This window comes from Manihot esculenta, chromosome 5 (assembly GCF_001659605.2).
Source record: "Manihot esculenta cultivar AM560-2 chromosome 5, M.esculenta_v8, whole genome shotgun sequence".
NCBI lineage: Eukaryota > Viridiplantae > Streptophyta > Magnoliopsida > Malpighiales > Euphorbiaceae > Manihot > Manihot esculenta.
This window is the reverse complement of record NC_035165.2, coordinates 2,531,940-2,660,634: the sequence shown is the minus strand read 5'-3', so window position 1 is coordinate 2,660,634 and position 128,695 is coordinate 2,531,940. Positions and strand designations below refer to the sequence as shown.

The following is a 128,695-nucleotide window of genomic DNA, read 5'->3' as shown; positions in this document are numbered from 1 at the left end:
TCCTTTTTTCCGTTAAAATTAGATAAAAAGAGGAGGGAAAAAATTTTTAAAATTCAATTTTACCCCTAAAATTTTTTATTTAATCCTTAAATATTATTATTATTAATAAGTTAATATTTATATTTTCAAAAATCTATTAAAATATTTTTATCTTTTTTCATATCTATTAAAACGTTATTATCATTTCTTTCTGTCAATGAAATAGTTTTTATCTTTTCTCATATATATTAAAACGTCCTTATTGTTTCTTCCCGTCAACAAAATAGTCCCTCTTTATATTTTTAGAAATCTATTAAAACGTTCTTATCATTTCTTTTTATCAACGAAATAATCCTTATCTTTTCTTTCCTCTTTCTCCTCCTCCGAAAAAAAAAAAAAGAAAGAGAAGAAGGAAAAAAAGAGGAAAAAGAGAAAGAAGAAAAAAAAAGAAAAAAAAGAAGAAGAGGGAGAAGAAGAAGAGAAAGAAAAAAAAGAAGAGGGCGAAGAAGAAAACAAAAAGAAAAAGAAGAAGGAGAAGAAAGAAGAGAAAGAAGAAAAAGAAGAAAAAGAAACAAAAGGAGAAGAAGAAACAGAAGCAAAAGAAAAACGTAGGAGGAAAAATTAATGAAAAAAAAATAAAAGAAAAGGAAGAGAAAGAAAATAATAAGAGGTAGTTTAATTTTTTATTATATTTTTAACTTGTTAATAATAATAATAATCAAGAATTATATTGTAAATTTTTCTAAAAAATTACTATTTAATTTTTTAATTTTAAAAAATATATTAAAACACATTTAAAAAAAATCTAATCTCCCAGCTTAGCTAATTTTCTATTTGCTGGCCTGGCTCTACAGTAGACAGCATGAACATTTCCGCCATTCTGCTCCAAGGGCATAGCATCTTCCGGAACAGATACCGAAACCAATAACAGGGAACCGTGCCCCATCTACTACTGGAGTTTCTGGCTGCAGCGCCCAGCTGGCTGCTCCGACCCAGTAAATAATTATTTAAAAAAAAACAACTCCAGTAACACCAACACAGAATCTTAAAACTCGAGGGAAAAAGAAACAATGTTTTCTCTCATCCTAGAGATGCTAATTCAGATACTAAAATTCTTCGAATATACCCTATATTTCCATGCATAAATTTGCCATATAAATGTTAATTCTTAACAATGCATTGTAAATGGGCTACCCTCTGGGCCTCTCTTGTATGTGTTTAGGATGGTGGCGACGATGCGGGGGAAGTGGCTAGGAATAAAAGAAATAACGCGAAAAAGAAACACTTAAAAAGACCAGCATCAATCATCTCTGTTCAACACATACGAATTCTAATTACCTCTGAATTGAAAACCAAGTCACCAACTTAGATTCTGTGACCATTAAAGGCTGATGCAAAAATAAGATACACGACCATGTTCCATTTCCCCCCATTCTTTTCTCCTTTTTCCCTGTTTCTCTCACCTAGAAAGTAGGAACAGAGTTTTTCTGGCATAAGTGTTACACGAACTATAATGTAAACCTCCAGCAGGACCAATAACAGTTATGTCCAAGTGGCTGATTTCAACTATTAGACCCGAGTTGCTCGTATCAGTCTGCCTTCTTATCCGATTCATCAAGTGCAGCCAGTCTTTCAACTAGAGGAGGATGAGAATAGTGATATGCCGAGTACCAAGGATCTGTATTCATAGCCGACAGATTTTCCTCCTGTAACAACATGTAGTCACTATTCAGTCACGTGCGTTTCAAACGTATCTCCACTAATATCACGACAGAACAAGAGAAAAATTAAGTATTGATAAATACCTGTAGTTTCACAAGACCAGCACGAAGAGCAGAGGCATAACCAAGCTTCTTGGCGAAAGCATCAGCCTACATTGAGCAAATATATTAAAACGAGACCAAGATTTGAGCTTTAATGTCTTTTAAAGAATGTGCGTGTGTGTGTGTTTCTGCAGGATAGGTGTTGGGGAAGGAGAAGTTTACCTGAAATTCAAAAGAACGACTCACAAGATTAAGACCAAAGCTTACTAGGTGTTGGAGAGGTATTACAGTATGCTGCAAAGAAGAAGATAAGATGGTTACAAAACCAATAATTGTACAGCCACGTCAAGCTGTGTGAAATTCTGTGAAATTCTACAAACACTGCTCGCCAAACCCTCACATCATTTCCCCATGCAGCTATTTTGACAAAGAAATACCTGAAATATGATCAGTCCAATGAGTACTGGTTGTGTATCAAACCCAAAACTTCGAAACAGATCGCTCGAGTTTCGCACAAGAGTATATCCTCCAAATTGCAAAAATGTAAGGATCTGCATTGAATAACAACAGAATAGCATTAAAAAACCAATTGTAGACCATATAAATTATTAAGTCCTTCAAAGTTCATTATTGCCTAAGCTTTTTATCAAACATCAGAATGAGAAGATTACAAAGCCGAAGGACATTAAGAAGTGGAAAAAAGAGCCATCAGAAACAAAGGAGAAAACGACAGTGATCCCTCCCAAGCCCTTTATAGGGTTTCCATTGTTCGGGTATATAACTGAACCAAATTGTGATATTCAGTTATTTTGGTATGAGGATATTTAGTTCAATTTAGCTTTCAGTTCGCTTATCTTCAATTTGGTAACCACAATAACAGAACTATCAATTAGTAATATTTAAGTTATAAGGGAACTAAAGACTCGGACAACACCTTGTGCATTTCAAATGATATATTATTTCCCACGGTAAACTACAAACTAATCCTATAATACCTAAAAATTAGTTCCTATATTTAAAAGGCAGCTAGTAAGTCCTTGTGTCCTTATCATGAGAAATAAAATAGAATGACTAAATAGCTGACTTTTAACATACCTGCACAGCAATAAATGAGTACATGGTATGGTTAAGTTTCCAATGACCCAATTCATGAGCAATTACAGCTACAATTTCTTCATCGTCTTTGCACTGCAGTGTATCACAAACATATAGGACTGTTTACATCACCAAAAAGAAGAAACTACAGACACAAACTAGAAAAGCAATTAAAGAGAGAGAGGAGGAGGAGAAGGAGAAGAGGGAGGGGAGGGGGGGGGAGCCAAGCAGATTATGAGTTTCCTAAATTGATAATTCAGAAATGAAAGCGGTACATGGACAAAATGACAGCAAAAACATCTATAAGAAAAGCCCGCTAACCTGCTGAATCAATGTATCATAAAGGACAATTCGCTTGTTCTTAAAGAAGCCATACATGTATGCCTGTGGAGAACATAACCAGCAGATCAAAAATTAAAATCTTCATACTGGAGTGACCAGCAAAAGAGAATAATTCACTTAAAGTAAATGTTAAAGGGCATGTAGGGAAATCAATGTCCAAGAGTTGAATCCTCACATTGCTATGACTTGACCTTGTAGATCCATCTACAACAAACAATTTCTTTAAAGGAAACTTGAGGGAGGAAGCGAGTGCCTCAATTTTTGCCCTGAGCTCTCCTTCTGGAAGCTATTTGTAACAGAAAAGCAGAGAAAAGATCAGTAAACCAAACATCATAAAGGCCAGAATGAATCCACTGTGGAAAGAATTTCAAATACTTACAGGGGTGAACTTATTAAACAGTGGGGCTATCAAAACTGGATAGAGTGTCATCATCACTAGAGAGAGAACAAACATAAATGCCCAAAGATAGATGGCCAAGTAAGGACCTCCTTTCTGCAACCATGCAAATAAAATTCAACATACTGGGGGATAACTACACAAATATTTCAAGTTTCAAAAAGCATGTTCGGAGTAAATCATTTAATAATCTAACCAAAATATCATAAAAATCAAATATGGAAACTAGCAGGTGATCATACCTGTACTATTAAAATGATTGCTGAAACAATAGGTGGGCCAAGTACAATAGCAAGGCAAATTCCCTTGAACAAGTCCCTAATGAATAACCATATTGTTTGCTGTAAAGCAGATACGAGGGGGAAAGGGAATAAGGATCCTTCACGAAGTGAGATACAAGAAGAATGAAAATGCAAAAACCAAGTATACACTACTGTCACAACACACAATAAAGAAAATGCTCATACACCAACATAAAGAACTGGTAATCAAGTAAGAAACAATATGAAAAATAAGAAAGAGTAAAGAGCAAGTACTAACTTTGTTGAAACCATGACGGGCCTCAATCACAAAGGTTGAATAGAGAGAAAAAGGCAAATCAGTGATCTGCATGAAAACATGGTCAAAACAAATCAAAACCATTTGAGGGGTATCGAATGAAATGAATACATTTGGTTAATAACAGAAATAGCTTGCAAATACTGAGCAGGATAATCATCCAACTACTTAACTGATGAAGAAAAATTAAAGGCAAAGAATAAGAAAGATATATGAAAACCTTGTCTGTGTTCTCAACATTTATACAAAACACAGTCAGTATAAATATAGTGATTTCGATTGTATCAAGTGTATGTAGTACTAGCTACAGAAATTATATCTGCAAGTGCACTACTACAGTGAAAATTTGTTATGTGTATCCATAATGAAACCACAAATCCACTCGGCATCATCTTATTGGTGTGCATCTGTTTATTCAACCATAATAATCAGAAACCATATACACACCTGTGACCATATCATAACACCAGCCAAAAAAGCAAGGGTGTGTAGAATTTCATTTTCTGCACTGAGACCACTCAAAAGTAGAAAGTTTCCTGATTTCTGCAGTCATGAAGAGAATTTGTGTTATGATAATTGAACTGCAAGTGAGGCTTAAAATGGCACAATTCCACCATTCAGTTACCTTCCAGAACCAAGGCAATATCCCAAAATATAAAATGGCAGAATCCAGCAGTATAGTCACAAATTCATGAACAAAATTGAAGTGGCTGAAATGAAGAGAAGCACCAGCAGAAACATTAATGAAATTGAAGAAGAGAAGGAAAAATTAATAAGAGTATTGAACTGCGGAGAGTTGCAGGAAATAACAAACCTTTTATCAAGACTATAAGCTCGAGATTTTTCAAACTTCTCTTGGCTGATTACTCCTTCTAAAGTTTTGGGAAGAGTTGGCAGTTTCAGTGCAGAATGTTGCCGCAAATCCAAATACGTTTCAAAAACATACATGAGTACCATAAAACCTGAAAATTGGAGAAGCCAAACAACTATTACAAACTCCACCTTGCATATTCGGGAAATGTTTAAAAAGAAAGCACAGTAAATCGCAATGGATAAAAATGCATGGGAAAAGAAAGGGAAGTTCAATTTGTTAACATTTTTTTCTTACGACTAGTTGAGTGAATGATAAGACACATTAAAGACGTATAGGAAAAAAAGTATTCAAATCTAAATTAAATCAAGAAACAAATGAACTTTGGACATGTCAGCTCTTTCAGATGTAGTCTTATAATCCATTGGCTTGAGCTGAGTGCTTTTCCGTCCATTTTCTCAGATGCCAAACGGTAACCCATGTAAATGGACGTATGGACCATATTATTTTAGATACTTAAGGTAACAGCCAAGAAATAGAGATCCCTTCCATTCAAAGGTAAGTTCTTTCCTCTAAATTTTCTCGACAACCAAACAGATACCTTTCTGGACAAACAAGCCCTACATACAGCAAAAGAAAACTGATCCACACCCGACATTTTGACCACAAAAAATAAAAAAACGGAGTAAATGGAAAACCCCTAGCACACATATTGCAAGCCTCAAATAATCAAAGCCAAATTACGAAACGAAGGGACCCAACAAAATCTCAAATTAAAAATGAACAATGTAAAAAAAAAAAAAAAAAACAAGAACTGAACGTGAAGTGACAACGAAAGAGTTTCCATTATGAGGGATCGTTAGAAAATCATCCGTATTTAAACATAAAAGAAGAAAAAGAAGAAAAAGAAGAGAAAGCGTACCAAGTACAGCTTCCATGTAAGGAAACGCCATGGCGGAATCGAAGGTTGAAGCGTCGAGCGTGAAATGATAAAATGGGGGTTTTGTTCATGGTGACAGATATATAGAAGAAACGCTAAACGGTGCATTCAACTACTTGGATCCACTCCTCGGCCCGCGTGTTCGCTACCCGTTTCCGGCCCAACAAAGTGAATAGCAAAAGCCCACTTCCACCGGCTGTTCCTTTTTCAGACAAATATTCTATTTGCCCATTTGATTCATTTTATAAAAAAATTATTATAAATTTATTAATTTCAAAAAATATATTAAAATATCTTTTATATTTTAAAAAATTTACTAATTAATTTTTTCGTTAATTATGTAATTAATAAATTATTATTGATATTCTAAAATCTAGAAAATAGAGTTTACAATGGTTGTGTAAGCTTAGATGGAAATGAGAGTGTTCCTCTCCTTTTATTCTTTTTCCTTTTATCTGCTAGTGATGCTTAATGGTCTCTCTGCTACAATGCCACCTACTTCTGTTGCACAGGTCCGTACGTACGAAGGCGTTAGACGTCCTTTCTATGCTAGAAGGCCATTTAATTCCCCACGGCGCGCATACAGACAGGACTGCGAGGTGACTGGGCCTGTTGTCCCTCCTCACATCACGTCACCGGGCTGAACTTGTAATTAGTGGGCTTGGGTTCGTGAGTGATCCGGTCCGCTCTGTGGGCCTAAATCAGGGCCGAAGATGTTGGTCCGGTCTGTCAGGGAGACTTCATGGGCTTTGGGCCAGCACTGCTTTTTGAGACCCGACCTCATACTGGAATGGTGAAGCCCAGCGGTCGTCAATTGCCCCTTTACCTCTTTAGCAGTTATTGCATGAATGATGAGGGGGTAAATTCCTAGAACTCATAATGACCGCGCAGCTTAAGGATGGTTCCCATCAAAACGTCTCTTCCTTACTTACCATTTTCAAAATTCAAAAACCCCCAAATTTTTACAGAACTCTTCTTCTCTACTTGCTCTCTGTGCGTCTCATTTCTCCAGTTTTCTTGCAAAATCATCTTCAAGGTACGTCTTCTGTTCTGCCATTGAAGGTCCTAAACTTCCTGATGTACTGAACCTAGAGTCTAATGTCACTCCTTCTTCCCTCGCGACCCTCTTTTCTAAAGAGTATTTGGACAACCCTTTTATTTCGGATTAGGGCTCCTCATCACAATGAGAGGATTATTCTTTCCGATCCTCTTCCTTTTGGTCTCATTGAACCTTAGAGGTACCGTAGTCTAGTTTTCTTTGTTAAACTATGAGTTTGGCTTAACCTTTCCTTTCTCTCCTTCTTCGTTGAGGTTTTTCGGTATTTTGGAATAACTCCCCGTATGCTTGCCCCTAACTTGATTCTCTTCATGTGCTTCTTTGAGTCTGTTTGTTTGAGTTGGGGTTTCACCCCCACAGCTCGTCTGTCTTCCATCTGTTTTCGTTTGGTTCGTGCTAGTCAGTATTTTTATTATTTTGCTCCCCGAGGAGGATTGTCTATTTTCTCGGGACACAAGGATTCCATCAAAGCCTGGGCAGAGGGGTTCATCGTGGTAGAACTAAAGGAAGGTCCGGGACTGTCCTGCTAGGTGGATTTCCCCTAGAGGGATGTGCCCCTGGGCTACAATGATCTTCCTCAGCTGACCCTCTCTGAGCATATCGGCCTTCTCAGTCTGACTTCAGTTGAAAAGTGCATGTTTGTGTCTAGTCTCCAGGTCTGCAAGGATGCTGGTATTTGCTTTGTTGATGTGATGTTTTCCATTTTTTTTCATTTTTTATTGGGTATGTTGCTAACTCGTTCGATATTTGTTTCCTTGTAGCTTCCAAACTTCCCATGGAGAAGATCAAGCCCCCAAAGAATTTTGTCTTGTCTTGGGAGAGCATGAGGGCTGCTCTGAACGCCTTCCGAGTTGGATTGTCGGTGGCTGATACAACTCGAGAGGTCATCGAGATCATCTCTCCTCGGTCAACTGGTCGGGCCATTCCCCCTAGGGCTGAGCATTCGGTCGGTTCGGTTTGATCGATTTTGATTAATTCGATTTTATTATTTATGAAATCAAACCGAACTGATTTTGATTAGAAACCGAATCGAACTGAACCGGTCTGATTCGGTTCGATTTGATTCAGTTTGATTGATTTCGATCTTTAATAAATTTTTTATTTTTTACACTTTATTTTTAGTATTTTAAAATTTAATTAAAATATTTTAATTTTAAGATAATTTAATTTCTCTATATTATTAAAAATAATATATTATTATCACTAATCGGTTCGGTTTAGTTTTTTCAATTTTTTTCTGATCAAAACCGAATCGAATCGAAATAATCAAAATTTTTGAAATTAAAAACTGAATCGAATTGAATAAAAAATCGAACCGAATTTTAAAATTAATTCGGTTCGGTCGGTTTTTTTGATTTGAACCGAATAGTGCTCACCCCTAATTCCCCCTGCTCCGACCTCTTCTCGTCCTTTAGCACCTAGCTATAAGGGTCTTCATTCGGGAGCTTCCAAGGCCTCCGGTCACAGCCGATCTCACTCCTCCAGATCTCCCACAGTTCCAAAGTCTAAGCCGGTGTCAATCCTGTCATCTCGGGAGCTCGTCGCCATCGAGGAATCCGCTGAGGATGTCTCGCGAGGAGAGAATGAGGTCGCTTCTAATATTGGAGATGTTCCCCAATGAGGCACCGAGGTTCTCCCAGCTACTGGTGATGTTTTTGAGGGCGGGGGCGAGATCGTCCCAGCTGGCCGAGGTATCTCTGAGGACAAGGCAAAAGCCAAAGCCATTCCAGCTGCTTCTCGCGAAGAGTACCTTAGCTAGTGGCAGTATTGTTGTCAAGGAGGTAACTGGCAAGCGAGCTCCTCCCTTAGAGGTTCCTGCTATGGCTTCAGCCTCGAAGAAGGCTCGCATGTCTAAGCAGCCCGCTCCAGCTCTCCCTCCTGCCGAGAAGGAAAAGAAGTCTGTGGAGTCGTTGTACTCTGCCCCGGACAATGAGATTTTGAATGCAGATGAAATCACTCCTCAGTCCCCCTTTAAGCATTATTGCTGAGCTGTTACGAGAGAGGATGTTCGGTGGGGTCATTGATGCTTCAGACCTACGCTTACTCGCTCTCACCAACCTTTTAGCCTGCTCTACTCGGGAGCAGGTGGCTTTTCACTCCCGGAATCGATGGGAGCTAGGGGACACAGTCAGGAAGATGCTCCTCATGGTGAGCTATTTTCTCTTTTTTGGTTTGTTTTTTGTTTTAGTTGTTTTCTAATTTTGTTGTTGCCTTTCACTAGGTGATGGGTATCTTCATGGAGATCGATGCACATGACCAGTCGTTCCAGAGCACCGTGGATCACCGGATTGAGGAGGCCCATCATAAGGAAAATCTTGTAGCTACAGGTGATGCCTGGGGCCAGCTCACAGCGGCTCATGTTCACTTGAAGGACCTTGAAGATGAGCTAACTTGGACACGGGATGCTGTTAGGAGGGCTGACGAGAGGGCAGCTGCGGCAGAGTCTTGTTGTGATGAAGTTTCGGCTCAGTTGTCCTCTCTGGAGGAAGCTCGGCAAGAAAGAGATGAAGTCGTGGCTCAAAAGGATGAGGCCTGGCATCAATGTGAGATAGCCAGAGCAGATCGTGATGACGCCCAGGCCAGAGGGAAGAGGCCCTAGCTCGGATTGTCGTTCTTGAGCAGGAGCTTAGTAATCACATCGAGGACTTAAAGGGCTTGACCTTGGCAGCAGAGGAAACGACTTCAACAACAACAGCTCTGCCAAGAGGTCAAGGTTCTGGAGGAGAGATGTTCTGCCCTATTTGAGGACGCCAAACTTATTGAGGACAAGGTCCGCTTGGCATGTGAAGAGCGCCTGTAGGAGTACAAGGGCTCTGCTGAGCTAAAAGCTGAGATCAACCAGGCTTGTCAAAGATGCCTACAGAAATACAAGGACTCTTCAGAGCTACAAACTGAGACCAGGCAAGCCTGTGAGAATCATCTCCAATGTTTTAAAGACTCTCTTGAGCTGAAAGCCAAGATTGAGGAGGCCTATGAGGCACGGCTTGCGGAGTTCAAAACTTCTAATATGATGAAAAATGAGATCTGGCATAGTGCTTTCTACATGTTTGCCTCCAAGTTTAACCAGGGTCTGAAAGAGGCTAGGGATTCCCCCTCCAACCCATTAGCCTGGCTCCGAGCCCCTGAAGTAGATTCTGATGGGAAGGAGGTGCGCTATGGGGAGGATGATAATCCCTTACCTAAGGGCACTCCTTCTTTGCTAACTGGACCTCGAGGAGAGGGTGACAGGCCTCAGGGTCTCAAATTGAGGGCGATGATGATGAGCTGCTTACAGAGGATGCCAGACTCCCAGAGAGTGGCAACGTACTTAGCATAGATGACCATGTAATTACTGAGGTTGAGCCTCTTAGTATTATTTTTCCAAATGTAATTACTGATGAATGAATAAATAAAGACTATGATTTCTTTTTCATGCTTGTGTTGTCTTTCTTCCTTTTTACTTCTCTGTCCTTTCCTTCTACTATCTAAATTTTTTTGATGATCTGAGAACATATGTTTTGTGGGTGGATGAAATTTGTCTATGGTTCATACTTTTATTTATACTTAGATTGTTTTCCACTCAAATTGCTTCATTGGCTTTGTCGATCTACCTATGTCCCCTTAAGGTCGGCGTTTTTTCTTCTACTAGACTTATAAAGTTTCCCTAACTCATAACAGTAAAGAAGACTTTTGACAATATGTGCTCTCAACACACCTTTAACTTACTTAACTCTGAGTAACTGGTTAAACTTCTTTTTTTATGACTTTGTTAATTGGACTGGCCTAATCTGGGGCTTACCATCAGGCTGAGCTCGGCTATATATAACCTTTACAGAGATAAGCTGGTTAAAACATGTTTCATACCTTAGGCAGTTTCAATCTTTGCCTCTATTGTGGACTTGGAGCATCCAACCCTTTTTCCATTCCCCTTTCTAGCAATCATCCAGGTCCGGACCGCGCATTCAGCTGTTACCTTTCATACTTTGTTTGAGTACTTCATTCATTATGGAATAGTCCGAGCTGAATGGCAAGTTCGTTTATTTAGCTAGACTGGGGAGTGGGTGATTTTGCTTTTTGAAGTGTCTCGTCCTGTGGGGTCGGACTGGCCCCTTTTCTAGTTTCTCGCTGAGGCCAACACGGCCTCCATTGTTTTCATTAGCCGACCTTTGCTTTCTTTTTAGCTTGGTCTCACATCACTTTGCTTCTGACTTAGCTTTTTCAAGCCTGTTTTGTCGCTTCTGGGCCTTTCGGCCTTGTGTGGGATTCAGGTTTTTTGACCTTATTACCGCTTCATCATCTCAGTCAGTTTTGCGGTGCTGGGGGTTATTTTCTGAGGCCGGTCACCTACCTCTTTGAGGTCTTGCACAAGATTCAGGCTATTTGGACTTATTGTCGCTTCATCATCTCAGCCGGTTTTGTGGTGCCGGGGGTTATTTTTCGAGACGGTCACCTACCTCACTGAGGTCTTGCGCAAGATTTAGGCTCTTTGACCTTACTGTTGCTTCATCATCTCAGCCGATTTTGTGGTGCTGGGGGTCATTTTCTGAGACCGGTCACCTACCTCACTGAGGTCTTGCGCAAGATTCAGGCTCTTTGGCCTTACTGTCGCTTCATCATCTCAGCCGATTTTATGGTGCCAGTGGTCATTTTCTGAGAACGGTCACTTACCTCACTGAGGTCTTCTAGTGCCTGTTCTTTTTCCTTTTTTGAAGAGAATTTAGACACATAATGATAAAAATAATATCTTTTGACATAAATATCCTTGTTTATTCCATTTATGTTTTTTGGAGTACAAGTGTTTATTTATGTTGTTTGCATATTCAAGTAAAATACCTCTTCAAATGCTGGATATTCCAGGCGTGGAGTTTCAAATTTCCCTGTAGGTCTTCAATTCGATATACACCTGGTTTAACCACTTTGGTTATTTTGAAAGGGTCTTCCCAGGTTGGTGCTAGTTTTCCTACTGCTGCTCTCTTTCCTGTGGCTTCTAGCTTCCTTAGTGCCAGATCTCCTACCTTCAAGCTTCATTCCCTGACCTTTTGATTGTAGTAGCGAGTTGCCTTCTATTGATAAGCAGTGGTGCGGACTTGGGCTTCTTCTCTGATCTCTTCTAAAACATCTAAGTTGCTCCTTAACTTGTCATCATTGGTATTCTCGTTATTGATTTGGACACAGTGAGTGGGAACTTTCAATTCGATGGGAACCACAACTCCAGCGTCAAATGCCAATGCAAAGGGTGTTTCCTTTGTTGGCATCCGAGGGGTGGTCCAGAATGCCCATAGGATGCTATTAAGCTCATCTGCTTAATTCTTCTTTGCTGCATCCAATCGATTCTTCAATCCCTGGAGGATAGCTCGGTTTGTAACCTCCGTCTGGCCGTTAGTTTGAGAATGGGCCACCGAGGAGAACTTGTGCCATATGCCCATGTTTCTTATGAACTCCTTATAGGTCTTGCAGTCGAACTGCTTGCCATTGTCTGATATAAGCACCCTCGGTATCCCAAATCTGCAGATGATGTTGCCCCAGACGGAGTCTATCATTTTCCTTGCTGTGATAGTGGGGACTGCCTCAGCTTCCAGCTACTTCGAAAAATATTCCACAGCTACTACTATGAACTTCTTCTGTCATGTGATCTTGGGAAAAGGTCACAAGATATCTATACCCCATTGTGAGAACGGCCATGGAATGGATATGCTGGATTGAGGGGTGACTAGAACGTTGATTGCGTTGGCAAACCTTTGGCACACGTCACATCTTCTGACAAATTCCTTTGTCTCCTTCTTAATTGTGGGCCAGTAATATATGTAACGACCCGAAAATCGGACCGCTACTAGCGCTAGGATCCAGATCGGCTTAAGGCTGCCGAGACCCGTAGCAAGCCTGACATGAAACCTGTAAACCTGTATAATCCCATACATGATCAACAACATACATAAAAATTAAAACTTTTCTTTCCATTCATACACCAAACTCAACCTGTGCATGCACTATACATAACATTGATCCCTCTATGGGATCTCATCAGTGCCCCCAATGGGTGACATAACATATATTGAGTTGGTTTACATCAACGACATAAAAATCCAAGATCATGAATTAAAAGGGATAATAACATTCTATGGTCAAGCACACCTCTAATATCCATAAACATCATACATAACTATACTGTCCTTTTACATTACATCGTTCTACGATTTGTCATGTCCACAGTCTATCTATTACATAAACAAGCTTTACTCTAACCGACCTCCTCTTCTATCCTGTACCTGCAAGCCTGGGGGGTAAAGGGAGAGGGGTGAGCTAAAAGCCCAGTGAGTAGAACCATAAAACATATTAACACTATGCTCCAATGAAATGCATCATAACACAGACAATTCACATAAGGGTTGGGTGAACTTGTCACCAATTAGTCCAAGCTAACTCTGTGCCAGGCCGTAGAATGGGGTCCTGGTCTTCCTGTCATAACATACATTACTTACCATTGCCCCAGGGCCTCCTCTGGGCTCCTGGTCTTCGAGTTCCATAACCGTGCCAGGCCGTAGAATGGGGTCCTGGTCTTTCCTTACTCTGTGCCAGGCCGTAGAATGGGGTCCTAGTCTTCCTGTCATGGACTAATTGGGTCATCCAATATTCACCCATATCAACAACAATCGATGCAATGCGGCATATTCGTGAAAACTAATGCAAACATCTTATTACATAATCATGATGCATGAAACATGATAAAACATTTAATTTCTCAATTTAAAAGATTAAGTTTAATACCACTCACCTCTGGCTGACTCTGACAACACCGAAGCAGCTGAACTCACTGCTGGGGTCCTCGGTTCCTCGGGTCCGAACCTACACAGGTGGACTCAAATGAGGGACCAAACACACCTGAACATAACTATAAACTACTCCCCAAAAACCCCCTAAAACATCATGAAACAACCATAGAAAAACATGCAAAGGAGGCCTGGACAGGGCACTTTCGGCGGCAGGTTCGGCGGCCGAAACTCCCAGACAGAGACGAAACTCATGCATGTTCGGCGGCACCTTCGGCGGCCGAAACTGCCAGACAGAGACGAAAGTCTCCTTTCGGGGGCAAGCTTCAGCAGCCGAAAGGCTGCCTCCCCAGCCATGTTCGGCGGCCGAAAGTCCTTCGGCTGCCGAACCTGGTTTCTGCCAAAGGGCAGAAACTTGGCTCCTTTTGCACATTTCGCCTCCAAACCTTCCAAACATGCCTCAAACCTATTCTACAACACACATACACAAGCATACATGTTTCTAGGGGTCTCAAACCATCATAAACCCCATCTACAACACATCAAGCATCCACATTGTTCATGAACATACATTTATACCCATAAACATAACCATAACCTAAACATGCATTCTAACCCATAGATCTACTTAAAACTTACTTAAAACATGCAATGAGCTCAAGATCGGCTCTTACCTCTTGAAGATCGAGAGAGAGACGACCTAAACTCGGAGTTGGGAGAGATTGGGTTCTTGAACCTCCAAGCTCCAAAAACTTTTCTCAAAAGCTCAAATCTTCAAAATAAAGTGAAAACAAATGAAAATCTTGAAAGATCTAGAGGAAAAACATCAAAGATTGGTGAGGGACGGCGGAGAACTCACCTTGGCCGACAACGGGGAGAAAAGCTCGCCCGTTTTCGGCTAAGGGACCCTTTTATAGTGGTTGGCCAGGCCACGTTCGAGAGCCGAACGTGCCTCCGCATGCATGCCATGTTCGGCGGCCGAACTTGAGGTTCGGCGGCCGAACTTGAGGTTCGGCGGCCAAACTTGAGGTTCGGCGGCCGAACCTGGACTTCCCTCACTTATGCCTTCGGGAGCCTAAAGCACTCCCGAAGTGCATGCATGTTCGGCGGCCGAACTAGAGTTTTCCTCCAATGCTATTTTCATGCAAAAACTCATTTTCTTTCATGCTTAAAACATAAAATACATTAAAACATTTTATAAAAACATGGTTCTTACCCTTCTAGGGGCCTCCGACATCCAAGATTCCACTGGACGGTAGGAATCCCGATACCGGAGTCTAGCCGGGTATTACATTCTCCCCCCCTTAAGAACATTCGTCCCCGAATGTTCCTCAACTAGCACATGCAAGACATACAACATAACATACACATAAAACTCATAAGAAACTAACCTTAGAAAAGATAAGGGTACTGCTGGAGCATGGACTCCCGTGTCTCCCAGGTGCATTCTTCCATATTGTGGTGGTTCCACAGGACTTTCACCATCGGGATTTCCTTGTTTCTCAGCTTCCTGATTTGAGTGTCCAGAATCCGTACCGGCTGCTCAACATAGGTGAGATCCTCTTGGATCTCCACATCAGGCTCACTAAGAACCTTGCCCGGATCTGACACAAACTTCCTCAACATGGAAACATGGAAAACCGGATGGATTCTCTCCATTGAAGTAGGTAAATCCAGCTTGTACGATACATTCCCAAATCTTTTGCAAGATTTCAAAGGGTCCGATGTATCGTGGGGCTAGTTTACCTTTCTTCCAGAACCGAACCACTCCTTTCATTGGAGACACCTTAAGCAATACCAGATCCCCCTCCTGAAACTCTACTTGACGTCTGCGGATGTCTGCATAACTCTTCTGTCTGCTTGCAGCCGTCTTGATTCTTTCTCTGATTAAGGGTACCACCCTGCTGGTGATCTCTACTAACTCAGGCCCTGCCAAGGCCTTTTCTCCAACTTCTTCCCAGCAAACAGGTGACCTGCACTTCCTTCCATATAAAGCTTCATATGGAGCCATCCCGATGCTAGCATGATGGCTGTTATTGTAGGCAAACTCCACCAAAGGTAGATGCTGCCTCCAAGAACCGCCAAAGTCCAGCACACACATTCTTAGCATATCCTCTATGGTCTGGATGGTCCTCTCTGACTGTCCGTCTGTCTGTGGATGGAAGGCAGTACTGAAATCCAACCTGGTACCCATGGCATCCTGCAGACTCCGCCAAAACCTGGAGGTGAACTGGGGTCCTCTATCTGACACTATAGAAACAGGAACCCCATGCAGTCTGACTATCTCATCAACATACACCTGCGCCAACTTGTCCACAGAATAGCCACTCCTGACAGGGATGAAGTGAGCAGATTTGGTGAGTCTGTCCACAATCACCCATATGGAGTCCAATCTGTTGGACCTCGCCGGTAACCCCACTACAAAGTCCATAGCTATATTCTCCCATTTCCACTCTGGAATAGGTAGCGGGTTAAGCATTCCAGCCGGCTTCTGATGTTCCAGCTTCACCCTCTGACATACTTCGCAGGCTGACACAAACTGTGCCACTTCTCTCTTCGCACTGGTCAGTCCACATGAACTTCTGATTCTTCCTGGTCAGTCTGGTCAGAGGAGCTGCTATTTTTGAGAAGTCCTAAACGAACCTCCTGTAGTAACCTGCCAAACCCAAGAAACTTCTAATCTCTGCCACTGAAGTGGGTCTAGGCCAGTTAGCCACAGCTTCTACTTTCTTGGGGTCTACCTCTATACCATTTTCTGACACCACATGCCCCAAGAATGAAATGCTCCTCAGCCAGAACTCACACTTGGAGAACTTGGCATACAAGCCATGTTCCCTCAAGGTCTGCAGAACCAACCTCAGATGATGGGCATGCTCCTCTGCATTCCTGGAATACACTAGGATATCATCTATGAAGACGATAACAAAGTGATCCAGGTATTGGCTAAACACTCTGTTCATGAGGTCCATGAATGTTGCAGGGGCGTTGGTTAACCCGAACGGCATCACAAGGAACTCAAAATGCCCATATCTGGTCCTGAAAGCTGTCTTTGGCACATCCTCATCTCTTATCCTCAACTGATGATACCCCGATCTCAGATCTATTTTGGAGAAACAACCCGCTCCTGCTAGCTGGTCGAATAGATCATCGATCCTCGGCAATGGGTACTTGTTCTTGGTAGTGACTTTGTTCAACTGCCTGTAGTCGATACAAAGTCTGAGGGATCCATCCTTCTTTCTTACAAACAAAACTGGAGCACCCCAGGGTGAGGTACTCGGTCGGATGAAGCCCTTGTCTACCAGCTCCTATAACTGCTCCTTCAACTCTTTCAATTCTGCTGGCGCCATCCTGTAGGGAGGGATAGAGATCGGTCGGGTTTCAGGCATCAGTTCTATCTCGAACTCTATCTCCCTAGCAGGTGGTAAACCTGGCAGCTTGTAACAGCCCGCTTACCGGACCATCACCGGCACTAGGATCCAGACTTAAAAACCTTTCTTATACCCTTAGGGCAAGCTCCGACATCCACGAATCCCGACTTCCAACGGAAAATCCGCCGGAACGTAGGAATTCCGATACCGGGGACTAGCCGGGTATTACACAGCTCGTCTGGGAACACATCTAAGAACTCTCTAACCACTGGCACCGAGGCGGGCTCTCTGACCTGACTGCTAAGCTCTCTCACATGAGCCAAATACCCCTGACATCCCCTCCTGAGCAACCTTCGAGCCTGAAGGGCTGATATTAGACCTCTAGGTGTACCCCTCCTGTCTCCTCTGAAGACAACCTCAGACCCATCCTGACCTCTGAACCTGACTACCTTGTCCCTGCAGTCTAAGGTAGCACCATGGGTAGATAACCAGTCCATCCCTAGAATGACGTCAAAATCTGTCAAATCTAGAACCACTAGGTCGGCGGACAAGCATCTTCCCTCAACAAACACAGGACTATAATGGCAGACTGACTCTGCCACTGATGGATCACACTTGGGTCCACTGACCCAGAGAGGACACTCTAACCCAGAAGTCATCAGACCCAACCTCCCCACGGCTCTCGGAGCGATAAAAGAATGAGATGCACCAGGGTCCATCAAGGCATACACATCTGAACAACCAATGATTAAGTTACCTGCCACCACGGTGTTAGATGCATCTGCCTCCTGCTGTGTCATTGTGAAGATCCGTGCTGGAGCTGATGGACCTTCACCTCTGAAACCCACTGAAGAAGAGGCTGCCCCTCTCCCTTTGCCTCTGCCACTGGCCTGAGTCATGGCTGGAGCTGCTGGCTGCGCTACACTGCCTGAAGCTGTCTGCTGGGACTGAGCCATCGGGACTGCTCTTGGACATTCTCGAGCCATATGCCCCTCCTGACCACATCTGAAGCAGGCGTTCGTCCCAAACCGACATACTCCCTTGTGTGGCCTACCACACCTCGCACAAACTGCATTATCTGCACCAGAGCTTGAGCCACTCCCAAATCCCAGACTGGACTTGACTTTACTCCAGAACTTGTTCTTCTTACCCTTGGGTTTACCCCATCTCTTACTGCCTGAAGCTGCTGCACTCAGGGTAGAGGGATCTAACCTTCCCCCACCCGGAGTTTTAGAACCAGAAGGTTGTGCCACGGTCTGCTTAACTGTCCCCTGAATGATGGCACTGGCCTCCATTTTCCTGGCCATATCTACTATGGCATGGAAGCTCTCCCTATCCACGGACTGAATCAAGGAGGAATACCTGGAATGAAGTTTCATGACATACCTCCTTGACTTCTTCGAATCTGTATCCAGACTCTGCCCAGCAAAAAGGCAACAGCTCCAAGAACCTGTCGGTGTACTCCTCTACACTCATATCCTCTGTCTGCCTCAACTGTTCAAACTCTATCATTTTTAGCTCCCTTGAACTATCGGGAAAAGCCCATCCTGCAAACTCGTTTGCAGACTCTTCCCGAGACAAGCTTTCCACCCTCGGGCTCACATAACTCTTAAACCACTCTCGGGCTTTCTTGCATTTTAATGTGAACCCAGCCATCTGAATGGCTCTACTGTCATCTGCCCCTAACTCCTCTGTAATAGTCTTGACCCTCTCAAGATACACAAACGGGTCATTACCTGACTCAAACTGGGGAGCACCCAACTTCATGTATTCAGTCATCTTGACCTTGCTCCCACTGGCTGAGCTAGGTCTAGAAGGTTGAGTAACTAGGGCTGCTGGTTCTGTAGGTGGTGGAGGTGGTGCAACATTTTCTGAGGTAGGGTTTGCTGGATCTAGATAGTAAGGTGGGGGTGGATACATTGGGTATTGTGAATATGGTGGGTAGTATGGTGGGTATGGCATCTGTGTGGGATAAGGGGTGAAGCTAGGGTAATCCGATGTACCTCCCATCGAATACCCAGGGTTTTGTGAGAAGGGTGGGTAGTGGGGTGGCTGAACAAATCCCGAGGCCTGAGTGCCTCCTTGGGACTCTCCCATTCCATCCTCTGACATGCTAACTCCCAAGCTGCCATCCCTCCTCTGCTCTATGTCCATATCATCCCCCATGTCCTCTGACGCTCCTCCTTGAACTGTTTCTCTGACTGATCTGCTTCTACCCAGATCCAAAGACCTTCTAGGGTCTCTTACTGCTCTTTCTCTGCTAGACCTACTAGACATTGCCCTAGGCAATGCTGGAGGACGGGCGCTCGTGCCCTCATCCTCAGGTGGTACTCCAGTCAATCTTGCTGATCGACGAGTTCCTCTCATCCTGTTTTCTGAAAAACAGTGCACAACACATAAACATTAGCATCATATGGTTCATGTGGGCACACATGAACCCGCATCACATTCATCACATATCATAGCGTATCATTAATGCACATGCATATTATCATGGCATTTCACATCATCATACAAGACAGGACTCCACATCCTATCCTAGTGGACATGATCTTTCCTATTGTGCTTGACCTTCTAACATAACTATGAGCCCGACACTTCTAGGTCCGACCATATGAACCTAGGGCTCTGATACCACTCTGTAACGACCCGAAAATAGGACCGCTACCGGCGCTAGGATCCAGATCGGCTTAAGGCCGCCGGGACCCGTAGCAAGCCTGACATGAAACCTGTAAACCTGTATAATCCCATACATGATCAACAACATACATAAAAATTAAAACTTTTCTTTCCATTCATACACCAAACTCAACCTGTGCATGCACTATACATAACATTGATCCCTCTGTGGGATCTCATCAGTGCCCCCAATGGGTGACAACATATATTGAGTTGGTTTACATCAACGACATAAAAATCCAAGATCATGAATTAAAAGGGATAATAACATTCTATGGTCAAGCACACCTCTAATATCCATAAACATCATACATAACTATACTGTACTTTTACATTACATCGTTCTACAATTTGTCATGTCCACAGTCTATCTATTACATAAACAAGCTTTACTCTAACTGACCTCCTCTTCTATCTTGTACCTGCAAGCCTGGGGGGTAAAGGGAGAGGGGTGAGCTAAAAGCCTAGTGAGTAGAACCATAAAACATATTAACACTATGCTCCAATGAAATGCATCATAACACAGACAATTCACATAAGGGTTGGGTGAACTTGTCACCAATTAGTCCAAGCTAACTCTGTGCCAGGCCGTAGAATGGGGTCCTGGTCTTCCTATCATAACATACATTACTTACCATTGCCCCAGGGCCTCCTCTGGGCTCCTGGTCTTCGAGTTCCATAACCGTGCCAGGCCGTAGAATGGGGTCCTGGTCTTTCCTTACTCTGTGCCAGGCCGTAGAATGGGGTCCTGGTCTTCCTGTCATGGACTAATTGGGTCATCCAATATTCACCCACATCAACAACAATCGATGCAATGCGGCATATTCGTGAAAACTAATGCAAACATCTTATTGCATAATCATGATGCATGAAACATGATAAAACATTTAATTTCTCAATTTAAAAGATTAAGTTTAATTCCACTCACCTCTGGCTGACTCTGACAACACCGATGCAGCTGAACTCACTGCTGGGGTCCTCGGTTCCTCGGGTCCGAACCTACACATGTGGACTCAAATGAGGGACCAAACATACCTGAACATAACTATAAACTACTCCCCAAAAACCTCCTAAAACATCATGAAACAACCATAGAAAAACATGCAAAGGAGGCCTGGACAGGGCACTTTCGGCGGCAGGTTCGGCGGCCGAAAGTCCCTCCAGAGCCGAAAGTCAGGCAGGTTCGGCGGCACCTTCGGCGGCCGAAACTACCAGACAGAGACGAAAGTCTCCTTTCGGGGGCAAGCTTCGGCAGCCGAAAGGCTGCCTCCCCAGCCATGTTCGGCGGCCGAAAGTCCTTCGGCTGCCGAACCTGGTTTTTGCCAAAGGGCAAAGACTTGGCTCTTTTTGCACATTTCGCCTCCAAACCTTCCAAACATGCCTCAAACCTATTCTACAACACACATACACAAGCATACATGTTTCTAGGGGCCTCAAACCATCATAAACTCCATCTACAACACATCAAGCATCCACATTGTTCATGAACATACATTTATACCCATAAACATAACCATAACCTAAACATGCATTCTAACCCATAGATCTACTTAAAACTTACTTAAAACATGCAATGAGCTCAAGATCGGCTCTTACCTCTTGAAGATCGAGAGAGAGACGACCTAAACTCGGAGTTGGGAGAGATTGGGTTCTTGAACCTCCAAGCTCCAAAAACTTTGCTCAAAAGCTCAAATCTTCAAAACAAAGTGAAAAAAAATAAAAATCTTGAAAGATCTAGAGGAAAAACATCAAAGATTGGTGAGGGACGGCGGAGAACTCACCTTGGCCGACAACGGGGAGAAAAGCTCGCCCGTTTTCGGCTAAGGGACCCTTTTATAGTGGCTGGCCAGGCCACGTTCGGGGGCCGAACGTGCCTCCGCATGCATGCCATGTTCGGCGGCCGAACCTGGACTTCCCTTACTTATGCCTTCGGGGGCCTAAAGCACTCCCGAAGTGCATGCATGTTCGGCGGCCGAACCTGAGTTTTCCTCCAATGCTATTTTCATGCAAAAACTCATTTTCTTTCATGCTTAAAACATAAAATACATTAAAACATTTTATAAAAACATGGTTCTTACCCTTCTAGGGGCCTCCGACATCCAAGATTCCACCGGACGGTAGGAATCCCGATACCGGAGTCTAGCCGGGTATTACAATATCCCTGCCTGAAAATTTTATTCGCCAACGTTCCTGCTCCTTCATGAGCTCCGCACATTCCTTGGTGAACCTCTTCCATAATCTTGATTGCTTCTTCTGGGCCTACACATAGGAGCCACGAGCTAGACTTTCCCCTTCTGTACAGGGTTCCTATTACTGCTTGGTAATTGGCAGCTTGGGCTACAATTTTGTTTGCCTCAACTTTATCTTCGGGGAGTTTTCCCTTTTCTAGATATTCTAGGTATGAGGTCATCCAGTTCTCCCCTTCCCCAATCTCCATTATTGTTGGCTTCTCATAGGCAGGGGTGCTGATGTGCTGTATGTACACCTCGTCTGGAAGTTGTTCCAATTCTTCTTTAGACAAACGGCTGAGCAAGTCCGCTTCCTCATTCTCTTCTCTGCTTATTCTTTGATACCACACTGTAACTCCCTGCTCGCTGAGCTCAACCTCTACAGCTTTTACCTTTGCCTGGTACTTTTGCATAGTGGGATCTCTTACTTGGTATGCCCCAGTCACCTGGTTGACCACCATCTGGGAGTCACTGTTTATTGTGAGATCGATCACCCCTACTTCCATTGCTATCAGCATCTCATTTATTAAGGCTTCATACTTTGCTGCGTTATTGGAAGCACCAAACTCAAACCGCAGGGCGTAACAAACTTTGAACTCTTCGGGTCCTTTCAACATTATTCCTGCACCACAGCCTCCAGCACTAGACGCTCCATCTACGTACAATCTCCAGCTGAACTCTCGCGAGGATTGCCTTTTATTCCCTTCCTCTGTTACGCTTGGGGGCTTGTTGTCAAGTTCCATTTGTTCTTCGTTGAAGGAGCATTCTGCTAAGAAGTCAGCAAGAGTGTAACACCCCCTACCCGGTCATTTAATTAACCGAGCCGGAGACATCACATTTTATAACAGTTCTCTTATTTTTACTTTAATTTATATCATATAAATTATGACTAATTAAGGATTAAATTATGAATTTGTAATTTATATAGTTGAATTACATTAATAGATTTACATGATATGTTTAAAAGCAATGTTTAAAAGCAGAGTTATAATATGATAAAGTATTATAGTTGAAGAATTGAAAGTTATACTGTATTGGAAGTTTTTGTCCCCCTGTGTAAATGTATAAATTATTTAAAGTCTGGCCCTAGTAAGTTTAGTGGAAATTGTGAGTTAGTTTAAGGGTGTGGCATGCCATATATAGATTTTGCAATACTGCACTACAGTTACACTGATTTTTTTAGGATACAATAAGGTACCCAACAGTTATAGACTCGGCTTTTGAGCCATATAGTTATTTGGCACTTTGTGCCCTACAGTTACAGTTTCTTTATCTGACTTAACAGTCCCATTTAAATTTATTGGGGCCAACAAAAAAATAATACATAAATAAAAGTATTAAGAGAAAATAAAACTTTTTACATGATGAAGAAAAAGAAAAGAATTATGAAATTAAAATAGGTATATATATGTGAATTAATAATATGATTTAGATTATTTCAAATTATTTGTTATATAGTTATTTGTCATTTGTTTGAATTTCTGTTATTACATGAATTTTGATTTAAATGTTTTATTTATAAAAAAAAAGAAGTTGAACACCACTAAGCAAATTGCTTAGCGCGTAGGAATTTATTTTTCCTCGCGCAAGTTGTGGATCCAAGTAGCATTAGATCAAGATCTGCATCAACCCAGTCAGAGTTACATCATTAATTATCTTGGGGTATATTTTGTAAATTTTTATATGAATTTGATGTTAGAAATATGGCATGCACATAAAGTTTTAGAGATGAAGTTGTATATGGTTGGTTTAGATATATTTGAAGATTTTAATTTTTGGTATAAATATTGGTTAGTATAAGTTTTTGTGTTGAGATTAATGAGATGGTTTATGAAGTGTTTGATCTGAGTTGAAATTATGTTGATGTTAAAAGAAGTTTGGGGGTTAAGGTTGAAGTTTATAGAAGTGTGATATTACTATTTACAGGTGGAATTAAGTCCATATTTCAGAGGAAACTTTGCCGGATTTTCAGTTAAAAAAAAATATAATTTACATGATATAAATTAAAGTAAAAATAAGAGAACTGTTATAAAATATGATGTCTCCGGCTCGGTTAATTAAATGACTGAGTAGGGGGTGTTACAAAGAGCTTGGGCTTTGATGGTTTTTCGAGGTCGGCACTCTAGGCAATATGGACTAATTTCCACAGACCAAGCCAGCATCCATCTCGATGTCTCTGGTCTGTGGAGGATTTTCTTCAAGGGTTGATATGTCATTACCACCCCTTGGTGGTTCTCCAGGTATACCCTGAATTTCCTCACTACAAGTAGCAGAGCGTATGCCAACTTCTCTATGTTCAAATATCTAACCTTGGCGTCTTTAAGCACCTTGCTGACGTAAAACACTAGTTTATGCTCCTTTTCTTCTTCCCTTACCAGTACAACACTTACGGCTTGTTCTGAGGCTGCCAAGTAGATTAAGAGATCTTCCCCGGCTGTGGGGCTACTGAGCACATGTGGCGAACTGAGATACTGCTTAAGACCTTTGAAAGCTTGTTGGCAATCCTTAGTCCATTCGAAGTTTGAGACTTTTCTCAGCTTCCTGAAGAATAGTAAGCACATCTCTGCTGATTTTGACATGAATCGGTTAAGTGCTACCACCCTCCCCGTAAGCCTCTGCACATCTCTCACACAGCTTGGCTCGGACATCTTTAGTATGGCTTCCATCTTTTCTGGATTTGGCTCAATACCTTTTCCGCTGACCATATATCCTAGGAATTTTCCACCTCTGATGAAGAAAGCGCACTTGGCAGGGTTCAACCTCATTCTGTACTGCTCCAGCACCCCAAATACTTCTTTCAGATCTACCAAGTGTTGTTGGAAGGTTTGACTCTTTACCACCATATCGTCTACATATACCTCCACATTCCTTCCTATCTGCCCCTTGAAAATTTTATTCATCAGCCTCTGATATGTCACCCCTGCATTTTTTAACCCAAAGGGCATGGCCCTATAACAATAAGTCTCATCCTCCGTTATGAACAAGGTCTTTTCTTCATCCGACCTGTCCATTGGGATTTAATGATAACCAGACATTACATCTAGAGATGACATGTAATCAAAACCAGTCGTAGAATCGACCATTTTATTAATATCAAGGAGGGGATAACAATTTTTGGGACAAGCCTGGTTCAGGTCAGTAAAGTCTATACACATCCTATACTTGCCATTGGCTTTTTTCACTAGTACAGGATTTGCTAACCATTGCGGATACATGACTTCCCTAATGAACCTTGCTTCTTCTAATTTATGCACCTCCTCCCTGGTGGCCTGTTGCTTTTCTTTCCCAACCACTCTCTTTTTTTGCTTTATAGGTTTTGCCCCGGAAAGAACGTTCAGCTTGTGGATCATCACCTCAGGGTCTATTCCTGGCATGTCAGATGGTTTCCAAGTGAAGCTTGAGGCATGGCCTCGGATTAGAGCCATTGCTGCCATTTTCTGTGCTTCAGTCAGGCCGGCATTGAGGCTGAAAACTTTGTCTTCCTCTCCCTCTGATAAAGGGAATGTAATACCCGGCTAGAGTCCGGCATCGGAATTCCTGTCGTCCGGTGGAATCCAGGATGTCGGAATTCTCTAAAAGGGTAAGATTTATGTTTTTCTAAAGTAATATGAGTGGAAATAAACTTAATTCTTTTAATTGACAAATGAAATGCTTTTAGCATAATTCATGCATCATGAGTATGCAATAGGTTGTTTGCATTAGAATCCACGAATATGTTGCATTGCATAGTTATTTGTTGATGTGGGTGAATGCTGAATGATCCAATAGTCTCTGAGAGAAGTCCAGGAGCCTTTGACTACGCCCTGGCAGGTATAGAAAAGTCCAAGAGCCTTTGACTACACCCTGGCAGGTATAGAAAAGTCCAGGAGCCTTTGACTACGCCCTGGCAGTGGTAAGTACACAGGTGTTATATACACGTATACATATATGACAGGAAGACCAGGTACTCGATTCTACGCCCTGGCACGGTAGAGCTACCGGGACTATGTGGTGACAGGTTTACTCTTGATATGGCTTGTCTGTGATATGATGCATTCCATAAGAGCATGTGCTAATGACTTGTTTTACTGTTCTACTCACTGGGCTATAGAGCTCATCCCACTCCCTTAACCCCAGTCTTGCAAGTTCAGTGTACAGTGTACAGGGGAAGTCCAGCAGCGTACAGGAAGAGAGAAGAGTGTTGTAATAGAATATTGTGGACATGTAAAATTAAAGAGATGTAACAGTTGTGTATAAAGTTAGAATTGTGCTTGACTTAGTTATTTTTGTGTTGTAACTCTTTTGTATACATGGTCTGTTTATATAACTGTTTTACAGAGTATGTGAAAAACCAGGCTTAACAGGTATGAATGAACCCATCTAGAGCAAGCTCTAGTCAGGGGTACAGAGTACAGAGATAGTGCATGCACAGGTTAAGTCTTGGTCCAAAGAAAAGTTTTATTTTCACAGAAAATGTATGACCATGTATAAGATTTTACAGGTACTCAGAGAGTATAGCAGGCTTGCTACGGGTTCTGGCGGCCTTAAGCCGATCTGAATCCTAGCGCCGGTGACGGTCCATTTTGGGGTCGTTACAGGGAAGGTTTCCAGCTCTCCCACAGGCTCTATCCTGGCTTCTTTCTTCTCGTCTCTGACCTCCATGACCTCTGAGTTGATTTTCTCATCTGCCGAGCTCGATTTTGCCACCGTGGCCATGTATACCGCCCTTGCTTCCTTCTGATGCCCTCGAACTATCCCCACCTCTACCTCTGTTGGGAATTTCATGGTCAGATACCTAATGCTGGTCACCACCTCAAAGTTGTACAGCACAGGCCTCCCCAATATCGCGTTGTAGCTTAGAGGGAATTTCACTACCAAAAATACAGCGTAATGAGTCCGAGACAGGGGTGGCTCTCCCAGAGTCAAAGCCACCTTCACCTTACCTTCTACGGTTACTAGAGTTCCTCCGATCCCCTTCACCGGGGCTTGATCCCGTACCAGTTGTTCTTCTGCTGGAAGACCCTGTACGGCAGTAAGTTTACTTTGCTTCCATCATCAACCAGGATCTTTCAGACTCGGTAGTTGTGGATGACAACCTCGATGACAAGGGCATCATCATAATGCATTTGAATGCCATGGGCGTCCTCGGGGGAGAAAGAGATGGCCATAGGGGAATGCTCTACCACCTCCATGACTTCACTGCTGCTTCCCTCCCCATCTCGGCTTCTCTTCTTTCCCCTCCTGCTCATCTGACCTCTAGTTCCTCCGATAATCATGTTGATTGTTCCACTGGAGCCATCATTCATGGGTCCTGCTCCCAGTCTTCGAGGCCTTTCGGCTATGGGGTTCTGCTGAGGTCTCTCCCCTTCCGATTTTTTCACAAAGTTTCAAAAATGTCCCCCCTTTATCAGCCTTTCGATCTCGCTGATCAACTGGTAACAGTCATTGGTGTTATGGCCGTGAGTACAGTGGCACTGGCAGTATTTGTCAGGATCTCTCCGGCTTGCTTTCGCTTTCATAGGTTTGGGCAATTGAAGGAACTCCTTGTCTTAAACTGCTACGAGCACTTTGGCTCTGGAGGTGTTAAGGGGGGTTATTGTTTTTGGGACCCGAGGTAGGGGTGGTCTCTGCTCTCTTCTGTCCCAAGGCTACCTGTATACCTCGGGTCCTTTATTGTGCCTTCTCTCAGGTCTGTCCGACCTCCTCTCTTCTGGGGCCTTTTCTCTATCTGTGGCTTCTCTAGCAAACCTGCTGGTCGTTAAGGCGTCATCTTGCCTTATATACTTCTCTGCTCTCTTCATCTGTTCTGTCAGGGAGGTGGGCGGTTTCCTGCTCAATGAGCCAAAGAACTCAGGGGAGGTGGTCCCCTTCTGCATGGCCTCCACAACCCAGCTTTCATCTAGCTCAGGAATCTACAGGGCTTCCGTGTTGAAACAGGCTACATATTCTCTCAAGGACTCATTCCTCCTCTGCCTAACCGTCTCCAGGTAGCTGGTTTTCCTGTCAGCCGGTACTTCTACTATGAACTGGCTGATGAAGATACTGGCGAGGTCGCCAAAACTCTTGATACTCCCAGCCTCCAAACTGTTAAACCAGGCCCTTACTGGTCCCGTTAGCGTAGTGGGAATACCTTGCACATCAAGGCATCCAACAAGGTCTACAGTTCCATAAATGTCTTGTAGTTCAAGATGTGCTCCCTTTGGGTTTCCTGTCCCATCACATGTCGCCATGTGAGCCACCATGAACTTTTTAGGAATGGTCTCTTATTGGATCCACCCCGAAAAAAGGCGAGGAGGTGGGCAAGAGAGTTGGCTGTTGTCCTTTGCCCCCAGCTCGGCCAGAAGTTGCTCCCTCATTTTCTGCAGCTTCTGATCTACATCTTCCTCCTCTTGTCTTGGCCTCTTCTCCAGGCGATACCCTTCTCTCCATTCCTCACTCCCCGTCCTCCTAGCCGTTTCTGCATAATAGCTTTCCACCTCATCGTTGTCAATAAGTTCCCTTACTCTCCTTCCGTGAACTCTAGCTATTGGCTCCCCCTCTCCATCAACTCCTCTGCTTCTTACTCCGACTCTATGGCTGCTTTGCTGAGGAACTAGGTGGTTGAAGGTGGATTGAGATTCTGCGGTAGGGGTTCTCTCTACTACGAGAAACACATTCAATGGGGTATTGAAACCCCTTTGTTGCATTATTTGCTCCAGCCAGTGGGCGGTGTTTTGCAGTTGAAGGGCTATGGTTTGGAGCTCTTGGTTGGAGATGGCGTTTCGGGGTGTGTTCCATGCTGAGCTTGGTGAGGGTACATGCAACATTGGTGGTTGGATGGCGGGAGTAGTAGGGCAGGAGAAAGAGAACTGCTGCCCTTCTTGGGCAGAGCTCAGGTCATTTAGAGTGTTAACGGTGTGATTTTCGTTGTGGTTTGCCATTATGGATCTCAGTGGGTTTTGCAAGAAAGGAACTCCAGTGACGAGAAGGTCTCTTTCGGTTCCCACAGACGTCGCCAATTGATGTTCTGAGATCTAAGGAATAGGGTTTATAATGATTATGTAAGTTTAGATGGAGAGGAAGGTGTTTCTCTCCTTTCATTCTTTTTCCTTTTGTCTGCTAGTGATACCTAATGGCCTCTCTGCTACAGTGTCATCTGCTTATTTTGCACAAGTCCGTACGTACAAAGGCGTCAGACGTCCTCTCCATGCCAGACGGCCATTTAATTCCCACCGGCGCGCATGCAGGCAGGACTGCGAGATGATTGGGCCTGCTGTCCCTCCTTATATCACGTCACCGGGCTGAGCCTGTAATTAGTGGGTTTGGTTTCGTGAGTGACCCGGTCCGCTCCGTGGGCCTAAATCAGGGCCGAAAATATTGGTTCGGTCTGTTAGGGAGACTTCATGGGCTTTAAGCCAGCATTGCTTTTTGAGGTCCGGCCTCATACTGAGATGGTGAACCCCGACGATCATCAATTATAAAAATTAAAAAATAATTCTTTCATTATTATAAAATTATATAATTTTTAATTTTATAACAAATAAAAATATATCATTACAATTAAAAAGTTATTTGAAATTTTTAAAAATAATTAATAAAATTTTTAATTTGAAATAGAGATTTTATATTTGGATCCTCCCGAATAATGATCAAACTTGGCATTAAATGGACAAGTGGGCTTACTTGCTAATGGGCTCCCCAATAATATCAAAATCTTATCCCCTGACTATTGATTTTAAAAAAAACAATAAATTGCAATAAAAAATAATATATATACACTCCAATGATTGAGACTTAATAACTTTCTTTATGAAATTTTAAAACTTTATTGCAATTTATATTTATAGGAAGATTCCCATAAAAATATTATTAATAATCAACACTGTAGTGGAAGGTATCACCGAGTTATGGGATATTTTATCATGTTTTAAATATTTAAAAATAATATTACTTTTAATTATTTATTAATTTTGAATTTAATGATAGACTCGTAAAATTCTATAAATTAATATTCAAAAATTAAAAAATAGTTGAAAATTATATTTTAAGAAAAAAAAAAGATAAATAGTTTGAAATGGAATATTAATAATGGAAAGTTGAAAATTCAAGCAGAATTGAAATGGAAATCAAAGAGCTTGAAAATACTCCAAGAGGAAACCGAGTAGAAATTAGCATTTGCCTATTTCTCATCATCATTTATGACTTGACTTAGTCTTATAGTTCCTATTAATTAAATAAATAAATGCATTTAAAAATAAAAAGCTCTAATTCTTCTTAAATTTTTTGTAATTATACTTTACATTAATTTTGTAATTAATTGAGCCTTAAATTTTATAATTTTTTTTCTTAGAAATACACTGTCATTATCCATATCCGTTAACAAATTAACGCAATTGTTATAGTAAAGTTGATGATACAATTTGAATTCAATTTTTTTTTTTAGTTTATGATTTATTTGATAACATTTTTATTTAAAAAATAGAATTGTTCTTTTTTTAAGTTAATAGTTTATTAGTTATTTTACCGTAACTAAAATTTATTACCTTTTACTATAAATAAAGTAGTTTTATAACTTTGTGACGGCTTTAAATTTTCATTTTTAATAATATTGTAATATTGATGTTAAGACCATATTTATTTTATTTTATTAATAAAAATTAAAATTTTCTCATATTGATTGAAACATTATATTTTATCTGATTATCTGATATTTGGAAGATGGTTTAATTTTAATATTTATAAGCTCTTGAATGGTTCAAGTCTTCTTCCTTTACTTTTTTTTTCATTTGTCGTGTCCTATTACAGTGTCACTTATCGCTATCATGTAGAGCCGTATGTACGGACGTACTTCTGTCAAAGAGTGATGGATGTAAATGGATCCGTTCTCTACGGAACCATCAAATTAGGTGAACTGAATTCTTTTTAATTAGATATGGATTTCGATCTATCCAATTTACTCTAGCGTTGTCTGAATTGTGTATTAGTTGACGGACTTGTAAGTGAGTTTTGATAGGTTTCGACTTGACTCTTCCGCAAAAACTCGACTGCAGTCTAAATAAGAGAGGCCAAATGATCACTATTTTTTAAATTGATAATGAAATTTACCATATATTTTATATTAATTGGAATTGATATTAATAAAATGATTTTTTTTAAACGTATTAGCTATAAAAATATTTAAAATTATATTTTATATATTTAAGTGATAAAAACACTAAAATAACTAAATAATGTTTTTAAATTGTTTTTTAATAGTATTTAAAATGTTTTTTTAAGAGTCTTCTTTCACCATTAGCGACGATGCCAATTAGTCACCCATGAAAAAAATAAATCGGACATGAATTGTGTCAATATTGGATTGTGACGATTTGTTGTTCATAAGTTATAGAGAAAATAAAAAATTTTATCATATTCGCATAAAAATTTATTTTTAAATTTACTAGTGATAAAAATTTAACATACCCTCAAAATTGCAAACTAGTTTTTCCATAATAAGAAAAAAGTATAAAATTTAAATTTTAGGAAAAAAACTAAACTATTAAATTTACAATTTCATTATAAACTATAAAATATTACCAATTAAACTCATAAACTTTAAATTATTATTATTTTTTTAATAAAAATTATTATCAGTTATATTTTAAACTATAATACTTCATTAATCTTAAAAGTACGGATAACAATAACACAAATTTAAAAATATATACAAAGTTTAATGTTTAGTTGATTATAATTATAATAAGATAAGGAATAATTTGGTAATTTTCGTATATTTTTCCATTAAAATAAGTGTGTATATATACATATTACAAGATCTTGTTAAGACAACCCCTAAGAATCATTTATCAATCAATTAGCCTTATGTAATATCCTATAATTATATACATATTATATTTACACTCTAACACTACCCCTCAAGCTGGATCATAGAGGTTTATCATACCTAATTTATTAGAAAAATATTCTATTTGAGGCCCATTTAAAGTTTTGGTGAGCAGAGCACCCGGTTGTTCTCCTGTCTTCACATAACTGATGGAAATTAAATTTTCTTAAATCTTCTCACGGATGAAATGACAATCAACTTCAATATACTTAGTCCGTTCATGGTATACTGGATTGGAAGTAATATGAAGAGCAGCCTGATTATCACACTAAAGTTCCGCAGGTGACGCAACATCCATACCAACTTCTTTCAGCAGATGATTTATCCACAGAATCTTACAAGTTGATCGAGCCATGGCCTTGTATTCTTACTCAGCACTGGATCTGGATATCGCATTTTGCTTCTTACTTTTTCAATACACTAGGTTTCCTCCAACAAATACACAATAGCATGTAGTTTGTAACATCCTTAAACCCATTGTAATACCCGGCCACCTATAAAAGGCCCTTTGTCCGAAAAATGAGCGAGTTTTCTCTCTCTTTTCGGGCATAGGTGAGTTCATGCTCTCCTTTGATTGTTTTTATGCTTTTTCTTCAAATCCCTCAAGTTTTCATGAGTTTTATCTTTGTTTTGAAGAGTTTTAAGTTTTGATCAAGGTTTTGAGAGCTTGGAGACTTTTGGAGCTTGGATTCTCCATATCTTCAAGTTTGGGTCGCACCAACTCTCGATCTTCAAGAGGTAAGTGTAGATCTTCATCTTTCACAGTGTTTTAAGTGAGTTTTATGAGGGTTAAGGGCTAGGAATGCATGAGTTGTATGGATGTGCATGTTAGGGTTTTGATACCCTTTATGATAAAGTATGTTAATGCATGTTTATGTGATGTTTGTTGGGGGTTTAGGCTAGTTTGAGACCCCTATATGCTTGATGTATGAGTTGTGCATATTTTGGAAGTGTTGGATGTTAGTGTGGGAGGTTTTGGAGGCGGATTGCATGAGGCGGGAACGGGTTCTGCCTTGCTGGGGAACCCAAGTTCGGCCGCTGAAGGTAGTTTCGGCTTCCGAACCTGCCTGTGGAAGCAATCTTTGGCCGCCTAACCTTGCCCCCGAAAATGGACTTTCGGCTCTGGAAAGGACTTTCGGCCGCCGAAAGTGCCTGGCTTTCGTCTCTAGAGGAGACTTTCGGCCGCCGAAGGTGCCCTGTCCAGCCTTCTTTTGCCTGTTTTGCATGCATGTTTTGAGGTGTTTTAGAGGGGTTTTTGGGGAGATGTTTAGTGTTATGTTAGAGTTGTTTGGTCCCTCATTTGAGTCCACATGTGTAGGATCGGACCCGAGGAACCGAGGTATTTAGCAGTGTTAGCTGCTTCAGAGTTAGTCTAGCGTCAGCTAGAGGTGAGTAGAACATAGCTCTTTTTATATTAAAGAAATCAAATGTTTTAAGCATATTCATGCATCATGAATACCATGTTATGTAATAGGTTGTTTGCATTAGAATTCAAGAATATGTTGCATTGCATAATTTGATGACGATGATGTGGATGGATATTGGATGATCCTCTAGCCCTCAATATGATACCATATGACATGAGATGATACGATATGATATGATATGAGATGAAAAGACCAGGAGTGGCCTAATCGCCCCTGGCAATATATTATATGTAAGAGAAGACCAGGTGTGGCCGTATCGGCCCTGACATAGTTGGACATGTTACGATATGTGGAGGGCTATTGGTGACAAATTCATCCTTGATGTGATTTACTTGTGATGTGATGCATTTCATGATGGCATATTTTTATAAACTGTTTTTATTGTTCTGCTCACTGGGCTTTTTAGCTCACCCTTTTCCCCTAATCTCCAGGTTTGCAGGGTCAGAGATAGCGGGAAGTTGCAAGGGTAAAGTTCATAGCTATGGTCATGTTTATGTAATAGTTTAGTAGTAGTAGACATGTATCATGATGTAATGTAAAGTGAAGTCATGTAATGTTATGTAATGGATAGAGTTGTGCTTAGCCCTAATGTTTATGGTTTGTCCCTGTTACACATGATCTTTATGTATGTTTTATGATGAGATATGATGAACCAAGCTTGGCGTATGATATGTTGACCCAACTGGAGCATTTGATGAGGACTCTTGTGTGGGGTTTATGTTATGGTTATGATGCATGCACAGGTTAAGCTTAGTAAAAGAAAAAGTTTAAAATTTTTATGTTTATGTTTGATCATGTATGGGATTATACCAGTTGCACAGGATGTATGTTAGGCTTGCTATGGGTCCCGGTGACCTTAAGTCGATCTGGATCCTAGCGCCGATAGCGGTTCGGTTTCCGGGTCATTACACCCATAGCTAGAGTAGTGACATCACTAGGTATGGGTTAGGCTATTTCACTACCAGAGCAAGTGGTATTAGAGGAGGTGCTAGCTTATCCCGAGCTACTTAGAGGAGGTGCTAGCATAACTCTAAACTGCTAATAACTGAATCATAGAAAACTCAAATAAAGAAACGGACATATTCAGAAATAAAGTAGACAATGTGATTAGTAAGTCGGGAACGAGTCACTTTCGGGAGGTGCTTAGGGTTTCTCGACGTGCTTGTTAAAATCCGTCATGCTTGCTTAAGTGAAAAGGACTTCGAAATGCTAAAAGCATAATTTAGTAGGTCAATCTATGATTATTGAAAGTTTGAAAACTAAATTGAAACATGGTAAAGAGTTTAGTAGGTTAAAGTGTGAATATGAAAAGTTTAAAGACAAAATTCAGTTTACCCTCCATGTGTCACCTAACTATGCATGAATGAAATGACAAAGCAAAGTGAAAAGGGGGTTGTCTTCTTCTTTCCTTCATATTGTCGTAGGTCATTCCATTTTCAAGGAAAAATAATTGCTTTTCTTTCTCCCACCAAAGCCAAGCAAAAATCTCATCAAATCAACTTCTTTCTTTAACCAAAATTCACCCTAGGATCAAGAGCTAAAGGAAGAGTCATATATTGAAAGAATTGAAGAAGAAAAGTTTAGAGCTTCATATACATCAAGCTTGAAAATCAAAAGTGAGTTTAGAAATGTGTAGAAAATAGTATCTTCTCATTTCTTCATGCATGAATTTGAATTATAAAGTTTTAATTTATAATTTATTCAATCCTTCCCTAAGATATAAATTGACCTAGGTGAAGGAACATCAAAGGGAAAGGAGATAACTAGAGAATAGAGGAGGAAAAGGAAGAGGAATTCAAGAAAGGTTTGGTGTTTATATGATTTTCTATTTTCCTTTAATTTTGTCATGAGTAAGTGAAATCATGGGTTAATTTTACTTGCTGGAAATGTTACTTTGATTGTATAAATATGTTATATGAATGTTAATATGTCTGCATCTATTTCATGCACTAAGCTATGGTGATTTGCTATAAATAAAAAATGTGCAATAAAGGCAAAAAAAGATGTTTTTATTGAATATGAAGGGAATTATTGTCGTGCACAAAGATACATATGGCACTCATATTTTATACTAAGAAGTTGACAAGTATGCTTTGTATCATGTTAACAACATTTGACTAGCTAGTAATTGTTTACTTGATTATCTATACACGTGAACTTGTTTACTCTATTTTATTATTTGTTTGCTATCACCCACTGAGTATTAGCTTAGCGTGTTGGTTTTTACCTCACGTAGGTTGTAGATAAAGTAGGCACGCGGAGGTCATCAGAGGTCTACATCAGATATCAAAGCCATTATCATAGCTGGTTGTTTTGAGTCTCTGAGTCATTGTACAGTTATATTTTGGCATGTACATATTAAATAGAGTGAGTTATGAAGGTTATGTAAATCAAAGAATAGTAAGATATTAAATAAGAGTTGATAATTTTGCATGTGTTTTTCATATGTGGTATAGATTGAAATATTGATGAAACAGAGGAGACTCTTCTAAAATTTTGGTTTAAAATCTCACAGTTACTTTAATCACCTTATGAAATTTACTTGGACTACCTAAAACTTGGTATTTATAGATAAAGGAAATTGTTTAGTCTTGATATGTATAAAAAAAGTATAGTTTGTGATAGTTCTTGTTCTATCTACACTTTGATAGGGTAAGGGGTGTAACATAGTCGACCTTCTATCACTTTTGGATCTCGCCTAGTCAGCATCAGAAAAATACTCAAGTGCAATATGCCCATGACCACTGTAGAGTATATCGAGTCCAGGAGTCCCTTTTAGATAATATAGAATTTATTCTAGAGCGGCCCAATATTTCACCGAATGTGCAGACATGAACTGGCTTACAACGCTTACTGCAAAAGCAATATCTGGCCGAGTCATCACCATAAGGTAGTTCAGCTTTCCAACCAACCTCCTGTACCTCTCTGGATCATCATAAGGGTCTCCATCATCCTTTGTAAGGCATATATTAGAAATCATTAGTGTGCTACATGGTTTAACTCCCATCTTTCCAGTTTCTGTAAGCAAGTCAATGACATACTTCCTTTGAGATAGGAAAATTCCCCTTTTACTCCTCAGGACTTTGACTCCTAAGAAATACTTAAGCTGATCCAAATCTTTGGTATGAAAACTCGCATGCAAGTAGTTTTTAAGAGAAGAAATCCATGTACTATCATTCTCTGTAATGACACTATTATCAACATATACAACAAGGAGAATAATACCAGTATCTAAATTTGTATAGAAGACTGAATGGTTTCATTTGTTTTTTTCCAATCCAAATTTTTGAACAACTTCACTGAACTTTTCAAATCATACACGGGGACTCTACTTTAAACTATACAAAGATTTCTTCAAATGGCATACTTTTCCATACTCCCACTGAGCAATAAACCCTAGTGGTTGCTCCATATACACCTCCTCTTAGAGGTCACCATGTAAAAATGCATTCTTGATATCTAACTGGTGTAAAGGCCAATGCTAAGAAGCAGCTAGGGAAATGAACAAGCAAACTGAGGTCATTTTTGCCACAAGAGAAAAAAGTATCAAAATAGTCAATGGCATAGGTTTGGACATAACCTTTGGCGACAAGACGGGCCTTAACCCTCGCTATGGAACCATCTAGATTGACTTTAATAGCAAAAATCCATTTACAGCCCACAACCTTCTTGCCAGAGGGTAAATAAACTAATTTCCAAGTATGATTTTCATTTAGAGCCTTAATCTCTTCAAATATTGCATCATGCCATCTAGAATGAGTCAAAGCCTCTTTAACTGTCTTAGGCAAAGAAATGGAATCTAGAGAGACAATTAAGGAGGTAGAAGAAGGAGACAGGTGATCATAAGTCAGAAAATTAGCAACATAATAGGTAGATTTACACTGTCATTTATATTTATGAAGACTAATGGGGAGGTTAAGGTCGCTCGATGGTAGATCCGATGGCGAAGAAGATTCTGGTGCATGACATGTATCATCAGGTACTGGTCTCCGAGAGTAAACTTGAACAACTGACGGTTTAACAGGAGGCTGAGTACTAGAAGGAATGTTACCATAAGATTGTACAACAGAAGGCATACCCGAAGAGGTCCTACCATTAGATATGATTCTATAGATGAGCCACTCATCGTCCTCCTCTTAATTAAGAGAGGTTTGTGTAACAGAATAAAAAGGAATTTGCTCGAAAAAGGCTACATTTATTGAGACCAGATATTTGTTAAGGTCTGAAGAGTAACACTGATACCCTTTTTAAAGGCTAGAATATCCCAAAAAAATACACTTTAAAGTTTTAGGATCAAGTTTAGTCACATGAGGTCTGACATTCTGAACATAGCAAGTGCTGCAAAACAGTCGTGGTTCAAGAGGAAATAATAACTTCTTAAGAAAGAGGACATTATAAAGAGTATTACCGTTAAGTATTGTGGAGGGCATGCGATTAATGAGAAAGCGTGCAGTATAGACAATATCGGCCAAAAATTACTTAGGAACTTGCATTTGAAACAACAGAGTTCGAGCAGTCTCAAGGAGATGTTGATTCTTCCTTTTAGCTACCCCATTTTGAGCAGGTGTATCAACACATGACGATTGATGAAAAATACTATGTTGAGTCATATAAGCCTGGAATGATTCTGACATATATTCTTTAGCATTGTCGCTCCGCAAAATTTGTATAGAAACGTTAAATTGAGTATTAACTTCAGCACAAAAGACAGAAAAATGAGAAAATACTTCCAAACGATACTTCATAAGATAAATCCAAGTCATTCTAGAGTAATCATCCACAAAAGTGATAAAATATCTGAATCCAGTTTTAGATCTAATTGGACATGGGGTCCAAACATTTGAATGAACTAATTCAAAAGCAGACTTAGCTCATTTATTGACTCTAGGACTAAAAGAGTTTCGATAATATTTTGCACATGATTCACATTCCGGTAAAGATACCTCATGAAATTGAGGGCATAACTTCTTCAAAACCGGTAAAAAAGAGTGTCCCAACCGACAATGTGCTTCAAACATAGACATGACACTGGAGCAGGCAACAGACTGAGGTACTCATGCATCCAAAATGTAGAGACCCTCAGATACATGTCCTTTACCAATAATCTGCTTCGTTATAAGATTCTGAATGAGGCAATAATCAGGAAAAAAGGAAACAGAACAATTTAGGTTTTTAGTAAGCTTACTCACAAAAATTAAATTAAAAACAAGTTGACTCATCAGCTATAATAACAGGAGAATGTGTTTTATGAGATCGAAAGCTAGTAAAAAATATAAAGATTATCTGTCATATGATATGTGGCATCGGAATTAATGACCAATTTATATGAAGAGTTAATAAGATATGTTTTATCTGTCTCAGCCGCTACTGAAAACGTTGGGATAATTTCAATAATATGAGTCTTACTTTTAGAAATCATTTCAACCAAAACTCTATACTCTTATATCTTCAAACGAATTAAAGGAAAATAACAAAATCTAACCCAGTGAACAGTATCCGACATGAAAAGTATCAAAAACGCCTCAATCCAATATCTAAATGGCAAATGAACCACAGATCTGACAAAGAGACTGCAAGGCGACTCTGGCGTCCTCCCTATGTGGGCGATGAGAGATAAATATTACTCTAGATGAGTAACCTAAAAGAATAAAAATCCTAAATTTCTAAAAAAATTCAAAACTCAACGGAATAGAAAAAAATTAAATATTTACTGGAATGGTTCTAATACCATATAATAAAATAAGAAATAATTGGATAATTTTCATATATTTCTCTATTAAATTGTGTATATATATAAATTATAAGATTTTATTAAAAAAATTATTAAAAATTATCGATCAATCAATTAATCTATAATTATATAATTTTTTATAATTAAGTATAAATTATATTTACACTTTAACAATAATATTAATATAAAATAATAAATTTATAAATATTAAATTTTACTTACAAAATTTATTATCACCAAATTAATGATAATATCAATGGTGAAATGTACGTTTTTAATCGTAATGAGATTTTACTGATATAAATGCAAACATTAATTTGTAAAAAAAAAATAATAAATTGCGGAACAATGAGAAGATAAATTAAATAAAAAACAAAAAAGCGGGCCATAGCTTACACGCTTTTCTTCGACTTTCCAATTTCCAGCGTTGCTTCTACTAAATATCTTGGCAATCACATGGAAGCGATGCACCGTGCGTATATATCGGTTCGCGTGATTTGCACGGAAAATTTTCAAAGAAAATGCTTATTTGTCCTTTAAAGTCAATAATTCATGAAACGTGGATGGCAACTCCCACACAAATAAAATTATGTATAGAAGATTATTACACTCCCCTGTGTATTTATCCTTAGTTACAAATCAAATTATTTTTTTTAAAAAAAAATTTTAATTTAATTTAAAATTTTTTATTATATATGAAAATAAAATTATATATAATTTTGATATACTAATTTAAAATATTTTTAAAAAACTATTCATAACGAATTAAATGATATATTAATAAGTAATCATATATGTATATATTTAAATGTATATGAGAATTTTTTTTAATTGGATAATCCCTCTAATTTCGTAAAAATAATATTTTATTTATTGTAAAACAGATTTTTTATTTTTGAAATAATGATTTATTTATTAATTTTAATATACCCCTTTTAAACATGTATTAAAAACTAGTAAAATTTATTATTTTTAAAAATTAAATAAAAGAATAATATAAATGAAGTAAAAATTGGTAGCATAAATTTTATTATTTAAATTATTAATATATTTTTAATGCAAAAATAAATTACAATTTAAGCTTGTTTTTTAAAAATAAATATATTTTTATTAATTTTTATTTTAAAAATAAAATATTAATAAATTTATATATAAAAATACTAATAAAAATGTTAAATTTTAAAAATAACTAAAAAAAAAAACGAATAGAGCCTCAGTGGGTTATAGAAAGTCTGAAGAAAAGACTACGTAAGAGGCCTCCAAGAATCTTCAAACCTTGTTCCGCGTTGCTCCACTTCTCACTCACTGCTTGAACTCACACCTCAGAAAAATGAACAGCGATTGGTGTCTTTTGTTTCTTGTGGGGTAACCTAACCTTTGAAATGGTCAGCAAAATTGTATTTCTTTCTCACTCGCTCTTCAAACTCATCTATAAAACTATAAGCTGGTCCTTGGTGAAAAAACACACACGGCTATTTTTCCAGTCAAAATTTTCATCTTTTTCTTCCTCTTTTCTCTTCTTATCATCTCATTTATCACCCACCTTCCTCACAACTTCGTTCCTGAGAAAAGCTTCTTACTTTCTTGCTTTCAAATTGCTTTTGTCATCTCTTTCTCTTGGTTTAAATCTCTCTCATCTGCCCCCATCAGCACTTGCCATTTGGAATCGTTTATTCTCTCATGTTTTGTTCTGTTCTTGTGTCAGAATCTTAGATACCCATTTGCTGTATATTTTTTCATGCTGCAAGCTCAACTTCCATGCTCGTAGGTTCTTGATTGCTTCTATTCCCTCACCCTCGTTAGATTATAATTGTTTCTCATAGCATTTTGTAAATGGAGAAGGCCATGGACTGCGAGCAGAAGATTCTCATCAGTGAGCTCAACCAAGGGAAAGAGTTAGCAGAGCGGCTAAGGAAGCATCTGAACTCTATTTCTTCGCCTGAATCCCGTCAATTTCTTGTTGAGCAGATACTTTCTTCTTATGAAAAAGCACTTTCTATGCTAAATTGGGGTGCTCCTGCTGTTGAGATTACGCCCACTATTACTACATTGGAATCACCTTGCTACTACGCCAATTGCAGCCCTGGAAGTGATGTCTCAGATCAAGACTGCAAGGATCAATGTCACAAAAATATTTACAAGAAGAGGTAACGTTTATGCTGCGATGCATATAGTTTTCTTTTTTCTTTTTTTTTAAACAGAATTTCGATTGAATTTGTTCTAAATTCGAATTGGGTATGTTTGGATTTGGTGTATTGCAGAAAGACAGAACCCAGATGGACTGAACAAGTGAAGGTTATTTCAGGGACAGGTCTGGAAGGACCAGTTGATGATGGTTATAACTGGAGAAAATATGGCCAGAAAGATATTCTTGGAGCTAATTTTCCAAGGTAAGAAGCTTTTTAGTCCTTCAGATCTTGAATTTTTCATGAACAGCACATGGAAAAGATAAAACTTTTATTGACACGTATGAAGTTCAACAAGGACTTGGGTTGGCTTTTGTTTTGTGCCAATAGAATCTCACTTAATCATTTTAGAAGCTAAAATTCCTTTAAACCCAGAAAATACGGATCGGACCAATCAAAATACAAGAAAATGTTTTACATTAAACCTGAATTTAGTATGTTGAGCTTATCGACTTGCAGCCTTAAAAGTTGTGACGTGCAAAGGCTCTGATGACTAATTTATTAGTTCTAAAGGGTCCTTTTATTATCCGTATTGGATTCTGATGTGAGGGAGCTGAGATCATTAATGCCTAGTGTGCCGCTATGAGCAATTCCCCCTCTTGATTTTTAAGCAGCCACTACTTGGATTTTTCTTTATTATTGCGCACCCATGGCCCTCACCCTGAGTGCTAAAATGATTGAACCTGAGCATGCCGGTTTCGGCTTTAAAATATCCACTCTAGGGCTTGTTAGTGGCTAATGTCTTGTATGTTTCAAGACCCATAAATATTTGGAAGTTTAAAATGTTTCTCTAACCAAAAGTGCTATTTTCGCAGAGGATACTACAGATGTACTCACCGTCACTCACAAGGTTGTCTGGCTACGAAACAAGTTCAAAGATCAGATCAGGACCCCACAATTTTTGAAGTCACTTATCGAGGAAGACATACCTGTTTTCAAACCTCTCGTTTTGCTATAGCCTCAACATCCTTGATAAATGCCAAGTCGAAACTAGACAAAGAAGGTTGTCAATTAGAAGAACAAGAACAAAAATCAAAGTTATTAAAAGAGTTGTCTTTCAACTTCACAGAAGAACTTAAAAGTCAGGAGTGGAACACTGAAGATGACATATTTCACTTATTTTCCTTTCCGGAAACAACCATAGGGAGTGGAGATGAGGAAAATGATATTTTTAAGGAGTCTATGCTGGAAAATAATATTTTGGGTAGTCTTTCTACTGCATTTATATCTCCGGCCACTTCTGACTCTAGCTACTTGGCGATGTCTCCGTGCCACATGAACAACTTAGGAATAGACCACAATGTAAGAACGCCGGAATCTAATTCAGCCTCAACTTCCGGTACCAATTCGCCAATTGGAGATTGGGACTTATTAGATAACGTGGATTTTGACACCAATTTTCCTCTGGATAATCCAGAATTATTGGCTTAATTAATACTATATTTGATATGAAAATAGTTGATCCTAGTCCGCACTGAAAGAGAGATTAGAAGGATGTGCATAAATCTCTTGTTCTGCCGGGTCAGAGAGAAACTTTCAATTAATTAGGTAATAATAATTTTGTTTTTCTTATTATTAAATTTTTAAGTACTTTTTCAGTTTTTTCTCCGAGAATAACTCGAGTAGATTGTAACTTTTTAAAGTACTTTTGTAAGATGTTTAGAATCTAGAATCAATCTTGTTGTTAATGAAATAAAAAGCCTTTTCTCATTTGAAAAGTTCTCTCCCTTTTTTTAATCATAATCAGAAGTAATTTGGTAGTTGTGGCGTTGATGATACTTTCGAATCTCTCCAACAACCATCAAAAGGATATAAAAATGAGTGGGTTAGTGTGAAGCTTTAATAGTCTTGAAGGGCCCAAATGTCCAGGTTGAACTTGGGTCTTGGGCCCTTGACACCAAGCATTTCCTTCAAGGCATGTCTAAGAATGTTACAGCTCCAAAGCAAAAGGCAGCTCAAAACTCAATCTACCAATAGACTAGTTAGCAATCATATCAAAATTAATGTGCGCCTTTTATTTTCGATAAAAGAAAAGAAAAAAAAAAAAAAAAAACTAGCAAGAGACAGGAATTAGAAATGGCAAGGAAACACAGTATTTACAAACCTGTCATTATAGAAGCAAGATGAAAAAGCAATTTAAAAAAAAAAAAAAAAGCAAGATGAAAAAGCAACACAAAGGATTCTGTATAAACAGAAAAGTACACAAGCTCTCAAGCCAAACCTAGAATATCTGGGAGATGGAATACACGGACTGTGTGAAGGTGAAGAACAGGAGTACAATTGCAGCAATTGTTCCAGTTCCTCTCCACAGGTTGCTGAAATACACGCTTCTCATGATCGCCACCGTACGGCACCATGGATTCTCGTAGTGCTTATTCAGCTGCTCACTCAGATCGTAAAAACAAGACCCAGATGCTGTAATTTCTAGTCCCAGATTATTCACCAATTTGGCTACTGCTTCGCTGTCTCCAAGCAAGTTCACAATGATCCCCTTGCGAACTAACAAGTCCACGTCTTTCGCCGTGTTGATGAGAAAATCAAGTACCCAAATGTAATCGCATATCAATGGCTGGTTTGGATAATGACATTGCTCGAAAGCCATCAGGTTTCGAATAACACGCTCCGTGTTATCGTCCGCTAAGAATCTTGGCATCTTCAACTCTCCCCTCTCAAATTTTATATCGAGTGGCCATGCCTCTGGACTCGCCTGAAACTTCACTCCTGCCTCGTGTAGCATTGTGGCGTTGTATAGCTTCATCACGGACCCGTTATTCTTCGACTTTGGATGCTTGAATGATCGATGTTTTCGAACCAAATCAGTGAGATGTAGGGGTTTCTCCAGAAGGGGGTCGTCTTCTTCTTCATCATCTGAGCTTTGACAGTCGTGCTTTTGACAGGAGAAGCATCTACTAATCCAGAAACAATACAAGCAAGAGAAGCAATCGCAGGGAGAATTTTCATTTTCTTGAATTTCTGGAGGAGATAAGTAGTCGTGTAAGTTAAATTTCATGAGGTTAAAGAAAGAAGGATAGCCTTCTTCATTATCATTGCCGATGGAGAATTCATATAAATCATCAAGAACAAAGTAAGGCAGCTGATTTTCAACCAATATCAAATCCCCAAGTAAACCATATTCCCTTGTTGATTTTCCAAGTATAAAATCATCTTTAAAATTTCCATGCCTTTGTTTTCTAATTAATCCATATTTTTCGCCTCTCCTCAAGAAGAGCTCGATGATGAACACAGAATCCAGGAGAATCATCTTTATGAACTCGACACTAGATACCTTATCAAATGTTTCTTCATAACAATGGCGGATTGTTATCTCCCACTCTTTAATTTGGTTGGCAAGCTCAGTCCAAGTAATCCCAGTCCTTTTGGAGAACTCTGCCAAGTATCGCAGCTTCTGCTTCTCCATAGGCATTAATGCTTCGTCCTCGCAGTGAAAAGGTCCTACTGAAATCAACTGAGGTGTGTAAGATGCTGGATTTATTGCTCGAAGTTTTCTTGGAACCCTGTAGATACAAAGCTCAGGCCATAATGCAGGCTCTGATATTAACGTGTCCAAATCTTGTGGAATGTTGTCGATTATTATCAGCTCTTTGCTTTTATCTTCAGTTTGATTTGAAGCATCTCTTGTGCTTTCCATCTCTGAGAATACCTAGTTTGCAGAATTGTTGACATAATAATCCAAAAAAAAAAATTCATATAATTAAATATCTATATCATCCCTCTAAACAATATTCAAATTAAATATTTAATAATAATTTAATTAGCTCGAATTTGACTATATGGATAGAAACGATTAATTTCGATCGTAAAATAAATAATTATGAGTTCAATTCACAAATATATTTGTCACGTGCATAGAATATAATCAAATAATCTGATGTTATAGTGGATATATAAGTGTTGAAAGGTATCTTAATTTCATTTGAAATAAAAGATTTAGTGAAAATTTAATTTAATTGATTTTTTAAAATAATTTTTGAAAAAATTTTAATTATTTTTAATTTTAAAATTTTTTAAATTTTTACATGATTTAAAAAAAATCATTTAATTTTTTTTTATAAATAAATAATGCTAAATAAAAGGTAAATACATGAATCACATGTTCCTGACTTCTCCATATCTACACAGCTAAAATATTCCATACATAGAGACGTTAATTTATAATAATAATAATAATAATAATAATAATGCTCTCAGAAAATAAAAATAATGATAATAATATCACAGTTTTTCCCTTTCTAAATATTGCAAAAAACTAGAAATAAAGCAGATTAATTAAACAAATTAAGATTATGGAGTTAAAGTGATCATAGCAGACCGTGAGATCAGAAGCTTGTGCAAACCTAAGGGGGAAGTTTGCAGGGAAGCAAATGGCTTGTGGCTGAGGCCAGAGGATTAGGGTTAGCTCCTCCGTCTAAAACCTAAGCTTATGCAAATATTTCGATGCATTTCTCCATACCCATTTCAACACACATATATATAGGAGCAGCTAGGGATTAATAATTATCTCTCTCTAATAAATCATAATGGTATCCCCATTCACACGTACAAGAAAGTTTGCACGATTGGTCCAACTATATAAAGTAGAAGAACTTTTTCCGAATTTATTCAATATTATTGTTCTGCAGGTGTAATGTTTACTTCATCGACTCTTTTAAAATCTTATAAAAATTGAGGTGAAATTATTATGGATTAGCAAATCTACGTAATCTGCTTAGGTAACATACTCTGCTGATCGGACAAAAGAGAGAGATTGGAGCACCGGTCACTCTCACTCAGTTGTTAGGATTTGCTGCTTCATTTTGTTTTCTTTTATTATTGACAATAAATTTTACCAAGACAGATTTGATATCTTTTAAAATTTTAGTCTCTTTTATTATTGACCTAAATTGCTGAAGTCTTTTTTTAATTTATACATTAATTAAAATAAAGTTATTTATATATTATAACCACAATAAATTTTAATTAATTTGTGAATATTCATTATTTATTATTTCACTCTATGTACTCTTCCTCTGGTAAAAGCTTTGTAAGAAAAGGTTTCATACTATGAAATATTACAAATAAATACTCATCATATTAATAGTTCATGAATTATCCTACATGTAGGGGCAAGATCTTTTATTCCTTATCCTTTTCATCTTATTTTATGAAACTCTTACTAATCCTAGTATCTTTCATTTAAAATTTTCATCACACAATGCAAATGAAAACAAATATTGTAAAAGATGAAGAATTAATTTTGCAATTAAGTTTAACAAGAAAGAAAATTATAAAGAGATCAAACTCATTATTAGTTTATTGAAGAGTCTTCATGGATTGCAAGATCAATGAATATTATAGCATAATCCATTTTTTTCACAGCATCAAGCCACAAGAATTATATAAATCTTATTCAGGATTAGAGCTTTGGGAATTATCTCCCTTGTTCTGTCTCCCCACTGTATCCCCAAAGAGCAATTAGATTAGGCCTAATTTGCGAGCATGCTTAAAAGAACCATCCAAGATGTTGTTAATATCATGTTTATACTTAAAACCAAGTTCCTCCAGCTTTGTAGACCCCCAAACAATCTCCCTCCCTAGGTTTTCCACAAACATGAAACCAAAATCATTAACACAAAACCATGTAAATCCATTGATAACATCCCATTGAATTTAATTAGTTTCATCAAAAACCTTACTCTTCAGGAATACTGATATCAGCTGGGAGTTTTTGCAAACACTTGGCAATCTCTGCTGATGACAAATACTCATTAGCGCATAAAAATCTACCAGAGATGGAGGATTTCTCCATACAGAAAATATGAGCCTCTCAAACATCTTCGATATGAACTAAGGGTACCTTCCCCATCAATTCTTCCAAGTACCTTAGCATTTCATACCTCTGTTTATCGTTCATGGCTTGTGAAAGCATCACCAGCATACTATCAGAAATGCCTGTAGAAATGGTACCCCCTCCTCCCACCAATCCACATGTAATGCTCACTATCTCAAGCTCCCCATTATGCCTCTGCTCTGAGAGCGTCTTTGATTGTGTATACGCCTGTATAACAAAGCAGTTTACTAATAATTGGTTGTTTTGTAAGAGCTCATATGCTCATTGAATAAGGAAGAAATTAAGAAGATGAGTACCGTCACTATCTCGTTGCTGTAAGGGAATGAGAGATTGAAGGGAGTCCAACAGGATTCATTCATGGAGTCTTTGAACCCAGTTCCATCTTCTTTCATAGGAGATGCAGCCACCACAGAGGCAGTGTATATGATTTTAGTCTCTGCATTTGGAAGACCCTTGAGAAGCCCTGCCTTAGAAGTATCACCTGCAATTTAGAGGATGTACAAATATTTCATCAGGGACATTAAATTAAGTAGATAAGCATATTAAAAGCTTGAAAAGGAAAGGTCATCAAACCCAGATTCCTTCTTGTGGCATGGAAGATGTATCCTCTTTCTTATAGCTTCTTCACAAGGTGAGAACCAAGGTAGCCTGCGGCTCCTGTCACACAAACCTTTCTCCTCTTGTCCATTAACGCAGAGCAAAAGAATCTTACCCAAACTAATTAATCACTTTTAATCTCAATTGTCTACTTTGAATTTGAATGCAGCCGGACAGTGTATTGAATTTCTGCGAATTATCGTTAACATATACCGTAACTAGTTTTGAATTTTACGATAAATTTGGATCGAATATAATTTTTGCTGCCGACATTCAATAAATATCTACAATAACTTTTCAAAAAATAAATTTCGAGACGCACGACTTTTAAATGTGTAATGAGTGCCGCAGTTTTGTAACAAAGTTTGATATGTAAATTCCATTAGGTGGTCAATTTTGTATTTTAATTAATTTTTTTGAATATTTTCGTAATTTTGCTTATTAGAGTTTTGTTTCTATTATAGATAATTAAAAACTCACTTTTCAATTTCTGAGGAATTTCAATAAAATTTTTAGTTTTTTAATTTATATTTTCTCTTATTTTATCTTAGTCAAACGATATTAATTATAATTTTTGACAAAATTTAAATAGTCATTTATCAGCTTTCTCATAATTTTTAAAAAATCAATATATGTTATAATTTTTGTGTCCTATTTGTCATACGGACATTTTTGAATTTCTGGAATTATCGTGAACACATATTTTAATATACTCTAACTAATTTTGGATTTTACGGCAGATTTGAATCGAATATAATAGATATCTACAATAATTTTGCTAATTAGAGTTTTGTTTCTATTATAAATAACCTCCATTAACTATTAAAAACTTACTTTTCAATTTTTAGGGAATTTCAATAAAATTTTGTCTTTTAATCTATATTTTCTCTTATTTTATTTTAATCAAACGATATTAATTATAATTTTTGACAGAATTTAAATAGTCATTTATCAGTTTTCTCATAATTTTTAAAAAATCAATATATGTTATAATTTTTATGTCCTATTTGTCATACGCACATTTTTGAAATAAAATTAAGTTGATTAAATAAGTTTGTCATAATTTTTCATAATTTATATCAAAATAAGTGTAATTAGCATTTAAAAAGAATTAGTGACGTGGTTTGACCCTTTTCATACAAAATTATATAAATAAAAATATCAAATTGTGCACTTTATTAATTTAGCTTGTACAATATTTGTTTATAAGTATGTAAAATTATATGTAAGATAATATTTGATTTCCCTTCTTTTAACATAATGGAGTTCAAAAGATATTCCATACTAATTATTTTGAATCTTTGAATAACTATGTTTGAGATATAAGAATAGTTTCAGAGTATACTTTTGTAAATTTAATTTTTTTTTTATATTTTTTATTTTTTTTCTTTTATGTTTTATATTTTTTTATTCTTTTGTTTATTAGTAATTTATAAGCGTCTTTCCGTATCCATATCTTTATACTATAATCATATTGGCAGTATATACAAATGTATGATATTATTTTTTTTCTCATCAAATAATTATTCGATTATTACAAAATTTATTTTACCACGACAAAAAATGGGCATTCCAAGCAAGGATTTTAAGAATAAATTCATATCCATCCAGTCCGGTCTGCTCTGACTAGCCTTGATTTCATATGAAACTTAGAGCGGTGCACTGAGCCCTCCCAAAGCTTAAGCCCAGTTTTTTTAGTTTTGAATTTTGCCAATGCTCGAGCGTTTAGAATCTAGCCATTATTAAATAATTATAATAAAAAATTTAAAATAATTTTTAGCATATCCAATTAACCCATAATAATAAATGTTTATCTTAATTAATTTAAGACAAAGTTAATTTAATTTTATACAAAATAAAAGCACGTGAATATCCTCTAAGCATTCAGAAAATATTATTTTAGCCCAATGAAAGAAAAAGAAAATTGTCAAAAAAGGAAGAACTAAATGTCCTTTGCACTTTGCGGCATTAATGCGTTATTTTTTTATTTTCATAAACCATTTAGTATCAAAATTTATTAGCTCAACTAATTCAGATTTATCAAATAAATTTATTAAATAAAAAATAACTAAAATAAAAGTTAAATAAATATATTTAGAATTTTAACACCAGTAAATAAATTTAATATCATTAAAGTTAATTGATTTCTATTAATTGAGGTAGAAGGTTTAGTCCTCATTAATAGAGGAGAGGAAATACTAGCTATAGTCACTTTACCTGTAAATGGATTGACATGGCACCAATAGGATAATATACCAAAAAAAAAATGATAATAGAAAAGCTAATTTAGGAGGAAAATTATTGGTCAAGGGAAATTTACAATTTTAATCTTGTAAAGTCTAAAAGTTACTCATCTTTGGGCCATGACAAAAAACCGAAGATAATTAAACTCAGCTATCTCATGAAACGTGGATTATGATATGAACAGTTTTCTTTTTTTCAGATTTAGCTAGCAGGTGTTGCGACCAATTACATACATCAAGATTGGAAGTTGTTAATATCACTAGTTACCATGCATCTGAACACTCAAAAGCAATCCAAAACTCTCACTAACCTTCACAATCCTTACTACGATTTTCATTAAATGCATACATATTTTTCCTAGTGAAAAGGTTCATGTATTCTTCATGAGGAGTTTCTTTTACCAAACCAAGATCCCTGGCTGGGTTTTAGAAGCTGCTTTAGAAGTGCCATTTTGGGAACATTCCAGTGTTCTACATGCCTGAAATGTTTGCATCGCTAAATGAATTAAGACTGAAACAATAATATTGAAAAGATAGAATGAAGTCTTCTCATAATCCCATTATTCATTACCTGCATACTCTTCCAGATTGTGCATCAAAATAGTACTCTGTATACCCAGTAGCTGCAATATAGCTTCACAGAGTCAGATCTAATCAGCTAAGCATCTGGAGCTATATTATCAAATTGTATACAAAAGCCTTGAAGCTGTGGTTCTATAGACAGTAGAAGTTTTAGAAGAAATCCATCCATAGTAAACACCATTTCTCTTGTGATACATTTTTGATGCTACCACACTTTCAACTCACAGATTCTTGAGCTTAATCTGCTTGTTTAGCATAATTCATTTTGCAATAAAAGAATTCAAAAGAATTACTGAAAAATCATACAAGATTTTCTCCTTTTAAAATACAAGTTTTTTGAGCTAAAAAGAATTGAATTCTTTCATTCCAAACAAAAGACTCGTTAGAAAATAAATCAAAAATTCTTGATTCCAAATGGACGAATTATAGTGAAAATTCTAAGGAAATACCAGTTATCTACAGCAATAACATGTCTTTTATGATGAGTTTAATGTGAGATCCTGGAGCATACCAGAGAGAATAGGCCTCCAAGGAAATGACATGATACAGCTAAAACGCCAATGCCCAATTCCCTTGTCCTGTAACCAAACAAAGTTTTTGGTGTCAAGAGTTCTCTAAGGAAAATCATTAACCAAAGCAAAAATAAGACACTATGACTTTTAAGTTAGTTCAGCCTTTTGACTGATACTTAGATGTTGAGGAGCTAACCACTAGTGTTGGCAAAATCCATGAATGAAACTTCCTAGCTCTGTTGAGCATAATGCCTAAAACACAATGATCTCACCTCAAAATCTTCCCACTTTGTAAGATTCATATTCGACTTCTCAATAAGTAATCCGAAATTTGTACAGTTTCTCTTGAAACGTGCAAGTCCTCGAAATGAACCAGCTGGATCGGCAAATTCACAATCCTCCTCGTATGCATTGAGTGTGAGATTTCCTAGTCATTGGAAAAGAATGATTATGACAATAATTTCTTCCAAAACCCATAAAGCACAAAACTAAAGCTTTTCGTTCAAACTGTAATTAACCAATTATTATCAGGTAGATTACTATACAGTATAATCGCCTTGATAATTATTTTGATCATTATCATCTGATTAAAGACGAAGCAGAAACCAAAAATCAACAATAATTAGTTGTGAAATGTAAATGTGCAATTCCCAAAAACCTGTAACGAAATACGATCTTTGGAAATCCTCTTTGATGGTTTCCACAACCATGGCACGATCAATGCTTCCTAATTCATCAATTTGGCTAGAATATCTGGGAGATGGAATACAGAAACGACACTGTATAAACAGAAAAGTACACAAGCTCTCAAGCCAAGCCTAGAATATCTGGGAGATGGAATACAGAGACTGTGTGAAGGTGAAGAACAGGAGTACAATAGCAGCAATTGTTCCAGTTCCTCTCCACAGGTTGCTGAAATACGCGCTTCTCATGATCGCCACCGTACGGCACCATGGATTCTCGTAGTGCTTATTCAGCTGCTCACTCAGATCGTAAAAACAAGACCCAGATGCTGTAATTTCTAGTCCCAGATTATTCACCAATTTGGCTACTGCTTCGCTGTCTCCAAGCAAGTTCACAATGATCCCCTTGCGAACTAACAAGTCCACGTCTTTCGCCGTGTTGATGAGAAAATCAAGTACCCAAATGTAATCGCATATCAATGGCTGGTCTGGATAATGACATTGCTCGAAAGCCATCAGGTTTCGAATAACACGCTCCGTGTTATCGTCCGCTAAGAATCTTGGAATCTTCAACTCTCCCCTCTCAAATTTTATATCGAGTGGCCATGCCTCTGGACTCGCCTTAAACTTCACTCCTGCCTCGTGTAGCATTGTGGCGTTGTATAGCTTCATCACGGACCCGTCATTCTTCGACTTTGGATGCTTGAATGATCGATGTTTCCGAACCAAATCAGTGAAATGTAGGGGTTTCTCCAGAAGGCGGTCGTCTTCTTCTTCATCATCTGGGCTTTGACAGTCGTGCTTTTGACAGGAGAAGCATCTACTAATCCAGAAACAATACAAGCAAGAGAAGCAATCGCAGGGAGAATTTTCATTTTCTTGAATTTCTGGAGGAGATAAGTAGTCGTGTAAGTTAAATTTCATGAGGTTAAAGAAAGAAGGATAGCCTTCTTCATTATCATTGCCGATGGAGAATTCATATAAATCATCAAGAACAAAGTAAGGCAGCTGATTTTCAACCAATATCAAATCCCCAAGTAAACAATATTCCCTTGTTGATTTTCCAAGTATAAAATCATCTTTAAAATTTCCATGCCTTTGTTTTCTAATTAATCCATATTTTTCTCCTCTCCTCAAGAAGAGCTCGATGATGAACACAGAATCCAGGAGAATCATCTTTATGAACTCGACACTAGATACCTTATCAAATGTTTCTTCATAACAATGGCGGATTGTTATCTCCCACTCTTTAATTTTTTTGGCAAGCTCAGTCCAAGGAATCCCAGTCCTTTTGGAGAACTCTGCCAAGTATCGCAGCTTCTGCTTCTCCATAGGCATTAAAGCTTTGTCCTCGCAGTGAAAAGGCCCTATTGAAATCAACTGAGGTGTGTATGGTGCTGGATTTATTGCTCGAAGTTTTCTTGGAACCCTGTAGATACAAAGCTCAGGCCATAATGCAGGCTCTGATATTAACGTGTCCAAAACTTGTGGAATGTTGTGGATTATTATCAGCTCTTTGCTTTTATCCTCAATTTCATTTGAAGCATCTCTTGTGCTTTCCATCTCTGAGAATACCTAGTTTGCAGAATTGTTGACATAATAATCCAAAAAATGAAAAAATTCATATAATTAAATATCTATATCATCCCTCTAAACAATATTCAAATTAAATATTTAATAGTAATTTAATTAACTCGAATTTAACTATATGGATAGAAATGATTATCATTATTTTTACATGATTTAAAAAAAATCATTTAATTTTTTTTTTTTTATAAATAAACAATGCTAAATAAAAGGTAAATACATGAATCAAATGTTGCCGACTTCTCCATATCTACACAGCTAAAATATTCCATACATAGAGACGTTAATCTATAATAATAAGAAGAATAATGCTCTCAGAAAATAAAAATAATGATAATAATATCACAGTTTTTCCCTTTCTAAATGAGTGAAATGCTAAAATAAAATAGAATGACGTTCATAAATATTTGTTATAAACAAATATTGTATATTGCAGTAAACTAGAAATAAAGCAGATTAATTAAACAAATTAAGATTATGGAGTTAAAGGGATCATAGCAGACCGTGAGATCAGAAGCTTGTGCAAACCTAAGGGGGAAGTTTGCAGGAAAGCAAATGGCTTGTGGCTGAGGCCAGAGGATTAGGGTTAGCTCCTCCTAAAACCTAAGCTTATGCAAATATTTCGATGCATTTCTCCATACCCATTTCAACACACATATATATAGGAGCAGCTAGGGATTAATAATTATCTCTCTCTAATAAATCATAATGGTATCCCCATTCACACGTACAAGAAAGTTTGCACGATTGGTCCAATTATATAAAGTAGAAGAACTTTTTCAGAATTTATTCAATATTATTGTTTTGCAGGTGTAAGGTTTATTTCATCGACTTTTTTAATATCTTATAAAAATTCAGGTGAAATTATTATGGATTAGAAAATCTACGTAATCTGCTTATGTAACATACTCTGCTGATCGGACCAAAGAGAGAGACTGGAGCACCGGTCGCTCTCACTCGGTTGTTAGGAGCACCGGTCGCTCTCACTCGGTTGTTAGGACTTAGGATTTGCTGCTTCATTTTATTTTCTTTTATTATTGACAATAAATTTTACCAAGACAGATTTGTTATCTTTTAAAATTTTAGTCTCTTTTATTATTGACCTAAATTGCTGAAGTCTTTTTTTAATTTATACATTATTTTGTGAATATTCATTATTTATTATTTCATTCTATGTACTTTTCCTCTGGTAAATGCTTGTAAGAATAGGTTTCATAATATGAAATATTACAAATAAATACTCATCATATTAATGATAAAAGTATAAAATAAAAGAATCTCTCTCTTTTTTAATAATTTTTCATAATTTACTAATAATTGGTTGTTTTGTAAGAGCTCATATGCTCATTGAATAAGGAAGAAATTAAGAAGATTACCGTCACTATCTCGTTGCTGTAAGGGAATGAGAGATTGAAGGGAGTCCAACAGGATTCATTCATGGAGTCTTTGAATCCAGTTCCATCTTCTTTCATAGGAGATGCAGCCACCGCAGAGGCAGTGTATATGATTTTAGTCTCTGCATTTGGAAGTAGGGCCGTGCAATCGGTTGGTTCGGTTCTGAACCGAACCGAACCAAAAATCGAATTATAAAAATATTAAAAACTAAAAAAACCAATTATAAAAATATAACCGAACCAAATCAAACCGATAAAAATCAGTTCGGTTTTATTCAGTTCAATTCAAATCGAAATCTATAATTTTTTTTTTTAATTTTCTGCTTTTAATTTTAGTATAATAATTTAATAAATATTTCAAATAAATTTACTAATAAATATTGTCAGAATACATAATGATAATACTTAAAAAATCCATAAAAATTCATGTAAAATTTAAAAATATATATAAAATCAGTGTTTCACATAATAGAAGTATATATAAAATCGGTTATTCGATTTGTCGGTTATTTAGCACGTTTAAACCGAATCGAATCAAAAACTGAATAAACTAAAAAATATTAATCGAACCGAACTGAATATTCTAATTAACCAAACCATTAAACTAAAATTAATCGGTTCGATTCAATAATTTTCAGTTCAAACCGATTTATACTCTCCCCTATTTGGAAGACCCTTGAGAAGCCCTACCTTAGAAGTATCACCTGCAATTTAGAGGATGTACAAAAATTTCATCAGGAACATTAAATTAAGTAGATAAGCATATTAAAAGCTTGAAAAGGAAAGGTCATCAAACCCAGATTCCTTGTCGTGGCACGGACGATGTATCCTCTTTCTAAGAGCTTCTTCACAAGGTGAGAACAAAGGTAGCCTGCGGCTCCTGTCACACAAACCTTTCTCCTCTTTTCCATTAACGCAGAGCAAGAGAATCTTACCCAAACTAATTAATCACTTCTAATCTCTCAATTGTCTACTTTGAATTTGAATGCAGTCGGACAGTGTATTGAATTTCTGCGAATTATCATTAACACATATTTCAATATGCATTCCCCAGAATTTTTATGCAATCAATATATGTTATAATTTTTGCGTCGTATATATCAATGTGACAGACAGACATTTTTGAAATAAGATTAAGATGATTAAATAACTTTCTCGTAATTTTTCATAATTTATATCAAAATAAGTGTAATTAGCATTTAAAAAGAATTAGTGACGTTGTTTGACCCTTTTCTTACAAGATTATATAAATAAAAATATTAAATTGTGCACTTTATTAATTTATCTTGTACAATATTTGTTTATAAGTATGTAAAATTATATGTAAAAGAATATTTGATTTCCCTTCTTTTAACATAATGGAGTTCAAAAGATATTCCAGACTAATTATTTTGAATCTGAATAATAATGTCTGCTATCTAAGAATAGTTTCAGAGTATATTTTTGTAAATTTATTTTTATTTTTTTTACGTATTTTTAATTTTTAATTTTTTAATAATTTATAATCATTGTTTCATATTCATACTCTTCTGCCGCAATTACTTTAGCAGTATATATAGATATATGATGTCATTTTCTTTCTCACCAAACAATTATTTAATTTTTTTTATGCCATCTGAATATAATTTTGGATATTGTGAAGTCTGTTTTTTGGATATTGTGAAGTCTGTTTTACCACGAGAAGAAATGAACATTCAAAGCAAGTATCCTAAGAACATATTCATATTCAGTCCAGATCAATCTATTCCGACTAGCCCATCCATACGAAACTTAGAGCAGAGCCGTGCACTGAGCTCTCCCAAAGCTTAAGTCCAGTTTTTCTAGCTTCGAATTTTGCCAGCTTTGAATTTTGCCAATGCCGGGCGTTTGGAATCTGGCTATTATCAAATAATTATAATAAAAAAAATTTAAAATAATTTTTAGCATATCCAATTAACCCATAATAATATCTTAATTAATTTAAGACCAAGTTAATTGAATTTTATACAAAATAAAAGCACGTGAATATCCTCTAAGCATTCAGAAAATATTATTTTAGCCCAATGAAAGAAAAAGAAAATTGTCAAAAAAGGAAGAACTAAATGTCCTTTGCACTTTGCGGCATTGATGCGTTATTTTTTTATTTTCATAAACCATTTAATATCAAAATTTATTATCTCAACTAATTCAGATTTCCCGAATAAATTTATTAAATAAAAAATAACAAAAATAAAAGAGATTTAAGTTATTTTACATATCAGTTTTCATAAAATACATAAAATTTATTTATTAAAACACAAGTAAATAAATTTAATATCATTAAATTTAATGATTTCTATTAATCGAGGTAGAAGGTTTAGTCCTCATTAATAGAGGAAATACTAGCTATAGTCACTTTACCTGTAAATGGATTGACATGGCACCAATAGGATAATATAAAAAATAAATAAATTGATAATAAAAAAGCTAATTTAGGAGGAAAATTATTGGTCAAGGGAAATTTAAAATTTTAATCATGTAAAGTCTAAAAGCTACTCATGTTTGGGCCATGACAAAAAACCGAAGACAATTAAACTCAGCTATCTCATGAAACGTGGATTATGATATGAACAGTTTTTTTTTTTTTTTTTTTGCTTTTTTTTTTTTAGATTTAGCTAGCGGGTGTTGCGAAAAATTACATACATCAAGATTGGAAGTTGTTAATATCACTAGTTACCATGCATCTGAACACTCAAAAGGAATCCAAAACTCTCACTAACCTTCACAATCCTTACTATGATTTTCATTAAATGCATATATATTTTTCCTAGTGAAAAGGTTCATGTATTCTTCATGAGGAGTTTCTTTTACCAAACCAAGATCCCTGGCTGGGTTTTAGAAGCTGCTTTAGAAGTGCCATTTTGGGAACATTCCAGTGTTCTACATGCCTGAAATGTTTGCATAGCTAAATGAATTAAGACTGAAACAATAATATTGAAAAGATAGAATGAAGTCTTCTCATAATCCCATTATCATTACCTGCATACTCTTCCAGATTGTGCATCAAAATAGTACTCTGTATACCCAGTAGCTGCAATATAGCTTTACAGAGTCAGATCTAATCAGCTAAGCATCTGGAGCTATATTATCAAATTGTATACAAAAGCCTTGAAGATGTGGTTCTATAGACAGTAGAAGTTTTAGAAGAAATCCATCCATAGTAAACACCATTTCTCTTGTGATACATTTTTCTACAGAATTTTGCTTTTGTTTTGATGCTACCACACTTTCAATTCACAGATTCTTGAGCTTAATCCGCTTGTTTAGCATAATTCATTTTGCAATAAAAGAATTCAAAAGAATTATTGCAAAATCATACAAGATTTTCTCCTTTTCAAATAAAAGGCTTTTGAGCTAAAAAGAATGGAATTCTTTCATTCCAAACAAAAGAATCATTAGAAAATAAATCAATTGAATTGAATTTTTACGAAAGTCTTATTCCAAATGGACAGAATATAGTGAAAATTCTAAGGAAATACCAGTTATCTACAGCAATAACATGTCTTTTATGATGAGTTTAATGTGAGATCCTGGAGCATACCAGAGAGAATAGGCCTCCAAGGAAATGACATGATACAGCTAAAACGCCAATGCCCAATTCCCTTGTCCTGTAACCAAACAAAGTTTTTGGTGTCAAGAGTTCTCTAAGGTAAATCATTAACCAAAGCAAAAATAAGACACTCTATGACTTTCAAGTTATTTCAGCGTTTTGACTGATACTTAGATGTTGAGGAGCTAACCACTAGTGTTGGCAAAATCCATGAATGAAACTTCCCCAGCTCTGTTGAACATAATGCCTAAAACACAATGATCTCACCTCAAAATCTTCCCACTTTGTAAGATTCATATTCGACTTCTCAATAAGTAATCCGAAATTTGTACAGTTTCTCTTGAAACGTGTAAGTCCTCTAAATGAACCAGCTGGATCGGCAAATTCACAATCCTCCTCGTATGCATTGAGTGTGAGATTTCCTAGTCATTGGAAAAGAATGATTATGACAATAATTTCTTCCAAAACCCATAAACCATAAAATTAAAGCTTTTCGTTCAAATTGTAATTAACCAATTATTATCAGGTAGATTACTTTACAGTATAATCGCCTTGATAATTATTTTGATCATTATCATCTTATTAAAGACGAAGCAGAAACCAAAAATCAACAATAATTAGTTGTGAAATGTAAATGTGCAATTCCCAAAAACCTGTAACGAAATAGGATCTTTGGAAATCCTCTTTGATAGTTTCCACAACCATGGCACGATCAATGCTTCCTAATTCATCAGCACCGAGCTTGAGTTCCCTTTGGGGAGCTTCAGTAGTTGAAGGTGAACGGAAAAATGAAGCGGCGATTCCAAGAAGTTCAGAGCCGTACCAAGCTAGCTTCAGAACGGCATTCTCGGGTTCGGATTCTTGTCTGGTGGGTGAATTGGAAGATGGATTCTTCCCGTTACAACGAATTATATTGATTTTCCCATGATGATTTGCCGGGAAAATGATGGGGCGATGGTGGGAATTTAGACGAGGAGTGATGGAAGAGTAGGAGAAAGAGCTCGCCATTAAGAATTTGAGACTCGAGATGGGGAGCAAAACATGTTGAACTCCCACCCAACGTTGCTCTCAAATATCTCAAGTCCAGAAAACCATGGCCATAAGATAATAACAATAATAAATTTCAGTACTTTAACTGTATAATTGTATTTTCCCAATTATAAAAATTAAATGAAATTCAAGTTAATTCCAATATTTTTAAAATATTTTCAATAAAATCTAAATAATTAAAAATTAATTAATTAAAATATCATTTTACTTTTTAGTCTTTCTTTCCTGCTTTTTGTCTTTTGCTCTCTCATTATTTTTTATATAATTAAATTTATTTAATATTTTACATAAAATATATTATTTTAAATATTTGAATTTAATGTAAATAATATCTAATTAAATTATATCGAGTATAAAATGTATTACTTTTTTACTTAAATAAATACTTTATAGCAACATAAATTTATAAATTACATTTAAAACGGACATAAAAAAAAAATTTCCACTCTCAATTCGTTATTAATTTTTTATTTAATCATTGAAAATTATATTAATAATATTTTAATTTCTATATTTTATAAATTAAACTGTTCAATCTTTCACTTCATTTATGTACTTATAATTTTTTTTATTTATTTTACTGTTAATTTTTAAAATTATATTACTACTTAATCCTTTAATTTATAATTATTTACAATTTTATTTATTATATTCACCCCTTTGCTTTTTTTATCTCTCTTTGACTCGCTTTCTCTCTTTATATATTTTTCCCTCTCCTCTATGAGAGATGGAAAATGAAGTTTTAAAAATTAAAGAATAAAATAATAATCATTTCAAATTTAATAATGAAAACTGTAAATAATGATTTATAATAACTGACATTCTGAGATACATAATATAAAATTTTTTCTCTGTGTGTAAACTTACTCTTTTTAAATATATTCATTTTCTTTTATTCTTTTCTTTTTACTTTTCAGTGGCGTCTAACGGTCTCTATACTACATGTTATAGTAACGTCTGTCTTCATCAGACGGACCTATACCATCAATTGACATACTTGATACAGGCGGTCATTTAATTTTTTTCAGTGCACATGCAAATAAGGCTGCGAAATGATGAAGTTTGTTCATTTCTCCCCATGTCTCTTTTTTGGGCCAGCCTCTTTTTTACTGGGCTTGGACTCGTAGATGATCCGGTCTATCTTTTATACTAGATCCTGAGTCGAAGCCACTGGACAGGCCTGTCTAGGGCCATTTCATGTTCAATACCTGATCTGCTTTTGTGGGCTCTGATTCGGTCAAAAAGAAATGTGAGACCCGACGGTTATTAATAACAAATAAACCCTAAATTTTAATCAGTATTATCTGATTAATTCAAAATTAGATCACTAAAATATGATTCAATTGGTATTAACAATAAATTATTTATTAATATTACAAATCAATATATACATATATTAAGGATTTATTAAAAAAGGAAGAAAAATGATTTATGATAAATATATGTAAGTATATGATGTACATTCAATACTGAAATAAAAATTTAATTTTAGTATTTGTATATCCAATATTTATATGAATATTTTTATAAATATATTAATTAATTTTTCTGTTAATTTTAATTTTAAGTATTAAAAAATTATAAAATATCTTTGATATGTAAAGACTAATTAATAAATTTTTTAAAAATTTAAAAAATTAATAAATAAATTTTTTAAAATTATAAAAATTAAATAATAAAATATTTAACGGTAAAATTAACAGAATGACTAAATCGAATACTTTTTAAAATATGAAAAATATTTTAATATAATTTTTAAAATTAATAAATTAATTAATAACTTTTTTATATTATAAGAATTAAATAGCGATTATTTCTTGATTTTTTAAACCATTTTAAAACTAAAAGACGCTTCAAAATTTTACTTTCTCAAACAGTTAAATCTGGAGGATTCAAAATAATTTGATACCTTGTATCAATATCTCAACTCTAATTATTTTAGGAAACTTCCCCATATTTTATTCAAACATAGCAAACGAGTAATTAACTAATACCCTATAAAATAAATTTACTTATATGTTTTTATTCTTTTAAAATTTTATATTCAAATTATATATAACTTTTTATATTATTATTTCCATTACCATAATACTATTTGGTATAATACAATAATCGCCTAAAGTGTATTATGCATTGTTACCATATAATAATACGACATGACAAAAAATTTTAATAGACCGTAACATTCGATTACTCAGATGACATTCAAAAAAAAAATATCTAATCAGCTGGATAATCGGTATTCGAAACGATAGAAGACTGAGTGTGTTTGAACAAACCTCCAATGACATCTAATTATAATTAAAAAATATTATATAATAAATTTTATTACACTTATAATCACGTAATTTTTTATTCACTAGTCAGTAATAATCGAATATTTTAAAAAATTATTAACTAATCTTACTTTATTCTAATATAAAAAAAATATATATATAAAATTAAAGATACACATTCTAATATATTATTCTCAAACTCAAATTTTTTATTTATACTCACACTTGTTCAAAAATTTATTGACTTTGAGCGCGCAGAATAGCAAACATATCACTTTACATATTTCTTTTATATCACTGTTTTAAAAATAATTATTATATAAGTACATGCATTGATACATGGATAATTTATTTGAAAAGTAAAAAAAAAGCCCTTTCACATCTCTTCATCTCTAAAAGATTTTTGATGTGGGCAGTATATAAATTTCAATAATAATTTAATAATATGAGTTATTTAATTTTTAATAAATTAATGTGAATACCCATTTTAAAAAAAAATTAATATAAATAGATGATACCGTAAAAACAAGTATTTCAATTGAATTAACTATATTTTCTTAGTATACATATATTTGTTGATGTGATAAAACAAAATTACTGCTTATACAAGTTTGGCTTGTAATCCCTAATGTTTTGACGAAAAATTTTTGTTCTTACTAAAAATATTTGTTTGGTTTCTTTATTTTTCAAAATGTATATTAGTTGGTTTTTTTTTAAATTATTAACTACTTCTCTACCTTACTGTTTATTTAGACTATTAATAATATATAAAAGGATTAAGATATTACTATTTATAATATATTTTTGAAGTACAATTATCCAATTTATACAATAATATAATCATTCAATTTGCAATATAAAAATTACAATTATTCAATTTTTTAACTATAATAAAAATTATTATCTAACTTTGTTGGTTTCAATTAGGCATTTTATTCATATGATAGATTAGATTTAACTCTATGTATTTTCAATTCTCAACTAAAAAACTATTTTAATTTATATTGAGAAAGCATAGTAAACAAAAAAATTATGAGATGAAAAGGTAAGAATTAGGTAATTAACAATTCAAAACTATATAAATTAATTAATAGTAATACAATATTTATTTAAGGAAGTTATTTTTTCCGAAGAAATATTTAAGTAATTAGTTTTATTAAATTATACGCATTAAAGTAATTTGCTCAAGTCTAAAAATACCTGAGCGGTCTACTCCAAAAAAGAAAAGGAAAAAACCTGACCGGATATTCTCCACGCGCCTCTGAAGTTTAACATTACTCCACGAAAATGCAGTGCGCAATGTGACAGCCATTGATTGAATTAGCTCCCAAGCAATAGAGTGCGTAGTTTCAACGACACAAACAGAGGCCGTGGGGCTACGTAACAATAGTTTTTTTTTTTTTTAAAAAAAATCATCTCTTTCCTCTGCGATGCGGATGCGAATGCGAATATCGTCATTTCTGCAAACCTTTCATCACGCTCTCTATATCTCTCTCTAATGCACAGGCTCTCCGATCTGGGAAACAGGCTAAACAATGGTGATTAAACCCTAAAATTTCAAACTGCTTGGTCTCTGGTCCCTTTCTCCCGGTCTCTCTGCTTCTCCGATCCAGGTAGCTCCTATTGTACCATAATAAAAACCCTAGTTTTTGAGCTTCATAGATTAGAGCAGAACCCTAGAATTTGTTTCATTGGATCTCTTTTGGGACTTTCCTATGTCAAGAATTTGATAATCGTTTTTCATAATCGAGCGTTTAATGGCGTGGGCTGCGAGATTCGGTTTCTGATTGGAAGAAAGAAGTGATTCATTGTACATATCTTGCATTTTCAGTATCAATTTTGGAGAGAATGATCGCGTTTCATTTTGGCAATTTTACGATGAGAGTTTAAGGATATTGAACCGGTATTTCTGGCGGGAGTTATTGTGCATTGAGCTGGATCAGAGGATAGACTTGGCTTGGCGTCAGCTGATAGTTGGCTTTTTTACTTGATTCATGCCGTTTATCTAATTTTCGTCTTCAAAGGTTGAAGCTGGCGGGAGTTGTTGTGCATTGAGCTGGATCAGAGGATGGACTTGGCTTGACATCAGCTGATAGTTGGGTTTTTTTCTTGATTCATGCCGTTTATCTAATTTTCGTCTTAAAGGGTTGAAGCTGAGCAATAGTTAGCGGATTGCTCGCCCTAAAACAGCCAAATTTGATCAGTTTGCCATGCGAGATTAGGATAAGCAACAGTGTTGTACAGAATATTTTGAAGATAGGAGTGCTTCTATTTTTTGGCTGGTGCCAGGATGTACGGATATTGTTTAGCTTTAGCGGACGCCGGAGTTAGTATTCGAGTTAACATGTGTGACTAGTGGGTTCTGTGTCAAGGAACTATTCTGATCGCTTCGTGTTTAGTTGTTAAAATTAAATATCAGCAAAAATGAGTTCAGAAAACGAAGAGCAACACGTATTGAATAAGCACACTGAAGCAAGACATGAATCCGAAAAGTAATGCACTTCCATTCTTAAATTTTCAGTGTCCAACATTGAATCAAACTTGCTTTCTAATGTTTTCTTTTTCTTTTTCTTTTTGGATGTGGATAAATGATCCAGGAAGTTAAGATTTTCTTATACAAGAGACTTTTTATTATCGTTGAGGGAATTGGATGTTTGCAAGAATTGGCCAAGTGGCTTCGACCCATTGCTTCTAAGGTAATTAGCAGGTTACACCCTTAAATTCTATGCAGGGAGATTTAACAATTCTACAAATTTGAGGATAGGGGTATTGGTTTTCATTGATGTGATGATGCTGTTTCGGTATGTCATGCTTTGAATCTCAGTCACTCTCTTCTTAATCATCTTCTTCCTTCTTTCTCTTCACCAGTGAATTTGAGGATGCCTCACAGGATCGATTCAGGACTTCTGGCAGCTTAACATCCCAAAGTTATAGACGTACTGAATATGGTTCATCACCACCCACTAGAGGGGATATGGGCAATTATTCCCGGGGAATTCATGGAAGGTGGGATAGTCGTTCCTCTGGAAGGGGTGATCGTGATAGTGACTCCCAATCTGATTGGGATTCAGGTAAGTCTTCAGATAAAATTGGTGTTTGCTCGACAATCATGGGATTGTGTTTTAGAATACTGTTTTAGGTTTCAATCTTAGTACATTACATTCGAAACAACACCTCATATGTATTGTTACAAAGTTTGTCATTTCCAAACTATCATCAATCTTTGGAGCAACTATGTTACATCTGGAAATCCAATTCATATGTAATTTGTTTTCTTTTCATATTTTTTAAGGATCCATAATCAACAACCAGTGGTCAAGACTTTGTTAGTTTTGAGCTTGTTTAAAATGTGCCTGTTCATATAAATTAGTTAGTTGCTATGATACTCATGTAATCCTGTAAAAACTCTCATTCATCCTTGAACGAGAAATGGCAAAGTGGGCCTATTCATAAATTGTGATAATTCTCATGCCCTATGGTAACAAAAGGCTTCTGAATCATTCCATATCCATAGAAATAGCCTGTTGCCTTTGACAATATATTTATTGTGTGTGTGTTGTGGGGGGGGGGGGGGATCTAACTTCAAAAACTGCCTGTAATTTGTGTTTTAGGGTTGAATTTGATTAAGTCTCAAGTCTGGGAATGGTCTGGTTGAAACACAAGCCCTTTTTATCAAACTATGATGTTAGCGCACTCAAGGAATTTAAGAGCTGAGTTAGGCATGCCTTTGGAGGATTTAGGGAATCCCAATTTATTTGAATGGAAATTAGGAGTGGGGTTATCTGTATGGTGATTACTAATTCCATCTTCATTTTCCAACTTCTATACCCTGAAACATCGTTGCTAAGTGACAATAGACATGAATTTGATAAGTTTTTATCGTGGATCTAAGTGCATCTCAGACTTCTTAAGATGCTTGAAGATGGGATATATGAGGGGTATTTTGTTGTCTACATGTATTTATTATGTCATGCTTTGGGGAGCGATGTATGCCTGACTTTCTGCAAGTGCTTTACTATATGACCATATCTTTTTTCTGCTAGTGACTGGATAGCAGAAAGGTAAAGAAGTGATTAGTGTTTCTGATGGGTTATTGCCTTATGGCTTATTACCGTATATGCTTCTATGTCGTCATTCCATTTCTAGTATCATTGTTATGTATGTGATATATAAAAGAAACAATGCCCTTTACTGGTCATCTTGAAGATGTAATTCTAAAATCATGTTGCCAAGATTTTAATGGATTATGGGTTTTTATGATTCATATTTCTGATTTAGTAGTGTAGTTTATTGCTGGTTGAGTGGTGCTTGTTAATGCACAGATTCTGGAAAGCGTCATGGCAATCAATCTCGGCGACCTTGGCAAGTTCCTGAGCATGATGGACTCCTTGGAAGTGGTTCTTTCCCAAGGCCCTCTGGATATACTGCAGGGCCGTCAGCTCCAAAGCTTCGAGCTAATGATAATTACCAGCTCAATAGGAGTAATGAGCCATATCACCCACCTCGTCCTTATAAGGTGAAACATGTTCTTTTTGTTGGTGTAATAGTATTTGCGAATTTGCATGGAAATCTGCTGCATAATTGGATCACGGTTTGGTGGTATGCATGTTTTTCTGTTGATCAATAACAAGCAATGAAATTAGGAATATGATCTTCTAGAATCTATATCAGATAAGTCTCCTCTTGATGTCCATTTTGATTATGCTCTCTATCTTTCAGGCAGTGCCTCATTCCCGTAGGGATGCTAATGACTCATACAACGATGAAACATTTGGTTCTTCTGAGTTCACAAGTGAGGATAGAGCAGAAGAGGAAAGAAAGAGAAGAGGTAATAGTTCCATTTGCTCAAGACTTTTTGGTATAGCGATTGATTCTATTCTGGCTGTTGTGCAGTACTGTCAATTTAATTTAAACTTTTTAAATTTCGACTTCCATTCAGCTTCCTTTGAATTGATGAGGAAGGAACAACACAAAGCTTTTAAAGAAAAGCAGAAGTTGAATCCAGAAAAGGGTAAAGATGACTTCGATATTAGTGAGTTGATGGAGGATCCAAAAGATAAGAGATTTCTTATTAGAAAAAATGAAACAGATGAGCCAGCGACACAGACTCCTTCAATTGTTGATTCTGACAAGTCTTCCATTCCCTCTCCAGCTCCTCTATCTAGACCTCTTGTGCCCCCAGGGTTTTCAAGCACTATATTAGTGGAGAAGAATGTTGGAATAAAATCTTTAATTCCTCCTGAACCATCAGAGGTAAGTCTCTTCTATTTTTTAAGGTGTTTTGTTTGCATTCAAAAGTTAGCATAGGGATGCAGTTGTTATGCTTTCTTCTGAAGCTTAGTGATATACTATTATTGGATAATCCCTGTGTGGCTGGCTTAAATGTAAGCTTTATCTAATATCTAGATTTGAACTTGCAAGCGGATCCATTTATTCACATCCTGGTTTTCACAGCATTATTTACTGTATTTGAAAAAAAAAAATCAGCGTTGTGGTGTAGGTATCTGGTCACCTTGAATAAATGATTTCCTCCTTCCTGTCCTTTGGGTGTCCCATGCTGTTGGCCTTTTTTGGGGCCCGCTTATTGATCCTTGTGCCAATTTTATTGTTATACTGTAAAACTTTGATCAATGTTGAAGTTGAAAAATAGTTTAGACAGGTTGAGAATCCAGTTTACACTATCTAATATTGAATTCAATAAGCGTTAACGAATCTAGTCTGTGTTGGATATATGGGTCCTTGCCTCCTTTCCACCCAATGTAGGTTATGTTTGCTGAAAGATCTGGAGCTACTAAATCTTTCCTTTTTCAATCACTACATCTGCAGAATCTGGTTAAGCCAATGTCAAACATTATTATTTGAAGTGGCTACTTAGGTTGGCCCACATTCTCTGAACTGAATACCCACTTCATATGGGTTAAGTTTAAACAGGATATGTGGTTGGAAAATAGTAAGGAAAGCAGGTTTGCTGTTTCTTTTTTGCCTTAAGATGCAGATGTCGCAAAGCAGGACGTGTGTTCTAGTTTATTTTTCAACTACTAGTATCTGTTGCTTTCTTAGTGAATTGAATTCATTCTACTGTGTCATGATTGGATCTTGTATCTATCGTTACTCCCTCACCGCTTATTGAACATTCATCTGCTAATTTAATATGTAGATTGGCAACGAACGTGATGGTAGCCATTTGGATGCTAAAGGAAACAGTTTGCTAAGTGGGACTTCTAATAATCAAGAGAAGAACCAACCTTTAGAACAGATTGATCTGAGTGAGCAGCAGCTTGGTAGTCCAAGTATTCAAGATTCAGTTAAAAGCCAGAGTGAAAAGCTTCTGAAATTGTCATCAGCATTGGATGTTTCTACTGAAGTACAGGTACTTGGCATGGATGATCAGTTTTACAAGAATTCTAAACTTTCTGAAGCTTTTGAGACCTCAGAGAGTAGCGAGTTCATAGAGCATGATGGTAAGGATAGGTCAGAGAGTAAAGTTGTAAAGGAATCCAGTCCAACTCATTCAACCTCAATCCTCGACAAACTCTTTGGCAGTGCATTGACGCTAAATGGTGTCGTCTCCTCCGGTTTCATTGAGGTGATTGGATTTTCTTAATGGGATATTCTTTTTTCACTCTTACAAATACTGCATCACTACACATGATGGCAACTCAATTGCTAATTTGCTATTTAAAAGGAAATTCTATGTCTTGCTGAGCTTTAAAATGGTGTGAATTTCAAATCCTTTATATCCATAAATATCATGTATTAACATCAGAAATAAGCTTTCCTGTCTGCAGCTTGTTGTGATATTTGCTTTATGTAATCATGAACTAATGTTTGATTTTGAATTGTTCTCTAGTCCTACAGTAAAGAACTGGGTAGTATCTCCTGGAGTTCCTGGGTCCATCTGATTTGGAGGTGTTGCATCAATTTGGCAATGTTATTCCAGTGATACATCATAGTTTGAGGAATGTGGTTTGCAAATGGTCATAGTTGAACACAACAATGGCCCTTTAAGGCTCTGACCAGTAGAATCATACCATTCTATCTGCATGGTTGTATATAAACTTAGAACATTGATTATGGCTGTTAGACATTATGATAGTATATTCTCCTATGAAGTGAATCCGACCTACAGTAAGTTTAATGGTTAAATGAGTAAAATTGTTGAAATTGATCACATTGCTGGATTAGTTCTGTTATCTAAATGGCTATCACACAGAAGAAGAAGAAGAAGAAGAAGAAGAGAGATGGGCAGGGTGGTTAATCTCTTAACTTGCATATTTCTCAGCTGAATTGCACTGATTCTTGTTGAGCTGATTTAAATGAATGAATTTATTCTTGTGATGTTATTGCTGCAACTACTTCTAGAGGTGCTGTAATCTTTTTCTAATATACATAAATATAATTTCGTGTTCCTGCATCAGGATGTTAAAGCAGATGACAAGTGGAGCCCTTGCACGGTCCAGTCTTCCAAGTTTGCTCAATGGTTTCTTGAAGAAGGTGTTTAGCAATTTCTTGGTGTTTGAATTTATGGCTGAATTTTCTATTTGTATAAGTTCATAGATACTTTCTTTCTGTTTCAGAGAAGAAACCAATTGATGGTCTATCATCTGGCAGTAACAATAAACCAGGTGATGATCTCTCATCTGGCAGGCCCAGTGATCTGCTATCATTAATTGCTGGTGGTGAAAAAAGTGGATCCCACACATTTAGTGTTAAGGCTGTGGAGAACACTCCTCCAAGTCCTCCTTTGCAAAGCTCTGGACTTGCAGATGGGCACATGACATCCAATTCAATGCCTGTCACTGTTGAAAATATTGATAAGCTGGATGCAGTTCCAGCAGTACTTACATGTGAAGACCTGGAACAGTCAATTCTGTCAGAAATGACTGAAAGTAGCTCGACATTGCAGCCGCCTGTGCAAGGCTTGAGTGGTTCTGGGGCAAAGACTGAACAACTGAAAACTGATATTGATGATCATGCATCACAGCACCTTCTTTCATTGTTACAGAAGGGAACAAACCTATATACTGGTTTGGATATCGTATCTTCAGATACAAAACAAAATATGGAAGTTGAGAATCTGAGCACTATGCTCTCTAGTTCCAGAGAGAGAGACACTGAGAACACTCCTAATGCAGGAAAGCTTTTGACTCTTGAAACACTCTTTGGAACTGCTTTTATGAAGGAACTGCAGCCAGTAGGAATGCCAACTTCTGGCCAAAGTGGCTCAGTTGGATCAGTGAAAGTTAGTGTTTTGGAGTCTCCGTTCCCTATGACGGATGATAATTTCCATACTTCTGCGGATGATATGACAATCAGCATGTCAAGTAATGGTGGCATTCTAGCATCACACCAGAGACAACAGCTGAAACCAGAAAGTGTTCAAGAACAAATTTTAAGGTTTGATCATAAAAATGAAGTCAACTTGTCACAACGCCAAATTGATATGGGATCCAAGCTTGGTGGCTTTGATGGGTCTGTGGACATTCGACTTCCAGAAGAAGATAGTTTGATTACCAGTGACCCTCTCAATCTCCAGAACTTTATGCATGCCAGGAGCTCATCTAAAGCTGAGTTATCATCCATGCCAGAGACAGCAGTTGACATTGCTGAAAAACTAACAGCTTTAAATTCTGTATACCCTGACGAAAGGTCTATTATAGGAGGCCAAGGAGGTGCAGCCTTTTTTCGTGGTCCTTATGATATGAGGGAATCTGATGTTCAGTATCCTAATATTCAAGCACAGCCATCTTCTCCACAGCTTCATCGCCCTCAGTTCAATCATGCGGGGCCAATGTTCCATGCATTAGATTCTCATCCTGCCAATGTTAATACTCAGATGAAATTCATGGCTCCAGATAACATTCATCTTGATCCTCCTAATAATCAGTTTGCTGCAAATTTGCTTTCCCCTCCTTTCCACCACCCCAGTACTGGACTGACTAGGTTAGATCCAAATCCACATAATCCTATGTTACAACAAATGCATATGCCTGGAAACTTTCCTCCACCCCACCTTCTACGTGGATTTCCCCGGGGTGCACCTTTGCCTCCACATCCCAGCAATCAGGTGCCTGGCGTTATACAGGAATCAAACCCAATGCAAGGTTTTCCTTTTGGTCAAAGGCAGGCCAATTTTGGTGCCCTTGGAATTCCATCACAAGGTAAAGCACTTTACACTCATTTTGCTTCTGACCAATGTAACCTCTGATTAACTATAAATTTGGAGTATTGTCCTTCATGGGTTGCTGAAGCTTGTCATTTTAAAAGAGAAACCTATCTGTTTATGGTCTTTGTTCTCATTGTTTGTTTGTCCCTACACAAGGCTTGAATGTCGGGGAATTTACATTAATTTCACTTGGGGTAATTGGGACTAAGTTAGAGTTACTGATAATATTATTTGATATCTAGACTCGTTTTTGTCCAACATAAGTTTGTGAGAAAATGCATGGGACGTTTTTCATTGTAGAGTTCCTGTGGAATAGCCAACTGCAGCTTCCCTTCGTGCTTTGTTATTCCTTAAAGATATGGACCTTAAGTTAGATTTGGTATTTGTTTAACATGCCTCGTATGCTGTTCAGAGTTGTGGGCTTTTTGATTGTTGTGAAGCATGTTACTGTACTTGGAAAAATTTGACATTTAATTGCGTGGTTTGTCATGGAATGGTGTAGCTCCTGATTGGATTACTTGTGATCTTATTCTTCTTCTTTGTGAACGGTGCAGCTCCTGATGTTGGCGGTGGAACTCATCATCCAGAGGTTCTGCAAAGGCTCTTCGAGATGGAACTCAGGTCTAAATCCAAGCCAATTCATCCTTTTGCAATGGCTGGCCATAATCAGGGAAGATATGGGCATGAGTTAGACATGAGTTTTGGACATAGATAGTAAATTTCAGCTGTGGTTGTGGTTATGGTGATGTATTTGTGATCACATGCTCAATGGACACCTTGCATGGGCAGTGCGTATAGATGTGCTTGTTGAGGAGGGATTTACTTCACTTGAGGTTGATGTAATTAATGGCATTTTACTTGAAATTGGCATTGGCATTCGGTTGGGATTTCACCTTCCTTTCCCTTGTATAATGTATTTGAACCTAAAAAGCTTGAGAAATCTTTTATCCTCGCAGTGGGTCATGAACAAGTCACAACTAGGTAGTTCTTTCAATTCCAATATAAAATTGCCTAAAAGATTAAATTTACCCATAAGCTATTAAAGATTAAATTTACCCATAAACTATTTAGAAAGGATAAATAAATCAAATTTCAATTTTTATTTCAAATTTGTCTCTAGAGTTGAAAGTTTAAATAAAACTATCATTTATTATGGTTTTAAAGTGGAGATTATCTCCTACAAAAATGAATTTGATATTTTTAGTTTCTATTCTTTTATTCAGAGGTAAATTTTTATTTTTTTCCAAAATTTTCTTCACTTCAACCTTTGCATTTAGAAAAAATAAAAAAATAAAAAAAACTTAGCAACTGATGAGGTAGAGGGGCTAGAGTTGGCCTAACGGCTATTTTTTTATTATTATTATTTCTTAAAAATTTGTTGCTGTGGTCGAACTCCATAGTCAAGTAAGGAAAATATTTAAATCGAGTCCGGTTGGCATTATTATTAAAATTTAAATATTACATATTTGTTTAATATGCTAAAAAATGTAAAAATTTCGATTAAAAATCAAATTTATTATTTTAATTAAAAATATTTTGAAATATATGAAAGGATTTTTAAAATCGCTTGTCAACATTTTAAAATGGTTATTTTTTTATGTACAGACATTAAAGGTTTTTTTTTTTTTTAACAATTGATAAAAACATTAATGTTTGTCGTATTTATATTTTAATTTATTTTTTTAATTTTAATTTAATTGATTTAATTTTTATATTTTAATATAATTTTAATTGATTTATAAATTTTTAAATTTAATAATATCTAATTTGATAATATAAACAGCAATATTATTATTTTTTAATTGACTAATGATCGAAAAAAATTTAATTATTTATATTATTTAATATTTTATATTTAAATATAATAAATAGGTGATTTAATGGTTAAATATATAGTCTTATGAATATTTTATAATAAATATATTATTTAATTTAAAATCTCAGTATATAAAATGGTTAAAAATAATATATTTATTATAATTTTTTTTTAATTATTAATATAAAATAAAATTCATCTATTATTGAAATTATCAACTGCATTATATTATTTAACTATAGTTAAATATAAATTAATATTATTTTTATATATAAAATTAATTTATATTTAAAAAATAATAAAGTAGCATGTTATTTAAATTATTATAAAAATTTACAAATCGAATAAAATTATACTGAGATATAAAAATTAATCAATTAAATCAAAATTTAAAAAATTAGAATTTGGTTATTTGCTGGGCCATGTTCGTACATCCATCGAATTTTTTTCTTTACTCATCTCAAATGATACTTATTTAGTAGCATAGTAATATGAATTTACTTAATATCTATTGAAATAGTAAAATTAATTAATTATCAGAAAAGTTGAGACTTGAGAAATATGAATAATTTACTTTTATAAATAATATGTTAAAAAATATAGTAAAAAAAAAAAAATTCCCTTAAGACTGAAAAAGAGTGAAGTGCTGGCGAGGATTACTCCAACTCCTCTTAAAGTTAGAGCTAAGATCAGTTAGAGTTTGGAGAATATGTAACCTAGTTTTGGCTGCTGACAAGCCTTTTATGGTGTTCTGAAGATGTTCTCAAAGGCTTCTATGGTAGAGTTTGAGAATTGAGAGCTTCTGGAATTCTTTGGAGTGGACCCAATTGGTTTGTTTGCTATATGTTTTTCTATTTGTTTCTGATCCTTTTAGACCTTATTAATTCAATACAAGTACATTTTCTTTTTCTAAAAAAAAAAAAAATTTATGATGCTATTAGCAGAATTCTTTAAATAATGAATTTTATATATTTATTTAAACAAATTCATTGGTTTTTCAATCTCTGCCTAAGCATTTTTCTAACCATCTTTACAACATTTAAAGTTCTAGTCATGATCCATTCTAGAACCTCAAGATTGATATATATAAACCTGCTTTCAGTTTTTACATTTGGGTATCAGTATTTAGTTTTGCCAATTGTTGAGGAAACTAAACATGGACCTATGCACATTTGGCTAAGCATAGGTTGCGTTGTTTTCAGGGATCTAGTTTCTCGCCATGTGAGCACAATCGCTTTCTTGGAACGATGACGCGATTGGACCATTAACTTCTATGATTTTAGGTCGTGCTTGATTGGAGCGTAACTAGTGAATTTGAAATTAAGTACGAAGCAAAATTAAGTAGTTGATATGGGCAGACGTAGAAAGTGGAAGAGCAGAGTTTGAACATAATTCTTATTTTGGCAGAGCTTTCATAATAGATTGATGAATACAGAGTTCGTAACTCAAAACGATTCTCCAACATACATAACATCAAAGCACTCCTAGCAAGAATGTACACTAAAAAACTCGCACTCATATCTCTATACAAAGATAGCCTCAGAGTCGTAACATTTCAGATAAAACTATGCTACATATCCAGAGAGCCAAGTTTGTATACATATATATACATACACACGCACACGCCAACACAACTCCTAAGAACAAACTATAACCTAGGTAGAGAATTATTCCCTATTACCACACATAATATATACAGATCTCGCTGACACCACCGCTCATTTGGAAAGCGTTCTGTTCATCCCCAGCATTTACTGTTCTGGGCAAGCAGAGGATCAAGGGAATATAGAAATTTCCCAAGACACTATCGACCCCATAACATAGGAAAGTCAACAAGCACTTTTTAACGTCTCACTTCTTTTGGAGCTGAAAGGGTACCGAGTTTTATCAGCAACAATATTGCTGTAAGGACCACCAGATTTTGCATTATCTGTGTTGACATCATAGGATGCGAGCAACCTTCTCTGCATTGGTTTCACAGAAAGTTGAACAAATGAGTGAAAACAAAGTTGATATACTTTCAGCAACTGGAGATCTAATACAAGCTATCACAGATAAAATTCCAAGGTCAGACAATATCTCATTCCATGAGGTCTCTAGTTAATTACCACATATATACATGCAAGCAAAACAAATCCTCTGGTAGCATTCTATGATCATTGAAAATGAAAATGGAAACTCAAAAACCATATGAGAATTTCTGACGGCTGGTTAAAGGTATAAATTTCTTTTTAAGACCAAGAACTCCTTTTTGTTGTATTGATATTCGATGCACCCATGTGGCTTATGAAGAGGAACACTCCTACATGATTGATCTACTCTGAATGGTACTCACATGATTGATATACTCGATGGAGACTCATCTACCGTCATCAGTAAATTGGCAATTCTATAGGTTTTCCAAAATTCATAAATTTAACAATTACGTAGAAGCAATGCTTCAGTTATTAGTTCTTCCTCTATTTGGATATCTATCAAACAGGTGGCATTATTCTGAGTGACACACTGACACTATCACCATTCTCTATGCTTGACACTTCTTTGCCCACTCACTCAACTTTCTCAAAGGCTAGCATCTCATAAAACTACATAGAGTTCATAGATTGATGGAACCCATTTAAGAAATTTTTCCATTTCATGCAATTCTCTTGAATAGTTTGCAATGTTTAATAAAGTCCAACATGACATAAAAAGGTTTCTAAGCATAGATTGTCATGTATGATAGTGCTTCAAAAAAGACACGTTAAAAAATGCTGAGGACAACAAGAAAGGAAAATAAAACGAACAAGGAGGAAAAAAAAGAAAAAGCGAAGGACGAAGCTTGTACATGATCCTCAAAATCAGGACTCGTCAAATTAATGGCGAGGTTTCTCATCAACAGCAAAGCCTGGGAAATGGCAAATAGAACTCCCGTGAGCATTGAATCGTCATTTTAAATAAACAAGACCAAAAACTGAAATTGCAACCAAGAGCTTTGAGATAATGAAAGTTCAAAATAAATAAATAACTAAATAAAATGACATACTGTTTCCAAATTTATTGGGTCCATCTGTTTCAACCTCTGCAGCTGACCACTGGCATTCGGGTCAAAGACACTGCCAATGAAGCTGTACACTAGAGCAAAATCTGGCATAACTGCATTTTGATAAGGGTGAGATTGTCATGCACAGGAACCAGGAATCTAAGAAGATTTGCAAACGGATAATAAAATAATGCAAGCAATATCACTTAATAAGAGTGATAAGAGATAAGATGATGCAGTCAAACAAGATTAACTTGTTAAACTTTTTCAGAGTTACCAAGCCACCAGCTCCCTTTTGAGGGAAACAGCTGAACCATTCAATACCCCATCCCATGTTAAATCATTTTATGAGCAGGCACTAGAATGGGTTAAGTGTTAATGAACAAAGAGGCAGTAATATAGTAAATTTGAATGACACAATGTCACGGGCAAAGCTGGAATTTTCTTCAGTGCAGTTGCTGAGCCGTCGTGTAAGAGAGGAAGCCACAGAGAGGAACGGAGGGAGAGGGGTAAATTACCCATAACAAATTACAAATATCCTAGCTTCATATAAGGAGGAATTATTTTGCTTATTTCTAATCCTTGTGGTTGGTAGTTTGGAGATTTAGTGTTCATGTTTTAGTTAATAAAATATCCCAAGCTCAAATTAGGAGCATGATGCTGACCTCTCATTGGCTTGCCCTGATCTCCTCGATCAATTATTTCACTAGTTTGCCAAGTCCTTGGGGTGCTCTCATTGCTACTGCTGTAGCAACAATTATGTGCAGTTGGTGGCCCAGCCAATCCCACATCATCTAAAAAATAGAGATGATTATGATAAATAGAAAGGAAAAGAAGAAGCCCATAGAGAGAACATGAACAGATGATACCTTTAGTCACCTGAGACACATTGACTGGTGCGACAGGGTTAAAATTCCAGGTTGTCAAAGTTCCACCAGTCATTGGATTTCCAAGAACTGATGATGAATCTTGTCTGTGAACATATCCAGGTTCTAATGAAGCAGATGAAGATTGAAATGGACCAGCCACTTGTGAGACTGCTAGAGCTGCAAGAAATAAACATGCAAAGAAGGCTCAGTCCAGAATTGGAGACAATTTGACAAAACCCTGACCCCACCCAAACCCCACCCCAAATTATCATACTCATTGAAAAAAATGAAGGGGGGAGGGGGGCAGTGTTGAAGGAAAAAGAGGAGGAAGAAAGGGAAGATAAAAGCTAAGTTAACAATGCTGACCATTTTTAGCTGCCTTTTGTGGGTAGGGATGAGCTGCTTTTCTCTTTGGCCGAGGCGGAGGAACATGTTCACTTGTCCCATTCTTTTGAACCTTCAGAAAGTACTTCTGTGCATGGCTACGTATCTGCGAATAATGTATGTTAGGGTGAACATGTAAATATATATTGACAATGGATATGCAACAAGAAGCAGATGAGATGCACTAAAAACGCAGACTTCCTTGATTACTCCCCCCCCCCCTCTCTCTCTCTCTCTCTCTTCTTGCCTTGCATTCCTTTTTTCTTTTCATTTTGCAGACACAGAAGCTGTTAGTCTATGTTAATAATTTGCATAGTTCTTTCCAATAATGCTTATCAATACAATACTCTAACCATTTTATGGACTTTTCTGCTCGGTAGACATGAGATGAATCTCAGTGTTTTTTCCCTTACATTTTTTTTTGCCCATATTTATGTAAACGGAACCTAATACAAAATAGAGTACCAAATGGCACATGAAGATAAAATTGTAAACATCAAACCAAGGAGGAGTTAAAGATCAATTTTTATGTTTCATAGACAGGGTATGACTACTTGATAGATTTTCCTTCAAGTTGGAAGTGTCAAGATTTCATATCAGAGTTCAAGTATCTTTATCTGATTGGTAAAGTCAAGAGTTGAAGCAACTATAAATAACCAACTGTTAAGGAACTGGATAGTTACAGCAGTAGAAACATGCTTCATGGTGTTCCAAAATTTACTGTCTGAAAATATACCTGGATGACTGTCTTTGACCCAACAAAAGCTTCAATCTTCTTCCAGTCACGATCAAATCTGTGATGCGTCACAAAACCAAAAAGAAACTTCAGAATTATTATGTGTTCTATATTCAGAAACAGAGTAAAAAAAAAAAAAAAAACTGCAGCTCATGATTTAGAACACAACGAACAAAAAATTTTGTATTCTACCACATTAGAGCATATAAAAAGTTGGTCTCTTTAGTGCATCCACCAAACCATTCGTCTTAGAGATGCTATTACCAACTGAATTTCATAATTGGTAGTTGGGAGCATATAGAAGAACCCGTTATTTGGTAGGAAATAATCCTAATCCTGCTCTATGGCTTAGAATATAGATTCCAAGCACAAAGAAAGTCCAAGATGCATGGTCAATTACCTAATTGGGACATAGAACACAAACAAATTAAAGGAACCAAACCCAAGGCACTTCCTGTGCCCATTGAACATGTATCGCTGTTATTTGAGACAGAGAGAGAGAGACTCATATACAAAAGATGAATGAAACACCAAATTCAGAAGTTCAAATGTAAAGCTTTACTGTTAAGAATTGGAATAGCAATAAACTCAACTTAGAGGAGCTTGATGCAATTTAAATTGATAAAATTGAGTTGATTTATTTGTCAGTATCTGGAATAATATTCAAATCATCTTGCACTTCTGCAGCAAAACTGCAGCACCAATTCAAAACTGAAAATAGTAATAATAAAAACAAACGGAAGCCTCTAATTAACGATAGTTTACGCATCTTAAACTCAATGACACAATTATCAGTACCCGATTATAATTCCTAATTTTTCATTTGGTTGCTCTGTTATAGACAAACAGAAGCAGAAACAAAATCTCAAATTATATCAATCGCATAGAACAAGTTCAAAGATTCCACACTTTCCCCATCACCTCACCCACCAATTCTCTGAAATAAATAATAACCAAAAAAATCAAACTATAAAGAAAAAAATCCAGCAAATTGAAAGAGGACTCTGAACCGACTTACAGTTGAAGAGCTTCTAGAAACTTGTCGTGTTCTTGTTCCGTCCAGCTCTCTCTAGACTTAGTAATAGTATACGGTTTCCGGATCTTCTTGCTCGGATCGTCCGCAAAAGCTAAAGTATTAGCAGCCGAACTCGTCGTAGACGCCGAAGTGTTAACCGCTGTTGTATTAGTAGTGGTAGCAGTAGTAGCAGTGGTGGAAGTCGTCTGCGGCGGCAGAGAATTGAGACCAGGGAGTCCCATACCCATGGGATCGAAGAAATAAAACCCCTGAACTGGGTTGGGGTTCACCGACACCATAAGCTAAGCAGTAAGAAGGAGAAAAATGCTTCCCAAAACGACCCCGTTTGGAGTTCCGTTTCCGGTAAGTCTCTACAGTGTTCAGCTTGTTTTCTAAGGCTTCGTTTGGCTTACTGTCTTCTGGTTCTGGGGTTAAGTCGGACTACAGAGATTGTGGCTTAAAAATGACCACAGAGTTATATAAAGAAAGACGGTGGGCGTGGTGGCAGACTGGTGGTGGTGGGGTTAGGGAAGAAACTGACCTTTCTAGCTATTATCCTAATCGTACACGTGTCAGGATTTAGTTGTTCAGATTGAGTCGCGGGACTCTCTTTATTTGGCAAGTGGCGGTTTTCTTTGGTACCGTTGCGCATTAAAAACAAGTGGGAGTTTATTTACCCGCGGAAATTCACTGTTCAGTTTCACCGATGGGTCAAAATTCCGTTGGACAGATGTCGGGAAAGTGGTAAGAGCTAGTGCAGAAAACTTCGGTACGAAATTTTCCGGTTCCCCTTATGATTAACCTATTGAAAATTTAAATTAAAATCATAGTCTTTTTTTTTTTCGGAAAAATCATAATCTTTTGAACATGTGAAACTATAATAATTAAATATAAGGTAATCAAACTACTACTTAATTTTATAATTTTTATTCACCCTATTTTTTTAAAAAATAATTATTTTAATTATAGTTAAATTTTATTTATTTTTTAATTATATCATTTTTAATATAAAATAATAATATTAAATTTTATTAAAAAAATAAAAATCATTATAACTAACATATATGATTTGAATTAAATACTAATAGATAATTTGAATTTTGATTTGAAAAAAAATAGTGATAAATTGTATTAAAAATAAAATAAAATTAAATAGAGTTATATTAGTTAATTTATATATTAATTATAGTATAAAAAATAGAAAAATATTTAGCATAAGTAGAAAAGTAAAAATTAAAAAAATATGAGACTGAAGAAATATTAATTATTTATAAAAAATAAAGACTAATTATATATATTATTGATTGTAGTTTAAATTTTATTGAATATGTTATAAATTTTTTTAAATCGACAAGTTAGATAAAAATAATTTTATTATTTTATGAGAGTACAATAAATAATTTTTTTTTGCAATTCATAATAACATAGTTAATTTATATTTTATTATTATAATTTTTATAAATTTAGGTATTCAATATATTATAATTTATTTTATAATTAATTTTTAATAGTATAAAAAAATAAATATATATTTATCCAATAATAATTTATTACTTAACAATATAAATATATAATGAAGTTAAATAACGATAAATTTATAATTAAACTTTTTAATAATTATTTTATTTAAAATAAAAGTGATATTTTTAAAAAAATATTAATAATGGGACCGAAACAAAGTTATACAGTGATCAGTATAATAGAATTATAGTATAATTGGTCTATTTGCAAAATGGAGAATATTAGGTGGTTGATATTTAAGGTTGCTATTCCAACACTATAAATTAGAGAAGGCGAGTATAATTTTTAAAATTTAATATTAGTGTGAGAAAATAATGTATTTTTGTCTCCATAATTTTTTTCTTTTTATATTATAAAAAAATTAAAATAAAAATATATTTTTTTAATAATTAAAAAAATTAAAATTAAAATATATTTTTTTAATAATTAAATAATAATGTGATCAACCATATGATAAGATATTTTATTAGTAAATAAGTTGGTGATTCTGCGAATTATAAATATAATCGAATATGAAGGATGTTAAGAGAGCGATTTTGTCCGGTCAATTTATCTTGAGGCACGTTTTTTTTTTTACCAGCTTTGAACACTATTATCGTTAGAATATTTTTTTATATAAATAAAATGCATGTTAATTTATTAAATTATTGACACGTAATTTTATTTTACTTATTTTTTATAGTCTTATATGAGTCAAAAAGTAATAATTATTTATTATAAAATCAATTTTTATGAAAATTTTATGTTTCAACTTAAATTTTCATATAGTGAATATATTTTTTTTAAGTTAATCATATTAGAGAAAATGCATGATATAATGAAAACCAAGTATATTTAAAAGAATAGATATACACGAAAATAATAGTTTTTGTATTTTTTTAAATTAAAATTTATGACATTTTTTTAAAATTTATAACAAATAAAATATATTGTCGTAAAGTAATAATTTATTATTTAAATAATAAAAATATTATTTTAATCAATAGTAATGTTGTTAATTTAATATAATTTATTATATTAATTTGTTAAAAAGTATTTATGTATTTGAAAAATCAATTTTTATTAATTTAATACACTTTTCATATTTTATATAAATTCATAATTCACAAAAACTAAGAAAATACAGTTAGTATGTTTCAAATAATAAATTTTTATTTTTTAATATATTATGTATTTATATTGCTCTATTATTAAATTATATAATATATTTTTTTTTGTGGGGTTTTATTTAAAAAAAAAAATTTGAACATGTAATTGGGTTTGGAATATTACAAAATTATGAAAAATGTTTATATTTTCTTAGATGGAAGAAGGGACATGGGATGGAATGATGCGACGGGAGTTTCGTAGATGAAAAGGGTCCATCACTCTTCCTAGGAAACACAGGAGAAAAAGATTGTGCCGGAATGTTCTAGGCTTCCAGAGTGATCCAGAGCGTCGGACTCTTATTTCGACAAATTAACTGAGATATATAACTAAAAAGAATTGCGGATAAGCTTTATAAATATCAAAATTTCATTGGAATCTTTTTAGAGAATAAAAGGTAGTTTACTTCGTTAATCCCTGCAAGCTCAGGAAGGTAATTTTATTAAGCAAAACCCGACAAGACACACAACTATAGGTGATGATAATGTGATACCATTAGCGTCTCACTTTCTTTTAACCTTGAGGGAAGCCAAGCATTGAGTTGCTTGGCTACAAAATCCCTAGGGTTTCCACCTTCAAATACATGCAAAATTTTCACAAAGCACAGTTCTGAATCCACACCCAAACAACTGCAACAACAGATCTGCAACGACTGACTTTATGCAAGCCCCAAGATCTAGATAATGAAAAGAAAGGGTAGAAAAAACAAACAAAATAAACTGGTACCCTAGCTAGATATCTAGTGTAGGCGACAGAGACCTTCACCAGAGAAACCAATCTAAAAGCTATCAAACAAAATGTAGACCTTCCACTCCCCTAAAGGCCTGAAAAATTAAATATAAAATACTTGATTGAACCAAAAAGCTTCAAACAACTGAAATTGAGAAATGAGAGAAAATTCTCTCCATAAGAAACTAGAGATATTCCTTATCTTCTCCATTTATAAGTAAGGTTTTCATATTTTTCTCATGTGTATATTAATTTATTCTCCTAAATTTATTTCTTTTCAAAAGTTTACTATAATTATAATAGGGTTTAACTCATAATTTATTTATTTTGTGAGATTAAATTACATATTAGAATTAATATTGGCAATTATTCATCAATTGCTGACGTTTTTGTTATCAAAATAAGTAATGAGAAATGAAAATGCTGGAAAACACTGAATTAGAACTGAATAATTCAGTATTATTTCAAATAAAAAACAAAATTTCATTTTCAATTAAAAAGTTAATAATTAACTTTAATTAAAATAAAACCTTCGGTTAATTATAATATTTAATCGAAATTAACCGTTGTGATTCAAAATCAACCAGCAGTGAACAGTCGAAGAGCGTGGTACCCCAGCCCATGCCCATGGCTTTCTCTGGCGTAACCAGTAAGAAAAGGTTTGGGGCAATAGAACTCCATGAACCACGTGGATATTCAAGATATGGGACCTTCTTGCAGGGATTTAGGGTTTAGAGCTCATGGATCTTTTTGCCCATCCAAGCTTTTCCCGTAAAGCTCCAATCATGCCAGTCCTTCTGAAAGAATCGACGAAGCTCAAGGCCAGCAAGCTTGATGTTCCCCAAGCTAAATATCTTGGAGGCAGCCTATACCCTACAATTCTTCTCCTCCAGCTAAATATATTTGGATAGAATCAAATCGATGACCAAAAAATCAAAATTGAAAATTAGACTACAATTCACCGCCCTCATACTTCGAGTATTTGCTCTTGCTGCCCCAAAAATGCAGATATCCAATAATCCTCTTCTCAATATGCTAATCCCTATTTATTTGATCTAAAAACCCAATTGCTTCAATGTTGTGTACGTAATAGCAACAGTGAGGCTGAGGGGCTAGGGGTATGAAATTGACGAGTTCCTTCCTTTCACTTGTGCTACGGCAGGATTGAGTCTGTGTATAAGGAGAAGCAAAAGCAACATTTTAGGGTTTAGATTTTCATGAGGTTTTAAAGAAAAATTAAAAGATGCAAATGAATCATAATTTGTAATTTTGTGCAACTTTTCCATTAGAAATGATTTAAATTTGTGGATTTCCTGAGTGCCGGAGGTTTACGAGATTCTAGTTTTTTTTTTTCTATTCATAATATTTGAATATTTTTTAAAATAATAATATTTGACATTTATTATAAAAAAAATTGATATTTAAAGTTATAAAATCAATGTTAATTGTTTAAATGAAGAAAAATTATTATGATAATTTGTTTTTTTTTCATAATTAGGTTAAATATGAACTTAATTAAAAGGTTGAGAATTACTTCTACAAAATAAAAAATTTAAAACTGCCTTATTTGAACTTCAATAGTTCAAGAGGCAACTTGCAATTTTTCCAAACATATTTCCAGTAAAATGCATTCTCTTTTTTTTTTTCAAATCCCAAATGCAGTTGGATTTAAAAAAAAAAAAATTGAAACGATAGCAATTGGAGTCATGAGAGGGCGTGCGGCTGGTTGGAGTCCCATCAACCAAATGACATGAAAAAGGGGAACAAGCCTACGTGATTTACCTGGCGAATTAGAGAAGCTCGACTGTTACAGTTTTAGACATTGTACAGCCTTGGATCAATGCCAGAGGCAGATAGAGATCAAGGGGGGTCTTTCCAAGTTTACCTTCAAAATCAGTAGACCTCAATGCAACTTGAGCAACTCATCAGCGGAAATATAATAATCCTTTTGAATGAAAAAATGAAAAAAATTATCTTACATTTTGAAGTAAATCAGTTTGTCATGAGGCAGAAATCCCACGACATTGAATGCCTACACATCTCGAAAAGAAAAAGAAAAAGAAAAGAAAACGAATAAAGAAAAAAAAAGTAGGAGACCAAAAAGGGGAGAAAAAGAATTTATTTACAAATTGTTCTGGGTAAACAGGAAACCACAGAAAGAATAACAAAATTGGCGGAAAAAACAGAATAAAAGGGGTTAGATATCTTCGCTCTTGCTTTTCCAGCCTAATCTAGCCAACGAGTAACTCCATCTTCCCCTACCACTGCCAGAATCTCAACACGTACATCCAAAGTAGCCTGCAGTTTTTTGCACCAAGTAAAGCATTTCAATAGAAAGGCAGAAGAAAGGGAGGAGAGATAGAGGAAGAGAGAGGATAAAGGGAGGACTTCAGTAGAGTAGGTGATGATTACAGTAGGTTTATTGGAATTTTCTTCGCTTCCTCTTGCATGTAATATATATATATATATATATGGGTACAAAGTCAGGAAGGACAGTTTATAGAACACTATTAAATCCCTGAAGATTGTATTATTTGCTACTTTATCCTCGTGAGTTGAAGTCCATTAATGGAAAATTCATGTTGCAGCGTTGCTAAAAACATCACTTACCAAAGGATTTCTACAGTTAACCAGCCTACATTCCTCCAATGAACCTTCCAACATCCAACTCTCCCAGACATCAAAGCTGTGACTAGCAAATACAAATTCCATTCTTCTGTTAATCTGCAATTTCAAGATAAAACTTGACCTTAATTCCAAACTGTAAAAAGTTGAATTTAGTTACTATGACATCACCAGTATATTGAGCAAGTTATGCTTTGTGTTTCAATCATCCCATGAAATTATAAGACATGGAAATGCTCTGTACCCAATTTGTCTTTTCTTTACCACTGCAATGAGATGCACGGAAAACTTGATAAAAAAATTATTAGAAGCAGACAGCTTGTCCTATGAAGAAATGACCCACACACACTCGAAATGTCTATTTTCCTAATAGGGCGCACTGCGACGATGAAATGTCAACTTTGCAGTGAAAAAAAAAATCCAACATTTACCATTTCCCAATAACTATAGAGATTACATCCTGCCTTAGTTATTTAACCATTTAAGATAATAGAAGGCATTCAAAGGTCACATCAGCCAAAGAAAGGGATCCTACTAGCTAGTTATATACAATCATATCAACTCGCATCAACCATATAAGGATAAGAGCCTTGCCAGATAATATATTCCAAATTTTTAGCTCTCACAAACAGTACTAATAAAGAAAGTAGAATGGCATCTGAGGTGCGCTCTCAAACAACTTGATATTCTAATAATATGAAATACCTGCAATAACTTTCCACCAGCAGCAAAAGACCGCAACCCAATAGTATCCTGAAGGAAATATGTTCATATAAACACATTACTTAACAAAACAAACCACTGGAATTATGCTGTAGACTGCATATAGAGAGAAAATGACAAAAAATTTCTGCTGGACAAACCTTGCTTCTGAAAACAACAAGGAACTGTACTGCAGGATCTCTTTTGGTTACGTTTGACATGGCATCCAGGAACCAACCACCGCCTTTAACTCTTTGCCTCGAGACATGAAGTGCAGGACGATCTCTTGCATATAAAGCAATAACACACCCATCTTTCAGCAGTTCGCCAGACTTTCTACCAAGCATCTCGCTAGATCTTAAAAGCTGGTCAGAAGTTGACACTTGTATCGATTCTATTGGTGTTTTCCTACTTCTTGAGTCTTCAGGGGAACCAAACCGAGAACTGGAACTTAACACTTGATCAGTACCACTCATAGCAGCACCATCATCTTGATGTGAACTATCTTTTTCTAATTGAGAAGGATCATCTGACTTCTTCATGGCTTTTTGACGGCCATGTCTTTTCTTTGCTTTCTTACCTGATCTGCTGCGTCTTCCTTCAGACCTTACAGCTGTTTGAGACAAGCCAGAACCCTTAGACTGGCTAGGAGATTCAGTTGATTGATTATTACCTTTTCTGTTGGAGCTTTCTGGACTCAACAGAATATCAACCTTCAACTGCTCATCAACTGAAGCAGGTTGAGCATGTTTATTGTCTTGTTTGAGAAACTGTTCACTTTCATCAGCTACATCACTTTCCTCCTCCTCATCAGGGATGGCATCCTTTGGTATAATCCCATCAAAGAAGAAAGACTGCAATAAAGAGATGGCTTTGTCCCTTATCTCCATCCACACTTCTTCACTGTAATCTGCACTGTGTGGAAGTATCAATACATTGGGCATCTCCTTTACCTGAAGCGAAGGTAAATAAGACAAATTAGTGAGACCATAATACATTTTACCAAAATCTAAAACTAAAGCAGGCATCATTCTAGGCAGTACTAAATTAAAGAAATTGATTGGTGCATTACCATGCACCATATGACTTTTAAAAAAGACTAGCAGGAAAACTTGTTCCCCTTTGTAATAAATTTAATTTTGTTCTAATCCATAATTAGTTATTGGAAAGTAAAACAACAAATCCAAGAGGGACCAAGATATCTCCAGGTACTGTCTGATTTCCACTTTGCAAATAAAAATAACTTCATTTTCAGTTTGGGCATTTGAAAGCCAAAAAATAACTTCATTTTCAGTTTGGGCATTTGAAAGCCACATTGTTAGGTCAGCTTGCATTTTTTTCCTATGTGGGAAACAAAAAGCCATATTTTAATTTCTTTTTCCTTTTGCTTTTTTCATGTGAAAGTATGAAACCAACTTTAAAAATTAAGCATGATATATCATTGTTGCATTTGCTTTCTAGCAAAATTAATATGTAAGTTTGACTGTGTGTGCTAGCCTATAGAAAAAAGGCAAAACTCTTTTTTTTCTGAAAAGCAAATATTAATTTCTTGTTGTACTCGTTATTTAATATCTCAGGTAAAGCAATATTGAGGAACCTAATCCACCATTAGATTTCACACCAGTTGTTCTGTTCTCCAAGTAGCAGAGTGCTAGAAATGTAATACCCTAAATACAAAATGTTATCCACAGCATATATTTTACAGCTTCCAACATTTTCATCAGACAAAAGTAGTACTTCAGCATATCAAAAAACTACTTCTGCATTGTTAGAGAGGCAGACATGAAAATGCATAGAACACACAAAAGCTATAGTTATACATTCAAATCCTCCACAATTACATATATTGTAGAAAGCAATGCACCCAACAACATAAAATCAAACATTACCCATGCTTCCATCCACTGAGTTCCTTCAGCACCATCTAAAGCACAACCAGCCAAAGTTCCATCAATCAAAAGCTGCTTCAGAGCACAGTCATCTAGTAGCTGACTGCTGCCTGTATTCACAAGAAATGCCCCTACAAGAGAATAAAAGGTTTTTCCCAGGTTAACACAAACAGGATCATACAATTTCCTGTGAAGTTCACAAAATGAGGAAAGAAATTACCTTGCTTTATATGCTGCAAACATTCTGCATTGATGATCTGAACTGTTTCATTTGTTAAAGCACAATGAAGTGAGATAAGGTCACTGGCAGCTAGTAAATCATTAAGAGTATCCATTCTTCGGGCTGCAGGTGGAAATCTTATGGAAGAACTACTTATTTTTCCTTTTCCCTGTACAAATATAGTTTGGGCCAGAAGTTAACAGAGATCCAGAGCAAGTCCAGATGCAAATAACAAATCGACAAGTAGTTGAAGCATAGCAAGAATCCTAATGCATCCAATGGGAAGATAGTATTTCTAGAATGCAATTCTACAATTCAACTTTTAACAAAATCATCATGAATAGAGAAAGATAAGGTTACCCCATTCTCAATAAATATCCTGAGCATGAACACAAAGTGAAGATATCTTTTGTCAGTTGGATATAAATAAAATGGCAGAAAATTATTGTGTTTTAAGTGGTTCCATTACTATCCAGTAGCATATTGTCGATGTTCTTAACTTATGTAGAATCTCCATCCAGCTTTGCCAAATCACCTTCTTTTTCGTTTTGTCCAAATAACTCTTCTTGGAAGATAATGGTTCACAGATTCAACTAATGATATAACTAAATCACTCCTAACTGTTAAACTTATACCTCTTGAACATCAAAATATAGAACATTCATTCTGAAAGCCAAGCTCCTAGTAGCCAAAGACCTTGCCGATGCAGATCTACCGACGATCCCTAGAACCAGCCCTCTACATCTCCTCATTCCTCTACACAGCGGCTGCAACGAACCTAGCCATACTGAAGCAGAGAGAGCATGTCGGGAAAGCAAATGCGTACGACGCAGCAAGCCAAGGAATAGAGCCATCACTGTGTCTGCGATCTCTTCGGCCCGCGACGTGTCCACATGAACAAGCCGGAGCCCCAGGTCAGCGGCAAGAGCCGAGTCTACGGCATGATTAGCCGAGCCAAGGCATAGGATGAGCTGGTAGGAACGGAGACGGCGCTGGGCGGCACGAGGGAGGTATGCGAGAGAGTGGAGAAGCACAACGGCAGCTGATTCAATCTTGCCATCAGATAGGTGGCTGAGCGGCACGTGCTCGACTCTTGCGACGCCTGCTAGAGAGTCTTGCTCAATGGCGCAATCCTCTATGCAGTTGAGAGTGACGACTAAAGGAAGAGATTGGACGGGGCTGTTACGGTGAGACATCATCGCAGAGGATCTGATATTGGCGTTAGTCATTACCTTGTACTTCTATTCTCAGCATGCTAAGTGCGGTGGTGGTGATGATGGTTAGGGTTTAATGTTGCAAATTTGGGCATACCTTTGGGGTTCTTTCGTCTACAAGGAGAGTGATAGGGCATCTACTGCTACTGGGCGTTGTTTGTGACATCTGATGATGCGTAGTTTTTCAGTTTTGGATAATTGGCTCAGGTGCTCCATAGGATGGAGGAATTGAAAATATTGAACGTTGAAACGTCCCTGCCATTCCCAACCATAGATCCGACCCTAGACCTCCTTCTTACTCTACTTTCCTCGCTACACATCATATGCCCCCGCCATTTTTGAATTTCCAGTCATATCCCAACTCTTGTCAGCTATAATATTCGCATTTCATTAGTATAGATTCATATAATTACGTAACCTGCTCGCTTGTGGCATAATACAGACTCGTCAACGGGCTTCTCGTTGTCCTTTTGCTAATGGGCGAGATTTCTCAAGCACGGTAGACGAACTAATGAACCGTTAACGCTTTATGAGAGCATCGGTGAAAAGATGGTTCAATAAAGATCCATAAGAAAAAAAAAAGGCCTTTTAGATGTTTTAATGCTGGCTTCCAACAGGTTGAATGAAGATTAAATAGCTTTACAAAACTTTTTAGCAAGCTAGCATAAACTACATTGCAGCAATAATACAACTTTCTGTTCCAATCTTCGACAGAAAAAAAAAATTCTGTTAATCGTGGAAAATACTTTCCCCTTATGTCTAAAGTGCAACGTACAGATTCCAACAAATTAATGAAATTTAAACATTACAGTTAAGCTTGTTTACAAGAAAGACAACTATGTCACACTTCCTAAAGTATGGAGACAGGGGGGAGAGAGAGAGAGAGAGACAGAGAGAAAACGCATAAAGGACTCTTATCATATAAGATGCATGGAAGCAAAACCCACATCCCACAAACTCATGCTAGCTGATGAACACGTATAACAGGTTTATCATACAATCAACCACGTCTTTGCCCCGCTGCTCCAATGCTCTGATGGTCCAAATGTTGAACCAAATATTAAAATCACATCCAACTTCCACTCAAACCAACAACCCATAGTCTAGTTTACAGCCATAGGAATATGATGGAGAACTCCCAGCTAACTCCCATTTATTCAGAGCAAGCTCATCATATGGTAATATACTGAGACGACCGTACAAAAACACTGTACAGTTTTCAAACCACCTACCAAAACTCATACTTAAAAAGATCAAAGTTATTGTATTCAAGTCTTATTTCCTTGGCCACAATATTAACATCTTCCAGACTGGCTTTAAAATTCCGAAAGATTTTGATTCTTTCAACAGATCCATAATGACGTACAACTAGATCAAAATTATTGAGTTCAGAAAAACCTCCTCCTGAAATTCCTGGTAGTTGCTTGATATGATCGCATGAGCAGTCCAACACCTATTCCAATCCCAAGGCACATCCCAAGGCCAATTCCAACACCAACTCTAACCCCAGCATTGAACCATGTTAGTTGGCCATCCTCACCATAATACAGGTCCTCCGAGTAGTATCTGTTTGCAATTTTCCCATCAGACTCACACTCATCATCATCTGATTCAGAAATCTGGACAAGCATCAAATGATGATAAAGCCAGTCAGAATAATCGTAACTTCTAATGAGGCATCAACAAAATCTTGAATTTCTAAAAGATATAAAAGAACTCCAAAAATTCATTAAAAATGTACTTTTTCCCCCCCTTGTTTAATCCATTAGAAGTCAACCTACAGTGACAAGTGCTAAATGAGGTAAAATAAGACAACTGCTTCCCCCTAGCAATATCTATCTGCAAGAGTGATTATAATTAAATTAAAAGGCTGCAGCGGAGAGGCTAAACCAAAGTGGTTGAACTATATGGCACAAGCTTATTCCACCGAAAGAACTATCCGGACAATAACAGTTCTTATATCACTGAAAAGAGATTGCAAATTTAAAAATCACCTATTTCATCTCAACATCATCTTCTGCTATATTTTTTTACATACTAATATTAACTTCCTGCCAAGGATTAAGGAGATAGAATTAAACATTTACAGTACAATGAAACTTTCCAAATTCTAAATACATCCTTTTTAACTCGTCACCCCCCTTTCTTGTTTACGATTGAAAGATACTCGGTCAAAAATAACCAAATAAAGTATACTTGGGCATTGTCCTAGAGACAAGGTAAAGTGCTTGGGCCTTGACATATTCCTAAAGAAAAGGTCAAGTGCCTGGGTGACACAATGGGGTTTAATCCTCTTCCAGGAATCATACCCAAAATCAACTAAAACAACACCACTTACAAAGATTGGATGCATTTAAGCATTTAACTTGAGACACCAGAACTGCTACACGGTAATTGACTAAAGCAGGTAAAGAAAAGGAATAACACATTAGTAATTTTAGCAACAGGAAGTTTAGAACAACTTAAAATGGCACAGTCCACCATCCAAATTCTAATCCAAATGACACTCCCAAAACTATAAAAGTCTATCCAGTGCTGTTAGTTGGACCCAAATCTTACAAATTAACAACAAAATCAAACAAATGGGAGGTAAATTAACGACAAATGCCGAATTACCTTGACTTTACGCAGGCGAAATGACCCATTGCTACCACCACCAGATCGCTCCTTCTCCATCTCCATCTCGTCATCCTCAGGAATCGCATCAAGCATTCCATGCCTCGACAATTTCCTTTTCGGACTAACCAAAATTGTCTTAGTCAATATCACCGGCACACCCCCACAACACCCAGCGATATAAACTTCGATAGCAGGCGCCGATACCCCCATTTTCGGCTGGAAGAACACCGAGCTTCCTTCCCCAACCGAAGCCGCCATGTAACACTCCATGCTCCATCCTGTCTTCGAATCATTTTCCAGTCCCACGCTCCCATTCCCCCAAACCGATTCTATTCTCTCCAGTGAGCCACATAAAAACAAATCGTTGCTCTCCAACACTTCAAATTCCACGGCGCCGGTGACCCGCACGCTGTCTGTGCTGACGTAGGTGACCTCGGAAGACTCCTTATTAAGACGGTCACGGCGGAGGGTCACGGAAGCCGAATCCGCGGCAGGAATTCTGAAGCCGTTGATTTCGAGGGGCGTGCTGATTTCGCGGCGAAGATGGCGAAGAGTCAGATGGTCGGGGACGCTGTTGATGACGCACGGCGTGATTCTCACGTAGAACAATCTGATTTCGAGCCCCGAAGAGTTGGTTATGAGATTATATGAATCGGATTCCTGATCCTGGTGATTCATCGAGTCCTAAAATTCCAAAAATTGGTATCACAGGAGTTCAGAGTTTTGAGTTTTAGAATATCAAAATGACCTATCTCACAAATTGGGGATTCGAATTCTGGAAATCATTAATGGAGATAGAAATTGAAACGGAGATTGTCATGCAATAAATAGAAATTTCCTAATTTTGCGATGGAGATTGTGAGGGTTTTCAAATGATGTGAGAGATTAGGGCTTTTGAGAGGCTTTGATCGAAGATTGATGGTGGTAGATACAGTGAAGTTTAAGAATGGAAAGCAAAGACCAGGTCAAAGGAATTGCAGGAAAAATAGCATTTTCTTAATTAATAACGGTGATATAACGTGAAATCTTCCGAAAAGAATCCTCCTCCTCCTCCTCCCATTCTATTAGCTTCTCTCCTTCTTGAATTGCTATATACTAATATTTCAGAATATTCTTTAATCAACAGATTTTTTTCATTATATCATTACTATTATTAATAATTATGAGGTATCTATTATAAGTTTATTTTTATATATAAAAAAAGTATAATAATTGAATTTTATATTCATATTTATTTGTTTTAATTAATTTTAAATTAAAAAATTAATATTTGGAGGTGGTATATAATGATTTAAAACTTCTTAAAAGATTTTCCAGAAAATGATAAGTGTCCGAAGATACACAAATAGACACCTACTGTAACCTACACGTGGCGTACTGGTAGTGTTGCAGTAGATAACGTCAACAAAACGACGTTAAATTTCTGACAACACATTACACCTTATGGAGGTCTGAATGGATCCAAGAGATTTAACGGGCGTTTTGCACCAAAAGAACAGCCAACTCATTGGAACCCAAGTTCTCACTAGACTCGCCACGTATCAAAACTAAAACCAAATCCAACAAAAAATCAAATCCATTTAATTCATAATTAAAATTTAAAACAAGTTAAACTAAACATCTCGCTTCTCTTTAATTGGAACCCACCTGGCTGGCAGGCATAGGGCGTTCCTATATTTAGTGTGACACGTAAGCAATGGTGATTTGTGCGTGCCGAAGTTAAAAAATGGAACCAAGATTAGTGTAACCGTAATTGCATACATATATGTTTTTCATAAATTAAAAATATAAAATAATTTTGGTCCAAAATGAAATATATTTTTTATTTTTAAAATATATTTATTAATTTAAAATAAAAAAACAGATAGAATTATCATGTGTATCTAACAATTAAAACCCATAGTGGGCTGAAAGTATAAATTGCCGTCCCGTCGGTCCGATCCCAATCATCCTTCCCCGAATCGGAGCTGGGCCAAACGGAACCAAAAACACGACTAAAAATAATCAAACGGGAAATAGCAGCTCCGTTGGAGTGAAGGCCGTACGGTAATATTTGCAGGCCCATGAGCTCACATTACTTCCAAAACCTGAACCTTATTTTAGATTATTAAAAATCTTCATAATTTCTTTTTTTAATAAAATAGAAATATCATTAAGACTCGAAAGAGTTAACGTGTAGTAAAACTAAAACTGCATCAGGCTAATAATGCAAATAGAAATATTGATAGCATCAATAAGCAAGCTCATGTGCTATTCCATCTTTCTGCCTACGCATACAAAATGGATAATAATCAATTCTAGTAAATTTTTTTCGGTGTAAAGGGGTGGACAGTCATCCACAGCTAGCAGAGTTACACTTGATGTTGTTGCATATCCTTGTGCAGAATAACCCTAAAGGTTATCTGAGAGAGGTACGTTGAGTCTGGAATCTATTGGCAGGACATGAGCTTGTTTAGAGAGCCAGTCGGCTGATTGGTTTGCTTCCCTAAACACGTGGGCAATTGAGATTCTCCAATTTGTCCGAAAGTCCTCACGGATCAATTGCGTTAAGCCAGACAAATTCGCCGGAGGAGGTGCTTTACCATTAGCGATTTCCACTGCATCACGAGAGTCTGACTCAATCAACACCGGGGCCTCTTCTACTGTTTTGGCCAACTCAATACCCTCCCAAAGAGATTGGATCTCTGCTCCTAACGTTGGAGTTTTACCAAAACAGGCAATGACACCATCCACCCAGTCTCCTGATGAGTTTCTTAGAAGCGCCCCACGGGCTTTTTACAAAATTAGGGGCGGGATAAAACTTATTTGTGGATTTAGGGTTGAAGATAAATTATTTGCGGATTTGGGGTTGGACTGTCCGGTGGCAGCCGAAAAGAAAACCTGCCGCTTGTTTAACCGGCGCCAGGGCCTGCCACTTAGAGTGGCGCCAGGCCATTCTTTATTTTTTTTATTTTTTTTTTATTTTTTATAAAATTATAAAATAATATTATTATATAATTAAAAAATTACTGATATTATTTAATAATAATATTATTGTATTAATTTATTAAAATAATAAAAAATTTTATCATTAAATAAATATATATAACATTATTAAATTATTTTTATATATCTAATTACAATCGAATTGTTTTTATATATCTAATCGCAGTATAATATTAATTTTATAATTATGAAATTATAAATTACAGTAATTTTTTATTTAAAAATTAATAATAAAATTTATTCAATATTAATATATTAAAATTATAAAAAAAATTATTATTATAAAAATATCTAATATTATTTAATTACAACCGAAACTACTTAGATCGTTAGTACGGAAATGTCAAGACTCTTTTCACGTCAGACGGTTATTTAATTTCTTCAGTGCGCATGCGAGCAGAGCTGCGAATTGACTGGGTTTGCTGTCCTTCTTCAAGTCACATCATAAGGCTGGACTCCTCGTGCTGGATCCAGACTCGCAGACAACTCGATCTATCCCGTGTCAGGATCAGGACCGAATATGCTGGACCGGCTAAATAAAGTGAATTTCTGAGACCTTAGACCTATTTTACTTTTTCGAGTTTAATTTCCCTTAGAGTGAGAAAAGTCCGGCAGTTATCAAATTATATAATAATATATTTCATAACTCTCTAAAATATTAGGACATTAATATTATTATGTACGACTGGATAATAGTAATTCAATAAAAATAAATTTAATTTTTATAATTTTAAATATTTATATACTCATATATTAATTAATTAATATAATTATAATATTTTAATAAATAAAAAATAAATAAAATAAATAATGGCCTGACGCCATTTAAAATGATATATTTCATAATTCTTTAAAATATTAGGATATTAATATTATTCTGTACGACTGCATAATAGCAGTCTAATAAAAATAAATTTAATTTTTATAATTTTAAATATTTATACACTCATATATTAATTAATTAATATAATTATAATATTTTAAATAATATATAATATTATTGTTAAATAATATGAGTAATTTTTAATTATATAATAATATTATTTTATAATTTTATAAAAAAAAATTAAAAAAAAAGAAAAGAATGGCCTGGCGCCACTCTAAGTGGCGCCAGGCCATTCTTAAAAAAAAAATAAAAATAATGCCTGGCGCCATTTTAAATGGCGCCAGGCCCTGGCGACCGGTAAGTTTTTTTTTTAACTGCCCCGTGGCAATCCAACTCCAAATCTGCAAATAATTTATTTAAATAAGTTTTCTCCCGCCCCTAATTTTGTAAAAAGCCCGCGCCCCACCGAATGCCAATTTACAATCTCTTCTCCAGGAGCCATCCACGTTAATCTTAAACTCATGTGGGTGCCAAGCTTTATCAAAAGTATTGGAGGCATTCATCGAGATGGTCCTTACAAGTTTGGAGGCGACTGCCTGAAACTCTTTCGCAGCTGCTACGACTGAGTGAAGGAGCGTCTCCGTTGCTTGGGTCAGGCCTTTAAAAACCAAATTGTTTCTTCTTTTCCAAATAAACCAACACAGGTTACCAAAAAGGAGATCCCACCGGATTTCTTGCTTTAGCATTGTTCCTGTCAAAATGTTGTCCACCAGCCACTCTCTCACATTGGAAATGGAGAAAAAAATGGTGCCTGCAGATAGAGAAGGAGAAAGGTTAATCCAGAGACTCCTCACATGATCACAGTCGCGAAAGACATGTAGAAGAGATTCTACTTCCCTCTTGCATATAGGGCATGTATCAGGGGCACTAATATGTCTCCTGCTTCTTTCTTGATTCGTGAGGATGGCCTTGTAATCTACCAGCCATAAGAAGGTTCTAATTCGTTGAGGACCTGGCCATCTCCACATTGACTTCCAACATTTTGTGCCCTGTGCCTCCATTAAACCTGAAAGGAGTGAGTAAGCAGATTTAATATTAAATTTACCAGAGCTAGACAACCACCAGACAATTTTATCCTCCTCTTCCAGACTCAGAGGATTGATAGACTTGGCAATGCTGACAATAGTGGAGGCTAGTAGGTACTATGCAAATTTGTCCCGTCTCCATCCTGTATCAGTGTTATAATAATCCTGCACTTTATCATCTAATAAATCGTCCGAAACCCTATCCATAACACCACTATGAAGCAACGAATTCCCCATGAGTAACCAATTATCTTTCCAAAATCGAACAGTGTTACCGTTCCCGATAGACCAACCGAGACCATGAAGAAAGTCAGTCCAAACACCCATGACACCTTTCCACAAATTAGAACAGTTTTTTCTAAAGATCTGCTCAGGAATGAGATTCACCTAACTTGTATTTGGCTCTCAACACCTTGACCCAGAGATCATTAATGTTATTAACAATTTCTCATGCTATTTTCATCATGAAAGCCTTATTATTAGTGGTACGAGAGTCCCTAAAGCCCTCCTAACTCCTTTGGGCAGGTAATTTTATTCCAGGAAACAAGAAAGGTTTTCCTCTGTCCACCTAAATTGCCCCAGATGAAGTTTCTGCATATTTTGTCAACTTCCTTACACACAGGCAGGAAGAAACACAGATTGCATAAAATATATGGGGATAGCTGACATCACCGATTGTGCCAGAGTTATGCGACCTACTAAGGATAGCTTGCGAGCATCCCAACCTGTGAGTTTATTCCTGACCTTGTCAATAATAAACTGAAAGCTCTTTTTGGTAGTCCGAGTGTGTAAGAGGGGGATACCCAAATAAATCCCTAGATCCTCAGTAACTTGGATTCTAAGAAGATAACTTGTCTTTTTTTATCGCATTATCCACATTTAAAAAAAAAAAAAAAAACTCTTATCTTGGACTGATTAATTTTTTGACCTGAGCTCTGGCGATGTTCCACCACATTATTGATGATAGTCGTCGTCCGCGAAAATAATAATATCATCTGCAAAAAACAAGTGCGAAAGGTTAGGGCTAGAACTACGTACATAACTTTAAAGGCTTTCACTTGCCCTCCTGATCCGCCTTGTTGATGCCGTGTGCTAATCTTTCTATGCAAAGAACAAACAAGTAAGGGATAAAGGATCTCCTTATCTAAGACCTTTAGATGGTTTGAATTTATCCATCAAACTACCATTCCAAATAACCAGCATGGAGAGAGAAGTCGCACAATTCATAACCACCTGCACAAAATTAGAGGGTAAATTGACATTCAAAAGAGTGTCCTACAAGAAATCCCATCTAATACGATAATAGGCTTTTTCAAGATCAATTTTAATTGCAAAGAAGCCTATTCTTCCTTTTTCTTATTCCTCATGGAATGAATGATCTCTTGGGAAATTATGATATTATCAGTAATTTTGCGCCAAGGGACAAAACTAGTTTGACTGGGACTTATAATATTAGGAAGGAAACCTTTGATTCTGTTAGCCACCATCCATTCACCATAATTTTCGGAGTCCGGCGGCGCAGCTACCTTTGCCTCCGAAACGGATTTACTGACCGGAGTGTTCGAGCTCTTAGTGAAACTGCATTCAGTGTTGCGATGGCCAGCACGCCCACATAAAAAGCATATATGGTTCTTATTGTTCACTTTCAAGACAAGAGGTTTCCGTAGGTCAACTACCACAACAATTCTAGCATACTTTCCTCTAGATGTTTCCTTGGTATTGTTATCAATTTTAATAACATGCCCAATCCCAGACCCGATCTTGTTCAGCATATTTTCATGGTACAAGTGCATCGAAAGACAAGGGAACCTGATACACGCAGTAGCATGACGAATATTATCACAAATCGGGTTAAACCGTGGATACCCTGGCTGAACCAGCAGGTAGGTTAACAGAATTGTCTAGGGTCCTTCTATCATAGCCTTCTCAAAGCCCTCATCAGAATCAAAATTGATAAGAAAAAAGTCATTACCGAGATCCGGAATTTTCGGATTTGCCAAATTCCAAAGGACTTGGAGTTTTGTGTACAGCAAGCGATATGCAAATTTAAAATGGCGTTTTTGGCTGAAAATCAAAAATAAAAATTTTTCAGTCTATAACAGCTCTCTTCCAGTAAATTTTGATAATATGCAAAGATTACCCCGAAAATAATCAAATCAAATTTATAAGTAAAAATTAATTAATTTAAATAATCACAGGTTACACGCCCTCTGAATTTTTAAATTTTTATTTTATAAAATTTAAAAATTATATTTTATAAATCTTAAAAATTGAATAATTATATTGTTATAAAAGTCAAAAACAGCACAAACGTTTTATATAAAAATCTAATACAAAATTATTATTTAACTTTTTAATTATAATAGTCAGCTGTCGGTTTGTGAAAATTATACTGTATCGATAGATTACGGTAATTTTAAATTATATATAAAAGTTATTACAAAACTATTAAATAATTTGGACCAACCATTTTGAATATGTCTAAAGTTGAATTCAAAAAGTTATTTAAACCAGTTTGAATCGTACTGTTTTAATTGGTATCAGAGCCACCTGAATCAGACAAATTGTGCGGAGCTAGTGGATTTGCCAAGAAAAGGCTATCCGTGAGAGACGAGGTAGAGCGACCCGAAATACTAGCGAACTATAATATTTGAGGGTCCAGTCTTGATTAGCAATTGTATTCAATTTAATTGTCACGTGAGGAAAATGCTATCCGTGAAAAATGAGATGAAATCGTCCGAGATACTAACGAACTATAATATAACCGATGGTAGAACTCTCATTGATAATTGTATTTAATTTAGTTGCGACGAGAAAATTACACATTTAATAGGACCAAATGTAATGATGAACCATCTATATTTGAAAATTTTCTTATATCAACATATTACGGTAATTTATTAAATAATTTAAATTAATTATTTTAAATTACTTTTAACTGAAGTGTTTCATTAATAATATTAGTATATTAGGAGACGAGTTTAAATCATAATCAGATAATAAAAAATGATTAAAGACAATTAAGTTAGCGTTAAAACAAGGCAATTAGGGATAGTACGCAGTTGTTCCGTGAATGGGCAGCAGAATAGGAAGGTCTCATCCATCATGGACCTCACCTCACCCAAATGTCAGTGCAGAATGGGCTGCGTCTTCTGCCAACAGAAAGAAAGATTCCTGCATCCTTTTCATCACCAAAAACAAGAAGTTTAATCATATTTGACATTTTATTCTTTTCAGAGAGGTGATTTTGATGATGCTACAAATTGACATGTACTTTTTATCTCCCCAACGAGATTTTTTTATTTGTTGGAAATAAAATTACAAAAATAGTTTGGGTTGACTAGATTTTCAATGCAACCGATGGCTGCTTCCAAAGGGGACCAGTGCGGACTCGACGGCTCCCTGAAGAAGCGAACTTGAAGAAAGATTTGGATTTGTGCCACTGAAAAATCAGAAAACGAAAAATAAAACAAAACAAAGACGAGCAGAGGATTGAAAATCCAGAGAGGCAAAAGCTACGTCTTGTTCTAAAACGTGGGAAGTAAGCAACGGCCAGTCGGCGAACATCGACCGTCCTCTTGAGATTTTAGGTGACATCGAGAACCACGTGTCAAATATCTGCATGAGTATATTACTATATAGGACTTTCGAAAGGGCTGCGTTCTAAAGTAGCGGTAGGACGGCACCTGATTACCGTAATCTAGTCATATTGTGATTAGCAATTTAGCAGTCTTATAAAATGGAAAAAATTATTATTTAATTTATATTAAAAAAATTTTTAATTAAATTTTTTAATTTTAAAAAATATATTAAAATATTTTAATATTTTAAAAAATTTATTCATTAATTTTTTATTAATTTTAATAGTTAAATATTATAAAAAAATTAAAATAATTTTATTATAAAATAATTAATTAATATTAAATAGTAAATATATAATAATTAAAATTAATGTAAAAATCAACTAATATAAATATTATAAATACTTTAATATATTTTTTAAAATTAATAAATTAACTAATGAGTTTTTTTATAATATAAATATTAAATAGTAATTTTTTTAAAAAAATTTAAAAATTATTTATTTATTTATTTGTAAAAAAATATTTTTTAAAAAAAATAGCTTATTTTATATTAATAATAATAAATAAATATAATAGTATTAATTAAAATTTTTTAAAAATAAGAAATTATTTTCTTAAAAAATTACTTTTAATATAATTTTTTATTAATTAATTTATTTAAATGCAAGAGAAAGTATAAAATGTTTTTTTAAATGTATTTTATGTGAAACAGAATAAAATTTCATTTGTTTAAGAGAAAATACTTTTCCATAAAAAATTTTTATATTTTATGATATTTGAAATAATAAAAAAATAATACATTTTTTAGTTAAATAAAATATTAAATTATTTTCAATAAAAGTATTTACTTATTTTTACTGTTAAAAATAAATATAAATTTTTCAAAAGAATAATAATTTATTAATTGAGAATTTTAGGGTAAGGAAAATTTTAAAATGAACATTTTATATTAATATGTGAGTAATATGTGAGTCATTTTATATTTTTATATTATGTTTTAATAAAGTTTTTTTTAATTTTAATGAGCTGTCCAACCAAATGAAGCCTCGTCACTACGTACCGACCAGCCAAACAATATCAGCAGGGAACCGGTTGTCTGGTGGTAAGATCGCATTTTCGTAAATGTCAATGAAAAAGGGGAGGTAAAAGATAAAATTCAAAAAAAAAAAAATCTTTTTTTGTCTTATTTAAATAAGAATAAATAATTTTGAAAATATTTTTATTATTTAGAAAATTAAATTATGATAACCGCTGGATTTCTTAACTCCGGACCAGGGCCTCGACTATAGCCAAAAGCCCATCAAGCAGAGGCCCACACACGCGAGACAAGCCTGACCCATATGCCTTCAAAGGCCGGGCTCACCCATCTCCTCCATTCAGGCCGGCCCGACCCGCGCCAAGCAAGCCCTCTCCTCTTGGGCTCAGCATCTGGCCCGACTCTCAGCCCAGCCCAGTGTCCAGACCCAACTCAGACAGCCTGGCAGATCCGCACGGATGTACGCATGGAGAGAATCAGAGGCCGTTACGCATGGAGCAGGCGGCTGATACCCTCGTACACCCAAATCTGCATGCCAGAGCCGCGTGTTCCAATCACGGAGAGGCCTTTACACTTCACCATGAGCAAAGCAAAAAGGATAAAAGGGGAGCACCCTCCCCAGAAAAAGCAAGTTTTTGAGGGAAGTCTAAGAAAGTTGTATTAACCATCATTCTATAATACAAAACCCTTGTAAAACCCTACTCTATTGGATCTCAGATTATCAATTGGCGCCGTCTGTGGGAAAACGAAGGAGATCTTTTCATCACCAGAGTTTCCACTTTCAAAACCCACTGAGATCCACGATGGCAAACCACCAAGAAAGTAACCTTAACATTCCAAATGACCTGAGCTCTGCCCAAGAAGGGCAGCAGTTTTCTTTTTCTAGCCCCACAGCGATGAATAACCAAACACTTGTTCCCCCTAATCCACCACCAAGCTTGGCAGGGAATGCTCCCACTATGACCCTGTCCAACCAGGACATTCAAACCATGGCTCTCCAGTTACAAACCACTGCTCACTGGTTGGGGCAGATAATGCAACAGAGGGGTCTTAGCACCCCAGTGAATGCACTCCCAGTAGTAGAGGAACCCAGAACCAATGAGCCCCGACCCACCTCTGACTACCTCCGAACAAACAGCCATGATGCCGGAGAAGGAGAAGAACCACAGGCCCGAATCCATGCGAGGAGGGCGAAAGAAATGATAGAAAATGAGGAGGCAGATAACTATGCCGCTGAAACAACCCTGGAGACGGGAACGGAAGTGGAAGAGGAAGAGGAAGGTAGCCCGGGAGACGAGAAGATGAACCAAAAATTGCAAAAGTTGAAAGAACAGCTCTTAGCCGAGCTAGGTAAGAAGGATCAAAGCCTAACTTCCTTGCCTACTTCTTCTCCTTTCTCGAAGGTGGTACAGCAAGAGACTGTCCCCAAGAAATTCATGATGCCGTCAATGGCTGCCTATGACGGAGCTGGCAACCCGAGGGAGCATGTCATGAACTATAAAACGTTCATGGAGTTGCAAACTCTATCGGATGCATTGATGTGTAAGGTATTCCCAACAACGCTTTCGGGACCAGCACGAGCATGGTTCAATAGTCTGGAGGCCGGAAGCATCAAAAGCTTCGGAGATCTGGCCACTCGTTTCATCAGCCGGTTCATAGCCGGGGTGCCAGCAGATAGAAAGACGAGTTATCTAGAAACAGTGAGGCAGAAGGCAGGAGAATCGCTTAGAGAATACGTTGCTCATTTTAACACGGAGGCCCTGCAGATTCCCGAGCTAGACGAAGGAAGGGCAGTGGAGGCTATGCAGAAGGGAACAACCTCTGCCGAGTTTTTCGGCTCTTTGAGCAGGAAACCTCCGACCTCACTGGCCGAGTTAATGAAGAGAGCGGAGAAATACATAAGGCAGGATGATGCCTTAGTGACAAGCAGATTTGCCAAAGGGATGGCAACAAAAGAAAAAGCCCCGGAGGAGAAAAGGCCGGAGAGATATGAGAGGAAGCATGGGAAGAGGCCTGAGCCGTATAAGCAGGCCTGGGAGAGAAGGGAACAAAGGCCTCCTCCCCCTCCACGAGCGCTTGAACCAAGAACGCTTCCTCCGTGGGTTCCTGAAAAGCCAACTCCCCTTAACGCCTCCAGAGCCGAAGTGCTCATGGCAGTTCAAGATAAGGATTTTCTCCAGTGGCCAAGACCCCTGAGGTCGGAGGCAGACCAAAGAAACCCTGACAAGTACTGTCAGTATCACCGGACGCACGGTCATGATACGAATAATTGTTTCCAGCTGATTACGGAGATTGAAAGGTTAATAAAGAGGGGGCATCTCAAAAATTTCGTTAAGAAACCGGAGGGGCAGAGACCTCAGCCCGGACCGGCAACCCAGATGCCGAGGAAAACAGGAGCCGGGCCAGTGAATGATGGATCCAGCGGGACCATTAATATGATTGTTGGAGGAACAGGAGGACGGATGAGCCGTCGAGGAAAGAAGAGAAATCGAGAAGGGGAAATCAGCCAGGGTGAAGTCATGCAGATCATGGAGCATTCTCCTATGACCATTACTTTCTCTCCGGAAGATGCACAAGGCATTCAGATGCCTCACGATGACGCACTAGTCATTGAGGCTGTCATCAATAATTTCCGAGTAAAGAAGGTCCTGATAGATGACGGGAGTAAGGTTAACCTACTGCCGTACCGGGTTTTCCAGCAGATGGGAATTCCGGAGGAACAGCTAGTTCGAGACCAGTCACCTATCAAAGGAATCGGGGGTGCGCCGGTGTTCGTTGAGGGAAAGGTGAAACTGGCTGTCACCTTGGGAGAGGCGCCAAGAGCTCGCACTCATCACGAGGTATTTGTGGTAGCCAAACTCCCATTGTGCTACAACGTGATTCTGGGAAGGCCGGCGTTGTTCGATTTCGAGGCTGTCACTAGCATCCGATATCTGGCACTCAAATTCCCAACAGAAGGAGGAGTGGGAGTAGTTAGGGGCTGTCAAGAAGAAGCAAGGGCTGTATACCTGGCTACAGTGGCAGAGCCGAGCTCAATTGGAGAAGCACTTGACTCGGAAGTTCTGGAGGTCAGGGATGAGACCAAGGAGGCCCGGACAGAGCCAGTTGGAGAACTGGAGACTTTCTCCCTGTCAGAAGTAGAAGCAAGCAAAGTTTTCAGCCTCAATGCCAACCTCACCCAAGAACTGAAAGATGAAGTAATGGTTTTAATCCGGAGTCACGCGCCGACCTTCGCATGGAAGCCCTCTGATATGCCGGGAATTGATCCCAAGGTAATGACGCACCGGCTGAATGTCCTCCCTGAAGCTAAACCGGTGAAGCAAAGGAAGAGAGTAGTGGGAAGAGAAAAACAACAGGCCACCCGGGAGGAAGTGCAGAAGCTAGAGGAGGCAGGTTTTGTTAGGGAAGTAATGTACCCGCAGTGGTTAGCAAATCCTGTGTTAGTCAAAAAAGCTAATGGCAAATACAGGATGTGTATAGATTTTACCGACCTAAACAAGGCCTGCCCTAAAGACTGTTATCCCCTCCCCGATATTAATAAAATGGTCGACTCAACGGCCGGTTTTGATTACATGTCTTCTTTGGATGCTATGTCCGGTTATCATCAAATCCCGATGGAAAGCTCGGATGAGGAAAAAACCTCATTTATAACCGAAGATGGGACTTACTGCTACAGAGCTATGCCCTTCGGGTTGAGAAACGCCGGGGCAACTTATCAAAGATTGATGAATAAGATCTTTAAAAACCAGATTGGCAGAAACGTGGAGGTGTATGTGGATGACATGGTGGTCAAGAGTTCAACTTTCCAGCAACACGTTGCCGATTTAAGGGAGGTATTTGGGGTGCTGGATCAATATAGAATGAAGTTGAATCCAGCAAAATGTGCCTTTTTTATCAGGGGAGGGAAGTTCCTGGGGTATATGGTGAGCGGAAAAGGGATCGAGCCTAATCCGGAGAAGGTGGAAGCTATACTAAGTATGCCGGATCCGACCTGTGTAAGGGATGTACAAAGATTAACCGGGAGAGTAGTGGCGCTCAACCGATTCATGTCGAGGTCGGCAGAGAAATGCTTGCCATTCTTCAAGAAATTAAGAAAGATGCCAAACTTTGAATGGACAGAAGACTGCCAAAAAGCCTTTGCAGAGTTGAAGAAATATCTTAGCTCGCCCCACGTGCTCAGTAGCCCCTTAAAAGGAGAAGAACTCCTGATATATCTGGCAGCCTCAGAACAGGCCGTCAGCGCGGTTTTAGTAAGGGTGGAAGAAGGGAAGCAGAAACCTGTTTTCTATGTTAGCAAGGTGCTCAGAGATGCTGAGGTCAGATACTCGAATATCGAAAAGATAGCCTACGCCCTGTTGTTAGCGGTCCGGAAATTCAAAGTTTACCTGGAAGGTCATCAAGGAGTTGTAATGACGGATCAACCCTTAAAGAAGATACTACACAGACCGGAAACTTCAGGACGGATGTTGGCATGGTCCGTGGAAATCAGCCCTTATTGTCTGGAGTATCGACCTCGGACAGCGATAAAATCTCAAGCCCTAGCTGACTTTATAGCGGAGTGTACATTCAACAAGGAGAAAGGAGAATCAGCCTCAAGCATGTCGAAAAAAGGGGGAGAGGGAGAGCCTTCTCAAGAATTCAGCTGGAAGTTGTATGTTGATGGAGCATCAGGCGCTGAGGGCAGCGGTGCTGGAATAATGCTTAAGGGGCCGGAGGGCTTTAAAGTGTGTTATGCCTTGCGGCTAGAATTCAAAGCTTCTAATAACGTGGCCGAGTATGAAGCCCTGGTGAATGGGATGTTGGTAGCTTCGGAAATAGGGGTAACCGACCTCGAAGTAAATAGTGATTCACAGCTGGTAATCAATCAAGTGATGGGAGTGTATCAGGCCAGGGACCCCATCATGCAAAGCTACCTTGATAAGGTAAAAACTTTAGAAGCCGAGTTCACAAGTCGAGGAATCAACATCAGGTTTCAAAGAATACCTCGAGAAGAAAACGAGGAGGCAGACCTGCTGAGTCGGTTGTCTAAAGAGGAGCTAGAGCAGCTCCCTGATGAAGTGTACATACAGCATGTCCATACCCCTGCATTTGAAAAGACAAACACGGTACTGCAGGTGGAACAGAGCTCAAACTGGATGACCCCGTATCTAAAGTATCTGGAGAAGGGCGAGCTCCCCGAGGATAAAGACGAAGCCAGAAAGATAGCTGCTCGAGCGGCCAACTACCAAGTAATAAGGGGAACCTTGTATAGAAAAGGAAAGTCCAGCCCATGGCTCCGATGTGTGAGTCCGGAAGAAGCCACAAAGGTAATGGAAGAGATTCATAGAGGTCTATGCGGAGCTCACGAGGGAGCAGGGACGTTAGCCAGCAAAATATTCAGGCAGGGATATTATTGGCCCACGGTCAAAAAAGAAGCAGAAGAGTTTGTTCGGAGATGTGACGTATGTCAAAGATTCGCTAATGCCATCAGGACCCCTGCCACTCCTCAGGCAAGCATATCCAGTCCGTGGCCTTTCTCACAATGGGGAATCGATATCCTGGGACCCTTCCCCAAGACTACGGGGCAAAGAAAATTTGTAGTGGTGGCCGTGGAATACTTCTCTAAATGGCCAGAAGCAGAAGCTATAGCCACCATCTCAGCTCGTAAAATGATAGATTTCGTATGGGGGCATATCGTTTGTAGATTTGGCATACCCAGAGTGCTTATCTCAGACAATGGTAGACAATTTGACTGCAACACTTTCAAAGCCTTCACGACGAACATGGGAATATGGCATAAGTTTTCCTCCGTAGCTCATCCCCAGACCAATGGTCAAACAGAAGTTACCAACAGAGCTATCCTCCAAGGGTTGAAGAAGCGGTTAGATGGTGCAAAGGAGAATTGGGCAGAAGAACTCAATAGCATCCTATGGGCACTCCGGACCACTCCCAGAGCGCCCACAAAGGAAACTCCATTTGCACTTGCTTATGGCACAGAGGCCGTAGTCCCAGTCGAGTTGCGGATTCCCACTCATCGAGTCCAATTCGTTAGTGAGGACACTAATGGGGACAAATTGAGAAGCAACCTGGATGCTCTGGAAGAAGTGAGGGAAGAAGCTCAAATCCGAACTGCTGCCTATCAACAACGAGCAGCGAGGTATTATAATCAAAAGGTCAGAGAAAGAAGCTTGAAGGTAGGCGACCTGACCTTAAGAAACCTAGAAGCTACAGGGAAAAGAGCAGCTGCAGGAAAATTAGCGCCAACCTGGGAAGGACCTTTCAGAGTGACGAAAGTGGTCAAGCCAGGAGTATACCGAATAGAAGATACGCAAGGAAATCCTGAACCCCACGCTTGGAACATCCAGCATCTAAAAAGGTACTTCCCTTGAAATATTTGTAAGAAAAGCATTGTATTTCGATAAAAATGAGCAAAATTGTTTATACAATGTGATTATCTTTATGAATAATATTTTTCCACAAAAAGACCGGGATCCCCAAGATCTCCCGGGTAACCAAACAAGACCGGGATCCCCAAGATCTCCCGGGTAACCAAACAAGACCGGGATCCCCAAGATCTCCCGGGTAACCAAACAAGACCGGGATCCCCAAGATCTCCCGGATAAAATAAAAAAGACCGGGATCCCCAAGATCTCCCGGGTAACCAAACAAGACCGGGATCCCCAAGATCTCCCGGGTAACCAAACAAGACCGGGATCCCCAAGATCTCCCGGGTAACCAAACAAGACCGGGATCCCCAAGATCTCCCGGGTAACCAAACAAGACCGGGATCCCCAAGATCTCCCGGATAAAATAAAAAAGACCGGGATCCCCAAGATCTCCCGGGTAACCAAACAAGACCGGGATCCCCAAGATCTCCCGGGTAACCAAACAAGACCGGGATCCCCAAGATCTCCCGGGTAACCAAACAAGACCGGGATCCCCAAGATCACCCCGGAGCAAAAAACAAACAGGATCTCGTAAGATCTCCTGAAAATAATGGTCGGTGAAGGATTTAAGAGCCTCCCGAAAAATGAAAATTTCCCCTATCATACGCAGGGACAAATTCGTAAAAAGCGGGTTCCGACCTGAAAAAGCTCGGGGCATAATATTGTCGACCTCGCAGAAGATACGGTTCCGACCTCACAAAAAAGGAGAACCCTAAAAAAAAAAAAAAAAAAAAAAAAAAAAAAAAAAAAAAAAAAAAATCAAGAAACAAATTAGGTTCCGACCTCGAGGAAAAGCTCGGGGCACCCCAGCCAGTAAACATGTTCCGACCTCATAAAGAGGCAGAGGGCACGACGGCTAAAGAGTGCCGAACCCAAAATGCATACTAACGATTAAAAATTTAGCCAAGATAAAAGGCCGGGCTCCCAGCTCGGATAAACATATATCCTCAAAAACCCAAAGGCATGAAGGCCAAGGAAAAAACCAAAATTCTCTAGAAACTTAACCGTCTAAGGCATAAATAAAGAAGAAGAAGGCTACATCCGAAGCCCAAGTCAGTTTACCAAAGTACAAGATTTGATCACACTATTAGCTAAAAGCTAAAGGTCAATACAGCACTTATAAGAATACATTACAAGGCATATGAAAAACCAGGACAGTTCAAAAAATTGATATTTTATTACAATTCACCTCTCAGGCGAAGTAGGAGGATAGATAGTCCTTAAAGGACTTACATCAGTTAAAACTCCCTCGCCCACACTATCCCTATTTGCAGTAACATCTGCAGGAAGCTCAGTATCCCTTGGATCAGAGCTCTCAACATCAGCAGCAGGAGCAATTTCCGACCCAAGGTTGGGGTTCTCCTCCTCAGCAACAGGGTCGTCATCCTTCGACCCAAGGACTTCCACGTCCTCTTCTTCCAGCTCGGCGTCATCCGAGTAAGACACAGTTGACCGGCCACCAACACGGCAATCTCCCCGGGGCATAGGTAAATCATCCTCTCCATACATTACTGGCTCGCCATCTGAATCTACTTCACGCTTACGAAGCTCTGACAACGGGGTATCAGGAGCCCACCTAGCTTCTCTTAAACCACGATTATAGCCGGTTGAGTAAAAACGAAGGGCTTCATTAACAATAGCCCTCTTCATTTCACCAGAAGCTAAATATTTACCAAGATGCGCTTCACAGGCCTCAGCTACAAACTCCTTAAACTCAGAAGAGTCCTTGTAGTCCTGAACAGCCGACTCACCGGCCTGAACGATTTTCTCCTTCAGCTCGTCAGACTCCTGATACTCCGCTATGCATTGCTCGTGTACCAGCTGAGCTTTACATTCCAACGCCCTGACTTCCTGGTTAAGTTGATCATGACGAAGTTTGAATTCTTCAGCCAAAGAAGTCAGATCTCTGATACGGTCAGAACTTGCACTCAACTCCTGCTCGAGGACCTGCACCCGAGCTAGGGCCGCCTCTTTCTGAGTTCTCTCCTCCTTCATATGAGCTTGAAGTCCATCAAAATCTGCCTTTAAGGCATCATACTGGCGCTGGACCTCCGCTTTTTGGCCCAAAGCCTCATTCCTCTCTTGAAGAGCATTCGCCATAGAGGATAGTTGCTCCGAAACTCCCTTGCAGCGAGCCTCCAAGGCCGTTGCCCTCTCATCAGACTCTTGGAGAACTTTGCGAGTCCGAGACAGCTCATCTTCTAAAGACGAGGTGTGCTTCGCTGTCTCAGCTGTTTCCTCCTCAGCCCTTTTAAGGGCCTCCAATGCAGAGTTCAATTCCGCCTGGAGGGTCTGGATTTGTTCTCGAGCAGCAGCCAGATTCCCCCTCGCATCATTAGTTGCAGATATATTCTCCTCTCTACGCGCTTCCTCAATCCGGCGGTCTACAGACTCCCGGAAGGAATGATCACGGATATCCACCTCCGTGACAAGACCCGTCACCTGGCACAGGAGAACAACAGTCAAGAAAACAAAACAGAACAAACTGAAAAGACAGGGAAAAATGACTTACCATCAGTAGCATCTCCCTGATTGTGTTCCCGAGCTCTTCACGAGAACGAGATCGGAGAGATACCTGTTCCTCAGTAGAACTGGCTAAGAGACCAGTCAGGGCAAGAAGACGGGGATCCGAAGCTTGTGTAACCCCGCCGAACATCTGCATTCTGAGCAGGTCAGCAACAGCACTGGCTGGAGACTCAGAGGTAATGTCCGACGCTTTCAAAGCGTTGCCAGAGGAAGGTAACGGAAGCTCGGCAGCAGCACTTTTTCCTTTCCCAATGGGAGGAAGAGCCATGGAAGACCCTGTAGTAGCCCTGGATTTCTTCCTAGCTGGAGATGGGACAGACGTTCTCGGAGGAGCTGGGCGCTTGTCCCCGGTCTTTGCTGGAACGACCCCAGAACCCTCAGGTTCAGTCCTCACAGGGGCAGGGGCATCTTGGGTGAGATCCTCTGGAGTTCGGTCCTCAATAAGGACGATCTCCAGTCCTGTCCCGGAATCCTCCTTGTCTTTACCCCCAGATACCTTCTCAGGAGAGTGGGCAGTACCCCGCTCCACCTGCTCAACAACAGAAGTCTGCTCCGTGATAACCAAGGAAGCCTCTATCACGGCCTCTGAGGAGGCTGGAGCAGACCCAGACCCTTCGGCAGACTCCAAAGGCGAGCTCGGTCCGCCACGGCCAGATGGCTTGGATGACTTGGAGCTGCGAGAGCTCGGCTTTGCAACTTGAGAGGGAACTTTGGCTGGAGATCGGCTAACCTTCTTGGAGGAAGTAGCTTGAACCACTTCCGCAGCAGCTTCAGATACTGAACGACCAGCTGAAAAGGCGTCGACGATTGCATGAATATTGTCCCGAGATAGGACAAAGTTCTTGGGAAACTTGACCTCGTCCATTTTTACTTCCGAAGCTGCGAAAATGCGAAATCATGAAAGTTAGCATACATCCTGATATTACAAGCAAAGGAGAAACCAAATAACTGGGCAGAGTGCTATACCCATGGACCGGACGTCCCTACGATTAGACACGTACAAACACTTCTCGACGTCATACTTCCGATCAACGGAAGTCAGCCGGAGCAACCCTACTTGCTCAATAATACTCAACTCGGGTAGGTCGTTGCAACCCGGATAGATCTCTCCCCACCTTAAATCTACCTCCCACTCTCGGCCGGAACCTGATTTCAGCTCGGCCACAAGGAAATTCTCTACCCATCCCTTTATAGAATCCTTGTAGCCAGTGAGGAGAGACAGCCCCCTACGGGGGGAAAAGTAATAGAAGTTTTGAGCCGCCTTTACCAGGCGGAAAAAGGTAACAAACAGACAGGCCGTGGGTGCAAAACCCCACCCCAGGCAGATAGACTCGAAACAAGACATGAACAAAATGGAATTTGGGGATAACATTCGAGGAGTTACCATGAAGTAATCAAAAACCTCAATAAAGAAAGGAGTAAAAGGAAGTGGTAAACCAAAATCTCTCTGCTTCAAGAAAAACACTATACTACGATACTCTTGAGGATCCACCAAACCCGGAGGAGGAGGATAAGGAAGGACTATCCTCTCATTTGGGAGAGGTGCCCGAATCAGATACAGAGGAGTATCCAAAAGCCTCCGAGAAATGTATTTATTTATGTTAGCAGGGGTAATGTGGGACTCAATGTTAACAACATCAGGGAGTTCTGAAATCGCCATAGAAGAACAAGGAAGCGTACCTGAGAATGAAATAAGGTAAAAACGCAGAAGGAATGGCAGGAAGACAGAAAGCAGAAAGGAGTTGTTTTCCTCAAAAGGCAGAAGGAATTCGAAATGACAGCCAAATAATGAAACAGCACTTTAATCTGTACAGTTTTGTCTTGGAGCGGCGCGATCATTAATTACCCTCGAAGTTTACCCTCCCGACGGTTGGCTAACCGGTGGGAAGGTAAAGGGGGCAAAAAGAGGGGCAAAAGGATGACCGCTAGGCTTCTCTGCACACAACAGGGGCCAAGTCCATCATAATGGCCCAGGGTTCAAGGGCCCACGCGCCGCATAAGAAGCCCAACTCGTCAGTCAAAGTAACTTAGCCCACAAAGATTTACCTCTTTATCAATAAAGGGGATAAAGGGGCAAGTTGTGAAGAGACTCAACAGTACGAGCGAACAGGAGCACAGTCCAGGTCAGACTTGCTTATTATTTAGAAAATTATAAGTTCTGATGCGATTGTTATTAAAATAAATACTGAGAGACCGGGGCGCTGAGGACACCTCGGAGTCATACAGAGCTAAAGGCTCAGAGTTCAACTTAAAAGCAGAACTCACAGCTCGGTATTCTAGCTCGGGAGAAGAAAATCGAAAGCAGAAGCTCACGACTAAGTATTTTGGCTCGGAAAAATAGGGCTCGCAGATCGGTCAGTCCAGTTCGGAAAGCGTAACTTGAGACCTCGATCAACCAAAGAAGCACAAAGCTCAAGATAAGTCCGAGCTCGTAGGTCGGATAGTACAGCTCAGTGGAGTTAACTGACCTCCCAGTCAGTTGAGTAAGTCTTAAAGCCGAGCTCATAGGCCGGATAATACAGCTCGGAAGAAGCTAACCGACCTCCCAGTTAGTTATATCTTAAGATCGAGCTCGTAGGTCGGACAGCATATCTCGGGGGAGCAAGCCGACCTCCCAATGAGTTGGGTCAGTCCGGAACTCGGTTTGTCGACTAAAAGCGGAAGTTCCCGAGTATTATTATTTTAGTTCGGAAGAAACAAAGTTCAGCTAGTTAGAACTACAAAGAAGACAATACAAGTACTTCATCCACAACAAAGAAAGAAACAAGCTCAAGTATGAACGAAACATAGGAATTTCATTAAAAGAAAAGTACATTACAGAATGGAAGACTATCCTTTAAGGATTTACATATCCGAACCTACATTACAGAATGGAAGACTATTCTTAATGGATTTACATATCCGGGTACTTCGTCGACTACATCCGACCTCAGTATTCAAGTCTTCGGTCCGGAGGATACTCCAGCTCGATATGTGAGTTCGGCAGAAAGGCCAAGATCTGTCTCGCCGCTGTAAGGAAGCTCCTGACGTTGATTCAGAGAAAGCGTTTCCCCCATAGGTCGGCATTCGGTTACCCAAATGCGATGCAGGAGGTGCGGTGGACCTTGGTTCCGCATAATATTGATACTTCACACCAAGGCCACGCAGGATACAGGTATTGAACAACATTCACTGTTCCATCATAGATAGACATTCTGAAGGGCAATGGAACAAGTGAATGTTGCAAACCTACACCCGAATGTGAGGCTCGATACAACCATGCACATTCAGGGAAATCAGCGAAATATTCTGAAGAGCAATGGAACAAGTTAGAACCCTCAGCATCTTGAAACATATATGGAGCCAGCACCTCTCAGGAGCCCGAACAACACGCAAAGGAGGAGGCCGGCCAGACGACCTGGGTGAAACCGTTTCAGCAACTTGCCGAACAGCCTCTCCCAGCGACTGTCCTAGCAGCAGAACCTCCAAAGCCTCGTTCAGACCCCCTGAAGGTAACCTTAAAACTTTAAAATTTTTGAACTGACCCATTTTTATCTCAGGCACTGCAAAAAGTTCAAAAACAGATACGAGTCAGAACGAATCCTTATCAGAGAAAAACAAAATAACACAAAAACTCAGGATTACCTCCGGCCACTTAAAGAAGGCGTCAGATGGATCCTCCACAGATGAAACAGGACGATCTCGCCGAAAGAAGGGAGCAGACAGAAAATTGCAACGAGGGCAACCCTTGTACCAACAGAGAGTTTGAAAACGAAGAAAAACTGGCGTTGATATATACTTGAAGTCTGAGGCCTAAGCACAAAATAGAGTTATACTAGACTCTAAGCTAGCCAAGCCAGACGTTCCTCGGAAAGGAAAGAAAAGACAAGCCCAGATACTGATGACAGAAAAGCAGAAACAGCGGAGAACAGAAAGAATAGAGAAAAGCCAGAGATGGAAAAGGCAGATGGGACTCAAAGACTGCGCAACGCCAGAAAGATGAAAGAACTTTATGGAGGCATCTGAACACGAACAGACGCGGTATTAATGGTTTTTGATATTCACCCCCTCGACAGTCGGAGCAATAACTGCCGAGAAGGTGAAGGGGCAATTGATAACCGCTGGATTTCTTAACTCCGGACCAGGGCCTCGACTATAGCCAAAAGCCCATCAAGCAGAGGCCCACACACGCGAGACAAGCCTGACCCATATGCCTTCAAAGGCCGGGCTCACCCATCTCCTCCATTCAGGCCGGCCCGACCCGCGCCAAGCAAGCCCTCTCCTCTTGGGCTCAGCATCTGGCCCGACTCTCAGCCCAGCCCAGTGTCCAGACCCAACTCAGACAGCCTGGCAGATCCGCACGGATGTACGCATGGAGAGAATCAGAGGCCGTTACGCATGGAGCAGGCGGCTGATACCCTCGTACACCCAAATCTGCATGCCAGAGCCGCGTGTCCCAATCACGGAGAGGCCTTTACACTTCACCATGAGCAAAGCAAAAAGGATAAAAGGGGAGCACCCTCCCCAGAAAAAGCAAGTTTTTGAGGGAAGTCTAAGAAAGCTGTATTAACCATCATTCTATAATACAAAACCCTTGTAAAACCCTACTCTATTGGATCTCAGATTATCAAATTATATATAAATATAATGGTAATTTATTTAAATTGTATTTTTTTTCTTCATCTCTTTATTTTCTCTTAAATTAAAGTGATTTAAAAAAATTAGAAAAGAAAGAAAAGTAAAATGAATACAATTACTATAATCACTTTTATTAATCGACCTGCCAATGCCATGATCGTAAAAACCCGCGCAGATGTATGTTGACGATGACAAGTGGGGTCTGCTTTCTCGTCCTCTTTCTCTCAATTTGACTGCTACGCATGCGCAGCCAAACAACTCTTGGAATTGAATTATTTTAAGGCCTGTTTAGTTCGAGTTCTGAAATTTTTTTTAATAATTTTCAAAAATTTTAACTTTCTAAACTAATTTATTCAAAATAAATTAGACGTAAAGTTTAAAATTTCTCATAAAATTTATTATATTTTAAATATAACACCACCATATAGCCACTGGAAATTAAAAAAATAGGTATTTTTTCTAATTGAAAATGCCAGTCTATTCTGTTATAATTATTTAAAAAATATTTTTATTTTTAATATTTGTGATCCATAGAGCATAGTGGTATCACGCCCCTTTAACTCGCGTGGACTGCACAAGGAAAAGCTACGGTTGTTCACTCTTTGAGTGCTTCGTGTAGCTGAGGAGCTGTGACTGATGGATTATATATAGTCTTCAACTTTCGTGAATTGAATTGATTCTCTCATTTTCTCTCTCTCTAGCTTTTTTTCCTTCTCTTTCCTATTCTGCATTTCTTGTTTTGATTCGGATTTTTGGTTATTAGCCCCTCCATACTTCTTCATCTGCCTATCTTTTTCAACGAAGCATTATTTGATTTCGTCTTTGCTTCTCTTTCTTAATCTATCTTCCTCCTTTTCGAACCCCCATTTGCTCACTCCTCTCCCTCTCTCTCTCTCTCTCTCTCTCTGGTTTTCATCTGCGCATCCCCAAAGGGACAAGCCAGAAATGAAGGTTTTATTCCTTTCTTGGAATCTGTTTTAAACATTCTTTATAGCTTTCTAATTCTTCCTCAAATTTATTATTTTAAGGATTCTTTTCTTTTTGGTGTATAGTATAAATGCAAGGAATTTCGGGTTTTGCTTGATGAATCGCTTCTCGATTTTGATTTGATTGATTCCTAGGATCGTACTTATTTATCTTGTTGGGGCCGTGAGTATCACAGAAGTCCCTTTCTGGGGTTGGTTTAAAAGAATCAATACTTTACTACATACTTTTTTTTGTTATTATTGTTTAAAATTTCAAGTCGTGTCTCAGAATTAGCAGATTAGTTTGGTCCTTCAATAGACGCGGTTGATATAATTAGAGGGATTGTTGATTCTGAATTAATAGTTTTGATTTTGTAATTTGGTTATGATTTTGATTGAATCTGACATAGATCTATATGTGATTCATATGGTTGCAGAAGTTTGTTCTGAAGTTGGATTTACATGATGACAAAGCCAAGCAGAAGGCACTCAAGACGGTTTCTACTCTCTCAGGTAGCAAATCTTTTCTAACAACTATAATTTCAGCTGATAGTCTCACTTGATCATATGGGTTTCGATTTTAGAGAAAAAGAAGTATGGTAATTAGCCAAAAAAAAAAATCAAAATGCCATTTAATTAAAAATAAACTTCTTTTTATTAAAGACGTGATCTTAATTTTGAGACAAAGCTAATTATCATAGTGATGGACATAATTGTTCTGGTCTCCTGTGATAATTATGGAGAAAAATTATTCTCTTAAGAATAACTCCACTGAAGTATTATTATATATATTAATGATTTACTGTTAGTACTTAGATAAAGAGGAAATGATGATGATATTGATAGCCTACATGTCACGCAAATGCATAAAAATGGAATCCAAATTTACTTAGCAAGCTAGCTAGCTTGAGTGGTGGGGTTTGGTGGTGATGGGTAGGGCCACCGGCCACTGATGCAAACAAACAAGCTGCATGACAAATCAGTCTAAACTACGAAATTGATGGTTGTCTTTAATATCCTACTGCATAAAGTAGGATAGGCACATGGATTTTGTATTATTGCACGGATTTGTTGTACCTATACTTTGCGTGCCTGTGAAAAATATTCACGTCTCTCTTGGCCTTTTCTGTAATTCATCACTGAAACTATAGTGATTGGATTTTTTTTCAGCAAATTGCTTTTTTGTAAATAATTTTAATATTGATCCTGTAGGGATTGATTCCATTGCCATGGACATGAAGGAAAAGAAATTAACGGTGATCGGAACTGTTGATCCTGTAACTGTTGTCAGCAAATTGAGAAAGCATTGGCAAACTGATATAATCTCAGTAGGGCCTGCCAAGGAGCCTGAGAAGAAAGAAGAGCCTAAGAAGGAGGAACCCAAGAAAGAAGAGGAGGCTAAGAAGGAGGAGCCCAAGAAAGAAGAAGAAGCTAAGAAAGAGGAACCCAAGAAGGAAGAAGAAAAGAAAGAGGAACCCAAGAAAGAGGAAGGGAAGAAAGAAGAAGAGAAAAAGAAAGATCCAGCTCCAGCACCGGCACCTGTTCCTCCACCTGACCCAGTTTTAGAGCTGGTCAAGGCTTACAGAGCTTACAATCCTCAGATGACCAAATATTACTATGTTCAAAGCATTGAGGAGAATCCAAATGCTTGTGTCATTTGTTAAGTTGGTGGATGGCTATATAAATTTTAAGAGAAGTTAGATTTTCCCAACTGGTGATGGTTTTTAATCTCATCAGTTTATGTGTGTTAAAGAGGTAAACACCTAATTAGAAGAGAGGAACCCTGTATATAAATGGTGATGCCTCATTCATCTATTCAGAACATAAGTAATTTGTAGAAAAAAATAAATGAAATTTTGGAATGTTTTTTGGTACCGTAATATGAATATTTCCCACAATTTTAGAACTCCAATTAAATTCTTAAAATTTGATCATATTAAATTAAGTTAGACGAGTGCATGTGCCATCTATTTATTTCTTCTTTTTGTATTTTTCTCCTTTTTGTTAAGTCTTTTATTGTAGCATGGGACATCTCTTATTTGGGAGAGAGCCAATAACTAAATTATATGGGGATTGACATCATACAATAGCCTCCTCAGAGTTTAACTCAAATGGGACAGGAGAATTCAAGGTGGGTCATGGTGAGATCTCTCTTCCTCTTTCTGTGCTAAAAAATGCAGGGTCATGGTTTGTTTCTAAAAGAATTTGTGGGTCTCATTTATATCTTTCATTCTACAGTTTCAGGCTTTCGGCAAAAGGGTCATGGTCCACCTGAACCGGTAGGTGGCTCTATCTAATTATTTTGCCAATTCTTCCATCCTCCTCTGTTCTCTCTCTCTCCCCCCTTTGGATGCCACAGTACAAGTTAGCTAATGGAGTTTTCTGTTTGAAGATTTTTATAGTTTAATTAATTCCTAGCCACATATTTGTTCTCCACTTATCAAATCAAAGTGCATATTTTCGGACAAGTAATAATACCTTTCCTGTCTGGTAGAGCTAAGGTAGTTTTCTTCAACTGATTTTCATTTTCATTTTCAGGTTTTGGTGCATAACCAATTGGCTACTGTAATTTGATTTATGCCAACTCCACAAGCTTCCAAAGTGGATTCAATTACCCTTTGGAATTATATAATGTATATGTTAAGACAAGAGTAAAACACAATCAATATCTTCTGCCTCTTTATACCCACATGGATCTTCACCTAATACTGTACTTGTTTATTGGTATACATTATAAAGTACAAATGCATGTGATTACTAAGACTCAACCTGCATAATTCCCTGTTTCTTTCCAACCTTCTTTGATGGCTACATGTGCAGATTGAATTAAACAATAATAACTACAGCCAAGCATACAGTGTTTGATCTACATTGGCAAAACTAAGTCTTTATGAAACAAGGTAAAAAATGCTTTATCAATAGCTTGCTCGGTCATCATTGATCGAATAGATAACGGGCTTTTAAGATAAAAAAAAATTAAAAACAAAATAAAATTAGGTGGATGGTTTGGTCCCTTTTCACCTTCCTTTCAAAATTAATCCGTGGGCTTAAAGGTGAAGGAAAAACTTGATCCCAAGAAAGAAAACAGATAGTAGAAGAGAAGTCTTTAGATTCAAAGAAAGTGTCTCTCTTTTCAAGCATCCATATCCTTAAATTTAATTTAAGCTAACAACAGTTGTAGTGATGTGAATGGTAGCTGTAACCATAATCCATCCACGTCATCGCATACTCACTTGGCATTCCCAACATGATGACATGTAAACCACCATCTATTTCTTCCAATTATGTAAAATTCTATTTTAATTATTTATATATTGGTTTTATTTTTTTATTCGATTTATTAATATTTTATTTATATCATTTCATAATAATATTTCCAAAAATTGATTTTTATTGGCCCAACATAGGAAAGAAAGGGCAATCCCATGCCACCAATTTGAAATGGGAATTGAAATCGTTTATAGTATTTAATTTTATTTAATTTAATTTAATTTAATTTATATTATTGCAACTTGTATTTTATTTTTGTATTTACCTAATGCAACACACCTTTTGTATTTTATTATTGCTATATAAATATTAATCGTTGCCTCTAGGATTTATTTTTTTTACCTAATTAATTAATTTGCTCCTATATAATAATGTTTACCTAACTTTTCACAGATTTAAATTTCAGCCAAAAATTTCCATTGCGGTGGAGACGTGCAAAAATAGCAGATTTCGTCTAGTCATTATTTTGCTTACCGAATCTACTAGTGTATTGTCTCTTTAAATTTCACGTTAATCATTTGTTTCGTGCAAATTAAATACTCATGTACGACGTCCATGGAATCTATACTTCTCTGGAAGAAAATGTATATAAAGAGACAAGACTAATGGCAATCAAACTTCAATTAAAAGGCAGGCAGCTGAGGAAATCAGCTTTACAACGTAGCATGTAATTAGAGTTTCACACGATGAGTATTCTTATACGTAGAAGCCACACGAAGCAAGCAACGTTTAAGAAATTAGAGAGTCGACAATAACTGAACATGCACAGATCAACCTCATAAGTCACTCCAAACTGAACATGCAATACAATTTCAATCAGACAGTGTTTGCTGTCACACGGCCAATCTACTTGTTCTTGTCTAGTTGTCTTCCCCCCAAAAAAATCATTCTCTTCTATTTCAAGTAGTTGCTTATTTTCTTTGCACAAGAAACTCCTGATGCTGACCGGCGTTTATACAGCCAACTCACCAAAATAATTTTTGAATCTACGGCTCAATCCAAACTGATTCAAATAATTTTTGGATTCATTTTTATTTTGAAATTAACTCAAATAATTTTTAAATTCACTTTTTACCTGTTTCAAAATGGTTAATTTAAATTATTTAATAATTTTATACTAATTATTATAATTGCCAAAATCCGCTTATGTGTGACATTTCTACAAGCACACGGTTCACCGCTATATTAGGTCTCGTTAAATTTGCGATATTCTTATTATAATTAAATCGAATACAATTGTTAAATTAGAATTGCACCCTCGAATATTGTAACTCTTTCTTTATAGGTCCACTGATTTTGTACAAATTGTCTAATCGAGAGTGACTCTCATATAAATTGAAACGGTCCGATCTAAACTAGTCTAAATAACTTTTAAATTAACTTTTCACTCAATTCAAAATAATTAATTAAATTATTTAATAATTTTATTCTTACTATTATATAACGTACTCATACTAATATTTTTCACTTGCATGTAAGAAAATTTTTCTTATTTCACACTTACCGGTAAACGCGAGAATTTGATACTACCACCGCCGTTGTGTGGTTCCGCCACTTGTTAAATCCACCACCGCCGTTGTACGAACTCTTTTGACGTGTAACAATTATAAATATTTCTCCGGTAAAAGTCTATTTCAACATGGCAAACGAAGAGGCCTTAGAATTGACCTGCACGAACAATTGCATTGGTCGGTTCACGAAACAGACAACGAAACATCCGATGTTCCACGTGTGTCGGCAGTCACATATTGATCTTCTCTTCCATTTTCCATGAGTAACACAGCCCAGTTGCTTGTTCCATTATAATTGCCACTGTCTGCTTAAAAATGACAAATATAAAAGAGGAAGATATATGATATATACCTCTAGTTTCAAGATCTTTCAACACGTATGATGATAATTATGTTTGAGATCTTATCCAAGACTTGTAATTTATTTCTATTTGAGTCATCCATGACAATTGCAAGTTAGGTATGCTTTTAGCTCGTAATTTATTTCTAATTTAAAATTTGAATGGTTAGTTAAGTCATAATTTCATCACTAATTATATGTCATTATCATGATGTGTTATACTCACATATTTAGTTTTGTGATAAACACGTTTGAATAAATTGAGAGATCTGATATTCTACTCTCTTAATTCCTATTTAAAAAAAATAAAATAAAAAGACTTATTAATTTCTTTTCCTTCTAATACGAAAAAAGAAGAGAACAAAAATACATAGTTTTATATCTCTCTCCATTCATTTAGTCAGCTAAACATGATAAATGACTTGCTGGTTCCTATCCATGAGAAAACATTAATATTCCCACAAAAAAGCTAACAGCTTCCAAACTAATTAATGGGAATTTAATAAAAGATATAATGAATAAATTAGCAATATTATCCAAGAACTGGCCAGAGAGATTAATCAAGATTATTATATATTATGTGCATGCCATCTATTTAGCACGAACAAGCGGCGAGTGAGGAATTGGGGAGTTAGGAGACATCATGTGTGGCGACATGACTCCTTCTTCAAATCTTCGAGCTGAGAAGCTGAGTCGGAGATTTTTCTGCCATCGCTTCTTATTCTTGGTTGGCATTTCTTCTTCTTCCTTTCCCTTACACACAAATGCCCGTATCCTTTTCAGTGCAGTTTCCACAGTTTGATCGTCCATATTAGCGATGCAAACCCTGAACCAACCAGCCTCCTTACAATGAAAAGAAGAGCCCGGAGAAACATTGAGCTTCACTTGGTTAATAATCACCCTCCACAAAGCCATTTCCCCTTCAAAAGTTGGTTCTTTAATAAGATGGCGCAAGTCCATCCAAACATAAAGACCAGCATTGCCTTTTAAACAACTGATCCCTACTTGTTCCAGCCCCTTTGTGAACATACTGTGCCTTTTGTTTAGCCTTCTCGAGCTCTCTGCAAGAAAATTCTTCACAAACTCCTCATCCGAGAGCATTGGAGCCAGCAAATATTGAGTCTGCGAGGACACTAACCCAAAGCTCGACATCTTGCGTGCGCAGCTCACGACATCATCGTTATAGGAATAAACGATGCCAACTCTGAAGCCGGGGAGTCCCATGTCCTTAGACAAGCTATAAACGATGTGGATAAGATCGTGGTTGCAATCCATCTCTTGGATAATCTCAGCGACGCTTATGAAGGTAGGGGACCTGAAGATGGTAGCTGCATATATTTCGTCGACGACTAAGTGAATGTTTCTTTCGTTGATGAAGCTCACCAGGTCTTTTAGGGTCTCACTGTCTAAGATGGTGCCCAGTGGATTCGATGGGTTGGCTACGATTAAGCCCTTGACATTAATACCGGCATCTTGGGCTTTATCATATGCTGCTTCAAGTGCAGCCTTTGTTATCTGGAAATTGTTGGAGCTGTAGCAGTCAACTGGAATAATCTGAACGCCTGTTCGCCATGTCAGATCACGATCAAATCTGCAAAAATGTCAGAAATTTGAAAATATTTAATATATATATATATGGTGGTCTAAGATTGCATGAAAAAGGAAAATAATCTACATGTGTATGTCCAGCTGTATCTCTTTAGCAATTTCCTTGGTTTGAACGTTTAGATCATATGAAAGTCTCTCTTTGAATGGTCTTAATTGGCAGCAAAAGTCTACTTGATGACTTCTCATTACTACATTGGATTTGTCTTTAACTCTTAATAAGTTATTAATTAAGGATAATAAAATCTTCATTTTACGAGAATAAGCATAACAAATACCCATTTTAACTAGGCAAAATCAAACATATATCTGCAATCAAACCCCATTTTGAATTTGTTTCTGACCCAACACACTGAAAATTCCAGAAATGACTTAGTCAAGTTGACCTATCTTAAGTCGGTGAGGAAAGGTTTGCCAATCGTGCAAGAACCAACTTCAAAAGTCCAATAGCATGTTGTTATAATACAATTGGTTCGACAAATCTCTTAATCCTAGATGTAGTTGATCAAATAATTTATAGTATTTCCATAAATGTTTTTAATATTTTTATGAAAGACGCATTAAGAATGAATAGTATATCGTAAGAAGGCTGGAATAGAATTCATACGCTGGATAGTAAGGTGAGGGAACGAGGAAAGCATCCCCAGGATTTGCCAAGCAGAACATTATCAGCTCGTTAGCTCCGGTGGCTCCTCCACCCATGACTACGCGATCAGGATCAAAAGTTACCCTGCCGCCTCTAACCATCCCCATAAACTTGGCAATAGCCTGGGAAAAAATAACAGATATTAATGTTGATTAAACTCAATGAATGCATGTTAAGTTATCACTATTTCTTGCACACGACAAGTTCTGGAAATTAGAGTACAGTACCTGTCTAAATTCCCGCAAGCCGTGATAATCCTGGAAGTTGGCAATGTCCTTCAACTTATCAACTCCTTCAGCAGTACAAATGGAAGCTTCAGGATGTTGCTTAATCCAATCTCTGATCAGATCAAAGGAAAGCTACAAAAAGATTAAGAAATCAAATCTAATTAGTCTCCCATCTCCAGAGCTTAGGTGCATGTTCTCACACACATGCAGAGAGTTCAGATACATATACGTGACTGAAACACAAGCAAACCTGATTTTCTGCAAGACCCATTTGGATGACGCCGTCAGGATTGTCAGTAGGGTGAAATGGGTTCTTATCATAGGCTTTCCATCCATCGAAGTAAGGCGAGTTTTCTCCATGTCCTTCATTGGTTGCAAGCTTAGACAAAAGCTGGCCACTCACCATTTTTGTTTCTGTACAAAGCTAGCGGGTTAAAAACTGTACAAACAATGTCGAACGAAAAGAAACTGGAATTCTCTAGTAGGGAATACTGGTGAATTCTGAAGCTGGCTAGTGTTTTGGAGTAAGGCAAAGAAGAGAGGAGAGCCAGCTATTTATAAGCGGTGGACAGAGTTAACTATTAACGGGAAAGAGATTTGTAAGAAGTTTTTATGGCATTTGACTCTGTTCTCCCAAATAAATGAGCTACCACCTTTAAAATTGCGAAAAATGGAATTTTTCGCAGTAGTCGATTTTAAAATTTTATATTAATATACATTTCTATCAAAATTATATTCAATAAATATATATATTCGAATGCATTAAAAAAAAATTATTAAATTGAATAAATTAATAATTTTTTTAATAGTAATTATTGCATATGCATGTGGGTAATCCTTGTTGATTAATCCAAATTCCATTTTCCTTCAGTTTTTTTAATTCTGTAAAATAAGCAGCTTCATCTTAATAAAGTGTGAACTCATGACTTCTTTAGTTTGAAATTTTCAACCTTATTAAATTGTAAACTACGTACAGTGATGTCCCCTTCAAGACGGCAAAGCGTTTTAATTAAGTGGTGGACTCATTATCTTAATTAAATTTGAAGAATTATTGTATAAATTTATTCAATTATCATTAAATTAAACATATTACTTAGGTCAAATTTAAAATGTATATATAATTGAAAGGAAAATTAAAAAAATATTTATTATGCCCTTTTACAAGTGCGACGTCGTTTCCTTTTTGAAAAAAAAATTGTATTTTATAGTTAGTTACCAAAATGAAACTTTTTCAAATGTTATTAAATGTTGCTTAAAAATACAATTTAAAAAATCTTTAATATTTAATAAAATCTGTAAGTTAGTTTTTATAATTTTAAATTTAATTAGTCCTTCGTAATACCTAGTTCATATTTACATATTTTTATAAATTAATCTCTAAATATTATAATTAAATTTTATTTGTTTAATAAATTTTAATATCTTATATTTTTAAAAAATTATAAAGAATATAGTAATTTCTTTTTGCCTTACTTAAATTAAAAAAATTAAATCAGGAAGCAAGTTGAATATTAATTAATCTCTAAAGGTTTAATTTCATAAATTAATTTTTCATATTTAATAAATTTTAATATCTTATATTTTAAAAAGGATAATAAAATAGAAAATTTTATAAAGGATCTAGCAATTTCTTTTTGCGTTGTTTAAATTAGAAAATTAAATCAATAGGATGGAAGTTGAATATGAAAGAAAGGTTTTTTGAGCTTCAATTTAGACACAATTTGTGCCTATATTCTTTATTTAATTTTTATTTTAATATTTTTAAAATATAAGATATTGAAAATTAATAGATATAGGAGATCAGTTTTTTTAAATTTATAAATTATTATCAAGGAATTGATCTATTAAATAAAAATAAACAGTAAATAAATAGATTATTTTATTAATAAAAATAAAATATTAATAATTAAATTTACAACGATAAAGATTGAATTTAAAATTGGATATATTTAATTTCTTACTATATTAGTTATGTATAAATTTAACCTTTGAGCAATTTTAATTTGAGATTGGCCACTCGTTTGGGGAAAAAAATCTAAGATCAACGAAGTACGGAAAATTAAAATTATATATAATAAATAATATAAAATTATTAAATAATTTAAAAAAATTATATATAATATTTCGTATAAAATTATTAAATAATTTAAATAAATTATTTAAAAAATAAATTTAAAAATTATTTGAATTAATTCAAATATTTCGTAATTAGTTATAGATATGGTATGAGATATTGAAAAACATGCCTTTGGTTGAATTGACAATAACTAATAGTTTGATAGTGATTGAATTTTGAAATCAGTTCACGAGTTGATTAAATTTTAGCAAATGGAGTGTCCAACTTTACAAGTAAAAAAGGGGTCAACATTATTTATTAAAGACAGTCAAAAAATAATTATAAATTATATTAATATAAAATTCTATTTCAACCTTTCTTAATATTTAAAAAAAAAAAAACCAATATAATCAGATAAAATTTTGACTTTATTGAATGACTATTTTTACATGTAATGCAGGTTTTATGGGTTGGTGACTTGGCTGCTTACGACATTCATATTCACATAAGTAAATTTTATTTTTTATTTTAATTTTTATTATAATTTTTTAAATCATTTAATTTTTAAAATTTATTAATTTAAATTGGGTAAACTGTAATTTAGTCCCTCTGATTTAGTAAAATACAACCTTTCGTCCCTCTGTTTTAAAAAACCTTTAATTTAGTCACTGTAATTTTAAAAAATTATGCGTTTAGTCCCTCCCGTTAGATTTTCGGTTAAATCACCGTTAATCTTCAATTTATAAGTTGGTCAACAGAAAATTAAATAAAAAATTCCAAGATTGCCCTTTAACTAGCGGGAAGAATGATATCTTTTCCCTCCAATTACAGAATAAGGGGCTATTTAAGAATGAGGAAAAGCTACTGCACAGACAAATTATTGAAGGATGTCGGTCACCAGTTGCTCACCCAATACCAGCGGCAGATGGAAGGGAAGATATCTGAATAAGAATTGCAAGTGTGGCATTAGGGCTGCTGTGAGGATTTCTGAATCGGAAAGGAACAAGAACTGCTTGTATTATGCTTGTCGCAACAACGTATGTGGCTCGTTCCTGGGATGGTGTATACTGGCATCGAGGTTTCCAGCAAGTGCAAAGACAGGGGAAGTCGGGCCGAGGCAAAGAAATCTTGGGCGAGAGTTGGCTGATATAAAAGAAGATATGTTTATTGTACAAGATGAGAATCGAAAGATGATAATGAAGATGGAAGATATGGAGAATATGATGGGTTTTACAAAGACTATCTTAGTTATTGTATTGGTGTTAATAGTCTTTATTTTTCTTCTCATTCTCGTTCTCATTGGGGGGAGAATGAGATCTGTGTAATAGATTTTGCAGTATTTGCTTCTTGGGGTTATTTTGGGTGTAAGTAAATGGATGAAAATGGGTAGGTTGTTGAAGTAGTTGGATGTGGTTAATGAAATCTTAAGTTTCATAGATTGTGGGTTATTTTGGGTTGGATGTGGGTTAATGAAATCTTAAGTTTCATAGATTGTGGGTTATTTTGGGTTGGATGTGGGTTAATGAAATCTTAAGTTTCATAGATAGTGGGTTAGTTTGGGTGTAAGTTAATCTGATATATTATAACTGATGAGTTAATATTTTGTAGTACGTAAATCTGATGCAATGCAAGCTACTATGAATGATGATTACTATTTTATACATTCTTAGTTTTCATGTGTTTGCCTCCTTCTCAAAGTGCAGGACCAATTCAGATAATGAAGTCACCATTTCTGTCAAATAACAAAAAAAAAAAAAAAACAGTATTTTATACATTCTGAGCTTTCATGTGTTTGTGTAAATTGGTTGAATCAATATTGTTTAGATCTAAAATTATTGGCAATTACAAAATCTGAAATGTTAGATGGACTGAATGGTTGTATAATTTATTATTAAAGGAGTAATATGTATTGAATTTAAATTATTGAGGGACTATTTACTATGAAATATGAAAATATAGGGGGTAAAGGTATGTTAACATTGCAAATGCAGGGACTAAATTGATTGTAAACTTATTAATCTGGGGGCTTAATTCATGACTAAATTACTAGTATCCAAATTGGGCAAAACAAAAATTGCTATGAAATTGATAATAAGATTGCTGACATAATTAGCTCATAAATGAGTTGTCTAAAACAAATATCATATTATTATAATTAGTGAGTACAATATCAAAGTTTGCCCATTCACTGCCCAAGTACAAAGATCATAACTATAACTTTTTTCTGCATATCCTAAAATTATCATAAGCTTCCAAAAGTCTGTACCCATATATACTCCAAAAAACTCAAAAATTTATCATATTTACCAGGACTACCTGTACCCATAATTACAAAAATACAAAAGTACAACATCAATATTGTCCATAGAAAACTAGCTTCCAAAATCTTGAAGGGTATTGGTAGTATCTGCATCTTCCAAAATCTTCATTACTTGTGGCATCTCAGATATGTCTCCCATGTATGTTAGATGAACTGCCTTTTCTCTGTTACAAAAAAAAAGAGATTAAATTAATTTATTCAATATATGATCTAAAAAATAATATCCACAAATACTTACATTCTCCTTAATAGGTGCCCTTTGGCAAGTCCTTTTATTATGCCCTAGTTGCTTACATGTGGCACATCTAGTTGTCTTTGATTTGGTCCTTACATTTGATGGAGCAGCTTCACCTTCTTCCCTCTTCCTTGCTTTTCTAGGCCTTCCAGGTAACCTTTTCAAAAGTGGTGGCATAATGTATTGAGACTCATCTTGTATACTGTAATTGGCTTGTGGCATTGGGTGAATAACCCCTTCATAAACCTTCACATATGTTGAAATATAATAGTAATAATGGCAATAATCCTCAATATCTTGACGCATGTATCCAATACACAAGGCTGCATGTTTGCAAGGCAATCCACTTATGTCCTACCATTTGCAATAGCATTTTTTTTCCTGAAGCTTTACAGCAAATTTCAGATTACCCTCAGTGACTTCAAATTCATCATTTCTACATGGCAATAACCTACAATTTTTCCCTTGCTTGATGATTGAATTAATTGTCTTGCGAGCATTAGGAGTGATCTTACCTTCCCATGAAGTCCCATTGGCATATCTCTTCTGGAGTCTGACCATGCATTTTTGTCTAAATGCATCTAACAGTTTCACAATTGGCAACCCTCTAATTTTTCCAATCCATGCATTAAATGATTCTGTCATGTTATTGGTTAAATGCTCTGATTTTGCTTCTGGCCAAAACATGTGTCTACTCCATTGGCTCATGGGTACCTTCAATAACCAGTCAAATGGCTCCCCATCCTTAACCCTTTTAATCCTTTTCATTGCCTCCCAGAACTCATATCCATGTGTGGCTCTAGCAGCATTCCAAAATTCTTGTTTTAGACCAAGTCCAGGATATTGCTTCTTAAAGTTGTTGAACATATGTCTAGCACAAAATCTATGACATGCCTCAGGAAACCAATTATTGACAGCTTGAATAAGTCCCTATTTAAGAAAAAAAGTATTAAACACATAATTTTGTTAACAGAAAAATAAAAGTATAAATAATTTTGTTAACAGAAAAATAAAAGTATAAATAATTTTTTAACAGAAAAATAAAAGTATAAATGGTTCTGATAGTAATACCTTTTGTCTGTCACTCATGAATGTCAGAGGTGTTTCATCATCTTCTGGACCAATGCAGGTTTTCAAGCAATCAAAGAAAAAATCCCAACTTGCACCACACTCAATCTCCACAATTGCAATAGCTAAAGGAATCACACCTTTATCACCATCAAGTGATATAGCTGATAGCAAAATACCTCCAAATGGACCTTTCAAGTGGCAACC

The 128,695-nt window shown here is 36.8% G+C and overlaps 13 protein-coding genes and 1 long non-coding RNA gene across 23 annotated transcripts in view; 3 read left to right on the top strand and 11 right to left on the bottom strand.

Annotated features, from left to right (window-relative positions):
• Positions 1 to 1,245: 1,245 nt before the first annotated feature.
• On the bottom strand, positions 1,246 to 5,975 carry LOC110616286 (CAAX prenyl protease 1 homolog). Its single transcript, XM_021758665.2, has 14 exons — positions 5,868 to 5,975; positions 4,949 to 5,096; positions 4,760 to 4,844; positions 4,582 to 4,677; positions 4,117 to 4,182; positions 3,819 to 3,917; positions 3,559 to 3,672; positions 3,355 to 3,465; positions 3,159 to 3,221; positions 2,838 to 2,930; positions 2,180 to 2,293; positions 1,965 to 2,036; positions 1,785 to 1,850; positions 1,246 to 1,685 (listed from the first exon to the last, which is right to left on the bottom strand). The coding sequence occupies exons 1-14, from the start codon at positions 5,896 to 5,898 to the stop codon at positions 1,569 to 1,571; spliced, it is 1,275 nt and encodes a 424-aa protein (XP_021614357.1). The 5' UTR covers positions 5,899 to 5,975; the 3' UTR covers positions 1,246 to 1,568.
• A 34,441-nt stretch (positions 5,976 to 40,416) lies between these two features.
• LOC110616307 (probable WRKY transcription factor 53) lies at positions 40,417 to 42,866 on the top strand. Its single transcript, XM_021758694.2, has 3 exons — positions 40,417 to 41,109; positions 41,224 to 41,352; positions 41,964 to 42,866. Exons 1-3 carry the CDS (start codon positions 40,796 to 40,798, stop codon positions 42,577 to 42,579), a joined length of 1,059 nt encoding a protein of 352 aa, XP_021614386.1. The 5' UTR covers positions 40,417 to 40,795; the 3' UTR covers positions 42,580 to 42,866.
• Positions 42,867 to 43,204: 338 nt separating this feature from the next.
• On the bottom strand, positions 43,205 to 53,893 carry LOC110616210 (UPF0481 protein At3g47200). 2 transcript variants are annotated; one of them, XM_043956868.1, is made up of 2 exons: positions 53,704 to 53,893; positions 43,205 to 44,809 (listed from the first exon to the last, which is right to left on the bottom strand). In XM_043956868.1, exon 2 carries the CDS (start codon positions 44,795 to 44,797, stop codon positions 43,370 to 43,372), a length of 1,428 nt encoding a protein of 475 aa, XP_043812803.1. In that variant the 5' UTR covers positions 44,798 to 44,809; positions 53,704 to 53,893; the 3' UTR covers positions 43,205 to 43,369. The 2 variants fall into 2 exon arrangements, with proteins under 2 accessions (XP_043812803.1, XP_021614250.1); XM_021758558.2 differs by lacking the exon at positions 53,704 to 53,893 and adding an exon at positions 45,479 to 45,618.
• On the bottom strand, positions 46,526 to 47,540 carry LOC110614624. The gene is made up of 2 exons (XM_021756209.2): positions 47,293 to 47,540; positions 46,526 to 47,203 (listed from the first exon to the last, which is right to left on the bottom strand). Exons 1-2 carry the CDS (start codon positions 47,386 to 47,388, stop codon positions 46,973 to 46,975), a joined length of 327 nt encoding a protein of 108 aa, XP_021611901.2. The 5' UTR covers positions 47,389 to 47,540; the 3' UTR covers positions 46,526 to 46,972.
• Positions 49,958 to 51,725, bottom strand: LOC122721209. Of its 2 annotated transcripts, none has more exons than XM_021756006.2 (5): positions 51,589 to 51,725; positions 51,203 to 51,357; positions 50,930 to 50,996; positions 50,408 to 50,459; positions 49,958 to 50,315 (listed from the first exon to the last, which is right to left on the bottom strand). In XM_021756006.2, the coding sequence occupies exons 1-5, from the start codon at positions 51,638 to 51,640 to the stop codon at positions 50,219 to 50,221; spliced, it is 423 nt and encodes a 140-aa protein (XP_021611698.2). In that variant the 5' UTR covers positions 51,641 to 51,725; the 3' UTR covers positions 49,958 to 50,218. The 2 variants fall into 2 exon arrangements, with proteins under 2 accessions (XP_021611698.2, XP_021611701.2); XM_021756009.2 differs by having other exon boundaries at positions 50,218 to 50,315; positions 50,408 to 50,470.
• On the bottom strand, positions 51,749 to 53,710 carry LOC110614469 (UPF0481 protein At3g47200). Its single transcript, XM_043956867.1, has one exon. It carries the CDS (start codon positions 53,174 to 53,176, stop codon positions 51,749 to 51,751), a length of 1,428 nt encoding a protein of 475 aa, XP_043812802.1. The 5' UTR covers positions 53,177 to 53,710.
• A 3,163-nt stretch (positions 53,894 to 57,056) lies between the features above and the next one.
• Positions 57,057 to 59,246, bottom strand: LOC110614470. Of its 5 annotated transcripts, none has more exons than XM_021756010.2 (5): positions 58,816 to 59,246; positions 58,430 to 58,584; positions 58,154 to 58,220; positions 57,592 to 57,654; positions 57,057 to 57,500 (listed from the first exon to the last, which is right to left on the bottom strand). In XM_021756010.2, the coding sequence occupies exons 1-5, from the start codon at positions 59,168 to 59,170 to the stop codon at positions 57,493 to 57,495; spliced, it is 648 nt and encodes a 215-aa protein (XP_021611702.1). In that variant the 5' UTR covers positions 59,171 to 59,246; the 3' UTR covers positions 57,057 to 57,492. The 5 variants fall into 5 exon arrangements, 3 of the variants coding, with proteins under 3 accessions (XP_021611702.1, XP_021611700.1, XP_043812804.1); XM_021756008.2 differs by having other exon boundaries at positions 57,592 to 57,643; XR_002487796.2 differs by lacking the exon at positions 57,057 to 57,500 and having other exon boundaries at positions 57,591 to 57,654; positions 58,353 to 58,584; positions 58,816 to 59,245.
• Positions 59,247 to 62,823: 3,577 nt separating this feature from the next.
• Positions 62,824 to 71,604, top strand: LOC110616102. The gene is made up of 10 exons (XM_021758425.2): positions 62,824 to 63,980; positions 64,086 to 64,184; positions 64,357 to 64,559; positions 65,811 to 66,004; positions 66,208 to 66,316; positions 66,428 to 66,741; positions 67,646 to 68,074; positions 68,907 to 68,982; positions 69,066 to 70,649; positions 71,209 to 71,604. The coding sequence occupies exons 1-10, from the start codon at positions 63,913 to 63,915 to the stop codon at positions 71,367 to 71,369; spliced, it is 3,237 nt and encodes a 1,078-aa protein (XP_021614117.1). The 5' UTR covers positions 62,824 to 63,912; the 3' UTR covers positions 71,370 to 71,604.
• Positions 71,605 to 73,851: 2,247 nt separating this feature from the next.
• Positions 73,852 to 78,967, bottom strand: LOC110615843 (protein REVEILLE 6). Of its 4 annotated transcripts, XM_021758005.2 has the most exons (8): positions 78,500 to 78,966; positions 77,482 to 77,539; positions 76,728 to 76,851; positions 76,362 to 76,538; positions 76,158 to 76,286; positions 75,496 to 75,605; positions 75,298 to 75,357; positions 73,852 to 74,434 (listed from the first exon to the last, which is right to left on the bottom strand). In XM_021758005.2, the coding sequence occupies exons 1-8, from the start codon at positions 78,793 to 78,795 to the stop codon at positions 74,300 to 74,302; spliced, it is 1,089 nt and encodes a 362-aa protein (XP_021613697.1). In that variant the 5' UTR covers positions 78,796 to 78,966; the 3' UTR covers positions 73,852 to 74,299. The 4 variants fall into 4 exon arrangements, with proteins under 4 accessions (XP_021613697.1, XP_043812945.1, XP_043812946.1 ...); XM_043957010.1 differs by lacking the exon at positions 75,298 to 75,357; XM_043957011.1 differs by lacking the exon at positions 76,158 to 76,286.
• Positions 78,968 to 83,819: 4,852 nt separating this feature from the next.
• LOC110614466 (C-terminal binding protein AN) lies at positions 83,820 to 92,266 on the bottom strand. The gene is made up of 9 exons (XM_021756002.2): positions 91,159 to 92,266; positions 89,941 to 90,161; positions 87,964 to 88,549; positions 87,329 to 87,497; positions 87,109 to 87,239; positions 85,381 to 86,172; positions 85,223 to 85,270; positions 84,503 to 84,616; positions 83,820 to 84,190 (listed from the first exon to the last, which is right to left on the bottom strand). The coding sequence occupies exons 1-9, from the start codon at positions 91,837 to 91,839 to the stop codon at positions 84,119 to 84,121; spliced, it is 2,814 nt and encodes a 937-aa protein (XP_021611694.1). The 5' UTR covers positions 91,840 to 92,266; the 3' UTR covers positions 83,820 to 84,118.
• Positions 92,267 to 96,938: 4,672 nt separating this feature from the next.
• On the bottom strand, positions 96,939 to 97,638 carry LOC110615045. The gene is made up of 2 exons (XR_006350604.1): positions 97,523 to 97,638; positions 96,939 to 97,290 (listed from the first exon to the last, which is right to left on the bottom strand). It is a non-coding gene; the product is annotated as an uncharacterized LOC110615045 (long non-coding RNA).
• A 17,277-nt stretch (positions 97,639 to 114,915) lies between these two features.
• Positions 114,916 to 117,090, top strand: LOC110614366 (heavy metal-associated isoprenylated plant protein 39). Its single transcript, XM_021755885.2, has 3 exons — positions 114,916 to 115,196; positions 115,648 to 115,723; positions 116,423 to 117,090. The coding sequence occupies exons 1-3, from the start codon at positions 115,191 to 115,193 to the stop codon at positions 116,872 to 116,874; spliced, it is 534 nt and encodes a 177-aa protein (XP_021611577.1). The 5' UTR covers positions 114,916 to 115,190; the 3' UTR covers positions 116,875 to 117,090.
• Positions 117,091 to 120,690: 3,600 nt separating this feature from the next.
• Positions 120,691 to 123,398, bottom strand: LOC110615063 (1-aminocyclopropane-1-carboxylate synthase 1). Its single transcript, XM_021756769.2, has 4 exons — positions 123,060 to 123,398; positions 122,810 to 122,941; positions 122,544 to 122,704; positions 120,691 to 121,922 (listed from the first exon to the last, which is right to left on the bottom strand). Exons 1-4 carry the CDS (start codon positions 123,213 to 123,215, stop codon positions 120,923 to 120,925), a joined length of 1,449 nt encoding a protein of 482 aa, XP_021612461.1. The 5' UTR covers positions 123,216 to 123,398; the 3' UTR covers positions 120,691 to 120,922.
• Positions 123,399 to 127,033: 3,635 nt separating this feature from the next.
• The window catches only part of LOC122723638, a 3,808-nt gene continuing 2,146 nt past the window's right edge, over positions 127,034 to 128,695 (bottom strand). Inside the window, exons 2-3 of the mRNA XM_043956446.1 lie at positions 128,492 to 128,695; positions 127,034 to 128,350 (exon numbers count right to left, since the gene is read on the bottom strand). The exon at positions 128,492 to 128,695 is cut by the window's right edge and continues 1,814 nt beyond it. Of these exons, the coding sequence (XP_043812381.1) occupies positions 127,775 to 128,350; positions 128,492 to 128,695 (780 nt within the window). The 3' untranslated portion in view covers positions 127,034 to 127,774. The remainder of the gene's footprint in view (positions 128,351 to 128,491) is intronic.

Bases quoted from the DNA above. Each gene is read 5' to 3' on its own strand.
- LOC110616286 (XM_021758665.2), bottom strand. From the start codon at position 5,898: ATGGCGTTTCCTTACATGGAAGCTGTACTTG. The intron at 4,845-4,948 runs GTTTGTTATTTC...TCTTCATTTCAG, and splicing joins GCTTATAGTCTTGATAAAAG to CCACTTCAATTTTGTTCATG. The intron at 3,918-4,116 runs GTTAGTACTTGC...TCTGCTTTACAG, and splicing joins CCCGTCATGGTTTCAACAAA to CAAACAATATGGTTATTCAT.
- LOC110616307 (XM_021758694.2), top strand. From the start codon at position 40,796: ATGGAGAAGGCCATGGACTGCGAGCAGAAGATTCTCATCAGTGAGCTC. The intron at 41,110-41,223 runs GTAACGTTTATG...GGTGTATTGCAG, and splicing joins AAAAATATTTACAAGAAGAG to AAAGACAGAACCCAGATGGA. The intron at 41,353-41,963 runs GTAAGAAGCTTT...CTATTTTCGCAG, and splicing joins CTTGGAGCTAATTTTCCAAG to AGGATACTACAGATGTACTC.
- LOC110616210 (XM_043956868.1), bottom strand. From the start codon at position 44,797: ATGGAAAGCACAAGAGATGCTTCAAATCAAACTGAAGATAAAAGCAAA.
- LOC110614624 (XM_021756209.2), bottom strand. From the start codon at position 47,388: ATGAAAGAAGATGGAACTGGGTTCAAAGACTCCATGAATGAATCCTGT. The intron at 47,204-47,292 runs GTACTCATCTTC...TTTGTTATACAG, and splicing joins ACAGCAACGAGATAGTGACG to GCGTATACACAATCAAAGAC.
- LOC122721209 (XM_021756006.2), bottom strand. From the start codon at position 51,640: ATGGTTGTGGAAACCATCAAAGAGGATTTCCAAAGATCGTATTTCGTT. The intron at 51,358-51,588 runs GTTTTTGGGAAT...TCCAATGACTAG, and splicing joins AAGATCGTATTTCGTTACAG to GAAATCTCACACTCAATGCA. The intron at 50,997-51,202 runs GTGAGATCATTG...GTTTGGTTACAG, and splicing joins CAAAGTGGGAAGATTTTGAG to GACAAGGGAATTGGGCATTG.
- LOC110614469 (XM_043956867.1), bottom strand. From the start codon at position 53,176: ATGGAAAGCACAAGAGATGCTTCAAATGAAATTGAGGATAAAAGCAAA.
- LOC110614470 (XM_021756008.2), bottom strand. From the start codon at position 59,170: ATGGCGAGCTCTTTCTCCTACTCTTCCATCACTCCTCGTCTAAATTCC. The intron at 58,585-58,815 runs GTTTTTGGGAAT...TCCAATGACTAG, and splicing joins AAGATCCTATTTCGTTACAG to GAAATCTCACACTCAATGCA. The intron at 57,644-58,153 runs GTATGCTCCAGG...GCTATATTGCAG, and splicing joins TTGGAGGCCTATTCTCTCTG to CTACTGGGTATACAGAGTAC.
- LOC110616102 (XM_021758425.2), top strand. From the start codon at position 63,913: ATGAGTTCAGAAAACGAAGAGCAACACGTATTGAATAAGCACACTGAA. The intron at 66,317-66,427 runs GTAATAGTTCCA...ACTTCCATTCAG, and splicing joins AGAGGAAAGAAAGAGAAGAG to CTTCCTTTGAATTGATGAGG. The intron at 68,983-69,065 runs GTGTTTAGCAAT...TTTCTGTTTCAG, and splicing joins TCAATGGTTTCTTGAAGAAG to AGAAGAAACCAATTGATGGT.
- LOC110615843 (XM_021758005.2), bottom strand. From the start codon at position 78,795: ATGGTGTCGGTGAACCCCAACCCAGTTCAGGGGTTTTATTTCTTCGAT. The intron at 77,540-78,499 runs GTAAGTCGGTTC...GACGCATCACAG, and splicing joins TTTCTAGAAGCTCTTCAACT to ATTTGATCGTGACTGGAAGA. The intron at 76,852-77,481 runs GTATATTTTCAG...CATTATTCGCAG, and splicing joins GGTCAAAGACAGTCATCCAG to ATACGTAGCCATGCACAGAA.
- LOC110614466 (XM_021756002.2), bottom strand. From the start codon at position 91,839: ATGAATCACCAGGATCAGGAATCCGATTCATATAATCTCATAACCAAC. The intron at 88,550-89,940 runs GTTTTTCTGAAC...GGTAATGACTAA, and splicing joins ACCAGGAATTTCAGGAGGAG to CGCCAATATCAGATCCTCTG. The intron at 84,191-84,502 runs GTAAGTGATGTT...AAAAAACTGCAG, and splicing joins TTAACTGTAGAAATCCTTTG to GCTACTTTGGATGTACGTGT.
- LOC110614366 (XM_021755885.2), top strand. The intron at 115,724-116,422 runs GTAGCAAATCTT...TTGATCCTGTAG, and splicing joins GACGGTTTCTACTCTCTCAG to GGATTGATTCCATTGCCATG.
- LOC110615063 (XM_021756769.2), bottom strand. From the start codon at position 123,215: ATGGTGAGTGGCCAGCTTTTGTCTAAGCTTGCAACCAATGAAGGACAT. The intron at 122,705-122,809 runs GTACTGTACTCT...ATTTTTTCCCAG, and splicing joins GCTTGCGGGAATTTAGACAG to GCTATTGCCAAGTTTATGGG. The intron at 121,923-122,543 runs GTATGAATTCTA...ACATTTTTGCAG, and splicing joins CCCTCACCTTACTATCCAGC to ATTTGATCGTGATCTGACAT.